Source organism: Denticeps clupeoides, unplaced genomic scaffold (genome assembly GCF_900700375.1).
Source record: "Denticeps clupeoides unplaced genomic scaffold, fDenClu1.1, whole genome shotgun sequence".
Classification (NCBI taxonomy): Eukaryota; Metazoa; Chordata; class Actinopteri; order Clupeiformes; family Denticipitidae; genus Denticeps; species Denticeps clupeoides.
The window spans coordinates 1-101,289 of NW_021629688.1; the positions used below are offsets into that span (position 1 = coordinate 1).

General features: G+C 45.9%; 8 protein-coding genes and 1 long non-coding RNA gene across 15 annotated transcripts; 4 read left to right on the forward strand and 5 right to left on the reverse strand.

The window, feature by feature from the left end:
- Positions 1-75: 75 nt before the first annotated feature.
- On the reverse strand, positions 76-1,848 carry LOC114771315 (cyclin-dependent kinase 20; the record flags this gene model as incomplete). Its single annotated transcript, XM_028964934.1, has 5 exons — positions 1,614-1,848; positions 896-1,009; positions 616-804; positions 219-340; positions 76-138 (listed from the first exon to the last, which is right to left on the reverse strand). Coding segments are annotated over exons 1-5 (563 nt in total), but the record flags the coding sequence as incomplete, so codon positions are not given.
- Positions 1,849-3,308: 1,460 nt separating this feature from the next.
- On the reverse strand, positions 3,309-14,790 carry LOC114771314 (host cell factor 1-like). Of its 5 annotated transcripts, XM_028964930.1 has the most exons (29): positions 14,628-14,790; positions 13,491-13,560; positions 13,082-13,276; positions 12,132-12,280; positions 11,875-12,035; positions 11,556-11,764; positions 11,355-11,439; positions 11,151-11,257; positions 10,871-11,050; positions 10,459-10,779; positions 10,097-10,248; positions 9,826-10,017; positions 9,518-9,742; positions 9,328-9,432; positions 8,943-9,174; positions 8,686-8,828; positions 8,462-8,600; positions 8,143-8,348; positions 6,911-8,057; positions 6,492-6,640; positions 6,156-6,398; positions 5,802-6,051; positions 5,358-5,693; positions 5,082-5,200; positions 4,657-4,794; positions 4,380-4,565; positions 3,999-4,296; positions 3,835-3,898; positions 3,309-3,745 (listed from the first exon to the last, which is right to left on the reverse strand). In XM_028964930.1, the coding sequence occupies exons 2-29, from the start codon at positions 13,516-13,518 to the stop codon at positions 3,706-3,708; spliced, it is 5,799 nt and encodes a 1,932-aa protein (XP_028820763.1). In that variant the 5' UTR covers positions 13,519-13,560; positions 14,628-14,790; the 3' UTR covers positions 3,309-3,705. The 5 variants fall into 5 exon arrangements, with proteins under 5 accessions (XP_028820763.1, XP_028820765.1, XP_028820764.1 ...); XM_028964932.1 differs by lacking the exon at positions 13,491-13,560; XM_028964931.1 differs by having other exon boundaries at positions 8,955-9,174; positions 13,491-14,790.
- Positions 14,791-14,901: 111 nt separating this feature from the next.
- LOC114771306 (interleukin-1 receptor-associated kinase 1-like) lies at positions 14,902-23,597 on the reverse strand. Its single transcript, XM_028964919.1, has 14 exons — positions 23,263-23,597; positions 22,139-22,306; positions 21,718-21,834; positions 21,557-21,636; positions 21,266-21,457; positions 21,136-21,200; positions 20,179-20,293; positions 19,958-20,070; positions 19,226-19,433; positions 18,831-18,899; positions 18,517-18,735; positions 15,832-16,276; positions 15,639-15,746; positions 14,902-15,408 (listed from the first exon to the last, which is right to left on the reverse strand). The coding sequence occupies exons 1-14, from the start codon at positions 23,519-23,521 to the stop codon at positions 15,326-15,328; spliced, it is 2,241 nt and encodes a 746-aa protein (XP_028820752.1). The 5' UTR covers positions 23,522-23,597; the 3' UTR covers positions 14,902-15,325.
- On the forward strand, positions 23,130-34,013 carry LOC114771309 (uncharacterized). Its single transcript, XR_003743548.1, has 2 exons — positions 23,130-23,344; positions 32,685-34,013. It is a non-coding gene; the product is annotated as an uncharacterized LOC114771309 (long non-coding RNA).
- Positions 24,622-35,401, reverse strand: LOC114771307 (methyl-CpG-binding protein 2-like). Its single transcript, XM_028964920.1, has 3 exons — positions 35,264-35,401; positions 32,677-33,030; positions 24,622-30,661 (listed from the first exon to the last, which is right to left on the reverse strand). Exons 1-3 carry the CDS (start codon positions 35,293-35,295, stop codon positions 29,392-29,394), a joined length of 1,656 nt encoding a protein of 551 aa, XP_028820753.1. The 5' UTR covers positions 35,296-35,401; the 3' UTR covers positions 24,622-29,391.
- On the forward strand, positions 35,046-39,077 carry LOC114771308 (uncharacterized). 2 transcript variants are annotated; one of them, XM_028964921.1, is made up of 10 exons: positions 35,046-35,206; positions 35,766-36,033; positions 36,110-36,283; positions 36,605-36,762; positions 36,884-37,082; positions 37,161-37,257; positions 38,011-38,182; positions 38,423-38,554; positions 38,645-38,787; positions 38,917-39,077. In XM_028964921.1, the coding sequence occupies exons 2-10, from the start codon at positions 35,801-35,803 to the stop codon at positions 38,968-38,970; spliced, it is 1,362 nt and encodes a 453-aa protein (XP_028820754.1). In that variant the 5' UTR covers positions 35,046-35,206; positions 35,766-35,800; the 3' UTR covers positions 38,971-39,077. The 2 variants fall into 2 exon arrangements, 1 of the variants encoding a protein (XP_028820754.1); XR_003743547.1 differs by lacking the exons at positions 38,645-38,787; positions 38,917-39,077 and having other exon boundaries at positions 35,046-36,033; positions 38,011-38,300; positions 38,423-38,526.
- Positions 39,078-41,011: 1,934 nt separating this feature from the next.
- LOC114771313 (FYVE, RhoGEF and PH domain-containing protein 1-like) lies at positions 41,012-68,659 on the forward strand. Of its 2 annotated transcripts, none has more exons than XM_028964927.1 (17): positions 41,012-41,153; positions 55,169-55,387; positions 55,473-55,656; positions 55,846-56,539; positions 58,084-58,322; positions 58,499-58,655; positions 60,786-60,924; positions 61,228-61,286; positions 61,419-61,565; positions 62,115-62,207; positions 62,587-62,666; positions 62,879-62,909; positions 63,009-63,110; positions 63,229-63,357; positions 63,650-63,808; positions 64,513-64,659; positions 64,753-68,659. In XM_028964927.1, the coding sequence occupies exons 1-17, from the start codon at positions 41,012-41,014 to the stop codon at positions 65,020-65,022; spliced, it is 2,991 nt and encodes a 996-aa protein (XP_028820760.1). In that variant the 3' UTR covers positions 65,023-68,659. The 2 variants fall into 2 exon arrangements, with proteins under 2 accessions (XP_028820760.1, XP_028820761.1); XM_028964928.1 differs by lacking the exon at positions 41,012-41,153 and adding an exon at positions 50,222-50,506 and having other exon boundaries at positions 64,753-65,022.
- A 2,505-nt stretch (positions 68,660-71,164) lies between these two features.
- On the forward strand, positions 71,165-75,266 carry LOC114771305 (myoD family inhibitor-like). The gene is made up of 7 exons (XM_028964918.1): positions 71,165-71,235; positions 71,335-71,414; positions 71,526-71,605; positions 71,719-71,798; positions 72,397-72,643; positions 72,970-73,164; positions 74,104-75,266. Exons 5-7 carry the CDS (start codon positions 72,400-72,402, stop codon positions 74,346-74,348), a joined length of 684 nt encoding a protein of 227 aa, XP_028820751.1. The 5' UTR covers positions 71,165-71,235; positions 71,335-71,414; positions 71,526-71,605; positions 71,719-71,798; positions 72,397-72,399; the 3' UTR covers positions 74,349-75,266.
- A 2,339-nt stretch (positions 75,267-77,605) lies between these two features.
- On the reverse strand, positions 77,606-90,720 carry LOC114771304 (transcription factor E3-like). Its single transcript, XM_028964917.1, has 11 exons — positions 90,533-90,720; positions 90,161-90,307; positions 86,423-86,536; positions 85,584-85,821; positions 85,273-85,500; positions 82,410-82,493; positions 81,057-81,174; positions 80,789-80,845; positions 80,605-80,680; positions 80,378-80,525; positions 77,606-80,012 (listed from the first exon to the last, which is right to left on the reverse strand). Exons 2-11 carry the CDS (start codon positions 90,301-90,303, stop codon positions 79,602-79,604), a joined length of 1,617 nt encoding a protein of 538 aa, XP_028820750.1. The 5' UTR covers positions 90,304-90,307; positions 90,533-90,720; the 3' UTR covers positions 77,606-79,601.
- Positions 90,721-101,289: the final 10,569 nt, after the last annotated feature.

Here is a 101,289-nt window from a genome sequence, read left to right on the forward strand (position 1 = left end):
TTTATAATATATATTAAATGCCAACAGACCACCATTACTGTTTATGCCACCCATTTCAAATAATGGAAATCATACCAGAGATCCACACCCTCATCATATTTTCTCGCCCCATAAAGTAGCTCTGGTGCCCGGTACCACCTGCAAGTAGAGGATGATTGTGCGAAGAGTCAGTAGCATGCGATGGTTAATTTTCCTGAAGAATCTTGAAGTTTGCCTACCGTGTGGCCACTTGGTGACTGTACAGCCGTTCTCCTTCATTTGAAAAAAGCCTGGCCAAGCCAAAGTCAGCAATCTTCAGATGGCCACTGGAACTGATCAACAGATTGGCTGGTTTCAGATCCTAAAATGTCAAATGTGCATTTTGGACATGAAAAAAAGCATTACAATTATTACACCACGATAAAAAATGCCACTGGCCTATTTGATATAATGGATGGGGCAGTGACACATTGTTGACACATCAAGCTACCCACCCTTTGCTTTGTGATGATGTGTAAGTATTTTGGATACCCAGAACAAGAAATCGAATTATGATTGAAAGGGCCGCTGCTCTCACATAGCCTACTTCCTAAATTTACCACCACACACGTTTACATTGCAATAAGATCCTCTCACCCGGTGCATGATGGAGTTTTCATGGCAAAAGGCAACCCCTTTCAGCAACATCATCATGTAACCTTTGACCTGAGCTTCAGTAAGGGGCCTCTGGGAATTACGAATAACCTCAGACAAATCGGACAGCATGTATTCAAAGACGAGGACGAAGCCTGTGCCATGAGGGAAGACATCTTTCAGCTTCACCACCTGAAGAAGGGTGGGAACAAGAGACAAACATTCAGGGCACACTCAACCATTCCAGGAATCTGGATCCTTGTCCAATGACTCGGGGACTCACATACTGGTTGTCCTCAATTTCTTGAAGAGCCTTAATTTCTCTCAAAGCTTGGTTGGGAATGCCATCCTCCAGCTTTCGCAGGGCGACCTTTTTCAGTGCCACAGTTTCTCCAGTCTTACAGAGTTAATAACAGGCACAGAGTTCAAAATGACACAGCGTTCTGAAACAGGTGTTCTGTCGGATTGTCCTACCTTGTCAGAATTTCCCTAACACAGCATATTTTATAGCGACTGTTCCTGCTAGCTGTACCAGCTGTATGCGATGTGCAACTCGTTTATATAATAATTATACTACTATACTGTCCATAAACCACAAGTAGTATATTGTGATAGCTCAGAAACACCCATCAGGTTATCCTACCACAAGCATTTTACCTGTTTGAATATTAATTATGACACTTTATTGTCCAAAATAGCTCAGAAACACAAGTATTTGGTGCTGTACTTATTCCAACTAACCTTTGAAAGCCGTGCAATGGCAGCATGCGTTTATGGGCGTACGCATGCGCAGTTGCCTTTGGTAGGACGTTTCGATAAGTAGGATAAAATGATAGAACACCTGCATTCCCAAATAACCCATTTTCACTTTCTGGATGTACTATCTGTTTTACTTGTACGTTCTGTAAGTATTTGTGAGCTATGCATGCCAAGACAGTACAGATTATGCAAACGGATGGCTGCGCAAATCTACTCATCTTATTTTAAAATCCTCAATTTACCTCGATGTGTTTAGCCTTGAAAACAATTCCATGAGCGCCTTCTCCTATCCGACCCAGAAGGCTGTACTGGTCCATGGATTAGCGGTCAAATTAAATTAATGCTAACAACCTATGGCATATCATCTGCTAACACTAAAGGGGTTTTATTAAGCATAAATAAAACCGACCACAGTACAGCAGTATCAACGGGAAGTAGAAAAGCCCTGGATGTTTCCATGGACACCAGGCTGATGGCGGAAGGGGAGCTTTTAAACCGCGGCTGAGCCGTGACGGAAGCTCGGAGGCGATTGGACGTCGCGACTGTCATTCAATTTAGTGCGTCCAATCACATCCCAGGATTTCTGGAGGCCCCGACACATTGATCACGTCGCCGCTGGGTCCTTTCTGATACCTGGTGCACAGCAGTCTTCGGGTTTCTGTAGTTTTAAATTAATATGAATTAACATGAATGTGAAAATTACTGATGAGAGAAATCAGACACAACACAGATTACAATATTTTTTTATCTGTCAAGACACAAAAAGCAATCAATAATGACCAACATGTAAAAACATTTTTGTTACAGTTAATTATATAAAAAGGCAAAGTTTTCCTTTGTTTCCCCTCTTTTTTTTTTTTAAACTTCTTGCTACGTGAAAGAACTAATTTACAACTGAGCTCCAAGTCTTGCTATTCCATCCTACCATCACTTTTCCAAATGCCATAAGAAACTAAATTGTTCCTCAGATACATTAAAGAAAAAAAGAACTTAACCTTCCTTGGTCACACCACAAAACATTTGAGTGTAGGAGAATGGATTCTCATTCAGGAAAAAAAACGAATTCTAGCAACTTAAAACAAGCCTTGGGGAAATCAGAACAAACATTGAACTTCCAGACTTGCAAATGTGAATGAGAGAACATAAATATTAACATGATGAGAAATTAACATTTTGCTGCAACAGACAACCTTTAATGTCCAAAAATAAAACAAAAAACATAAGCAAATGCCATTCCTTTCAATGAATCATCTGTTGTATTATATTTTCAGTACATGTACAAAAGGTCCTTTGAACTTCCATCCCAAAAACTTTGAAATCCTCTCTGCAATAGGGACGTAAAAATACTGTGGCTCTCTGACAACACGGAAACTATGGGAATGAATTGGTAACAAGAACAAAAGAAGATTGAGTTTTTAAAAACTGAGCTCTGAAAAACACACATACACAGTAAGGAAAGTCTTTTTTTTTTTTTTTTAAAAAGGAGAAAAAAATAATACAAAAATAAACCACACAGAACTTTCACACCATCACTTGCTAAGTGTTTTGGAATTTTGGTTTTTCCTTTTACAAGATTTTGATGTGATGCAAAAGTCTGGAATCTCCCCCATCTACACGGATTGAAGTCCTTCTGTCTGTAGTATGACCTTGTTCAGTCCTTAATGAGTCCGTTCAGCAATGCATGGGCACACAGTGATGAAATAACAGGGCTACAGGACTCTGGTTTAATGTATAATTACAAATTTTAAAATGAAACGAGTCTTTTCCCTCTGAATTGGTAACATCCGCAAGTGCTGTTTGTTTCCGTTATGATGAGTTTCCCAGCTGAAGCTCTGATCTGTGCTCTCTCCACCATTACTGATCCATCACCACCCTAGCACCCCAAAGAAATTTACATACATAGGCAGGGAAAAAAAAAAAAAAAAAAAAAAAGACAAGAGATATTTTCTCTATGCTTGTATTGAAGTAAGCTAAAAAATAAAGAATATGGAAAGAGAAAACGACATACTAGTTATACATTTTAACTACTACAGAACACTGTTTGAAATTCATCACAAACTGTCAGGAAAATAAGCAAAAGTATGTGCTTTTAACTGCTGTACTTAAGTAACATTAACAACATGACTTTAAAAATATAGTTTAGGATAAGGCGTCCATGGCACCACAACGTCTCAGGACGGGGCCAGTTTCCAAAAGGCGCTCCCTGTTATTGAGTTATTCTGCTGTGGTTAAATGTTGTGGTGGATGGGGGCTGGTTTGTTTTGAGGCCAGTGTGTGGTTCAGTAAGAGGGGGAGGAGTTCAGCTCCGATCCTGGTGGTGGAGAGTTGTAGATCTCACTGGTCTGATCTGGCCTTCTTTGAACCAGTGCCTTTCCTACAATACAACACAAAAACAATAGGATGTTTACATAACTGGACAATGTGCACCCGTCAGACAGTGGGAGGGGTAATAATTCCACTTACATATCAGGTGAGGCAACTGGTCGCTTCAGTACAGGTTTAGCTGCAGAGCCATCTTTGCTGGTTTCTGAAGAGAGGTAAAATGCAATTTAGAACTTAGTATGAATAACACATGAAGAAAAGTTGCATGCTTGCATTATTATGAAATCAGTTCGCCGTGTCCATACCTTGGAGCCACCGGACCTGTGTGGCTGGGCCGTAGCCCTTCTCGTTACGTGCAGCAATGCGGAAAATGATGGCTGGCTTGGTCGTGTAGTCAATATGGGCGTTGGAAAGGCTGGAGGACTGCACCAGACAGGAGGGGTTGGGCCCACAGTAAACACGCATGAAGGCCAGCTGGGCTGGTGTAGATGCTTTGGCCTCGGTGGTCTGGGAACTTTGAATAGCCAGGTACACGGAATACTCAATGATCTTCCCAGAGGTCACCGAGGGAGGTTCCCATGTCAGATGTGCACCATCAGGGCTCTGACAGGCAGACACACAAATAATAATTAGACCACAGCAAACACAAATGGGTCAAAGGCAAAAGAGACTTTGTTTTATTTCACCTTGCTGATCTTAATAGCACATGGAGCTCCAGGGAAGCCTGGGAGGCAGGTCTTAAAGGCAGAGACCTCAGAGAATGTGCCACGGCCACAGGCATTGATGCCAGCCACACGGAACTTGTAAGCTGTGCCAGGCTGCAGTTCCATCTTCTTCATTTGGCTGTAGTCTGGAGTGTTCCCAGAGTCATCCTGAGCACACAACAAGCTCGTGTGAATTTCAGCTGACCCCACAGGAGACATACATATGTCATACATAAAACAAGAGCCTTTTCACACTTACGTCAGTAACTGCTGAATCATCTGCTGGCACATAGTAATGTGTAACGACCATGTTAGTCACCTTCACGATGCCAACATCAAACCACTGGTTTTCCTTTTTCACTGGGGCTTTAACGACTGGGGGTGGAGTTCCCTGTTTCTGTGGCAAAAAAACAACAGCAGCATACATCAGAACCAGAACTGTGGTGGTAGTAGCCTAGTGGGTAGCACACTCCCCTATGAACCAGAAGACCCAAGTTCAAATGCCACATACTACCATTGTGTCCCTGAGCAACACACTTAACCCTAACTGTCTCCAGGGGGGACTGTCCCTGTAACTACAGATTTTAAGTCGATCTGGATAAGGGCGCCTGATAAATGCTGTAAATGTAAACGTAAAGAACCAGCAGAGAATAAACAAGCAATATATGCCTGAGTCTTACTAACCCCAGCAGAAGATTCTATCCCGTTGGCCACTTCAGTCAGAGTGGTAGCAGCCTGCATTTTGGCAGGGCTGGTGACAACCATAGGCAGTGATGGCGCCAGAGTACTTGAAGGGGCGAGGGCTGCAAAAGCAATTTTTAAAATGACTGATTATAGTCAAATCATTCAAAAATAAATAAATAAACAAACAAATAAATAAACAAACAAATAAATAATAATAATAACTAGGGTGCAAGGTAAATGCAAGCTTAATAGACTACTTTTCCACAAGCTACTTACTCTCTGCAGAAGTACAAGGGAGGAGTCTGGCCACAGACGCGGTGACCGCTGCTGCCATTTCATGACCATTGCTCTCAGAAGCCGGATCATTCAGGCTGTCAGCAGGAGCCAGGCCCTCGGTGGGCAAAGCGGATGGCCGTGCGGCACTCAGCTGCAAGGCTGCTGCCGCTTCGGCGACGGCCGCGGCGGCTGCTGCTGCTGCTGCATTCGCCTGGGCCTGAGCCTGAGCCTCCTGGAGTTGCTGCTGCTGTTGAACCAGGGCTGCCAACTCCTGCTGAGTCAGGACTATGGGTATGGTGGTGGGCTGATGGCAGTCACGAGCAGAGTCTCCTTCACCTGTGGAAAAACACGCATTTTAAATATAGTTTTTATTAAGAGTTTGCCAGATTGAACAGAAAAAGGAAAACCATCTTAAATATACAAATTGCCAATTTAAATACTCACTGAGAACAGCTTGCTGGGCGGCAGCCTGCAACACTGCCTGAATGGCCAATGCTTGGGCTTCCTCCGTGGCGGCGGCCTGAGCGGCCGCTTCTGCTGCTGCGGTCACTGCCAGCTCTTCTGGGGTTAGCCCGGTAACCATCAATGTGGTGGTGGGCTGACTCTCTGACATCAGCTCCTGAGGTAATGCAAGGGCCTCGGTGCCCTGGGGAGCAATGCCGACAGCTTCCGGCTCTTCTGCTCCTTGATCCATCTGCAAAACCGGAGTAAACCGTAAGGCTCGGATATTTTTATAAGAACACAAACCTCCATTATCGTATTATTACCAAAAGGTGCTACGTCGCCACAAGTCAGTACCTCAGATTGCTCTCCTTGTCCGGGCTGCGGCTCAACCGCGACATGAACCTCTAGCAAGGTGCTAGCTTCGGCAGCAGCGCTCTCATCCAGGGATACCACCCTCACTGCGGTCGCCTCGCTGAGTTCTGTCTGCATAGGCTCCTCTGAGGATGCCACGGCCTCAGACGTGGACTGGTCCATGGCCTCTGGCTCTTGGCTCATCTCAGCCTCCTGAGAGGATGGAGCCGCAATGGAGGAAATTTCCTGCAAGGATGATTGAGAAGAGATTGATCGCAACATGAATGATAAAATCAGCAGTGAAAACACACACCGATGTTCAATATTCACTTGACTTACAGGTACTGCTGGTCCTGGTGTGGGTGTTGCCTGGGTCACCATGGTGATGGCCCTGCTCTGTGTAGTGATGGTGGTGGAGTCGACAGCGGAGGAGGAAGCGACCTCAGCGGAACCAACATCACCCTGCGTTGCATCTCCACTCTGCTGAACTGCGATCGTAAAAGAATCCGTTATTCTTTTAAGAGAGAAGACGACTACTAGAGCATATCATTTTTATTATTTAATTCCCCAAAAATGTAACGCAGCCTCAACTCTGAACTGACTATATAAACAATGATGCTTCTCAGAAGTTGGCTGTTTCTGTATTGTGAATACACTAATCATAATTTGTTTTTAGAATTGTTTGTAATGATCACTTTACATGCAATGAATTACAAAATGCACTAGGGCCCTGGTTCTGATCCAGTGCCCAAACTTACCTGCGCCGTCGCCGGTGTCTAAGCTGCTGGTGGCTGTGGTCGCTGTGTTGGTGGTTCCCGTTTCATGGGTCTCACAGGGCGGGTTGGAGCACACCCTTTGCACAGCTCCTGTGAGGTTGGAGGTAACCGTGGAAGGTGTGTTGGTGGTTCCAGTTTCGTGCGTCTCACACGGGGGGTTCGAGCACACTTGCTGCACTGCCCCCGTCTGCGATGTGCCCATGCTGGAGGAGGCCTGAGTAGAAGTATTGGTGGTTCCAGTTTCATGGGTCTCACATGGGGGGTTCGACCAGACTGGCTGCACCGCCCCAGATTGTGTTACGCCCATGCTTGACGTGGCCTGAGTTGGTGTGTTGGTGGTGCCCGTCTCATGGGTTTCGCAGGGAGGGTTGGAGCAAATCGGAATCACAGTGGATGAGACGCCGCTGGACAACTTGCTCTTGTCGCAGCTTTGAACAGTGCCTGTCTGGTCCGAGCCCATGTTGGATCTGGCAGTGGTGGAGGTGTATGTTGTACCCGTGCGCAGGTTCTCGGGTCGTAGGACTCCTGGGCTGGTACTGCCGCCAGCATCAGCAGAGGGAGAGACCGGGTCGGAGGAGGAAGGCGAGGAAGCCGCCGGCGTCTGAGATTCTGAGTTGCTGGGGACTGTGCCCATCTGCGTGGAGCCCATGTTGCAACTGGCAGTCGTGGCAGTGTTGGTTGTGCCAGTTTCGTGCGTCTCTGAGGGCGGGTTGGTGCATACTTGCTGTACCTGGCCTATGTTGGCTGACGCAGTTGTGGTGGTGTTGGTCGTGCCAGTCTCATGAGTCTCGCAGGGTGGATTAGAGCAGACACGCTGCACACCAATATTTGAGGATGAAGTGGTTGTGGTGTTGGTCGTGCCGGTCTCGTGTGTCTCACAGGGTGGGTTGGAACACACACGCTCCATTCCCATATTTGCTGATGCTGTGGTGGTGGTGTTTGTGGTGCCAGTATCATGAGTCTCACAGGGCGGGTTGGAGCAAACCAGAGTAATATTAGCTGAGGAATCGCCTCCATCAGACCCCGCAGGTTGTTCTGAAGTGGGTGAAGCCAGAATGGAAACAGGCAGGTCCTGCACAGGCTGGGCCTCCACCCCACTGGGTGTGGTGATTAGAGTCACCTGAGTGGGCTACAAAATAATGTTTGAATATTTAATTTTAACAGGTATAAAACGCTTTAAATTAAAAAAAAAAAAAAATTATAGTCACTCATACCTGCAAAGACATAGTGGAGGCTGTGGTCAAGTTAGGCTGTGCTGCGGACACAGTTATAGAGGATGGACTGATCACTTGACTGGACAGAGTTGCAATGGTGCCCAAAGTAGTGATGGGCGTCGCCAGGGTGGCGTTAGCAGTGGGTACACTTCCTCCCGCAAGGCTCGTCGACACGGTGCCAGTCACAGTTCCCAAAGTTGTTACACCTAATGAGACAAAATTACAATATCTGGTCGATGCGTTGCTTATATGTAGTGTTTTTCGTAAATGAAAAATCTAATAAATTAATTAAGAAAAAAAAACACACACACACACACACCTGTGGTTCCTTTGACAACCAGTGTAGTAACGGTTGGGTTAACTGCTGACACAGTGCCTGGACTAACAAGGCGAACACCACCCATGGGCAGCGTTCGCAAAATGGTACCTGGCTGTCCAGGTGCTCCTTTCAGAACCACCTATATGAACAAAATTTTACAAAATTAACTGCAAAAAATAATGGAAAATGATCAGACATGATCTAAAAACAGAACAGTCCAGCACCTGGGTTACACCCTGCTGTCCGGCTCCAGCAGATAGTTTGGGCACTGCAGTGATTATTTTGCCAGGTGTTCCAGTACCAGGGGTCACCATCTTGGTGGTGATTATGGTAATTGGAGACTTCATTCCAGTTGTGCTGGTAACACCTATTAATTTTACAATATAATAACATAACTTTACAATCTAAAATGATATTATGGGTCAATGCAGACTGTCCATTGTGCATCAGATTTAAAAACAAATAATGAAAAATAATCCACCTCCATGCTGACCTGTTGTTCCAGGTTGAGTGATGATGGCCGACATGGGGATTGTTTTTATGATTGTGGTGCCAGGCTTGGTCGGCGTGGTGGGAGACACGCTGCTAATGTTTAGAATTGTGGGCTTGTTGCCTGCGCCTCCAGCCTGCGTAGTTGTGATAATTGTTGTGGGCTTGCCATCCGCAGATGTCACAAGTTTAAGGATGGTACCAGCAGGGAGAGGGCCTTTTGTCTACAATGTAGGAAATACAAAGTGCTTAAAATCACCTTAATCTTCAAAAAAAAAAAAAAAAAAATTAAAAAGCATGCTCAAACAAGACAGTTTGTTGCATATAGCAATCGCACATTTCCAGAAATTGCCATAATATAAAAGAGTATGGCTGACCTGAATAATCTGTGTGACTGGACTGGAACTGGCTTGGCCTGTTGCAGCAGAAGCTTGTACTGGCTTTGTCTGAACAACAGACATAACCTTCCCAAGACTGGAGAGCTAAATCATTGGGGGGAATTTTTATTATGATCACTTATCATAAACAGAAATGAAAGCAGATTAAAAAATGTGCCACACATCCTACCAGAGTGCCACTGCCTCCCATCGTAAGCGGGCTTTTCACCAGAGTGATTGTCTTGGTGACTCCACCCACCACTGTGGTGACAACCTGAGCCTGTTGCGCCACAGTCACCGTCCCAGACTTGTGCACAGTAATGATGGGCCGTGTAGGTGTGTTGGGAGAAGAAATGGCAGAGGTGCCAACCTGTGCAGCAGCAGTCTTCAGCATGCGGGTAGCTGGATTGCTCACCTGACAGACGTGAACAAGTGGGGATTATTTCCAAAATTCCAGGCTGAGAAACAAGGTTTCGGTTCGGTGCCTTAATCACTGACCATGACTGGTGATGCAACTTTAACAGTTGCAGGCAGGCTGGTGGATCCTGAAGTGACAGCCATGGTCTTGACCATGGTAGCTCCTGCTGGTACATTAAGCAGAGTAGTCGCAGAGGGTGGGATCTTCTGAGTTGCGGCCGCAGCTGCAGCCAGAGCGGCCATGCCGCTCATCTGTGTGCTGCCGCCAATTGCCTTTAAATAGAAAGGCAGAGTTAGGACCAATTATTTGTTTCAAAAGGGAAATTGGACGTTACAAAACACGTTAACTTACAGTCCCTTGGGTGCTCTGCGCAGGAACTACCATACGGACCCCAGCAGGAAGTGATGCAACAGTGACTGGGGACTTTCCCCCAGGGCTGGCTTGACGCACAGTGACAATGGAAGTTCCAGTGGTTGAGTGTGGTGCAGCAACTTTCACAATAGCTGAAAAATAAATTAATTTCTCAAAAATTAAATAATAATAATTTTTTAAAAAGCCAACACAATTAATTACACGTTTGATAAAATCAGACATTGTAAGAACTTAATAAGAAAGGAATGATGGATTTTGCATATTAAAAAAGTTATTATAAGGAAAGTTTTACACATCCAGTTTAGTGGCACTGGTTAAAATGCATGCAAAAGCATCCATACCTGGTCCACGGGGAGAGGCGGCAGCCAGTGGGCTAGTGGGCATGGATGTGGTGGGTGAGGGTATCTGCTGACTCAGCGTGATGCCAGATAAGGGCATACTCGTAGAAGTGGGGGCAGCAGTGGCTGCCACTGGGCTCTTGGGTGAGCTTGCAGGCAGCGACGGTGTGGGGGCTGGGGACGTGGCAGCAGTAGCTGCCGGTATGTCATACTTCTGCAGCTGCAGCAGGTAAGTGTCTGCCGTGGTAACGACACCCCAGCTCACTTCCAGGGAGTTGGTGTTGGCACGAACGAGCTGAACTCGGGATGGAGCCGCAGGTCTCTCTGTTTAACAAACAAACAGTTTTAGCTTACGTGCGCCAAAAATAAAACCACGTGTTGCCAACAGCACTAGAGCTGCCATTTGGAAACTCACCGGTCTCCAGGTACCAGAGGTCTTTGCAGCAGACCTGGTTGTTCCATGCTTTGCGATAACCATCTCTGCCGCTCCATACATAGAGCCTTGAATTGATAGAAACAGAACAATGTCCAGCCCTGGCCCTTGGGATGTTGTCCTCCAATGTGTCCATCAGAATGGATTCCCATGCCAAAGAATCTGATAAAAGCACAAAACATTTAACATACACAGACTTCCAAGTAGAATTTACTGACTCAAAGAATTTCTAAGCAGGGGAAGTTCAGACAAAAATTAATACCTAGATTTAAGCAGGCCAATGTGTTTGTGCACTTCCATTCCTTCTCGTGTGTTGCCACTTTCACGTCGTCCATTACCAGGGGCACCCATCCACCAAACACATACATCCTATTGAGGAGATGGGGGGGGAGGTCTTCAGTGATCTCACTGCACAGTGATCAAATCTAAATACTTCTCGAGCAAATAAATGCAAAGCTTCGCTCACTTGTTACTAATGGTGGTAGCTGAGTGTAGACTGCGGGGAAGGGGGGCAGTGCCGCTGACAGCAGGCTTGTTCCATGTTAGTGTGTCTGAGTAGGAAAAGCATGAACTAAGCAACCTTCAGTCACAGATTTCAATGTGCAAACAAAAAGGAGTCTAACATGTACACAATACAAAAAAAAAAAAAAAAAAAAAAGGCACAAACCAATATCTAAAGTCCACAGATCCCCTAACCGGCAGCCACTCATGCCACCATAGATTACAAGGCGAGATTTTTTTGTGGTCTTCTCTGTGTAAACGACAGCAGTGTGGCTTTCGCGGGGAGGCGGCAGCACCCCATAGGTAATGGGTATGTCCCAGCCAACAACACTTGAGCCAGTGCGCAGCTCAAGCGTGTACAGGTCATTTAGATATCTAGGAAAAGAATGGGAGAGGGGAGAAGAAAATAAACATTGAATCACATCTGCCTAGGCCAAAGTAAGGCAGTACAAAATGAGGATGAATATATGCATGTATTTCTGTACCTGGGAATGTTATTTTTTGGGTCCTCGCTGTCATTTGCAAGCCCTCCAAACAAATAACACTTATTTCCGACCAGAGAAAAACTGTGGCCAAGTCTGGGACAAGGAGGAGGACCATTTTTAGGAGCTTTAGGCTTAAGCCGCTTCCACTCCCACCTGCTGGCCTGAGGTAGCCAAAAAGGGAAAAAATTGACAAACACAATAAGTGAATTTAGATTCCATTAACAAATTAAACCGGAGCCACAGTTTTTCAAACTTACCTGAAGCTCATAAAGATCATTGCTGTATTTCCCATATTCCACCATTCCACCAAAGACTAGTAGTCGAGTGCCTTCACACACGAAGCCATAGGCTGCACAACCGGGGGGGATATCTCCACGCACAGCCGGGATGAACCACTGGTTTGTGGCTAGACCAAAACAGATCATTAAACATAAGTAACTATGAAACGAAGCAAACGTGTAGATCAAATGATTTAAATTAACACAATTCTGAATAACATTACTAAACCTAGAGGATTTGCACAACTCAGAAGCACAAAACGTTATTGCTTGCACTACTTCAGGACTGCATGTCGCAAAGCACAACAAAGCCCGGCGTGGGACGGGTCAGGGGCGTGGCTTTTAGTTGCTGAGGTGACGTCAGCGCCCTTCTATTAACCCGCCATTTCTCTTAGTATTTTTCCCTCCACTCGGCAGGCAGTTAGGCGAGTCTTGGTGGCGAGTAACTTTTAACGTTCACGGTACCGGTCAGGATAACACTACGGGCGCAATCGAAGTCGAGAACGCGCCAATGATCAGACCAATGCCAAGATTGGGCTGCCAAGCGCAGCGTTACAACATTAAACTCACGAATGAATGAATTAGGCGCCGCGTAGAGTCATGGTGGCTACCTAATGGTTTGAATGGAATTACCATCAAAACCCTGTTCGATTCCCGACGATTTAAGCCAATGCGGCTTCCTAGGATTAGCGGTTCATTTTCACAAATTCGAGAGACTCGCATGAAATGAGCGCACATGCCCTGCACAAAAGTTAAGCACTTAAAATTTAAGAGGCAAACGTGAGGTGGCTAGCAAAACATCAACCTAGCTGGTACCTAAAACATTAGCTGCAATTAGCAGGCTAACGGGGTTGCAATGGAACTAGCTCAGCAAACTTAAATGACATTCCTTACGAACGGTTCAGAACGGTTATGTTGCCATGTCTTACCTGTATTGTAGACGTGCAGTTCGTCGACGATCCCTTCGTTTCCACCGCCAAAGACCACCATTAATTCCTTTATTGCCACGGCTCGGTGACCGTGTCGGGGCCGGGGGACCGGGCCGGACCAGCCCAAAACCCGCTTCCATCTGGGCTGCAGAAAGGGCCCGGTGGCCCCGGGTGCCAAGGTACCAGAAGACATTTCTTTATCGGCGAGAAGGAAGAAAAGGTCCGGCCGAGAGAACCGTGAGAAGTTGCAACTCAAAACGAACGCCAAACGTTACCACAGCACACTTGCTAAAGGCTAAGCCGCTAGCCAGAGCATGTCAGTTAGCTGCAGGCGCGCAGCTAAAACGCACACAAATTTAGGGTGCGCGTCACTATAAAAACGTGTAAACGAGCCGAGCCAGCTACTTACTTATGTGATTAACGGAATCCCTGGACATCCAGGCGTAAATAACGCAGATCTGTCCTTTACTCACTGCAGGCTAGCGAAAGAAGGCGCATCAGCTAAGCTAGCAAGAAACCCACGGAAGCCGCCATTTTAGCACCACGGACGCTTTGCAACAAACTCGAACGCCGGCGAGCCGAAATTCGGCAGGGGAGCGAAATGAACGAGGAGGGCGACGTGTCCGCCTACAAGGCCGCGGGGCTTCGGCGCATTTCGAGGCGAAAGACGCGGGGCGGCGCGGCCGTTCGGTTAGATGCTCGCCGGAGCGGAGCGGCGCGGGTGCATGGGTGCCGCCATCTTGTAGCTTTGCTAACAACAAACCGGCCGGAGGCGACAGCGCGAAGCTACGGGCGGCGCGGCTAGCAGGCTAGGCTAAGCTAAGTGAACTGGAGCTGCACAAATGGGCGGCAGTAGTCCTTTTAAATCAAAATAAAACCATTTTTTTTGGGGGGGGGGCGCAATGTGTATATTACAAATATTACATATAGTATAGAGTACCATGGACAAAAAGAAAAGCACTGTTTATATTTAACGAAAGTCCACGGACTTTCTGTTGTTACTTGGGTGGATTTTCATGCCTCTCTTGTCTGGGTGTCGCCATCTTGACGAACAAAAACCGAGCCGATCCACCCACCCCTCTCGCCCCCACCTTCCCACGAAAAAACCGCCCAGCTACGTAACGTAAACCGGGCCGCTAGTTAATAGTCGTCAACACATAAACAAATGCACATGCATTCGCGCTGCCAGCTTCCATTCAAAGTCGGACCGGGCGTCATTCGGGACGACTGAGAACGGCGCGGCTTTAAAAAAAGAAATTCACTTAGCCGACCGGACAGCGTCTGCTGGCTGTTTCAAGAGGAAATGCTAACTTGTTAGCAAACGAGAGGCTAAAATGTTGAATTGCAAAATGATAATAAAGAAATTCATTCATGTGGATTATGTGTTTATTAATTGCTTTATGTGAAAAGACACAAGACTACCTTTGCACAAACCCATAAAGAACTTGCTTGCTAGCTTAGCTTGCCTAAAAATGGCGGATTCGCTGTTAGCCGTGCATCTACCAAAATCTGTAGACCCCTGTCCTCCACTGCGAGGCATACTTACTCGTTTCGGCCTGTTACAATATTAAAATAGTCTCTCGGATGGGACACAACGCAACCCTGAATATTCCTGTAACTGCAGACGCCGCTAGCGCTACATCTTTTCATGCCGCCCAGGAAGCCGCCATCTTCTTGACAAACCCCCCTTGGTAATTAAATGCCACGGCTCCTTCCTCCAAGTCCCCGGTAGGGATGGCGCGGTCGGTGACAATTTCCACTCTTGAGTACAAAACGCGGAGCCCCCCCCCCTTAAAAAAAAAACCAAACTATTAACAATCTTTTCACGTTCTCTTAAACAGCATATATACATTTTATTTTCTGAATCGCATTTAAAAAAATACACAATTGTCAATTTTATAACAATAAATTATATATTTCAGGTTTCGTGTATTGATTCGATCTTGTTGTAATAATTATATAAAGGCAAAGCTACACAGTCAATTATTAACAGTTCAGTGCACCAATGACCTGCTTTAAAAAAAACAAAGTCACGACAATGATAACTAAGTGTTTAATACATTTAGTCAAAAAAAAGATGAGTAGATACTAGACAGAGGAAAAAAAACATAAATTAAGAGTCAATCGGTTTCCTGGAAGAAAAAAAAAAGATAATAATAATTATACATATTAATGATAAAATGCTGTTTTCAGATTTTACACACTGTAAACAATTCCACAAATCCACTCCGCTTTTGTCCTGCTTTAGGTGCTTTTGGTTTGAAGGGGTGAACCGGCAAGCTCATCACTTTCCACTGGCTCCTGGCTCGGATTACTCATGCTCCCACCTGCAACATCAAAACATTTATCTGACAAAATTATGGTATTAAAAATTCAAACGGTATGTTGAGTCAACAGCAATACTTTCGAATGAATTAGAGTAACGCTTCGGCCAGCCCCCTTTACATTAAACTAGAATTAAAGAGCTGGAGTGGAGTTCACCAAGCTAAAATGACCCTGGTACCTCTGAAAGTGTGCTGTAGGAACAGAACAATATAAAAAAAAAAAGTCACTATACCTGATGAAAGCAGGTCCGAACTAGCAATGAAGCCTGCTTCATAAAGTTTGATTTTCTGAACAAGGCGCTGCTTGACTGGATTGACCACAACTTTCTGACTGGGTATACCTGATCATATAAAAAAAAAAAAAATAGGATCAGCAACTGGGAAACATAAATGTAGTAAAAAATAAATGTTGCCCCCCCCCCGTACCTGCTGAAGTGGGCTGCAATGAAGCAGCAGCCGTGGAGCCATAGGAACCCGCATTCTCATTTCTACTCCACTGCGTCTCAGAATTACCCCCAGAACCGCTGTGAAAGCTATACTGAGAGTAGCCCTGACTCTCGTCCGATTCACAGGGGATGCGAGAAGACACAGGGGTGTCCCAAGTTCCAACGATCTTCTCTGACTTTGGGAGCTCTGAAGACTGTGATGCTGATGACCTTAAAGAGGAGATTTGTGGAATCTGAAGGCAATAGTATGTGTCCTCCTGAGGACCCAGTTTGGAGAATTCACGTCCAAGAGACCCCATTTCATCCGAAGAGAAAAGAGTTTTGGGGGGTGAAGGATCAGGCAGGTCTGAAGACACATTGACTGTAGCATGAATACAGCATGATGTCTTCTGACTTGAAGAAACTTCTTCAAGTTGTTTAAACACCTGATAATTGAAAATGATTAAATTAAATGTACAAGAACAGTGTTTTTGAGATGCTAAACGTATTCAAATCATTTCTTAGTAGGAAATTAGAAATACTCTCCTAAATGTACAGAAAATTATTCAGACCCGCTTAAATTGACTGATATTGCAATCGTTTGCTAAAATTATTTTTCTTTCCCTCATTAATTAATGTATACACAGAACCCCATATTGACAGACACAAAATTGTTGACATTTTCGCAGATTTATCAACAAAGAAAAACTGAAATATCCTATGGTCATAAGTATACAGACCCTTTGCTCAGTATTTAGTAGAAGCACCCGTTTGATCTAATACAGCCATGAGTCTTTTTGGGAAAGATGCAACAAGTTTTTCCACACCTGGCTTTGGGGCTCCTCTGCCATTCCTTGCAGATCCTCTCCAGATCTGGCAGGTTGGATGGTAAAATGTCTGTCCATCAATATTTAGGTCTCTCCAGAGATGCTCTATTGGGTTTTCCTCGGGGCTCTGGCTGGGCCAACAGTCACAGTGGCTTCTTGTGAAGCCACTCCATTATTTTAGTTGTGTGCTTAGGGTGGTAGTAGCCTACTGGGTAACACACTATGAACCAGAAGACCCAGGTTCAAACCCCACCTACTACCATTGTGTCCCCTAGCAAGACACTTAACCCTGTCCATGTAAATACTGATTGTAAGTGGCTCTGGATAAGGGCGTCTGATAAATGCTGTAAATGTAAATGCGTAGGGTCCTTGTCTTGTTGGAAGGTAAACCTTTCGGCCCAGTCTAAGGTCCTGAGCACTCTGGAGAAGGTTTTTATCCAGGAAGTCCCTGTACTTAGCCGCATTCATCTTTCCCTTGATTGCAACCAGTCGTCCAATCCCTGCAGCTGCAAAAAAAGCCCCGCCCAGGCAGCTCCTCCTACCCCCGTTAAGCGGGTCGTTAAATGTGGCCGACCTGGTGTGAATTGGGCCTGATTTTTCTGGGAATGGAAGGAAGGGCAGCGAAATAGGTTGGAGATAGGTTGAGTGAGGGTTTGTTGATTTGCACATGCAAAGCTTCCTTCGCTCCTCTCTCAAACCACCTATCTTCTCTGTCCAATATCTGAACATTCTCATCCAAAAATGAGTGTCCTTTGTCCTTGAGGTGAAGGTACACAGCTGATTCTGGCCCTGAGGTGTTGCTCCTTCTGTGCTGGGCCATCCTCCTGTGTAGTAGCTGTTTGGTTTCCCCGATGTACAGCTCGGCGCACTCTTCACCGCACTGGACAGCATACACTACATTGCTCTTCTTCTGTTTTGGTGTCCGGTCTTTGGGATGGACGAGTCTCTGTCTCAAGAGTGTTGGCAGGTTTGAATATCGAAGGACCAGGTTCTTCCGTTGGCCCTGGGATTCAGGTTGGTCCTTTTCTTGAAGGAAGATCCTGCCTTGTTAAAGGCCCACTTGGGATATCCACAGGTTTTAAGGGCCGTCTTCAGATGCCAGTCTTCCTTAATTCTGGCTTCGGTGGTGCCTGGTTTTCTCCACACATTCCGCTTAGAATTAAGGCCAAAAGACCTGGGAATCTTATTTATCACCATGTTGGAGTCCTTTGGCCGTTTCTTAGCAAACTCAATGCAGGCTTTTATGTGTCTTGCACTGAGGTGAGGCTTCCATCGGGCCACACTGCCATAAACCCTGACTGGTGGAGGGCTGCAGGGATGGTTAAAGGGCCTAAGGTTCTAAGGATTATGGAGTCCACTGTGCTCTTAGGAACCATAAGCACAGCAAAAATCTTTTTGCAACCTTGGCCAGATCTGTGCCTTGCCACAATTCTGTCTCTGAGCTCTTCAGGCAGTTTCTTTGACTTCATGATCCTCATTTGCTGTGACATGCATTGTGAGATGTAAGGTCTTATATAGACAGGTGTCCAGGTGTCAAGTCCAAACACAGCTGGACTCAAATGAAGGTGTAGAACCATCTCAAAAATGGACAGCACCTGAGTTAAATATACGAGTGTCACGGCAAAGGGTCTGAATACTTAGGACCATCTGATAAATCTGCAAAAAATTCAACAATTCTATGTTTTTCTATCAATATGGGGCGCTGTGTGTACATTAATGAGGAAATAAAATGAACTCAAAATGGCTGTAATATAACAGTGAATAATTTAATAATTATCTGTACTCACTGTACATCCATTTCAAAACAACCAGAAAAAGATCATATGATCTAAAGGAAGTATATACATTATAAATCCTACCTCAGTCATCTGTGGCCTCCGCTTTCTCCGGCGATCTAAGCACATGCAAGCTAATTTGGAGATTTCCACAGGTCCAACCGGAACAGGGACACTCAAACCCAGTTTAGGGTCCAGGTGCTTCTTGCAAATGTGTTTTGCTGCCTTGTCCAGTGTCTGCTCACGAGTCTCTTTTGCATTACTCTCAGTTTGTTCATCCCCAATCTCCGATACGAGATCTTTCTGTGAAGAATAGATTAATCACCAACACGACCATGTTGCCTCTGGACATAACGAAATACATTGACACTGTGTTTAGCGGCATACTCATCACTCACCAGGTATACTGCTTTAGAAGCGCTAGACATTTCTAAAGCTTTACGTCCGGTCAGCACTTCCAACATGACCTAAAAAGAAAGCAAGTAAATAATTTTAAGCACTATCACATGAAAGCACAAATTACTACTACGAAAAGTCTCAGGACTTCATGTAAAACATTTGAACAAAATATTGTAATATAATTTTCAAAGGTAAATCTTCACATATGCTACGATGTAATGTAAATGAAATACTCAAATCATTAAATTTATTACCCACATAATTAAATGAACACAGTCAATACTTGTTTGAGCTGAAGGGTTAAATAAAAAAAAAAAAACAAAAAAAAAAACAACAAATGACCTTTTAAATTATTTGCATCTGCCAACGTGCCGAAGCTTCAGTGGGAACTCACCACTCCAAAGCTGAAGACATCAGTCACTACCCCTAGTTGGCCATCCTTCAAATACTCATCAGGTAGGTACGCCAGAGTCCCCCGAACTGTCATCGTTTGAGCCACAGTGGTGGTCTTTCCAGTGGCTCTGCTTGGAGTCTGGCATAATCGTGCCAACCCAAAGTCACTGAGTTTAGGCTCCAGGTGCTCTCCGAGAAGGATGTTTGAGCTGCGAGAAGGATATGAAAGTTAGATTCACTTATCCATATGTTTATTTGTAGGCACTGTTTTTGAACCAGATCACTTCCTCTTACTGATTATACAGAAAAAAAAACACAAAAAGTCCAAAAATGTAGATAAATATGACAAACCCATCTTACATGGGCTAACTTGTTTTCAGGTTAGCTTCTACGGTGCTAGTAGCCTAGTGGGTAACACACTCGCCTATGAACCAGAAGACACAGTTCAAACCCCACTTACTACCATCGTGTCCGGGGGGGACTGTCCCTGTAACTACTTATTGTAAAGTGCTCTGGATAAGCGCGTCTGATAAATGCTGTAAATGTAAAATGCTTTTTAAATAAATGGTTCTCAATTCAGCTCTATGTGGACCACCGGAATGCTTTCAATAGCCTTTCAATAAACATCAGGAACAATTTAGATAAGTAAAGACTTCTGCCATGTGGTACACATAGGACGGGAGCTGAAAAAAATACAGCAAAAACCCAATCTGGTGGCCTGGTAAAGACCCACCTTTTAACATCACCATGGATGACCTTAGGAGAACAGGAGTGCAGAAATTGGATGCCTTTAGCAGATCCCTTCAGAATACTGATGCGCTGCTGCCAGGAGAGGGCAGTCCTGGCCTAAGAAGAGTGAAATAAAGCCAGTTGAAGGTCAATTATTGGCTACTTCTTATTAAGCACCATTGGTAATTTAATAATTCCATCATTAAAAATCAAAAGAATCTGTACCGGACAGTGAAGTCGGTCCTCCAGGGAGCCGTTGGGCATAAGAACGTACAGCAGGCAGTGTGTGCCCCCTCCAATGCTGTAGCCTACAAAGTCCATAATGTTGGGATGCCTGTATCTAAACACACGAGTGAATAGAAAGTAAGATGAGCTTAAACAAGAACACTGCGAACATGTTATCTTTAAACGTGGTGCAGCAAGAGTTGGAAAACCATTTTTAAGGACCCCAACGAAAGAAAAAGAGCAGCAGAAGATAGAAAACACTGACCACATAAGAGAACTGCTGAAAGTACAGGGGAGGTCCGTAACCAACTCGAATTTCTAGGTCAGGATATTGATGTGGTGTGCAACATCATGCACAAGGGATTTCCACAAAAGGGCTCTGTATTGGCAAAGAGGTATATAAAATTAAGGCTGCGGGGCCGTCTAAAAGGTCACCCAGGTACGGTTTTCAGTATGTTGCAAAGGTGAGCAAGAGTGAAAGCAAATCAATGTTCCAAAAAATCATCTGAATTACTTTCAAATTCTTTTTTTTTTTTTTTTTTTAAATAATATGTTCGCCATGTGATGAGATGAAGATCCACAATATTATCCAGACAACACTTTATTTATTTTTTTGTAAGACCAGCTCTTATCGTGGTCGTATCTTTTTGTGGCCTGATATGTGGCCTAGTCACAAGGAGAGTGAGAGTGTGCGACATGATTCATGTAACTGAAACACTTGAATGTTCCAAAAGAAGAGGGGATGGGAGAAGGAAAAAGGAAAGCAGCAAATTCCCCAGCATACACAAAAATAAAAAAGAAGCCAGATGTAACAGAGGACCAAGCAAACTTATTTTTTTATGAATATAAGAGAGATTGTGTAAAATGACTAGATGCTTTAAAGAGTGGGAAAAAAAACAAAGCAAAGCAATACTGGATCAGACATGAGCTAGAATTAAATTAGAAAGGCCATCTTACATTGAGAGATTTTCCACCTCAGTCTTAAAACTTTGCTTCAGAATTGTCCAATCAAGTTGTGAATCCTAGAACAAGAGGACAATTAAACGTGCATCGGAATTGTTCTTAACACAGCTTCTCTCTCACTCACCTCTTTTAACTTCTTTACAGCAAAGTCAGTGTTCCTCATAGTGGCTCGGTACACAAGGCCAAATCCTCCCTCTCCAATCCGGCGAGCCTCTGAGAAGTTCTCCGTCCCCCTCTGGATTTCCTCAAATGACCAGCACATGGCACGGATTGAAGGAGAATCCATAGATAACAAGCTCTGTGGCTGTGATAGACACTACAAATATGGGAACGGGTATAAATTAGTAACCAAATGAACAAAGCTCATTGTTCCAGAAGGTATGTGTTGCAGGATCTGCTACATTGAGCACTGTACCTCCTCCACTGTAGACATGACTCTTTCTTTGGACTCCATACCCAAAGGTGGAGGTTCAGGTTCAGGCAGGGGCTTGGTTTCTACAAGAAGTAAAGGTTTGATCACAACACACCCTGGAGCATTTTTTGGCACCTCAAGTCACACTGTTAAGTCAGTCTGACCTGGAACTGTGGGAGGCTTTGTGACTTCTTTGGTGGGATCAGTGAACAGTGAGGAAAGGCATGTTGGCATTAATGAAGACGGCTTTGGGTTACGGTCGGGCTGTGCATTAGGTTTCCCTGAAAGCAGGAAAAAAAAAAAAACGACGTGAGGTGAGCGACAAGACGACGATTAACTGTTCCAGTAAAACTTGAATGATGAATCCTTGGAAGGAAGCGACAAGGTTATGAGTAAGAGGACCGGAAGACCCGCGACTTTCAGCAGAAACAAAAACTCATCACCACTTTCTGCATACTGATCAGTCCATTTCAGTACGCAACAACCCCGCATGTGTCACAATGTTAAGAGGAAACAGCTGGACTTTCCATTTTAAAGTGTGAACATCTGAACATGGGTTCTGGGGACATCCCAGGCACTGCTCACAATTCAGAACGATGTCCCGAGCCCGAAACAAGCTCAGCTCTTCCAGGACGCGCAGGAGCTCGGACACTGTGCCGTTGCGGTTGCCCCAGCTGTTCATGAGCCGGTCCGTCCTGCCCTCGCAGTTCTGGATCTGCCGGAGCTCCGTCTGATCCAGCGCCACGCGCGAGGCTGGAAAAGTGGGACAACGCCGGTCAGTCACATTCCATTGCAAAACTAATTCGATCAATATGCCTTTTTAAAAATTGGTTTACTGATTAATGACTTCGGTTGGCATTCATTACTGCCCCCCCATATAAAAACAGAAATAAATACATAAATAATAATATTATTTTTTGCATTGTCACAGTCTGGAAAATTTTTACTGAACTAGCAGGCTGATGTGGTTGCGGGCAGGTTGGAGGGGAAAAAAGGGGAAACTGTGCGCGCTGAATGTGACTTGCAAATACAGTCCGATCTGAACACGGGCTCCCCAGTCTGGTAAATTCCCCCCCTGCGGGGGCTGAAAACGACATTTTCTTCAGCGGACCAGCTCCGAGGGCGGCCGGGAGGCGCACAGATGCGATTTGTCTCCTTAAAACCGACGGCATGTCGAGGTTTTAAATCCCGCAAGTTCGCTATGCGAGAAGCGCCGTGGAACCACAAACGGCACAAGGAAAAGGTTGGGACGGTGGTGGCCTAGCGGTTAAGGAAGCGGCCCCGTAATCAGAAGGTTGCCGGTTCGAATCCCGATCAGCCAAGGTGCCACTGAGCAAAGCATCGTCCCCACACACTGCTCCCCGGGCGCCTGTCATGGCCGCCCACTACTCACTCAGGGTGATGGGATAAATGCAGAGGACAAATTTCACTGTGTGCACCGTGTGCTGTGCTGCTGTGTATCACATGTGACAATCACTTCACTACTTCTTCTAAAGGTCACTTTTCTTAAAAAAAAAAAAAAAAAAAAACACATACTTCCCTATTTATTCCCTAGTTGCGTCACCCTTGACTTTATTCGGCAAGCAGCGAACCAGAAGCACCCTTCTAGCCCCGAAGCTGCGGCTAGTTTCTTCGCTAGCCGAAGCGGGCCAGCTAAACCCCCGAAGACACGGGCGCCGTTCAAGCGACCGCGCCGACGACGTCCTTACCGAATCTCGTCCAGTCGGAGTGCGACAGCGTGTCCATAACTCGGCAGAAGTCGCTCACCACGACCGGGGGCAGGTCGTACAGGTAGCCCGCGCTCGACATTTTCCAGCGGCAGCGGGCCTCCCAGTTGGCATACTCGGCCGTACCGGACCGGACCGAGGCGGGTACCGCGGCCCCGTCACCAGCGCCCGACTGGCCCGTGTCGGCTTGCGAAGTGTCCGCACACGTTGTCGGCGAACGAACGCGCGCGTACCGGCTCATTTCAAGCGAACGACTCACTCGTTTATTTACTAAAGGCGGAGTTTTAGTTTCTCGGTTCAATCGCCGAGATCCATTAAAAACTGGTACCGATGAAAAAGACTGAGGGGTATAATATGTATAATTTAAAAAAATGTGTTATAATAACATTTAAGCTATTGCAATAAAATGCGCGATTGTCCCTTTAACAAAGAGCCATTTTGGTGAGCAGTTTGAAGGCAAGTGATCCGATACACTCGGATCAGCGCGGTTCGCGGGGCGAAGGATCTGCTTAGCGCACACTGCACCCTGCTGGACCGAAACATGAACTCTTGTTAACCTGCTGACCCCGAAACGTCGAGAGCCGCGCTTTAACCCTGTGGTGCCCGCATGCCTGCCTCCAGAAAAGGACTTTCAGGCTCACCGTCGCTTTGAACGAAGCCACCCTGTAAAATATGACGTCATAAAGCACGAGGATTTTTGTATGACGTTCAGTACTATTATGCATTTCTTAATAATGAATTACTAACTACAGGCAATAGTCTACGAGACCCGAAACTACACAATTAAGCGCAAAGGGAAAAATATTCCACAAACAGTAACTATTACATACTTAAATGGACAAATTTATGTTTGTCAAATCATATGCAACCATGGTTCATGTTTTTTTCATCTCTTTTTTTTTGTTAACAATAAAAAGATAAAAAAAAACCAATACCAACAGTAAACATAAATAATGTGTGTGTGTGTGTATATATATATATATATATATATACACACACACACACATACACACACACACACACACCAGTAATACAGACAATTCCATTAAGAATTTAACGTATTTCATTTCATAACATATTCAAGACTATGACTTGCTAATGACCATTAGAAATGAGAAAAAAAATTTTTTTAAATTATTTCTATGAATGAAGGACTTCTAGTAAGCAGTGTCTTATATGGCACTTCAGTTTTGGGGTTATTTTCAAAACTATTAAGAGTCTATAAGACTCAGGACGGGGACAGGGGCGCACATTAATATCACAGCAACCCAAACATGTTCGCAGACGCAAAGCTAAATCCTCCTTTTATCCAGGAGAATGAAATGCAAGTTTAGACAAGAAGCAGGTAAATGTTGTTTACTATTTTCGTTTCCGTTACATACGTCAAACAAATAATACAGTAACACAGATCTATAAAAGTAGACACAAACTATACTTTTTTTCTCCTTTTTTTCACTTTGAGGAAGGCAAGGACTTATCTTGGCAAATGGTAAATAACCACTGACACCTAGACTGCAGGATTGTTTAGTTAAAATAATTTTGTTGATATATTTATATATATATATGATATAGATAGATAGATATTTTATATATAATACTTCTCATCCCTTTTATTCAACACTAAATTAAAAATAAGAAAATAAAACAACAACTTTGGACAAAGGTAAAAAACACATACAAAAGGGTAATGGGTGTCCTGCCAGGCAACATACTTTATAAAGTGCAGATCTGAAACTCATTGTCAAAATGGCCATGGCTGGAATATTTATTTATTTCATAAATTGCAATTTATGGTTATAATTGGAAGATACTATGTGAGGCAAGCGTCTTACAAATTATCTGTCATTCTACAGAAAAGGAGAATATGTCTCACCATACCCACACATAGATATAATGTACAACCTATATGGGATTAACAAGTAAAGGTCAAAATCCTTTTTGTGACAGTTATTTTCCAAACACATTTCTTCTCAATAATGTTATCATGAAAATAATAATAGGTAAACATATGGTCGGTTCCTAAAAAATCCCTAATACACCCAAAGCACTGAATACCAACAAGAGGCAAACACATGACTGAGAATAAAAATACAACTACAGTATAAAGATAAATTCTATTACTTCAACTTCAAGGCACAAGACAATGTTAAATCCACCATTTACTTCCCAACAATGTAGGTCTGGAACCAGTGGCTTCAGATAAGTTCAATTTCACCCTGGACTGGCAATTCCTTACATTTTGATGTGGAAAAATTGACTGAATTCAGGCCATTGAAAATGCAAGTGATGTGTTTAGATGATTACATACACACCAATGTATTCAGCTGAATAGTGAAAGTCCGATCTGTGTCAAGACACTGTTCAACTGAAACGAAACAAGCTGGATAAAATAAATTACATATCAACAAATCTGGTGGAAATAACACAAATGGCCTGTTTAACATTTACTGTGACAGTTGAGTTTTTGAGGCTTTCGTGTACACACAACCCAGCACACATGCTCACATTTACTCTGAAACAGAAGAATTGAAATTCCTACATCTAACAGGCTAAGATCCAGTCAGTGATGGTGACACAAGGTATCGCAGGTTTTGAACAGGGGGCTTGTGTGTGTGTATTTTTTATTGAATGAAGTAGAACGTTATAGGGCAAGCAATGTCCTATCCTCTAATGGCACTCATGCGTATTGATACATGTGCACATACAGTATATAGCATGTATTTTGGCTGAAGGGGAAAACAACATTCCATAGTATATTCTATGGTCAGAGGCACAGTTTCGTAAGTGCGGTTCTCGTCTAGGACCCCATTTTAGGAGGAAGGGCCTCGGTTGTAGAGACGTTCCACATGAAAAAGCATATTATTTCACAGAGATTCACACAACTTGTTAACAACAAATAATAATAATTATTTGATTTGTTGGCAATGCAAGATCCCGTTTTTTAAAAAATGATCCATCAGTCCACTGTAGACTTTGTGTTCGTTTATTGGGATGAATAATATATTTTAAGCAAAGGCCACTAACACCTAAGTCGATCTCTAAAACCTTTTACAGCCAGGCTGCCCATGAACTTAAAACGGACGCAGCTTCACCAGCTAACTAAAGTCAACAGTGCTTGATGAAGACTCCCCCCCCCCCCCAAACAGGCAAAATCCCTGCAGTTATGTCTGGATGGCCTTTTAAAATCCCGCTACTTCGCCCATGGTGCACAGAATGTAATTACGCTGGTCTTTCAGGATGTACTGTTTTTACAGCTACTCCCCCCGGTCTCCACCTCCCGATTCAGTCTGAACCCGAAGAGACGTTGAAGTCCTCCCGGCGTGTATATGTATCTGTTCTGATGAAATTTTTTTTTTTTTTCCTCCCCGATTTTCAGTGGCGATTGGTTACCTCCACCTTGACGCTATTAATTTTGAAAAAGTTGCATAGCCCTTTTCTGAGCATGATTGCTCAATTTTCTACAATCCCCGGCCCAGCTGTCAGAGTCGAGGAACAGGAGGAGGAACTAGGGGAGAAAAACAGCCACAAACACTGTTCATTTCCAACGATTCTTGGCTTCCAGTGGGGTGATATTAATGTCTATTCTGAATCCTTAGCAACAGGTTTGAAAAATTATGAATAAGCAGACCTCTGCAGTGGAACCCTCCAACTGCTGAAAACATCACAATCAAAATTAAAGCCCCAAAGATCCAGTGTTCTGCTCATTTATTGTATACTTATAAAATTAGGTCATTTTTATTGTATATTTTTTTGTTAGGATTTGGCCAAAGTGAACCCACATCTGCTAAACTTCACACTTCGTGTTTCTTCATTGCAACAGTTTGGGTCTTTTGCTGTTCAGAACAGCAATTTTAAAGCTGACCTCAACATAAAGAGTACCGAATACAAAAAAATCTTTCATTTAAAAGTGTCCGAGTGTGCTTAAAACAAACGAAAACAGTCCCAAAATGAAAAGGCTGCTGACTATGACACAAGAGCAGATGGCGGGATCCAGTATGGTGTATTAACCTCGTACATGCATTTTCTTCTGGTGCACCATACAATATATGCTACCAGTGGTTTCAGGCTAAAGGTAAAAATAATAGATCACACACTAAACTGGTCTCAGCCTCTGGCTACTGCAGTTGAACGGTGAAATGCGGAGAATGACCATGCAAACACGACTTACATTTATACGAAAGTTACGAACCTCCGGACATGAAACAGAAATTTCAACAACGCCATAACAGACAAACCCACAGATTTTGTCTGCTTTTAACGGGAGAGGGCCTCAGTATTTTTTTGATATATATATATATATATATAATTTTGTACGCAACTCCATTACATAATATTAATCAGACATTCTTAAAATAAGGTGCTTTCATTGGAAAAACAAAATCATAGCATACTTAAGTGCACAGTCGTTTGGGTTCCCATGTTTTTAAATACAGTACAAACACCCATGACAAAGAAGAACTTCCTTTAACGTTTTTCTTTCTTCTCCAATGGAAGAAAGCAAACCATGTAAATGTTGAACGTATAAGTGAAATCAGCAAAAACATCTTTAATTTAGCCCTGACATAGATGCTGATTTCAGGTTAGCAAAAATCTTTTTAAAAGGGCACTAATGTTCTATATTAGTCGAAAGCTAAAAACAAACAGCCGTCATGTTAGGTAAAAGGTTAACGATCAGGGAAAAAACTAAGAAAAACCCCTATTTTCTACTCTAGTCCACAATGTCACTGTTAATATGGACGTGGTGTCGTACTGGAGAGACTGGAGACCACACGCATTCAAACATCTGCTTCTCCTCCTCTTCCTCTTCTTCTCAGGGTACTGTAACTAGTGCCAGTGCACACAAGCTAACAACTAAATACAGCTAAAATGCTTTGTATAGATGTGTTTTGTCATCTAATTTTTTTTTTTTTTTTTTTTACAGCGGCATTATGTGATAATGCCACTTATTGATTTGTACCTTTTTCTTTTTTTTTTTATATTGTAATTAAGCACAAAAGAAAACAAAGTTATTGGACTGTTAGCTAGTGCACAGAGGGTAAGGGTTGGGATCATGCATATATATATAATTTTTGAAGGTCTTTGCCTATTCAGTCAGGCGTGAATGAGATCCACAGCCTGGGTCCTCCGACTGTGCTTGAAAACGTTCCTATCCTTGCGTATTTGTGCTTTCTACATGTGACGTGAAATAGTAAGTACCCTGGTCTTTTCCTGTCTTGAAATAGTAAACACTTACATGTGTATTTTTATTTTTAATCAGAAATGTTAAATCTCAACCTGAATCTCACACCGCAAGAAAAAAGGTTGAATGGCGTTCACAGAAATTGAATCTGGCCAATTTAGTTACTATTCCTGCCAGCTGTCATGCGGGTTCAGGCCAAGTGTAATTTAAAAACCAATCCGTCATTGGGAAAGGAAAATAAGGTTTGCACGTGATGCTCAAGAGTTCATCAACACACCATCCCAAATACACATTGATATCCAACTAAAAACCACCTTGGCAGGAAGTTCTTATCTGTCTGCCGCTGAACCACGTCTTTTAATTCAAAGCTTGAAGGTGCGGGAACGGCAAAGTCTTATATCCATACGTGGAGGAATACAAGCAAAAACGCGTGGCCGCTGATTTCCTATTATTCTGTACTTGAAGAAAGCACAAGTACTAGCTAAGAGTCCGTCTTCTCGAAAGGAGAGAAGGGGAGGTTAAAAAAAAAAAAAAAAAAAAGTAAAAACATGGCTTGCCTCAATACCCACAGAGTTAAAGACTTTCCATTACCTTGAAGCTTTGAAGACAGTTTAGCAGGTAAAAGTGCTGGATGGTGGTACTGTATATAGAAAACATAATAAAATATTTAAATTAAAAAAAAAAAAAAAAAAAAAGTTGGAATCTCACATCAGGAAGCAATATGGGTTCGTTACATGTTAAACTGCCCGACCCACAGAGAGAACATGACGCAACAGCTGCCTTTTTTCTTTAAGTATGTATACATTTGAGTGAGTGTGTGTGTGTATGTATTTTTTTTTGTTTTTCGGGGGGGAGGGGGGTTTTTGGAAAAAGGAGAAGTCCCTTCATTCGTCAGCCATCCATTCCTTCCAGACATAGGGCTGCTCAGTCAGTCAGCTCACTCTCTCACTCACGGGTGTCCTGGATTCGACCGTTTCCTCCCGGCTCGGTCTGGGCACTGCTGAAGGCGGCACAATGTCTTTGAGCTCCTTACCCTCCCCTCGGAGGTCGGCTGCCGTCACTTGAGTCTTGGTAGGTGCCACATCCCTACCGGGGCAGCTGTCGGTTCTGGTATCCTCTCGACACGCTACCACTTCCTGTCTGGGCCGGGCGGTGCTCAGGTCCTGAGGCTCGTTCTCTGGTAAAGCTGGAGGTGCCCCTTGCACGGAGTGGCCGAGCGACAGTTGGTGAGCCTGGGGCGAGAACGAGCCAGGCTCCATCTCTGTCGAGTGCAGGTGATGTTGGTGGTGGTGGTGGTGGTGATGGAGGTGTTTGGGCGGCTGGCCTCGCTCCTTCATTTTGTGGCCCGTGCTGTGGCCCGTGCTGTGGCCCGTGCTGTGGCCCGTGCTGTGGCCGCCGGCGCTCCCGCTGCTACCGGTTCCGGGATCGTGGCTGCTGCTTTCCTTGTGCTTCCGGCCCTGGCCCTTCGATGACCGCTGCTGTCCATGCTCCATCTCCTCTCCGGACGTCCCGCTCGCTGAAGTGCTAGTTTTTTTTGCTGAGCCCACCCCCGAACTGGAGCCAGAGCCAGAACCAGTTCCCGTTGCCGCTCCCGTGTCCGCCGATGTGCCGACGGGGCTCTCGGTCCCCTCGATGGTCTCTCGTGTCTTGCGTTTTTTGATGGGCAGGGCCCTCTCCTGCACGGGCTTTGTGGAAGACTCCTTCAGAGCTTTCTTCTTGGCCTCCGCAGAGAGAATGGCAGCAGCTGCGTACGACACGCCCGAGCTCGTCCCGCTTGAAGACGCCATTGCCGGCTTCCGGCCCCGTTTTTTCGGAGCGCTCTGTGGCTCCACCTCCGACTTTCTTTTCCGTCCTGGACGAGCTTTGACAACCGGGACAAGCCCTGACGGAGCCCCCACCTCAGATTTTGGGGCTCCATAGGGCATCTTCACTAAAAGTTTCCCAGGGCTCTTTTCTACTACACGTTTGACTGCCACGCCCTCTGTGGTCTGTCGCACCTTGCCGCTTCCTTTGGGGCGGCCCCGTCCTCTTCCAGACGGTTTCGCCACCTTGGGCTTCTTTGGGGGCCTCTTCTCGCGCCGGGACGGGCTCCCCCGGCCCGTAACTGTGAAGTCAAAGTCATTGGGGTCTGTGGTTGTATCACCAACCTTTTGGAAGTACGCCATTAATTCCACTTTGGAGCGAAAGGCCTTCCCCTCCGGGCTGGAAAAGAAAGAGGACAAAGTCACGAAGGTTCCTGCATTACTCTGCGTGCTCAGCTTTGCTTACGGTGCACATTAATGAATGAGCTATTTAAAAAAAAAAAAAAAAAAAAAAACACACACACATCACGCAGGACTAGAGAATTAGCAGAATCGCACCACATGAAATTAGTCCTTGTTTAAGAAACCAGTACTGGGGGCAGAATGGAAAAACACGCACGTGGATTTCTAAACCGGGTAGAGAACAGTTTCAGGTTGCTGTGGAGATGTTGATCACTGATGCAACTAAAACACACACACATCCTGTCAGGACAGACACACATGCCGCGTGCAAGATCGTGCGATAGATTCGATTTTGATTTTGCTAGAAGCGGTTGTGTAAGTAGACGACGCCCTGTTTGAGTCATCAAAAGTCTGTCATAGGGACAAGTTTAAAGAATGGTGAAAATTTTACATTCAATTCCACTCTTTACAGCAGGGTTTCTCAAGCCACCTGCCAGGAAGCTTTCACTTTGCACCTTAATTAGCCTTTAGCTTTTTGGCCTAATAATGAAGATCATCTGCTGCAAGCATTGTGTGGGTTGGACCAAAACCTTTCTGGCCTGAGTGAGGCTTGTAGCCACAATGCCACTGCCGAATTCTGAACCAATATTTCAGTTTCAGAACGTCACTGCAGACTCAAACTGGGTGGTAGTAGCCTAGTGGGTAGCACACTCGCCTCTGAACCAGGAGACCCAAGTTCAAAACTTACTACCATTGTGTCCCTGAGCAAGACACTTAACCCTAAGTTGCTCCGGGGGGGGGGGGGGGGGCTGTCCCTGTAACTACTGATTGTAAGTCACTCTGAACAAGGGCGTCTGTAAATGTAATGTAACAAGTGTAAATATTTCCCTGATGACATATTTAAAAGTCTTAGAGCAACCAACAGAACGTCTTTCATGACAATCCGCCAATGCAAATTTCAAGGGGGATTCTAAAAAAAAAAAAAAGATTAACACAAAAGAACCAGAAATCAGATAACAGACAAATGCATGACCATTATTCCTATGGCCCAATGGTGATAATTAATTGTAGGAGTCTGTAGTTATGGTTGGAACATCTTGTGTTTCTATGTGAGGAATTGGATAAAATAAAGCCTGAGGGGAAATTCATACAGATTAAATGTGTACAACAGACCAGGAGATACTTCACCTTGAAAATGTACTTTTATAATGTTTATCAATTACAGTGTAGATAAAGAAAAAAAAAAAAAAAAACCCTGGGAAGAGACTTGAGCCGAGCTGTAACATCAGCAAGAACACTGAGGTCTCAAAAGCAGCTTGAGGGTTACAGTTCATCTGTGGCCATACGGTTTTATGAAAGAAACAGATTGCATCTCCTCAAACGATATGGTTTTACAGTTAGAAACATATGAATCACTAGAATCTCTATAGTCAAAATTGCAAGCATGGTCCTATTCTTAAAAAAATACTCAGAGAAATTCAAAGAAATGTTGTCGAATACAACACATACATAAATTAATACCTAACCAGGGTTTCGGTGGGAATTCTGTGGAGCAGTTATATATATATCGAGTGAGAGAATGTATATTTAGAAATGTCTATCGCTATAGCTGAATTAAATTGGTTTAATTCACAGACCCAGGGCATGGTCTATACGGTCCGTAGTCAAAAAACTGAACACAGAACACATTTACAATGATTGGTGCAATGATTAAGATTTTCTGCGAACACCAATCTCTGCATGACAGCAAGCAAGTGACGACTTCATAATAACAACAAAATGGCTGCTTGCAATCCTTGAGGACTATTTGGATCGTCAATTTATTATATTAAGTTAAACTGGGATCAAAATGAAACTTTAAATGGTCTTTATTTAATTTTTTTTATTTTACTGTAAAATGCCCAATTTTAATTTAATTTTAAATAAATAAATAAAAATGCAGATTTTAATGAAATGCTCTGTGTTGCATGATTCATATTCAGTGTAATTTTTACATATTTTTTTTCTACTCACTTGATAAGGTAGACATCAAACTTTCCAGCGGAGCGCCCAGATTTCCGCTGCTTCAGCTTGCGTGTCCAGCCTGGCGGCAGTGAGGGGTCATCGTACAGTGGGCCACGGTCCCGGATGATAGAGCGCCGCTGTTTGGCTGAAACAGAAGACTCCGCCTCCTCTGGACTCTCCCTAGATGTGGGGTCCGAGGGCTCGGGTTTGGCTGGACCTGCCGATGTTTCCCCTTGCAGCGGAGAGAGAGGGGGTCCGGACGTAGTGGATTCTGCCTTCTCCACATCCTGACGTTCCCTTCGGCCTTTCTTCTGCTTCTGTGTCTTCTCCTTTGATCCCTCCTGGTCCTCACTCTTCTCCTCACTGAGAGACAAACCAAGAACAGGCAGTCAGAAACCTTCCCACGTGCCGGTGGACAACCAAGGAAGCGAAAACATGGACAGCTCGCATTCTCTGGGTTTTGGTAGCACGCGTCCACACGATGAAATACTGATAAAAACCCAACTACGACCTACCAGGTTGGAACGTGTCGGCCCAGAACAGGTCATCCACCGTGTAGAACTGTTAGCCCTCCAGGTAAACAAAGCACATACATGCAAATATCCATGAACAACGGCCACGTGCAGCAGCAGATTTACTCATGGCTTTGCGGAGTAACAGCAAGTATATTAAGGCCCTAAGGCCGCCTTAAGGCCCTTGTTAATAACTCAAACATTTGTGAAACTTCTGTACTGGGTAGTACTTTGATGAACTGGTGTGTGTTACAAGAGGAATATTAAATCCACGGATAGAATATAGAAATTCGCCCTCAACGTAACCCCATTTTAGGTCTGCGGTTTCATCATAATTCTGGCTAATTTAACACCACAAAACGCTGATGAGTTCATGGAACAAATCGGTATCAGTTTATTCTATAATGCAGCATGTTTCTAGTGACAGGGCACTTCCTGTCTAACCTTCTTCTTAGTAATACTTCCGCCTAGCGGAAGCAGCTAAACCCCATTTTCTCCCCTTCCTTGCTAGAAGTTGCATATCTATACTACATCGTGTTTTGAAAGTAGTCATGCGTTTGCTATATCCCACATATCGATAAAATGCTGCATCGATGCACACATTGATCCTTTAAGGGAATCGTATTTCATTTCTGTATGCATGTTGCAAAAAAAGTTACATGAAGCTTTAATACACATGACATGTTGGCCACACGTTGCAATTTATTTTGTAAATGAAAAAAAAAACAGAAATATCACCAACCAAATGCACGGACCAATTTACACTGTTGTGTAGCATAGATATGTGAATGTATGTGTGTAATCAAATGTATATTAAATGCATACGTCAGGTGACTAATTAATTTAATGCATTAGTACTTAGCAATCAAAGCTTATGAAGATTTTCTGTTTCAAATATAGCCATAATTTTTTTTTAACAAACACTATGCATGAACAGGACAGTTTCTCACATTCAGTTTTATTTAAAACATTGAAATATTAAATGGTCACATGCAGTTTTAATTCAGGAAAAACACGCATGTCATTAACGTCACTCAACTAGTCACAATTGCCAATTATCAGTGGCAATTAAACCTACTCTGCTAAAGAGGAGGCTATCCCAATCCACCTAAACGCATAAGGCAATTAAATTAGATCAAGGAGGCAATACGGACTTGCCAGAGGGCAAGTTAGCTAAGCTGGAGCTGGCCCGTTCTTATTAAATATAGCTTTGGAATATGAAACAGCCATTAGCCAGTTACACATCAGTCATTTAGCCAACATGCACCAGGTCACTGGTCCAGGCGGCAAAAAAAACCAAACAAACAAAAAAAAACCCACACGATCCTTTCCGCAAACTTCCCGTCGTGCCAAAACTGATTTTAACGCACCGGGCGACCGCGTTTAAGTTGAAATGTGCACCTGCTGGCCCTACCACGCGTTTAGCTGCTAAATTAGCCGGATCGTCTCGTCCGGAGGCAAATGACGAGCGGTTTCGGCTGGCTAATGCGTCCGCCGCAGCTAGCGCGCCGGCTAGCAACTTGTGCACGTCGCTTTAAAGCACAAAGTTGGCCGCAAAAAGAAAAACGCTGCGACGTCTCGCAAGGAACGGTCGGCTGCAAAAGGCGCCGGCGCGGTAACGCAAAGAATTAAAAAAAAAAAAAAAAAAAAAAACAATCCACGCGTTCGCTCGTCCCGAGCGGCGTGACAGGACGCCAGGCAGCGAAGTGGTGCTGGGCGAGGAGAGTTTCGCGAAACGTCAGGAAAAAAAAAAAACATGACAACCAAACACGCCTCCTCCTCCCACTAGCAGGCAGGCTAAGGGGGTAACTGCAGCGCGGAGCGCCGCCGCGGCCGTGCGTGAGCCGGGAGAGCGGGGGGGGGGAATACAACGTGACGTACTCCCAACGCCTTCGCTAGCTAACGTCGCGCTAACGTGCTAACTGGCTAAAACGCGACAGCCCCACAGCGTCGGAGCGGCGAGTGCGCAGCTACGAATTCAAAACCGCGCGTCCCCTTTAATCGCACGGCGGCCGCCGAAACGGCGGGTACGTACATGTTTACACCAAACACATATGCGCGCGCGCGCGCGAATCCACACTTACAGTCTCTCCTCTCCGCTCTCCGCGGCGGCCATTTTTATTTAAATAAATAATCCTCCGAAGGATCACGCAACATCTTTGTGGGCAGCCCTCGCTCGCTCCCGCTCCCTCCGCACAACCATCGCCGCGGAGCGGCCGGTCTCGCGAGACGCGGGAGTTCGACGGGCGCGCGTCTGCGCATGCGCGGACCGGCCTCGTTTCGGCGCAGGTCGGGCTGCGCGAGAGGCGCGGTGGTGTCGGTAAAGTTTATTCTGAGGCCATGTGTCAAGAGTGGAAACCCACCCCCTTGCGCATTATGTGACAAGTCGATTTGTTTCATACATTACTGTGATAAAATGATTCAAAATGTATTAAATATTGACCTTTATATTTTCGTTAGTTAATTATTGTAATTTCTCAGTCAATGCTTAGTTGCATGATGCCTGTCTGGCCTTAATTCGCGGCAAATGCAGGAATGCTTATGCTAATGAGTGGGCACCTTTAAAAACTGCCATCGCGCACGCAGCGGACGCCAGTTTCTTCAGCCGTCTTCCGGCAGCGATGTGGAGAAGCTGCGTCTGCCTCCTTCTGCTCAGCGGCTCCCTGGAGTCGGACCCGGGTCTGGAGGAGAGAGGGCTGCGCCAGCTGCAGCGGGTCCGGGACCTCGCCGCCCAGCCGCGCTACGGCGCCTGCTGGTCGCGGGCCCTGGAGCAGACGCAGGCGAGGTGCCAGGAGCTCACCGAGGAGACGCAGGGCCAGATCGCCCTGGCCTTCACCCACTGCCACCTCGAAAGGTATTCCCCGCCGCCGCCGCGCCCACGCCCCGCGTGGATTGTGCGCGCTTAACGCGCCACGTTGCGCTTCCCCTAGGTCCGACCGCCCTTACCCGCGCTGTCCGGAAGGCGCCGAGGTCCGAGCCTGCACCCGGACCATGGACCCGGTGGCCTTCAACGCCTACACCGAGTTCTTCACCCACGCCCACAGCATCTGCCACTACCTGCAGGGCGAGCGCTGGCAGCACCGTGCGGAGAGCGCCATGCACAGGTACCCCTCGGCCTAGTGGGTAACACACTCGCCTATGAACCAGAAGACCCAGGTTCAAACCCCACTTACTACCATTGTGTCCTTGAGCAAGACACTTAACCCCGAGTGTCTCCAGGGGGGGGGGACTGTCCCTGTAACTACTGATTGTAAGTCGCTTTGGATAAGGGCGTCCAGTAAATGTAAATGCTCGACCAAGGTCTGGGTGACATCACAGAGCTGAGCGTTTTAAGTAATCGTCCAGGCTGATCGCCACCTTGGTTTTTCTCGAATGAGTCGCCGTTAAGAGGTGGCATGGGGGGGCTGTACTGTTGTCTGCATTAGGCTGACCGAAAGCTCTGCCGGGGTGGCCGAGCAGTTGGCCTCCACCCAGCGCATGGCGGAGGACCTCGCTGAGGCCCAGAGTGCCACCCTGAAGTCCCAGGAGGCCATTCTTCAGAACGGAGAGGAGCTCAAGCATACACTGCTGACCTCCACTCAAGGTAAAGTATTTCCCCGCATTTTCAGTTTCGCATATATAATTTTTTTTCTTTCCTTTATCCGACCGTTTCCATTCTGTGCTGTTTTTTTTTTTTTTTTTTTTTTTTTTTTTTTTTTCCCCAGGAATGAGGGATGTTTTTGCTGAGATGAGCCACTCTGTAAAGGAGCAGCAGATTGCGTTTGCTGAAATATTTAACCGGGTGGCTTTCCTGCAGAGCTTCATCATGTCCGAGTCTCATACGCTGACTTGCGCGTTGTACAACAGCCTGGCCTTTTGCGCAGCGTTCTTTCTCACATCTGCACGACGCACCTCGAGGGCCAGGTGATTCACCGTCCCGATCCACTTGGTACGTGTCCTCGCAAGCTCCTCCTTTCTTTTGATGCGGTGTTGATCCTGCAGATTTTTCCTCTTCGGACTGGTGGCTCTGAACGTTTACTTGGAGAGGATGATTTGCAGGGCGATGCTGGAAAATGACAACCCTGGATATCGAGAGATGGTGAGCGCCAGAGAATGCAGACTTCTGGGGGTGTGAAACAATTTGGGGGGGAAAAAATGGAAAATATGACTAATGGAATCACAATGAAATTGTCAGGCGTTTTTTAAAATAAATAGACTGTATATTTCACAAAACTGAATTTACAGGTCACATTCTAAAGCAGGGGTCGCCAACCCTGGTCCTGGAGGCCACCAGTCCTGCTCAGATGAAGGCTTTCCATGTTCCACCACACCTCGTTCAACTCGACCACTCAGTGGTTGGATCGAGTGTGTTTAGGACAAGCGCCTTCCAGGACCGGGGTTGGTGACCCCTGTTCTAACGTAACGTCAAAATTTGGTTTCGCCTTTAAATTCATGCAGCTAATACAGAACACGGCTAGTGACCTCTACATGATCTTTTAATACTATGTCAGCGCTTACTTTAAAATCGCTTGTAACTTGCGTGATGTTTATCATTTCCCCAGATATAACCAAATGTATTTATTTAGGCAATATATGGTGATCTATTTATGGATTTAATACGTGCAATACATTTTAAGTCATATTTTTAATTAGAAACCGTATTCTAAGACCCGACCAAGATGGACTCCCTTTACAGATTTGCACATAATGGAATATCAGAAGAAAAAAAATATATGTTAAGCGCAGGAATAAATAAAACGGAAGGAAGATAGAAAGGTCACGCCATATAATGCATAGCTCTCAACCAAGGCGTTTTAGTTCCTTTTTAGTGTTGCGAGTTGTTTCTGGACAGGAGCGAATCTCCCGGTTGGTTGGCATCCTAAGGAAAGCGATGCTGCTGGTTGGGGTGCTTGTTCTGGTCTTCTTTGCCATGCGTTACCGGAATGTGAACCTGGAAAGCCTGGAGATCTTGAACCAGCTGAAGGAGACCCACTCAAACCTTCAGCAGGCCTTGCAGAAAGCAGGTGTGTCGGCCAATAGGGCCAATAGTGAAAGTGAAGTGATTTTGTCTTTGTGAAACACTGCAGCACAGCACATGGTGACACGACGAAACGTGCCCTCTGCTTTTAACCGTCACCCTTGGTGAGCAGTGGGCAGCCATGACGGGCGTGTGGGGACGGTGGCACCGTTGCGGCGCGGGATTCAAACCGGAAACCCTCTGACTAAGGGAACACCACTGGTTTTCCAATTTCATTTTCATTCAGAGTACCTGTCTGGAGCAGTAGATGTCTTGAGGAATACTGGACCAAGAGGCATGAGAAATCGGACACACGCTTGTCTTGAAGGCACAACTTCAGCGCTGTTGGTGAAGCCACCTCCTCTTGACTCAAACGAGGGTATGATGTCACTGTGCTTTCCCCCCCCCCCCCCCTTTTCTTATTTCTGGCATTTATTCTTATTTATTTTATTTTTTTTTGCCGTTTTAGTTTTGCTCCATGAGAGCATTTTTCAGCCCCAAGAACCTAACATCTTTTCAGAGAGTGCAAAGAGAAGACCGTGTCGTTCCTCAAGTTCTCGCCTCAAGCCTTCCTCAGCCCTGGTCTACAGCATACTAGTGGAAGACAACCAGGTAGAGAAGTAGTAACCAGATAATTCCACATAGCCTTGTTCCTATTTTGTGGCATTTTATTAAATATAATTGTACAATTATCTTACTGATTGTCTGAAATGGTAACTGGTTGTTCATTGCATTCAACAGCCCAGATATAGCCTGCGTAGCCGGAAGTCCACGTCTACTTGCGTTGATGGATAACAAAGATGACCGGAAGAGAACAGTTTTTTATATTTTAATTGTGTCTGCATTTGTGTGGTTTTTATCTTTTATGTGTGAGAGGAATTTAAATAAATCCACTATTTTAAGGAAGCCAGTAAATGGCAGTCATCATTTGCGTTGAGAGCCAAGCCTGGCTGGCAGAGTGGTAGTGGCCTAGTGGTAAAACACTCGCCTATGAACCAGAAGACCCAGGTTCAAATCCCACTTATTACCATTGTGTCCCTGAGCAACACACTTAACCCTAACTGCCTCCAGGGGGGACTGTCCCTGTAACTGCTGATTGTACGTCGCTCTAGATAAGGGCGTCTGGCAAATGCTGTACATTTTCAGATTTCTTTGCCAGTGCTGCCACCATTTGGCCGCACCGCAGAATTACTGCGGTCAACAGGTATATCCGTCATCACTTTCTTCACTTGTCTGCCATGTCCATTTTATTTTGGCCCTGGTGACTGCGACATCCAGGCTGCTCCCCGTCGTGACCGTCGCAGAACCCGCAGCTGCGTCGGACCCAGTGACTCAACCTGATAGGGGCAGTGAGCGGCCTAGCGGCCCCGTAATCAGAAGGTTGCGGGTTCGAATCCCGATCCGCCGAGGTGCCACTGAGCAAAGCACCGTCCCCACACACTGCTCCCCGGGCGCCTGTCATGGGCCGCTAAGGGTGATGGTTAAATGCAGAGGACAAATTTCACTGTGTGCTGTGCTGTGCCGCCTTCAGCACAAACATGCACAGGAACACGTCCCCACGCAGACAATGCGACATGAATCTGTTCCTGCCCCAAGGCTATTCCCATATATGGGCTCATTAAAATGAATAGCATTTTATGGATTTATTTGAATGGCGTTCTCAGCAGTAGCCTCCTATAAATATGATTTAGATTGAATTCTCAGTTGTTTCTTATTCGGGCTGGTGGAGCAGAAATCTGGGTCAAAAGGGACGAGCGTCTGACCTTCGCAACCCACGCGAATTCCTCATTGCTGCTTCCTCAGATTTTTAAAATATAAAATCTTATATCTGCGCCCCCCCATCTCAGTCCAATATTCTCCTTTCGAATAAGGAGCTGTTTTTCGTTTTTTTTTTTTTTTTTCTTTTCTTCTTCGGGAAAGGAAATCGGAATCCGTTCGGCGTTTTCCAGCATCGTATTTCAAGCCCGGGCCGTTGGGGGAAAGGAGAGGGGAGGGGGGCGAAAAACAAAATGAGAACCAGACTTTGGGAAGAAGAGGGAGGAAGAGGAGGAGGAAGAGGCGGAGGAGGAGGGGGGTCCGACCGAATAACGTACACGGGAGCGCGAGGAGAAAAGACGCGAGAAGAGGAGGAGGAGGTGATGATGATGATGAAGAAGTAGGAGGAGGAGACGGGGGCTGAGTCGAAAAGACTTCGGGACCGGACGGCGTCGTCGGGAAAAGTTGCACACAAAGAGCGGAGCCGCGGCCGGCTGGATTACGGGACCGCGGTCGACCGCCCATCCACCCACGATCGTGGATTTTTTTTTAATCCGCTTCAGAGACGACACCGCGCCGGATTATATCGGGGGAGAAAGAAACGTTGTTCATTGAAGAGTGGAAGTGTTTTCCAGGGCCGCACCGAGTCCGGGATAAAAGGAGCTGAGTGGGCAGATTTTGGGAGGGGAGGAAGGGACGTTTGAAGATGTGTTAAAACAGCCGGGAAAAAAGTTTTTTTTTTTTTTTCACTTGAGAATTTTCTAACTTTATGTATATAAACATATCGCCCGATCGGTCATGTTTTAGATGAATGGATTCGGCCAGTCGGCGCTTCAAAGCGGCAAGTCGGCTACTTTGTGACGAAAACGCGCCGCGACGCTGAGTGGGGACGCGGGTTCGTTCTCGACGGTTGACACGCCGACCCCCATCCGTCTTTGATGGCGCGTCCTGCCGCGCGGAGGGACTTGGCTCGCCTTCCCGCCGGCGTGGGCTGCTGCTGCCGGGACGGACATCTTGGCCGAGCACCGGGCGGCGGACCGAGCGCGGGGGTCTAACCCGCGGCGGACGCCCGCGGTCCAGCATGCAGCTGAACCGACCGAAGAGCGCGCTGATCAGCTTCGCCGAGACGCCGGCGTCCTTCTCCAGCCAGTTCAAAGCCATGCGCTTCTCCTACCACATGAGCCGGGGCCTGCCGAGCCCCCAGCCCGTCCTGCGGAGAACGGGTGAGTGCGCTTCTCTCTTCTGACCGAGTCCCGTGACGCGCTCGTTTCCGGCGTCGAGTGGGACCAGCAGGACGTGATCCTGGCGGGATGTCAACAGCGCTCAATGTGAGAAAGTGAAGTGATTGTCATTGTGATGCACAGCACACGGTGCACACAGTGACATTTGTCCTCTGTATTCAGCCCATCACCCTTGGTGAGCAGTGGGCGGCCATGACAGTAGTAGCCTAGTGGGGTAACACACTCGCCGATGAACCAGAAGACCCGGGTTCAAATCCCACTTACTACTCCAGGGGGGGACTGTCCCTGTAACTACTGGTTATAAGTCGCTCTGGATAAGGGCGTCTGATAAATGCTGTAAATGTAAATGACAGGCGCCCGGGGGGCACGGTCTGTGGGGACTGTGCTTTGCTCAGTGGCACCTTCTGATTACGTGGCCACTTCCTTAACCGCTAGGCCACCGCTGACCCCGTTAACTTGATTTGGTAATTAACGTGTGAAGGTCAGACGTGTGCTTTAACGTCCCTCCAGCTGTCCAGGAGCCACGCCTCGACCAGGATGGCCTGATCTATAGAACCTCCGGGATTGTGGTGGGTCTGGACGCTGGGTGATAAGCCTGCGCCATTGTTCCGGCCGGCTCCGGCTCCCCGAGTGTGTGCCGCCATGTGTATTCCCTCGTGTGTGTCTGTCAGTTTCTCCTCTATTTGCCCAAGCACCCTGCTGTGAAATCCAATTAGGAATTTGCATTTGCGGCGCAACTGCGGCACCGTCCCCTCTTCCCACTCGCACCGAGACACGCGGCGCGGAGAGGGTCCACCAAACGCCGCAACAGAGGGCGTGCAATACGGACCGCCTTTCACGTCACAGCGTGTCTTGGCAAGCTGATCAATCCTGATACCGGACGTCTCACCGTCTCCCGCCCCTGGGGTCTCCGTGGCGAATGGATTCTGAGGCCTGGAAGGCAGTGGTTTGCACCAAGCGCCTCCTGTGTCCACTTGATAAGTCGCTGCGTGACGCGAGTTTGGTAAATGGCTGTCACGTTGACCGTCTGTGCGACCATTACAGACAAGAGGATTACGTCTCCCCCCAGTTGCCGTGATGGGAAGGGTTCATCTTTTTCTTTTGGATCGGTCCTTAAAGCTACCAGTAAATCGGGCGATTTAATCCTGTATTGTAACATTTTACATACAAAAATTTTTGGTTTTAATCCTGATTTGCTGAAGACCCAGAGGCTCTTAGATGACAGATGGGTGCTGATGTCCCCCCCATCATCTCTGTCAAAGTTGTGAGAATTGCGGCCTGCCCTAAATAAATACCGGCGGGTTTATGGTAATGGATCGGCTGCGTTCTTTATGTCTCGCAGCTTATAGCTAATGTCCAGGCCCGCTTAACCCCCCAACAGCCGTTATGGGGTCACTCAACGCGTTTGTTTCTGGAAGCGGGACTTGTGCCACTTTCAGCAGATTTCAAACAGCGGCTGTACGCAAGCGCGCGTTGCCGGGATCCGCAGCGGCAATACAAGTCCGGTTTGGTTTGAGGAGCGCGTGTTTATCGTATCGTTTTTACATTTACAGCATTTACCAGACGCCTTAATCCAGAGTGATTTACAATCAGTAGTTACAGGGACAGTCCCCCCCCCCCCTGGAGACACTCAGGGTTAAGTGTCTTGCTCAGGGACACGATGGTAGTAAGTGGGGTCAGAACCTGGGTCTTCTGGTTCATAGGCGAGTGTTTTACCCACTAGGCTACTACCACGTATCGTCTTGTGGAAATGAATCATCATGTCTCTCTCTCTGTCTCACTCGACAAGCTGGAGTTAATAATCTAGTTAATAATAATCATTAATAACAATAATCATAATGGAAGGCCTTCACAATGATTCCAGTTATTTTAAAAGCGCGCAGGTCCCATGCCAGAGCATCAGACAGAACCCGGTAGATGGTAGTACCCACAATGCACCGCTGGCTGTTTATATTCAGGTCAGGAACGACAGAGACGGTGTCTGGCGGTGTTTGTATACACGAGAAGCAACAACTGTTTGGATGCGAGCAGACGCGCCGCGCCGCCTTGGAAGTATACCCGGCGACCTTTACACCCCTCGTGTAAATACGCCATGACGGATGTGCTCAGAGGGAAACCACCTGATTTACACCCCCCACGCGCGGCGCCGCTCGGGCCGCCGCAAGCCGGGGCCGAGGTCTCCACGCCGGCCCCGGCGGCCTGAGCTCTGCTGAGTAACAGATGCGCCAGCCAGCCGGCTGAGTCAGGTCCTCTCGCGCCGGTAATGACGGCCCCGGCTCGATAGGACCACGCTAGTAAACAGACTGCAGCGCCATTGTTGTTTATCCACTTGGCTATCTGTAATTTTCGCTGTCATTTTAAAAAAAAAAAAAAAAATGCCTTCAAGTCCCAACTTTGGTAAGATGCAAGCTGAACAATGGAGCCAGACCTCTGCCTTGAATTCGGAGGACGTACCCTTTAAACCGCTTTTTAACGCCCCCGCACTCCCATAAAACATCTGGAGGATAGATTCGATTTCACAGAAGCAGTTGTTTCCACTCTGTTGGTGTGTGTGCATATCTGCTTTCGCACATCATATTGTGTGTGTGTGTGTGTGTGTGTGTGTGTGTGATGGTGCTAATGCTGTTCGTCACTGCAGACTAGGACAACATCTTGGAATCTAATCGTTAGCTGAGGTGCTAGTCATATTGATTAAAATATGTGTTTAACTTACTGGGCATTATATGCACAGTATTTGACTTTTTGGTGTCAAATCCTTGAGAAATATATATATATACACACACACACAGTACAGGCCAAAAGTTTGGACACGCCTTGTCATTCAACGTGTCTCATTACGTTGGTAGATTCTCACTGAAGGCATCAAAACTATGAATGAACACGTGTGGAGCTACGTACTTAACAAAAAGTCACCGGACCTGAACCCAGTCGAGATGGTTTGGGGTGAGCTGGACCGCAGAGTGAAGGCAAAGGGACCAACAAGTGCTAAACACCTCTAGGAACTCCTTCAAGACTGTTGGAGAACCATTTCAGGTGACGACCTATTGAAGCCCATCGAGAGAATTCCAAGAGTGTGCAAAGCAGTAATCAGAGCAAAGAAACTAGAATATAAAACATGTTTTCAGTTATTCCACCTTTTTTTGTTAAGTACATAACTCCACATGTGTTCATTCGTAGTTTTGATGCCTTCAGTGAGAATCTACCAACGTAAATGGTCATGAAAATAAAGAAAACATGTTGAATGAGAAGGTGTGTCCAAACTTTTGGCCTGTACTGTAAATATACATATTTTTTCAAATTCACAACAGAGCGTGCTCAAGTAAAGAAATTGTGAGGGGAATGCAGTTATCAGAGACGTGGGGGTGACGACAGCTCCAGTCACTCCACATGCCGGTAAAAATAGCTGCCCAACAGGCCTGTTTGTCAGGGGACAAACAGCTCGACCTCTCGCCACTCCCCAGGACCCATTTAAGCACAAATCAGGCAGAACATTATGTGGGTGGGAAATATCCTTGAAGTTGGTGCTGGAAGCAGGAAGGAATGATTGAGGACCAAATACCCTCCACAGAACTGCACCTCTTGTGGGAAGTTTCTGGTGTGCAGTGGTACCAAGGGTGGTCCAGTGAAGGAAAACTGGTGATCTGGCAACAGGATCTTGGGTGGCCACACTGTGGCGTTGAAAAACCTCATGCTGGTTCAGATGCATCACAGTTTGTTGGGTACGGAGCTTCAGACCAGTCAAGGTGCCCATGGTGACACGGGTCCACCACCAAAAGAGGACCATGGAGCATCCGGAAATTCCGCCTGGCCCTCTTGCTTTTCTGGTGTTCTGGTGTTAGTTTGATTGGTACCCCCTACCTTCAGGCAGACCTAATTCCCACAATAATGCAATTTCAATCCAACAATGATGTCGATCCAAGCGAGCATGGGAACTTATTAGACTTAAAGGTTCGACCGCTGGCGCCAGATAGCAGCGTTAGCGTTAGGTGGAATCCATGGCTCAACAGCAGCAATGGCAGGACCTGCTCAGTGCCAGGCAGATGGTCCTAACGTTATGGACTGTAGCAACGCGGTGCGCGTCAGACGTCTTCCTGTGAATTTATTAACGGCTGCACTTGCCGGCGCAGTAATGTGACGGTGCCGAGAGAACGGAGAAGGCGGCACGCTCTCTGCTTCACACGCCGCGCATTAAAACGCAACAGCTAATTCGGTCACAGTCAGCGCCCCTCCACCGCGAGAAGAAGCTGTGCGAAAAGCGGCCCTGTGTCTAGCACAGCTCTGGAGCCGGGCCAGCCTCCGTTTGTCCTCCTATCTTGCTTTGTGTGTTGTGTTTTGTGTGTGTGTGTGTGTGTGTGTAATCATGTTGGCAGGCATTGTGGGTCAAAGTAATCCAAGCTACAGTACGAGCAGAAGAACTGCAGCAGCTGCACGGAGAAGAGTGTGTCACTGTGTCAGCGTGCGGGAATGCCATGCCATTGGGAACCACAGACAACGTGGCAGGAGAGAGAGAGAGGGAGAGAGAGAGGGAGCGAGCGAGCGAGCAGAAGCCTTAATCACTTGACGGGACACAGGAGAGCAAGCTTCAGGAGAGACGATCCAACCGGGCCTTCATTACTGGAAGGGTTGTGGAGGACGACCCGCTCCAGGGATCTGACTTTCTTTTTATTTTAATCGTATGAGATGTTTTTGAGAGTTGGTTAATGAAATGAGAGGCAGACCATGGGTGGAAAAAAAAAAACCCCACAGTGACCTCCGCAGGCCCTGCGTTTCCACTGGAGAAAATGCAATAAGAGCCGGCAGGAAAAAGACAGCATGTGATTTCTTAAACGGCGCTTCAATTTGTAGCGTTCGTATTATTACTCAGAACTCACCGCTGTGGGCGTCCCATTAACAATTTGAAGACGACTTGACTGAGTCTAAAAACAAAAAGCGAACCCACTATGGTGTCTGCACCATAAATATCAGCTCGTTGCATAGAGAGCACGTTTGCTCCATGATGCAGACGTTGCTGGCGTCTTCAACATTATTCTCGCAAAGATTTGCACTGCGTCTCGCTCGGCCCCACAGACGCCGTAAGCAGGTACAACCTTATGTGAGCGTGCTTTAAATAGACGTGATCTGAATAAGATCACATGAAGATGAATGTGTGACTGAAAGGACAGATTGCATTTGTTGAAATTTATATGGGCTATTTTTATTTTGTGAACAATACATTACTGTTATCGTCATTGCAATGACCTGGAAACAAAATATGAGTATAAAATGGACATTGTGCTCATTTCCACATCTTATAACTGTTGTCATTGTTGCACAATAAGACTGAAAGTGTTGTGTCGTGTTTATTTGTTTGTTTGTTTTCGTGCACAAGTGGGGGGGGGGTTCTGGCGGCGTTTCGTCAGCGTACCTCCTGTAACCTTCACGGTCTGGGGTGCATATGGTCTCCGAAGAATTCCAAGTCAAAGATCAGCGATCTGGCATTCCAGGCCTGAACCGGCGAACAAAGCTTCGGCATTCCAGAGCGCACGCAGGCCACAGCGCCGAAATAGAGCAGCGGCGTTCTCCGCTCGCGGACTTCCTTTCCGGTTACCGCGGCCACGTTCATATTCAGAACCCTGACAGCCGAGTCTGACCGGTCATCGTGACACAACGCAGCTTCAAAATCGCAATAAACACGTATTTTTACATGACCGTATTCAGAGCGCACTATCCATTTCACAGTGTTCAGCGTCTTTCCTCAATCCTCTTTGCCCCGACTTCTCCTCCGTGGATTAGTCTGAAAGTTCTTGTGTTTTTGTGCGGCGGAAAAGCAAGCCGGCCATTCAGATTAGGCTCAGCTATCTGTGGCGGTAAAAGCTCAGGAAGCTCACATTAAGCCCCCCTCCATTGTGACCACGGCATCGGGCCTTTGATGCTTATCATCACGCTCTGTGTAAACAGCTCTGCCTTCACCACTTGACTTCAATGGCTGTGCTTTCGCCCAAATTATTACCAGTTTCCGCTCTCACGTTTGCATGGTTACTTAAACTCAGCTTTAAATGGCAGATGTTACAATTAGGGCTGCATAATACTGCAATATAGAAAATACAGGAAAAGATGCATCTGAAGATAATTCCTCATTTTTAATTGAGTTGGTAATTTTCCAGATATCATATATAAGTATAAAAAAGTACTTTTACCCTTAAGCTTTTAACAAAAAGCAATTAGTTTAAAGGGGATTAGTACGTGGGTCCTGACTAATGTTAACGATCTATCAGATCATAATATTAGTAAAGCGTGATGCTTGACCTAAAATAGCAGGGTGACAAAAGGGATTAATTTGCATTACTTGACATTGTGCCTCATGTGATGTGTCTACTGTGCAGCCCTAGTTATAATATAGTTTTAGTAGCTAATGTAATACACAACTGTTTACTGTGTTTTCAGAGTTAAATGCACCGTACCGTGAGCACCGTAATGTTGCACCGTTTCAATGGTCCAAGCTCTGTATGAAAACGGTCCACTTCCATGCATATAGGAATTTACTAGGCCTGTCAAATTCCTGTTAAATATTTAACATGTTAATGTAGCTGTGTTTTCTTTACTGTACTCTCACAAGTGGGGTGGGTATATCTGCCGATAATTGTTCGTCACTCATTACAACATAGCCACTGAACAATTTGTAAATGTGCCTAAATCGATTTTATTTTCCCCAAGTAAATTTTTAAAGGTCCCCTAATATAAAAATTTCACCTCATGAGATTATTTAACATTAACACGAGTTCCCCCAGACTCTCTATGGTCCAAGTGGTGACCTAGTGGGTAAGGAAATGGACCAAAGGTTGACTGTTTGAATCTTGAACCGCCAAGGTGGCACTGAGCAAAGCACCGTCCCCACACACTGCTCCCCAGGCGCCTGTCATGGCTGCCCACTGCTCACCAAGGGTGATGGTTAAATACAGAGGACACATTGCGGTGTGTCCACTGGGTGCTGTGCACTTCACTTTCACAACCAGTGGATTAATTAAATTTTTTTTTTTCTGGAAACATGCCGGCACGAGTTGTCTGCACTAAACGTTGTTTATGGTGAGTGGTGTTGACGTCATTTCCATGAATGCTTGCTCAATTTTATTGGCCGCTCTTCTCCTGATCCCGCCTCTCTCTTTCTCATGTGCATTCAAACCTACAGACACCGAAACGGCGCATCCTGGGGAAATCTCCTTGTGTGAATTGCTGAAAGTGGCTATAATTTTGCACAGAGGCTTAATATTGGAAAGACACTTCAGATACAGTATTAGGGGATACTAAGACTGACTTAAAAGCAAAAAAAAAAAAAAATTTTCATTCAGTGATTGAGAATCTTATTCGTTGGTGCCTTCACCAAGCCTTATTCTCAAGAATGAACCCATAATGACTGATGGATTTGCTAGATTTGTGATGTATTGGTTAAATTAAGTTAACCTTCATGCTGCATTATTATAATGTAACACATCAAGGCATCAATGATCTAAATAATTTATTACTACACGTTTCAAGTGCACGTATTTACCCGTAATGAAACGATTGGTTTTCAGCTGTACTCAGTAGACTAAATGTGTGCTTGTGTCTCCATGACGCTGCTCCTTTCACTGAGCATGCGTGCCAGGGTGTCAGCCGTAATAATGGGACTGGTGACAGTGGGCAGATTGCCCTCTCTCTGGGGAAATCAGGGGGGTAAATCTCTCCATTTAAAGCAGACAACCTGCGCCAGGCCCAGGGAGAGGAGTGGCTCCACACCCCCAGCAGGGGTGACGAAACCAGAGGGATCTGGTGAGAGGCGAGCAAGGGCAAAACACGAGCGTCAGCACTCCATAATCCACATTTACTCTCACTAGGAGATTACAAAGCCGACTTGACGCTATACAGAAAGAGAAATTTTACACCCAGGAGGATATTTAGTTTTTTTTTTTTTGTATATTAAGTGACACTTGTGCAAAGCATTAATGCTGTAGCAGACTGCAGTTAATGTGCATTTGAAGAACCATCTGGTCAGATGTCTATACATTATGCAGTCAGTTATAACATGGATTATAATAATAATATGCGTAAAATAAGATCTAATATAAGCTTGAGTGAAATGACATTATTATTATGTCCATTAGCAGGGCTGGGAAAAATACTTGGCCAGAAGTTGCAATGTCTGAATTCAGGATACTTCAGAATACTTTTACTGTATATATAAAATTGCATGTTAGAATTGCATATGTGAAACATGTGCAAAAAAATGTGATCATTTTTCTTATGACAGATAATAATTTATTTTTAATTTCGGCATAATCATGAATAAAATATCAACATTGATATTATTTATTAATGACTGTCATTAATATATACTTTTGCACGTGTAGTGCAGAACGCACCCTTGTTAGAGGTCACATCACTTTCTGATTAATGGCTAATTAAACCTGATAGCAGAGTCACAGTCAGAATACAAGACGATGGATGTTTAAAGTGATTAAAGTGAAGTGATTGTCCCTTGTGATACACAGCAGCACAGCACACGGTGCACACAGGAAAATTTGTCCTCTGCATTTAACCATCACCCTTGGTGAGCAGTGGGCAGCCATGACAGGCGCCTGGGGAGCAGCTGTGTGGGAAGAAGAAATCAGGCCCAAAATATGGGACGACCTGGTTGACATTTTTTTTTTAATAATAAAGAAGCTGGTGACTCCTTATTTTCTTTAAAAGTAAAAAAATATATAATAATAATTTGTTAAATTGTTACATGAGCTGAATGCATTTAAAACTAAATTATTCTAAGTATTCTGGCATCATATTCGTGTACTTATGCTGAAAGCGGAATCGGACCCGCTGCTCCCGTCGTTGTCAGGGCAACTGAAACGGAGACGGGATGCGCGCGGAGGGGAAAAGGGGGAGGGGCGGGGTCACGTCGTACGTCGCCCCGCCCCCTTCCCCACCACCACCCGTCCAGCGCAGACCGGGCTGCCGAGCGTCTGCGTCTCCAGACCGCGCTGCTGGGGGAGGATTTTTTTTTTTTTTTTTTTTGACATTTTTCCGCCATGGACCGTCTTTGTCGATCCCGCGTGTTTTTGCGTGGGAGAACGGGTCGTACGTCGTAATTTCGCGACCCAGCGAGGATGCTCACGGCTTGCTCGTCCGACCCACATTTCTGACGCCCCTCGCACCGGCTCCCCCGGCAGCAGCAGCAGCCGCCGCCGCCGCCGCTCCGCGCTTCTTCTCCCGTTTCGTCGCTGGAGAGACCGGGGTGGGGGGGGACCGCGCCTCCCGTCCCGTCTTTTTAATGACCGGCTTCGTGTTTTGCTGCGCGATGTACATGGATAAAAGCAGCGTGCTGCGGGGTAAGATGCGCCCTCTTCTCCGTTAAAATGGTGTCCGTGTGACTCGGAGCCGCCGTTGCATCGCATTCGGCGGGTGAAAACGACGTCCCTCGCATCTGCGTCTCATTGAGAAATATGTACCGCGGTGCGTTATGATAATGTGATTTGGAACCCCACCTCCACCCCCCCACTGACTCTGCAGGTTTGTGCATCAAATAGGCCAATCTGTCAAAAGGCTGGAAGAAGCATTCCGGCATTTGTCCTCGATGGCAGCGGTGTGTGTGTGTGTGTGTGTGTGTGATGCTGAATGGAGCACCTCACCATGACGATGGGCGCCGGCCTGTCACCCCTCATCCTCCTGCGCCGGGATGCAGCAGCGTCGCATGCGACCAGGCCGCCACACAGGCCATGCACGCAGCCAGTCCAGGGGACGGCGGTGCTGGCGTCGTCGCGGCCCGTGGCTCCTGCGGCACCGTAAAACGTTGCAATTCGTGTAAAAAAAAAAAAAAAAATAAAATTCTGTGTCTCTGTGCCCCCCCCCCTCGCTCGCTCTCCTGTGTGTGTGTGAGCGAGCGGCACCAGCTCCCTGGTGCGTTAAAAGCCGTCGCTTGTAATCATGACTTCCCATTTGCCGTGTCTGCCTTGTTGGTTTAATCGCAGCGCACGGCCCGCAGCGTCGATTCGTTTGGTGGAGATCGAGTGAATTGGGAGGGGGGGGGGGCACTAAATAATTGCACTTGGCGGGAACTTTTGCACCGTGCCGTGCCTACGGCTTCTTTCTGTGAGTGTGGAGTATTTTGACGTTTGGCTCTGAACGACGTGCTGTAGTCGAATGGCCGTGTTCGACCTTCGTAAAGTTGTTGCGCTGTGGATCATACCGGCCTGACCGATGCAGGGGCAGCGGTGGCCTAGCGGGTTAAGGAAGCGGCCACGTAGTCAGAAGGTTGCCGGTTCGAATCCCCATCCGCCAAGGCGCCACTGAGCAAGGCACCGGGCGCCTGTCATGGCTGCCCTCTGCTCACCAAGGGTGATGGGTTAAATGCAGAGGACACATTTCACAGTGTGCACCATGTGCTGTGCCGCTGTGTATCACAAGTGACAATCGCTTCACTTTACTTCTTTAAATCTATAATAGTCTCTAAAAAGCACCACGTCTCGGAAACTGCTTTGTGGCGAGCTGATCACAAAATATCTGTCACAGGTTGGCATGCCGGCCCGTCAGTACAAGCCGGTGACGGGGGTAAAAATAGGACGTGCTGCGGTGCTTTTCCGTGGCGAGTTACGACGCACACACACACACACACACACATACACACACACACACACACACATACACCACACTCCCGATCCGCCAAGGTGCCACTGAGCAAAGCACCGTCCCCACACACTGCCCCCCGGGCGCCTATCATGGCCGCCCACTGCTCACCAAGGGTGATGGGTTAAATGCAGAGGACAAATTTCACTGTGTGCACCGTGTGCTGTGCTGCTGTGTATGGCATGTGACAATCACTTCACTTTGACACACCGGACGCACGTTGCCAGGTTAGTCTGGGCGAAGCGAGAACTCGGCCTCGATGCCCGGGCCTGTCCTTGTGGTTTATCGACTCGAGACGGCATGCATTTTTAATGCCTTCTGGTTTGTAATGGACAGCGAGTGAAGTTGTGTTTTTTTGTTTTAATGGCGTATTGATCCGGCCGAGATTGGCAGCTCAAGATTGTTTGGCCACGTGAGCCGCGCGGGTCGCCGAGTTTCGCCGACACGTCGACATCTCCCGGGCCGCGCCCCCCCCCCGGAGTCCTCGTCCTTTTCTGAGTGCCGTCGGGTCGGCGGAAATCATTCTAGGCACTGCCATGCCGCCACCGATGTGGACCCGTCACGCTCCGTCCTGCACCGTTTCCGTTCCAACGCCGTCTGGCTTGGCTACTTAGCAACCTGCAGTAGCTCATGCATAAAAACCCGTGGACAGGCAGCATAGACGTCCGAGGAACCTTCTGGTTCCTCGTATTCCGGCGTAGAATCCTGTCTTTATTTGGCCTCGGCTCCTTTGTTCATTGCATTTTGTGTAACGGAGTTCCAGGTTAACACGACTCTTTAGGCAACGAACTTAACGAAGTTACGGCGGCTGAGATTGCATCGATTTATTATAGGTTGGGCGAAGTGGGATTGACCTTTAACCTTACGTCATAGCCCACTGCAGCCAGGTCCTGAAACGTTCTGTTCTGCACTCGGCCATGAGTGGAGTGGTCCTAACCCTGAGAAATTTAACTCTGGTTCCGTGCCCGCGAGGGATACCCCTACAAGTGAAGTGAAGTGATTGTCACATGTGATACACAGCAGCACAGCACACGGTGCACACGGTGAAATTTGTCCTCTGCATTTAACCCATCACCCTGGGTGAGCAGTGGGCGGCCATGACAGGCGCCCGGGGAGCAGTGTGTGGGGACGGTGCTTTGCTCAGTGGCAACCTTCTGATTACGGGGCCGCTTCCTTAACCGCTAGGCCACCACTGCCCCGCCGCCAGCGCCGGTGAAGGTATATGCCGCTGTGATGGGATTTCGCAGGTCGGTTCTAGCACATTCTAATAAATCCAGCGGAAGCACCGTCCCGGAATTTGGCTCTGGCGCTGCCGCAGTTTACGTTGCCTCACAGTGTAAGCAAAGCGGAGCTTATCCCGGCAGATGGGGTTCCCGCCGGCTGCTTATACGGCCATATTCTCAGTGCCGAGGCTGCAGGTAGGGCGTCCGAATCTGACATTCGTGCAACTTTGAGGACGCACCGCTGCGTGTGTGGGTTTTTTTTTTGTAGGACCTGTATGGTAGAATCTCGTCGAATGCGATGCTGAAGGCCGGCCCGGTAAATCTGCACCGCTGCACAGCCTCCGTACCAGCACATGCACGCATCGTGGAGTCACCATTCGAACTTGCTGTTATTTCCCTCCATGCACGTGGTTTTCTGCCCTGTGCAGCATTTCAGCATGAAAGAAACGTGCAAAACGGCAATAACGGCTGCGCAGGTTATGAAGCTGCACAGAGATGGTCAGCATGAGGAGGACAGTAGTGGCTTTGTCCGCCGTGTCTTCCAGTGGCGAGCGCTATATATGTCGTGTGGGAAAGAAGGACTCTGTCCGCAGCATCAATGGGAAGTGGAGCATGAAAATGTCCTTCAGTCATGAGCGACGTTCACAGAAAAGAGAGGAGAGTATCCTGGAGTGTGTAATTGCAGCCCAGACGGAACATCCCAGGCGCTGGACGAGCATTTCTGCCATTAAAATACCGTCTGTCTATAAATCTACCGACGGTCATAAAACGACCCCCCGACCGAAAATGCAGGAACGCTTTCATAATGCAGAATATGTAGTAAATTTCTATGCATGTTGTTGGGCTGCGCATATTACACATTAAACAACAATATTTATGGGTTTATTATTTATGTGTCAAGGGAATTACCTTTGTAAGAGTCAGATAAGATAAAATAAGATCAACCTTTATTAGTTCCACAAGTGGGAAATTGCATTTGTTATGGCAGACAGTGCGTAGAAACAGAAGTAATAGCAGCAAAAACAGAGGTAAATGGCAGCAAAAAAATATATATGTACAAAAAAAAAGTAAAGATTTTTGTGCATGTGTGTTTTTTTATCTTATTGGAGTGTCTGAAACAAACCTGAGGCACAGCGGTTTAGGATTAAGTGCGTCGTGTAAATGTAATTTTATCTAATCTAGGACCAGGGGGCATAATTCATTCTGGCACAATTAGTTGATTGAACCGAGTCCTAATAGGATCTTTAGACCTGACTTTTTTTTTTTTTCCCCTATTCGCTGTGCGTAAGCATAAATAAATAAATACACAACGGAGAGTGCCTTGCTTATTATTAACCTTCTTATTTCCCAGTGTGACATTTTATTTTATTGTCTTATGCTCCAGGCGTTGGTATTGTTGCTAAGCAACATCATTCTGTCAACAGTCTGGTTGCAGATTCCTGTTCTCAACATATAGAGTGAATCGCGTTGTATGTAGTGGAACGTATATATTTTCCACCCTTTTGGATGTCAAGCCTTGCTGGATGGCTCTCGCCCAATCACAGTGTGGCTTTGTAATTAAGTAGTCTACCACGTGTACAGTATATAAAATATATACAGCTATGTGCATTATGGAGCAACATATTTTTCCAGGTTTCACAAAAATGTGCATGAGCTGCGGTGGGGGACGGGACGGGCAAAAGTCATCCAAGGCCTTTCCACTTTCAGTACCAGGAGTCATGTCTGGCTGTCAGACACTGACAAATTCCACTCATCAAGTCAAGAAACATTGAGACGTGGCAAAGGTGAGGCAGGGACCAGGATAACTCGTTGCTAGATTTGGCCTCCCTTAAAGCAATTTCAGCTGAACATGTGGAAGTCATTTCATCCCCCTGCCTTCACAAGTGGGTACGAGTGTCATCATATGGAACCAATTAGGGCGGTGCAGGGGACAGACATGCCTTTTCTTTTTCTTTTTTTTTTTTTTTAGAAAGATGGCGCTACATTGACGTGCCTGGTCTGTCCACTAGCTGACCCGTCTGTGCCCTTTTAAAGAGATGGGGGCATCACTTCAGGAGTTGTGGTTCACGTTTCTTTCAACACTCGTCCCACCGCTGTCCCTTGTCCCTGAAGCGAGCTCAGCTCTGATTTTTCTCTGATTCGCAGGCCCCTCCTCCTCCAGTCCTCGGCTCCTCACCAAGAGTCTGTCCCTGGAGCCTGGCTGCGGTCCTTGCCTTGGGGCCCATGAGACTCCCCAGCGCCTGTGTTCGGACCCGGGTCCTATCGGGTCCCAGCACTGCAATGGCACCAGCGCGACCGGACCGCAAGACACGCCCCCTCTTCCACCTAAAACTCGTCCGCCCTTGCCCGGTCCAAAGCCCCAAGGTGGGTACAGTGTCCTGTCCTTTGGTACATGTATGTTACGTAATTATATTGAAATGGCATTTTTTTTGTTTGTTTTTTTTTTAAGTGCCCCCGAAGCCCCCTCATTTACAACAGAGCGCAAGGCGACCTCGTCCTCCAGACAAGCCCCTCCCTCCACCGCCCTCCCGGCCCCTGCCAGCTGACCCGCGGTCGCCGCGTCCCGCCGTCCCCCGCGCCGAGGGAAGCTCGTCTCCAACATGTGTTCTCTCGCTCATTGAGAAGTTTGAAAGGTGAGGATCTGACCAGCGTCTCCCATCTGTTTCCACGATCAAAAATCAATACCATTATAAAAAAACTTCAAACAGCGCCATGCACAGTTCATAACTGCCATCTGTTTATTACTCTTTATTATTGTGGTAAATACGGCTGACATCAGATTATAGAAATAAAGAGTATTTTGGGTTTTTTTTTGTCCACAGGGAGCAGATCATTGTGGTACCAGATATCACGGGTGGGGCTTTGTGTACCCCAAGGACCCCTGAACCACAGTCGGCTAGCGGGGTGACCACACCTCCACCCTCAGAGCCCGAGGAGCCTTGCAGCCCAGCGGTGGAGGAGCCCCCAGAGGTGCCAGAACCGTCGGTAGAGCGAGAGAACAAAGAGGAGGATGCGGAAGAAGCGGAGGAGGAAAGTGACATGGGAGCTCCCTGTTCTGAGAAGCGTCTCTCCATGGAGTCAGGGTACAGCGCTTCAGACAGACTCCTGGAAGCCATGGAGATGAGGGACCTGACGGCCGGCCAGTCGGATATTCCTTCGGACCGTCTGTCCCTCCCCCATCCGCAGACGGATGGCAAATTGGCCAATAGGGACAGCGGCATTGACAGCATCAGCTCCCCCTCTCACAGTGAGGAGCTGTGCTTCGCTGGAGATGAGGACAGGGTTGGACACGAGAGGGAGATCTGCCCTTGTAGCCCCGCCCAGACTCTACCTCGCCTCTCCTCATCGTCCTCCTGCGGCTACGCCGAGGGCACGGGAGGAGAGGGCGGAGCCTCGGGAGGCGGGGCGCGGGATTCTGAGGGGGACAGTGACCTGGAGGAGGGAAGTGGAGACGAGAGTGAGCTTAACCCCATGGTTCTTGCCCTCCCTAAAACCGAAAGACAAGACTCTGCTGAGGTTTGCATTTTTTTCTATTCTTCCAAAAAGTACCACTTGATAAGTTAAAGCACCAAACAGAAGACATCATATATATACAGGGTGGGCCATTTATATGGATACACCTTAATAAAATGGGAATGGTTGGTGACATTGAACACATTTTATAAGTTGTCAGAAACTTGTAAATAACTCATGAAAGAATAAAGCACACCATTGTTTTTCTTGTGAAATTACCAATAAATTTGATGTCACATGACCCTCTTCCTATTGAAAAAACAAAAGTTAGATCCAAGATCGCTTAAAAATGGCCACCATGGTCACCACCCATCTTGAAACGTTTCCCCCCTCACATATACTAATGTGCCACAAACAGGACTTTAATATCACCAACCATTCCCATTTTATTAAGGTGTATCCATAGAAATCCTGGTTGCCCGGCTGTTTCCATATGTTTGTGAGGTAAGATCAAGGTGTTTTTATGTTGATCGATGACTCAAATCTTTAGACTCTTACCTCTCAAAAAGGATTCACACCACGGTAATGCTTAGCTTATGAAAAACAAGGTTGAGTGTTTTTTATGTAAAGATTATCATCATGTTGCAAATTCTCTCCCTTTAATGGCATTACTGAGATGCTGAGGAAATAGTGAATTTACTTTTAAAAAGCTTGCAGATAAAACTTTTAAACAGAATTTTTTTTGCCACATCTTGTCTATGAGGGAGAAGGAGAAAATGGGATTGTTTATATGATGGATGAAAGTGAAGTAATTATCATTGTGAAACACTGCAGCACAGCAAACGGTGACACAACAAAATGTGTCCTCTGCTTTTAACCATCACCCTTGGTGAGCAGTGAGCAGCCATGACAGGCGCCTCAGTGGCACCTTGGCGGTTCGGGACTCGAATCGGCAACCTTCTGATTATGGGTCCGTTTCATTACCCGCGAAGTCAACCACTGCCCACGTGCAGATTTACGTTGTTACTTTATTATTACTGACAACTGCAGTTCATCGTGGATGTTGTGTTAAGTGCTCAATTTTTCCTGTTCTATTTCAGTACTTATCAAAACTACTTTTAACTTCCTGTCAGCGGGACGTGGCTGGAAGAAACGGACACAAATACATGACTCACAAACACAGAATTTAATAAATACGGCAGGGAATGTGACATGAAGTGACACAAGTGACATGAAACAAGCATAAAAGATGAATGACAGAACAAGGACGGGACACAGCAAGGCAACAACAGGTGCACACAATCAGGAACTCAGGAACACAAGACAAGGCAAACGTGAAATCCTGGCCCAGAGTACCGGGAAATGTCCAGATCGTGACTGCCCTGTGTTTTTGTTTTATCATCTAGAAATGCAAGCAAATTCCACCATTTTTAATAAGCAAATGTGAGAGTTTTCATACATGTTAGACGGTACATTGTGAGACAAATACGAGTTTTCTCCGGAACCCTGTGCTACAACAGTTACATGCTGGCATAATCATGATCATCCACAGCCTTATTGGGCTCATGATTTCATGTGGGTATTCTGAATTGATCCCGTGTTTGCAGCTCTCGGTCCAGCAGCGGGTGTTCAACATCGCCAACGAGCTGCTGCACACGGAGAAGGCGTACGTGGCCCGACTGCACCTCCTGGACCAGGTGTTCTGCGCTCAGCTGATGGAGGAAGCCCGAGCACGGAGCTCTTTCCCTTGTGACGTGGTCATGGGCATCTTCTCCAACATCTGCTCCATATACTGCTTCCACCAGCAGTTCTTGCTCCCCGCCCTGGAGAAACGCATGGAGGAGTGGTGAGGGGAATTTTGATCACGGTACAGCCTAACCGGAAACGTTGGATTGGCAGTTTGGTTGACATGCGAGCAACAAATCTGTAAAAATGATGTTGATGATCAAGGGCCGTTCGGTGCCCGTGGGAAGAATTCCCAGAATGTTTTTAAGACCTTGACCTTTGCTTTGTTTCCTTCAGGGAACTGAATCCACGCATTGGGGACATCCTGCAGAAACTAGCTCCCTTCCTCAAGATGTATGGCGAGTACGTCAAAAATTTTGACCGGGCCATGGAGCTGGTGAATACGTGGATGGAGCGCTCCTCGCAGTTTAAAGCCATCATCCATGACATCCAGGTGAGGCGATTGTGTGAACGCGGCCCGTGAGCTTTGAGTTCGTCAGCGTTCTCCTTCCCACCAAAGAAAATGAAAGAGAAGAATTGGGCTTTTTTTTTTTTTTTTTTTTAATATTTGGCGTAGCAGCGGTTCGTTTCAATAACACTCCCACCCCACATTCCATTCAGCATTTTCACAGCTTTGCTTGGGATTTGGTTTATTTAGTGTTTCTCTTTTAGAAGGAACCTCGCGCACATCCGCCCAAAACAACCACCCACCGGATCAGTTATACACCACCCACCCACCAGAGAATTCTCTAAAGAAATGTAGTTCCTACCAGACAGGCGTCATATCTTAAACATTTTATTAACTCTTACTGTAAGATGACCTGTATGTCTATTTTTCTTTCCATGCCAGTCAGAAATGAGTTCTAGCAGAATTCCTTTTTTATTTTTTATTATTATAGTGGGTTGAAACCAACGGGTGTAAATAAATGATCATATAAGGCAAAGTTAAATGATCAAAGGTACGTCCCACAAGCCCTTTCACACAACAGTATTGTCTGCGAAGATGACCGATGAAAGATGAAGAAAAATAAAAAAAATCATTTAAATAATCTTGCAACAGAATTATCTTTGTTACGCTTGAAATATCAGTTTGTTTTTCCAATTATTTGACATTAGCCATAAAAAAACCCCCAAATGTAATGTGAGGCATCTTCCATGAACTCCGCTCCGTTTACCGGATGTTGCTGTTGATTTAGGAATCTTTACTATTTGGAATGCAAACAAGCGTAGAAATTAGCGATGGATCCCCGTCAGCGTCACTGGAGAGCAGCATTTCGTAGCAATACAAACACTTTGTGGGAGAATCATGAGAGCACTCGTCAGATCTGATGTGTGCTGAGGAGCAGTTGGATGAGCGCCGCGTTCTGGGAATACCAATGCAGCCCGGGCGGCCGCGCCACTTCAAACGTCCCAACTCACCTTGGTGAGCAGAATAGTAACATGGCTGGCGCTTGTATGGCCGAGATCAGAGGGCTCCGCTTCGGAGAGCCTGGAGTGCCGTGCGCCCACAGAGACCAGCCTCGCTGGGGCTTCCCCTTATAAGGCTGGGGAGCAGTGGGACCTGTGGTCTGTGATAATGCAGAAGCAGGCGTTTCGAGGTGGGGGTCTCGTATAAACAGTTGACATTGCTCTGCGTTCGCCTCATGCAGGAGTCCAGGAGATTCTTACCTCCTCTCCTTTAGCAGATGTTTATGTGAAGGCTATATGTGCTGGTGGGGCTGAGCTATATATGGCACAAAATTCATATTGTGTTATAAATGGAACCTCGCGGTATATAATTTGATCTGTGAATTTAAATGGAACTGTTTTTGAAAGGGTAACATGTGTCCATAGCAAAGGCACTGCAGCGGCAAGTTGTATAATACACTTTTTATACATTTCAAACTAGCCGTGCACAATATTTATTGTGCAAATCTGCAATTCTAGAAAAAATATGATAGCATTTAACATAAATGTCTTGACCTCAGTAAAGCAGTGACTTCTTTATTTGATGGACGTTCATAGAACCTCGCTGGATTTTCCATTACTCATTAAACGCACAACGTTTCAAAATAAAAGCCAAACCCCAAAAAGCCTAACCCTATTGTTTATGGCTTTCACAAGTGTGAAAGTGCACAATGTACATGGATTTGCACGTGCAGTTGGACCCCAAGCTGAAAGGCACTATATTAATGTATTTTAAATCATTCCCTGTCTTTCCATTTGGAGCTTTTATTTTGAAACATTGCATACCGTCAAAAACTCATTGAGTGCCTTTAAACGGGAAAAAAAGCGGCTGTATTATCTATTTATTTATTTATTTATTTTTGAAAAACAAGGCGTCGTGCTGCGACTAGGCCTGGTTTTGCATGTGATGTGGAATATTTCTGCACTAGGCCGGTCAAACATCAAAATCCCTCCTGTTGGCATGCTGTTTATACCGCACAGTACTATATGGTGGCACTCTTGATTTTTGCTTGTGCACTTGTCATCCATCCTCAGTCTGGGAGCGGATCAGCCAGTGACTGCTGGGCGAATATCGTCCAGCTGTGGGGGTCCGTGTGTTCAGGGGCGTGGGTCTCTGACCGTGTCGCTGTGTTTCCAGAGAGAGGAGCGGTGCGGGAACCTCACCCTGCAGCACCACATGCTGGAGCCGGTGCAGCGGATCCCTCGCTACGAGCTGCTGCTCAAGGACTATCTGCATCGGCTCCCCGAGGACGCCGACGACTTCAAAGACGCTCAGAGTAAGGGTTCCGAACACGAGCGGCTAAAGGGGATATCTTTCTCGCAGTGGTAGCAGTAGCGGGGTTTTTTTGGTCGACTGCCCAGTTCGCTGACCAGCAGGCGACTACCACTCACGCTGTGGTCAGTATTTGGCGGGGGGAAGTTATCACGCCGGTCGCCGGCGCCGATTTGTGTGTGTTTTTAAACTCACTGCAAGCACACGTGCTCTTTTTAACCTCGTCTCAACCCGCAAGGTCGGGATTAATGAGAATTAATGGCCGGCCGCCGTGTGTCGGATGTTGACCGGGTGTGTCTCTCCGCAGAGTCGCTGGAGCTGATCGCCACTGCCGCCGAGCACTCCAACGCCGCGATCAGGAAGATGGTGAGTCTCTCGGACCACGCTCCGACACCCCGGCGGGGCGAGGACGCTGCTATTTAGAATATTAAAGTCCAGTTGACTGTGAGACCGGAGCGTAAGCCGGCAGGGTGTCTGTGCTCTGTGTGTGTTTGGCAGGAACGGATGCGAAAGCTGCTGAAAGTGTACGAGTTGCTTGGGGGCGAAGAGGATATCGTTAACCCGACTAATGAGCTCATTAAGGAGGGACACATCCTCAAACTGTCCGCCAAAAATGGAACTTCACAGGACCGATACCTCATACTTGTGCGTATACAGATGTGGCTGTTTTCTTGTACCTACAATAAAGATGGCCGTTTTACATGCCCGATGTATACTAGTGAATCTCAAAAATGAGAATATTGTGGGGGGGGTTGGTCAAATTATAGTATTAGCTATAAGCTAATAATAGGTATTAAAAAAAAAAAGTAAAGCGATTGTCATTGTGAAACACTGCAGCACAGCACACGGTGACACAATGAAATGATGTTCTCTGCTTTTAACCCTCACCCTTGGTGAGCAGTGGGAAGCCATGACAGATGCCCGGGGAGCAGTGTGTGGGGACCGGGATTTGAACCGGAGCCCCTTCCTTAAGCTACCACCGCCCCACCAGCATTATACTACCTAGCATATTAGCTACCTAGCTGGTTGGGACTGAAGGAATAAAGGAATACTTTTTGATCTAAATTACAAAAAAAATTAATTCCCATTACATTCAAATTAGATGCACTAGTAGACGGTCTTGTTTTTTATTTATACCCATAATATCACATTCATATTTTACCATGACATGCATCTATGTTTTTTTTTCTTTAGTTCAATGACAGGTTACTCTATTGCGTCCCAAAACTGCGCCTGATTGGACAGAAGTTTGGAGTGAGAGCCCGAATAGATGTAGACGGCATGGAGGTTAGTGTCCCATGATAACAATTCGGAGCAATTACAGTTTATCTCCCTAATCAGTTGACCGTCTTTCTCTATGCTTGAAATAGCAAATAGTCATGTTGTGTTGAAGAATTCGGGAACTAGAGTGTATGTTAATACAGCAGTAATGAACTACTATTAACCATTTATAACCTATGTCCAAATATACAATCTCAAACCCAATCAGATTATTTAAACAAAGTCATGATAGAAATCTCAATTGGACGTAGATAAACTGAGTTGCGGCTGCACATAACTTTTACTCAGAATATGTTCATTCGAAATGAATTCAGCCGGGCCAAATCGGAGCAGCTTCTGACGCCTCATATCTTTCTGAAAGTGTCTTGTCAATGGCTTTTCACAGCTGAAGGAGACCAGCAGTATGAACATGCCACGGACGTTCCTGGTGTCAGGAAAGCAGCGTTCGCTGGAGCTGCAGGCCAGGTAACAATAAAACACTGTCTCTGCGGGACGAGCCGTAAGTCAATAGGAGCGTTTGTGTAACGGACTCAGCGCGATTGTTAGAAATATAGAATGGGCTCCATGTTACAGTAGACAATAGGCCATTCATGGGTCTCTGGCCCACTGTGTATATAAGATGGACAAACAGTGTCTGAGTGGATTAAGACCCCAGGGCCTTTTGTCTCTTTGTCTAGGACTGAGGAAGAAAAGAAAGACTGGATTCAGGTACTATTTCCTCGCTGCATTACATTCCGCTTCTCAGACGCTCTTAAGTTGGTTTCAGGCCTCATTTCACATTTTCACATCTACCTCCATCTTGCCCAGGCGATTCAGGCCACCATCCAGAGGCATGAGCAAACTTTGGAGACGTTCCGGATGGTGAACTGGTCGTGCCGCGACGAGGACTACACTCCCCCTAACTCTCCAGTAAGACTGGCACAAATCCCCACCGAACCATTAAAAGCCGCCATCCTCCGTTTGTCAAAGTGAAAGGGCCGTCTCTCTCTCTCTCTCTCTCTCTCTCTCTCTCTCTCTCTCTGCTCAGAACTGCACAGAGCTCGGGAAGCGCGCCCCGACCCCCATCCGGGAAAAGGAGGTCACTCTGTGCATGAAGTGTCAGGAGCCCTTCAACTCCATCACCAAGAGACGCCACCACTGCAAAGCCTGTGGGCATGTATGTCTGAGCTTTTGTGATCCTTGTCTGAGCTCGTTCCCCTGAATCCCGCCACTGTTCGCCTAGTCTGCCCAGCGTTGCCAGTTCAGCGGATTTCCTGTGGGGGGGGGGGGGGGGGGAATAAATAAATTTTTATTTTTATATATAAAATATATATATATATATATTTTATTATTTTTTTTTTTTTTTAAATATGCGCATCTATTTTGGTCTTGTAAACTTTTGAACTTAACTTTATGCAATGCGAAGCCACTTTTTTGGTCAACTTGTAATATAGACACACACATTTCAGGTTGTATGTGGAAAGTGTTCCGAGTTCCGAGCCCGTCTGTTGTACGACAACAACCGAGCCAACCGTGTGTGTATAGACTGCTACACGACATTAGTTGGCGTCCCGCCGTCCCCCGCAAGTTTGAGCAGCAGCACTCAGAGGCGACGCTCCATCCTGGAGGTGAGTTGTCAACCAGAGAGTACATCCTTCTTAGTAGAGGTGTGAACCTTCACTGGCCAATGGTTGGATTACGTTTATCATGCCACTGATTCCATCACGATGCATCCCATTCATTTTTCTACGTTACTTTATCATGTGTATTTACGGTGTGTTTTCAAATACGTCAGTGAGATGAGCACAGACGTCTGAACCAGGCGCTTTTCTGGCGTCAGCTGACCATGGACTAAAGACAGACCATTTTTCTGCCCTTTGGCGCAAATCAAAGCGATGAGCAACAAGCGATTGGCAGTGAAATGGCAATCGAACGCAGCAGAAAGCAGCTGCAGTTACTACCAGCTTTATGTTTGGACTAGAATTTTTATGCCGCCACCTGAAAACCATCAAGCAAAATACTTATGATAAAATTGATTATGTTCCGCACTGCATCGATTATGAGATTAATTTCAACACACCTTCTTCTTAGCATCCGTCTATTGGGTGGTTGTCTAGTGGGTAACACACTCGCTATGAACCAGAAGACCCAGGTTCAAATCCCACTTACTACCATTGTGTCCCTGAGCAAGACACTTAACCCTAAATTGCTCCAGGGGGGGACTGTCCCTGTAAATACTGATTGTAAGTTGCTCTGGATAAGGGCGTCTGGTAAATGTAGTAAATGTAAATGTACAACTAATTTTGGAGGCCTGTTGTGATGCCTTCCACAGAAACAGGCCTCAGTTGCAGCAGAGAACAGCGTCCTGTGCAGCTTCCTGCACCACATGGAGAAGGGTGGAGGCCGTGGGTGGCAGAAGGCCTGGTTCGTTATTCCCGAGAACGAACCCCTGGTTCTCTACATTTACGGAGCCCCACAGGTGTGACATCCCCCCTGAGCACTCACAGCAGCTCCACATCCACGCGTTATATGATGGCGGCTCATTCGTCTTCCTCCTCGTTTGTGCGAACAGGACGTGAAAGCCCAGCGCAGCATCCCCCTCATCGGGTTCGAAGTCTCGCTCCCTGAACCATGTGATCGCCTGGAGCGCCGGAACGCCTTCAAAATAAGCCAGAGTCATCTGACCGTTTTCTTCAGCGCCGACGGGGAGGAGCTCCAGCGCCGCTGGATGGAGGTCCTATCACGAGCCGGGAGGGGGGAGGAGCTGCAGGTCCACGGCCCTATATCTGAGGCCCTAGAGGAAGAGGGGGAGGAGCTGGCCCCGTTGGCAGAAAGCACATGATTCGTTTTTTTTTTTTTGTTTTTTTTTTACACACAAATTGTAGAAATGCGAGCTTTACATGAACAGTCGGTAGTACACAGACACAAACACACACGCACACACACAACATACACACACCTGTACTAAGTGTTGGTTGTCAGTTGCATGCAATATCTACAGGTACATCGCTCCGTCTATTGCTCATCCTGTAAGTGATCAGTGTGTTTTTGCAAGAACCTGCCAAAGTGTGCTCACCCACGAGAAGATGTTGCAAGACGCCGTATATCGTACGTCTTCCTGAGTAACGACCCCGTTCTCTGGCTAACAATTATTAGGCTATTGAGTTGCGTGGCACCCACTCCTCCAGTCAACCTGTGTTGTCGTGTTAATTAGGAATTTGAACTAATTTCGCGGTTCAAATAGCCGGTTCATTAAGGTTCATGAATCATTTATAAATATAGAAACATAAAAGTAACCCATGAAGTAGTGGCGCAGAGGCCGTTTACCACGCTCTTCTTCAAATGGCACTTAACTTGCGCGTGCACACACATCTGGCTGTCGTTCGGGAGACGGCCACGCCCGTTCCCACTGTTGATAAATCAGCGGCCTCTGGCTGACGTGGGGGGGTGCTGTCACTTGTGATTTGCTCGCAGAAGGCCCACGGTGGTCTTTTTGCGGTAAGGTGCCAGATTCTAGCGTGTGAAAGTCCTGGCATGCGTACAGTTTGGAGATGCGACAGATACAGATGCGTAACTAACTGCAGTTAGTGAGACCACGGTGACGGGCTGATGTGGAAGGATTTTCGACACGAGTATGTCCTCTATAAACGCAAATACGATATATATTGTCCGTCTGAGCCATGCTCTTTGATAAATTGCAGGTTTGAGGGGTTTCTTATGCTGGCACATTTAAAGAGGATCTAAAGGGGTTCACTTACTCGGAGCTCGGGTCAGAATGGCTCCCCTTCGTGCTGTAAAAAGAGCTTAATGACCAATCAGGCGATTTGAACCACTTCAAGTGATCTTATTAGCGTAAATCTGTAGTGCCTGTCAAGAGTCGCTTTCGACTCGAGCTCGCTGGTGCTAAAGCTCAACAGTACTGTAGAGGGACAGGATTTTTTTTATTGTTTTCCCAGCAGCCCCTCTGCCCTCTTGTGGAGAGGGACTGTAATGCACCCTCCTAACGCAACCGATAGGTCCTCTGTTGTCCGTTGGCAAGGAGACGCAAGGTGTCCGGAATACAGACGAGGCGGTGCTTGGGTGACACGCATTCCGGTGTCACTTTGTGAATATCTGCATGACAGGTGGCCAGCGATGAGAAGACAATTTTTTTTTTGTAACGGTTTAATAAAAAAAAAGAATTGTAGATATTGGCTGAGAATTTGTAGCAAGGGAGGTGATTTTAAGATGTGTCTGAAATCGGGCAAATTTTTTATCATGATAACATCAATGGTAATGCCTTATTAAGTGTTTTGATAAACATAGAGAGTATATATGGGGAAATTCACACAGGAAGCGTTTGGATGAAATTTTAAAAGAGGGAAAGGGGCCGTTTTATTTGTACATATTATTTATGCTCTTCAAAGCCCAGTTGTGTGGGTCGAGTGCTGTTGACGAGCTTGGTGTTATCTGTTGTGTGCAGTTGAATTTGGTGGAACTTCTGACGGGAATAGCTTTAGTTCCTTTGTTTAATCCACCGTGCAAGGTCGGTGTTCAGTGGCCTATTTCACGTCTGAATCCATTTCTATTCTTATTTTGCCGTTTGAAAGACACAAATAACGCCACACCGACTCAAACTTTTGTTTCGTTTTTGTACCGATTGCTCCGTCTTTATTGTCAACAGTCCATTTGTATTACAGATCGAAAAGAGAAAGGGACTCAAAATTCAAGTTTTTTTTTAATTTTATGTGCCGAGAAGGAACATAAATACTCCAACCAGTCTACTACCAGAGTGTTTGCACCCATGTCAGTAACCGCTCAGCCGTATTTATCTGCCCTAAATCTTTTTTTTTGTTTGTTTGTTTAAATCTGCATTGCCATTGTTGTATCACGCCTTACAGTACGTTAACATGCTTACAGTTATCAGCGTTTTACTTCGCCTCCGCTTTTGCCAAAGTATTCTGCGGGCACATTGTATGATTGAGTCGTTCGTTCGGTCCTTTTCTTCATCAATTTTTGTTATCCTCTGTGTATTTTTTACGTTTTTTTTTAAACCTTGTATTTATTGTTATTTTTTTATTTCAAATGATAATTTGGCCATGGATTAAAACCCGGAATTCTAATTTACTGCGTTTATTTAGGGTTTTTGGACGGCCAGGGGGAAGAAGTGTATGTCTTTTTAAGCAAGCATGGCACCGTTATGTGGGGGGAAAGATCCATGTTTTATTAAGCTCTTATTTAGTTCCTGCTACACGAATGAAAGAGGTTTCGAGACCTTATTTCTAAACCCCTGTGAACTCTGTCTGCGGTGTTGTAGGTTCTTTTGAGGTACTTTTTTTACATTTTTTTAATGGTCTAGGCCAGGGGCGTCTGAACAGACAAGTAGCGTTTGAGGAAGTATCCACTTTGATACTGATCGTGACATTTTCCCCACATAAAATGTTTTTCATCTGTTAATTCAATTTTGAATTGATTGCTGTGAAGACACAATACATGATTTAACCTGCAAGACATTTAGCATTTACAGGCAACTTCACGATGTACATTTTCAACTGTAAAAGGAACAAATTGTTAATTGTTTACATTTTCAGCTCTGTGACAGGACTGGCCAACATGAGTTATGGTGTCTTAGTATTTCCTGTCCTCGGGGAGGTCTGGCAGGATCGAAGGTGTGAAGTATTCTCCCCTTAATGTGGCTGGTGTTTATCCAAATATGCACATGTTGCTTACCTGTAGTCGAACATCACCGGTGGACAACGGCAGGCCTTAGTCTGGGACCTCATGAACCCATCTCAGCAGCTTGCATCACGTCGAGAAATCCCTGAGTGGTCAACACATGTTCAGCCACAACGGCCTGGATCCCGTGTACGTGGCACGCGCATAGCAGATAGAACCATATGAAACCATATGACTTTGTGAGATCGTGCAAACATGACCAGACTCGAGCGCTATCCTACGTCTGCCGGTGAGACCTCAGTCGATTTGTGCCTTCACCTTCCCTCCCACCGCACGCTAGGCTCCGGAAAAGGAGCAAGTGCCTCTGACCTAGTGCTGACACGATCATCGTAGTCATTCATACGCTGTCAACATGAGTGATGGGGCACGACCGACTCCCGCTTCCATCTTGCCAGACACCGCAAGTGGGGGTAAAGCACGACTGTGAAACATTTTCTGCTACGTGAAATGCAATTTGGCAAAAAAAAAGAAAATGCAAAGTGAAGATTTGCAGTTTGGGTAAATTAAGAAAATCTTGAATCTTGACCCTGAAGTCTTGAGTTACCAAACACTAAATGGCACAAGTTTTCTTTTGTTTTTGTATAGTTTTATTGTAATGAATATTACTGTTATGGAAATTGTTATTATTATTAGTATTATTATTGTTATTACTATTAATTATATTAGTGGCAGGCCACTGGGTACCATTGTATGTTGAACTCCCAATGAAAAATCTGTGCAAGATCATGAAAATGTTTATGAATTAAAAAAATAATAAAAGAACATTGGTGTCAAGATGTGTTTGGACCGACGGTGAATTCGTGTCATCGATGCGCGTAACACAGGCATACAACGCTGCAACATGCTTCAGTATCTGTTCACAAGCAGTCTCTGTATTTCCATTTTGGGAGGATTTTTAACGCTACTACACCACAATTACATTTTACTCCAATACACTACTCACAATCTGCTCTTCCTGATATGCAGCAAATCATAAAAATCATAAATATGGGAGGTTGGAGCCTAGTGGGTAACACTCTGGCCTATGAACCAGAATTCCAAAGTCAGAGGTAACTTCTGATTGGAAGTCGCTCTAGATTAGGGCGTCTGATTAATGCTGTAAATGTAAATCAAGGGTTAAACATAAAAAATGTCCACATGAATAAGATGCAAAAATACTCCATGCTCTGGACACTACGCTGACAGACACAGCAAACCTCCTTGCCACAGCTCGCATTTATGTTCCATCCTGGATGAGCTGCACTACCTGAGCCACTTGTGAGTGTTGTAGACTCCGTCTCATGCTACCAATAGAGTGAAAGCACCGCCAGCATTCAGAAGTGACCAAAACATCAGCCAGAAAGCACAGGAAGTGAGAAGTGGTCTGTGGGCACCACCTGCAGGACCACGCCTTTATTGGGGACGTCTTGCTAATTGCCTATAATTCCCCCCTTTTGTCTGTCCCATTTGCACAACAGCATGTGAAACTGATTGTCAGTCAGTGATATTGCTGTCAGTCCTGATATTGCTTCCAAAGTGATTGATGTCACAGACGCATGATTGACTTGGAGCGACAGTGTGTTGTTTGTGTTCCCTTTTTCACTCTGAATGGGAGCTTTTTTTTTTTTTTTTACAAAATTTACTAAATTGTAAATTTCCCACTTGTGGGACTAATAAAGGATCATCTTATCTTATCTTTTATAAAGCATTGCACATTCTGTTTGTGAGACTGTTACTTTTTTCCAGAATTTGGGAAATTAGTTCCTTAGTCCATGTTGAACCTCTGAGCAACCTATGCCCTGTGTTAGCACAGCATTTTTATTTTCTTCACTTTAGCAGCACACATCCCCCTTTTTTACTTCATTTTTTCTCCTCCCTCCTGTCGTGCTATTTTCCACTTTGGTATATTTCTTCATATTGACGTTTCCCTCTTTTGACTTGTTTGTGGGTGGGATTGGGAATGGGGGCTCTTCTGTATTATTAACTTTGTTAATGCAAATCTTTTTTTTTTTTTTAAACTTTATAAATAAATCTTAAATGAAAAAATAATTAGGGTTAGGGTTCCTTGCTTAAAAAATGCTCTTAAACTGTCAGAATTAAGGCACAATGTAAGGATTTTTTTTGAGGATTAAATTTATAGAATTGAGGGGAAATTTTTAGTTTCCCCTTAGTTTGTGTTGACTTTAATTTTATTGTGGGGAAATTAAGGTCAAAATTAATGTTGTTTTAGGGGGGTTGGGTTTGTAGTATATATATCTGGGACACTGCCCTGCTTGCCTCTCTTTCTGGGGTAATATTGCTGTAGGACCGACCCCCAAATCCCTCGAACACCCTATACAGTTCCCCTGTACACACAATTACACCTGTGAAAAGCACTATACCATTACACTATAATTTCATACAGTGTTTATAAAGTTTGGATGATGGATTCGTAGATGCTGCATTATTTAATGTTTTTGTATAAAGGTGTAACGGTGAAGCTAGTTTTTTTTTAGATACAAAAAAACATGGGTCATATGACACCAATCTCGATTTATAAAGTGTAAATAAGGTTAATTTAATGTCGAAGGCTTTCAAAAAAGCTCTCACATAAACAGTTTTTATGTCCAAAATTGAGTATTTCTGAAACTGTCCATGTAAAAAAAAGTAATTTTGTAAATGCGACCCTTGTTAAAAAATGTCCCCTACAGGCGTAGAAGCGCCACTGCAGTCATGCAAGCCGAATAATTTTTAAAATGTACAGTTCAAATACGCAGTTATTAGAAAAATCATCAGAAAAGGTTTTATTGCAAAAAAGTGTACCACAACAAACACATTTATTACGACCATTCTTCTTCACCACCAGGCTCATCAAGCTGACTTTCCTCACAAAATGAAGGAACGAGCTGGATGTTCTTCCATCCATTTCCTGGGAAAATGCTATTATGATAAAATATTATTATGATAATTATGCATCCCAGCACATTTCCATCCATGAGCATGTTACAGGCCAAACAAAAGTGGTCTAACTGCACAATGTCGCCCTGAGGCAACAAACGTAGAGGAAAAAATACACAGACAAAATGTTTCTTTACTCAACGCAGAAGGTTCCTTCGCGTATCCACAAAATCACAAATAGGCTTTCCCCGCAAATTTCTACCAACGCGAACGTTAGGTGCTAAAATAACAACAGCGGGACGGTGATAATAAGGTGTAAATACCACAGTAATAATCATGTCCGGTACGAGACAGCAGGGAGAGTGCGTCGGTCCCCCCCCCCCCCCCTCTCTCCACCACCGCAGCTGGACTCGGCGGAGCTACTCACTCTCCCCGCATTACTTTACTCCTCCGCGGCCGCGGACTGGACCAGAACTCCGTCCAGGTAAGCGGGGAGAAAAAGGTCTGATCTGGCAACACGAATTTTACAATTTTACAGTAAGGGAGAGTGCGTCGGTCTCTCGCTCTCTCTCCACCACCGCAGCTGGACTCGGCGGAGCTACTCGCTCTCCCCGCATTACTTTACTCCTCCGCGGCCGCGGACTGGACCAGAACTCCGTCCAGGTAAGCGGGGAGAAAAAGGTCTGATCTGGCAACACGAATTTTACAATTTTACAGTAAGGGAGAGTGCGTCGGTCTCTCTCTCTCTCTCTCTCTCTCCCTCCACCACCGCAGCTGGACTCGGCGGAGCTACTCACTCTCCCCGCATTACTTTACTCCTCCGCGGCCGCGGACTGGACCAGAACTCCGTCCAGGTAAGCGGGGAGAAAAAGGTCTGATCTGGCAACACGAATTTTACAATTTTACAGTAAGGGAGAGTGCGTCGGTCTCTCTCTCTCTCTCTCTCTCTCTCCCTCCACCACCGCAGCTGGACTCGGCGGAGCTACTCACTCTCCCCGCATTACTTTACTCCTCCGCGGCCGCGGACTGGACCAGAACTCCGTCCAGGTAAGCGGGGAGAAACGGTTCTGATCTGGCAACACGACAGAAAAGTGGACGTGGGAAAAGTCCACTTAACAAACGTAAAAAAAATGCCTGCGTGCTGGTTAGATTTCTCGCTATCATTTCCCCAGGAATGGAAGGCGCCGTTTTATTAATAGAAGCCTGTAAGTGTTGCTGATGCCGGCGGGGTGTGTCTGTGTCTGTAAAAAAGAAGTTGTCATGGGTGTCCTAAAAGACCAAAATGAAAGAATAAAGATGTGAAAAGGAATACAGGGGGCAGCTTACAAATGAAAAATTACTATGTTTTACAAAGCACTTCTTTAATTGTGAGATTAAGCCTTATTAAATATGTACATTTACAGCATTTATTAGATGCCCTTATCCACAGCGACCAAGGAGTTACAGGGACAGTCCCCCCGTGGAGACACTCAGGGTTAAGTGTCTTGCTCAGGGACACAATGGTAGTAAGTGGGATTTGAACCTGGGTCTTCTGGTTCATAGGCCAGTGTGTTACCCACTTGGCTACTGCCACCCTAAATAATACAGAATTTATTTCCCCGCCAGTCCAAGGTCTGATTTCTGTTTCCCCGCATTGTTCTGTCAGTGCATGGTGTCTCAAGAGGAGACAGAAGCCACGATGGACGGACGTGATGCTGGGCAGGACCCAGCGGAGGGTCCAGACGTGCATCAGAACAACCTGAAGCAGGCATCCAAGTCCAGTCCATCCCCTGGTCCAGCAGAAGCGGATCACGGGAGCAGCAGCGAGTCCATCACGGACGAGACCTGCTCCAACGAAGACACCCTCCTGCTGCCCGACCACGTTCCAACACTTTGTCAGAAGCTGGAGAGAGGTAACCTCACATTTTCTCAGGACTGTTTGTGATGAAGGGTGCATGAAGCGGGAATCTGGGGAGGACACACGTCCTCCGTCCTGCTTCCAACCTGTACTGCTCAGGACCAGCTTATGGGAACTTTTTGAACTGCCGACCTTCGTGGGATGAAATAAGGGGGTACAATAATTTCTCCAAAACTGATGTTTTAATACCAGAATAATATTAATAAGGATAATGCTTCGGAACCGACATTCAGTCATTTTGTCTCATGCTCACTAATGGACAGTGAGGTGCGGGACCCGTCCAGTGAATTAAGTAATTAACTGTTTAATTGCTCTTTTCAGAGAATCCTCCGGAAAACCCTGCGGCGAAGCAGCAGGTCGCCCCACCCATCTGCACCCCTCCAGCTGCTTCTGGGGGTCGGGCATCACCGTGCAAGGGGCGCGGACACCAGGACAAGAAGCGCCCGCCCTCCGCCGGCAAGAACCAGCAGAGCTTCCAAGCCAACGCCGACCAGATACAGAAGGTGGCCGGTGACGGTGAGGGTGGCCCCACACACACCCTTCACTCACTCACACACTCACTCGCCTACGGACAATCCAGAGTTGCCAATCCACCTCGCGCAAATAATTTCGGACAGCGGGAGGAAATCGGAGAACCCGGCGGAAACCCGCGGCAACACCAGGAGAGCACTTAAACTCTGCACACTCAGTGTCCAGGCCAGGACTTGTAATAATTGTAATAATTACTGTGTATCGGGGCAGCGGGTAATGAGGCGGACCCGTAATCGGAAGGGGCCGCTGAGGTGCCGCCGCCCCCCCCCCCACACACTGCTGCCCAGGCAGCGCAGTCATGGCTGCCCGCTGCTCACAAAATGGAGGTGGGCTAAATGCAGAGGTCACATTTCAATTAAGAAAAGGAATCACTTTATCAATCAGTAATGTCTATTAATAACCATCAATAACTGAACCTGTCAATATTGATGACCGTGGTTCACGAACTGTATATATTGCATTTACATTTACAGCATTTATCAGACGCACTTATCCAGAGTGCCTTACAATTAGTAATTACAGGGACAGTCCCCCCCCGGAGACACTCAGGGTTAAGTGTCTTGCTCAGGGACACGATGGTAGTCTCCTGTGTTACCCACTCGGCCACTACCACATATTGTAATATCTCGGTGCTGCAGGGGGCTCCAGGCGTTATCTGACATTCCGCACACATTTTATCTCACGCCTCGCGTCCAGGGCGCGCTCGTCACAGTTGGAGAAAAGCCGCCCGGTGCCAATGAGCTACCGTACGAAAGCAGAACCTCTGGAATATGAATGCTACGATGAATTAATGGCCGTTATTACCTACAAGGGACCAGTAATTTGGAATCTGCCCTGGTAATAATTGTCACGGTAGTTCCGTGCAGTGACTGGGCCCGGCGTTTCCCAGAAGCCTCATGGTTCTTATTGTGCTTCGCGTTCCAGACTGCTGTGTCCACTGCGTGCTGGCCTGCCTGTTCTGCGAGGTTCTGTCGCTGTGCTCCGTGCTCGCCCAGTGTCTGGCCTGTGGGCCGGCCTGCGAGGCGCTGTGCTGCTGCGGGGAGGGCGTGGCCTGCGGCGAGGAGGCCTGCGACGCCCTGGTGGATTGTGGGATAATGGAGGACTGCTGTCAGTCTTCCGACTGTCTGGAGATCTGCTTGGAGTGTTGCTCCATATGCTTCACTGCCTGAAAAAGTGTGAAAGTGCAAGACAGGAGCGCCATTTATGTGCTTTTGTACGGTATTGTGTGGTAAAAGATAAGATTCGTAATGCATATTGTATTGAGAATGTGTTCACGCGGTTGTTTCATATTTATTGTACACAAAAATATTATGTTTTCAAAATCAATTCCAGGTATTAATTTCAAACAATAGCATTCAATCATTGTTTTTTTTTTTAAACTATTACTGCTATCATTATACTGGTATGGGCAAGTGAATCATTCAGTGTTGCCAAATTAGTCTATTTCCCTCCCAAATGGAGCCGTTTTGAAATAGTTTGGGTCTGAGCGCTGGTCTGAGATCAGTTCAGCATGTATTCAGCTAATTTCAAACTAATCCCAAGGATACGGATTCAAAGGCGCAGAGAACGTAAAGATGTTTTAAATCTGGGATTTTTTTTTTTTAAACAGAAAGTCGTTTCTGTCAGACGACACCAGTAAACCAAGACACCACGAATGAAGGTCACACTGTGGGAACTGGGGGGAGGCAGAGGTCAGATGAATTACACTGAAAAAAGAAATCACTGGCAAAATTAAAAAAAAAAAACTACGTAATCTGTCACATCCAATTTTTTTGGCATTGCTGCAATAAACCAAACTTGCTGCCAGTAGATTATAGTCAAATGAAAATACTATTTACTATTTAAGCATAAATTAGACATCGTAGTTTAAAAGAACGAATGAATATTTTCGTAACTACACATTAAACAAGCGACAGCGTTTTTCAGTGTAGATGTGATGCCGGAAGGAGCCACTTTGTCACTTGGGACAGTTTATGTGGCCCATTTCTGTAGAAAGAAGCGCATCTTCTCTGTAAATATGATGTCGTTGAGCGGCTTTGGGTTGGTGGTCCCCGCATTTACTGCATTATTACTGTTTTTGGCTTTTATATCGTTCTTATTGGTCTCCTCATACTTTATCTGAAGTCTCTTTCCAAAATTCAGCCTTGGTGCAGAATTAAGGCCACAATGATCCAGTCCCACAATTTCCCAGGACGCGCCGATTCGGGGTCTGGAGCTTTAAATGCTAATGAGGCGGAGAGAGGCGGGACGATAAGGGGAGCGGCCTATAGAAGTAATTCGCGGAAATGACGTCATCGACACCATCCACAATGTTTGGTGCAGAGAGGAAGTCGTGTCGGCGTTTTTCCAGAATTAAAAAAAATCCCCCCCGTGACGACATAAGGGGGAAAATGTGTTCTATTCTGCCCCCTTTAACACGCCACGCGCTGTCCCCCCTCCCTGCCGCTGCTCTGCCTCTCAGCACTCATGCTGCATTAGGCCCTGCATGTCTGCTCCTGCTGGGACTCCTTTCCTGCCGTCATGTCTGTAAATGCCCCCCCGGTCCCCCCGTGACACATGCTGCAGTGGTCTAGACGTGGTAATTAATGTTAAAAAGGTAAATATCATATTTTGGGTCTTTTCTTTGGTGAATTGGGGCATTTGTTATCGGGTTATTGGGTATCTGGCCACTCTGCCCTGGGTCATTGGACTTCGCAGAATTGCACATTTACAGCATTTACCAGACGCCCTTATCCAGAGCGACTTACAATCAGTAGTTACAGGGACAGTCCCCCCCCCCCCCGGAGACACTCAGGGTTAAGTGTCTTGCTGAGGGACATGATGGTAGTAAGTGGGGTTCGAACCTGGGAATTTGTGTCACCCACTAGTCTACAGCCACACACTGTGTCCCACTGTTGCTATACAGCACAGGCCAAAAGTTTGGACACCTTCTCATTCAATGTGTTTTTTTTATTTTCATGACCATTTAAGTTGGTTGATTCTCACTGAAGGCATCAAAACTATGAATGAACATGTGGAGTTATGTACCCAGCAGTATCAGAAAACAGCCCACGTTGCGTCGTCTGGACAACATATTGCCCTGGTTATTCACCGTGGGGATGGACTGGACTTGGACGCCCGCTTCACACGCCGAGCTTGAAGATAACGGAGCTGCCAGTGACGTATCCCTCCGTCCCCCAGGTCCAAAGCGGGCCGTGTAAAGAGAGCAGAGACCTGAGCTGCTCCATAAGGCCTGATACAAGTGAACTTCCAGGAAGTGGTGTGACAAGCGTCCACCCACACGCTGCTCTGGTCCGAAGCCGTCAGGACTACTGATGTTCTTTGGTGCTGAACTTCGGTGGATCGGGCTGGAATTGGATTTTTGAAGGAAGATCAGCCTTCAGCTGTAATTTCGTAGTGACCCCTGTATAGGAGGCTGTGGGTTTTCTTCCACGCTGTGGGTCGGGTACAACGTGGCCAGGAAGGAATTGTTTATTGAAGCGGCGTGCCAAGTGGCGTCAACAGGAAGTGAAGGAAGTGACTGAAATGACAGTGCTGGCTGACAGGCCAGCCTCTGCGCGTCCAGCCCCGCGCCGGCCCAGGACCTCTGCCCGCCGCACATCAAAGCGCCGGCCCAAACCCCCCGTCCCGAAAAGGCAGGAAGCAGCTTTTACAGCGTTGGGACCGTTCCATGCTCAGCGTGGCCATTCCCCATCGCCACATGGTTCCAGAGGCTGGACTCCCAGCCCTGAACCCTCGACCAAAAAAAAGCCCCTAACCGGTGTGCACATTCCTGACATCGGCCACCGGGCCAGGGCCAGACCGCGCTCCGGCACAGCACTTCTTATAAATAACACCTCACGAAGTCGGCCGCGGCGCCGGGCACACGGGAAATTTGGGAAATTAACTAGTTTGATAGCAATATATATTATATGGTATCTTACAATCACAATTAAAAAACACGCATTAATCACGAGCCAATCACGAATCCAGGTCTGTCCAAACAGCACACACCCATTCAGAGGCCCACCGAGCGGAGGGTTAAACTAACACCGAGCCACGCCCAAATCTAACAGCGGCTTAGGAAGGTGAAAGGGGTTCATCAAAAACCAATGATCCCTCTGAATTTTAATACCACTCCCAGCAATCCAATATCATGGCAGGCACGTTTAAAACATGAGCTTTTATACGGCGAGACGCAAAAACCTGTTCACGTCTTCGTCTGTTTTTATGTCCAAATAAACCAGTGAATTTGACCTTGAAATCCTGAATGCTATTGGAATAAATGTATTTTTCGTAGTATGCATTGCGTTTTATTCAGATATTTAACGCACGAATACAGGGCAGGCTATATCTGGCAGGGTACAGTCGCCCCCTGGTGGCGGAAAGCCCGCATTTCATGTACTTCTATGTGAAAATGTCAAATATAATCTCTTATTTAAATCAATTAAAGTTCACCCCTGAATAGATTTTATTATTTTAGCATTAGTATAAATTCAAGGACACTGATTTTGAATCATAAAAAATAATTTCTTTACATTAAAAGAAATAAAAAAAGAAACAAATGAAACAGGAATTAAAAATATCTGTTGTCTGTGGTGCTAATAGAACATAACAGCAACCACTTAAGAGCCCTATGTGAAAAAAAACAGAGATGTGATAAATTCCCTTTCCTCTCATAGAGTCGACATGTACTGTGTCTGATTACAAAATTCATATCAAATGCAAATCATCGAAAAGAAACGTTAACAAAGATTTCCCCGTTCTGTTAAAGTTGTCGTGAGCTTGTGTAAAACTGTCTTTTCTGTGTGATATACACAATTGCACAATGCATACAAGTATTTGAAAAATAAAAGGATCATTAATCTGAAATGACTACAAAGGACAAATGCAGTTACACTTTACAAAAGGTGGAAACAATGTTGCATCAATGTTCACAGTTCTCAATAAAATATATAGATATGTATTCTTTTTAATGGTGTCTTTAATGTAAGGACAACACTCGTTCAGATCTCCAGGGATCTGGCACCTGGGACCACACATCACCCCAAATCATAAATAATTGCAGAGCCGCGTTTTTTGTTCTGTTGGTTGAAGATCGTTCAAGGAACTCGTGCCGCTTTCGTACGCAAAAGCGCGCCTTAACATAAAGGCAATCACAAATGAGCAACGTCCAATATGTGACCCAATCATAAATTAATCTTTGCAGAACTTCCACGTTATGATACTATTATGGATTCAGGTGAAATGGCCTGCATTTATACTTTTATTCTATAATCGAAATACTTTTAAATGACTCCTCCCATAACCCCTTTTACACAAAGTTAGTGGTCACATAATATAAATGTGAGCCCTAGACTAATTACGTTTGACTGTATTATGTAGTGAAGTGTACAGCTCACACTACAAAAGTATTTGTACAACATGTATATTTCAGTAGACAACGGTTTGTAATACGTACACGACGACGGACGCACGTAACACCACCAACAGGCATTGCATATATGTGCGGAATGATGTAAAAACAAGTGCCATAAAAAAAATCAGGTAACAGCAAGTTGTATGTTTCCCTTCATCCTCACTCCAAATGTTTGTCTGCTTATCATTGTGATGTTATTTCGTATTAAAAAAAAAAACAAAACATCTCTCACACGACAGGAGGAGCAGCGCGGCCATCCCGTCCGGAATGTCAGGTGAAATTCTCACTAAAAAAAAAAAACCTGCTTCTTAAATCACGCTGTGTTTCAGAGAGGCATCGGAAGAGAACAAATGAGATTTACGATTTCATCGTTAACATCAACTCAGTAACCGGGGTCACCGCGGTCCATAACATAACACGAGTAGCAGCTGTTTGATGGTCACATGATCCCTGTAAACTGGCTTCGCCGCTCTGGCGTTCACGCCATCGACCCCACACACATCCACAGGAAGGAAACCTCGAATTCCCAGCAGATGAGGAGGAGGAGGCCAAGGCGCACTCGTCGCTCCCGATCGGGGCGACTTCCTGAGGGCACGCGCGGGGCAACGCGGGTCTGCGTCATTGTGTCAATAAAAATGTGTGTCTTGCATTAGCGACGGGAGGCATCGTGCAAAACACGGAAGAAGGCGCCAGGAAAGCAAATCTGCGGAAAGCAAGAGTACTACAGTTCTGAGCATTAAAAACAAAAAATGGTTATAATAATTTTCTGTTTTCTACATATGTGTCTATGTAATATATATATATGTGTGTGTGTGTGTGTGTGTGTGTGTGTGTGTGTGAATGCTATCCAGTGCTGTAGCTCTATGCGTGAGTGAATGTGTACATGGAGTGGTTTGCGGAACGGATCTGATTGGCTACAGCGGTAATACAGAGAGGGGCGGAACACGCGACCCGACTTGTAAAATATCGCACCGCTCTATCAGGCAGCGTCGGAGGCTGAGGCCCCTCCCCTGGCATCACGGCGTCACGAGTCCTCCTCCATGCTGAAGCTGCTCCTCCGGCTGCTGGTCTTGGAGGCACCAGGGGAGACGGAGGAGAGCAGGGGGTCGGCGGCGCCCACGGGGGAGAGCATGTCCCCCAGGTCCATGTCCATATCTGGCATGAGGACCGGGCTGAAAGGGTTGTCCAGCTCAGTGAAGGTCAAAGAGTCCAGGTGGTCCAGCGGGTTGGAGATGGTGCCGTTGGTGGGCGCAGGGGTCGGCTGGGTCAGGAAGGTGGTCTGCCCCAGTCCTGGCCCCTCGAGGGTTAGGAGGCTTTTGGAGAGCGGCTCTCCTGCGCTGGGCTCCTGCTGCTGGCTTAGGAGAAGATCAGCGCCTGGGACAGCAGGCACCGCTGAAGGGGTGATGCCATGGAGATGGGCCTGCATCTCCAACTCCTACAGATGGAGCCAAGAACAAGGTCAGGGCGGTCAAACCTCCAGAATTTCCCCAAAAGGCAACCGATTGCAAAGCATTTTTATGTTCTTGACCCATGTACTTGTGAAGACTAGGGTGGTAGTAGCCTATGAACCAGAAGACCCGGGTTCAAATCCCGCTTACTACCATCGTGTCCCTGAGCAAGACACTTAACCCTGAGTGTCTCCAGGAGGGACTGTCCCTGTAACTACTGATTGTAAGTTGCTCTGGATAAGTAAATGCTGTCAGACTTACATTGAGAGACCATAAAAATGCTTCGTAGCCGCTTGCCTTAAATTTTGAAGCTGTGATACAAGATACACAGACGGCGGATTTTAGACTTGACCTGGATGCGTAGCTGCAGGCTGCGGTTGGTGTGCTCCAGCTTCTTCTGCCGCGTCTCCATCTCCCTGGCCCGCAGCTGCTCCCTCTGCAGCTTGCGGATGTAGTCCACCGAGGCCTTCAGGATGGTGCCCTTGTTCCAGCGCATCTCACTGGTTTAAAGCAAAACCCCATGCAGTGAAGGGAAATACTCCCGAGTCTCGGCTTCCAGCTCATTGTCAGAACACTCACGGGTCACTGGACTTCGGGACGAGCGCGCCCAGCTCCTTGATGCGGTCGTTGATGTTAAACCTTCTCCTTCGCTCAACTGCAGAATAAAGAGGACATGGCATTCTGTCGTACTTTACTAGGCAAGGAAGTGCTGCTCACAAATAAGCACTGAAAAAACAAAAAAAAATACAGAAAAAAGACTGACTGAGGTTATGGTTGTCCTTCTTCTGTCGCTCCTTCATCCAGGCTTTGGCCTCGACGTCTGCAAAAAACAGAATTTCCACTTTTTTTTATTTGTGCCACACCTCCGCCAGGTCTGACTTTACAGAAGCAGCGACGCGGTTACTAGTCGAAGTTAGAAATGGGAAGTTGAACGCGTTTTTGTGGAAATGAGAGGTGCAGGGCTGGAGAGGTAGAGGACAGAGGAGTGCAGAAAGGAGAAGAGAAAGCGCCGAATGATGAGCGGCTCTCACCGGTCAGCTCCCTCTTGACGTCGTGCAGGTCAGCAGGGCAGGAATTGCTGACTGTGACGGCCGGCGCTGCCATGCCTGGGCTGCTGTACACATCGAGGAGGTTTCCTGAGACCGGCAGCTGAGGGCAACCAATCAAGAGCTTTCAGAAGGAGGCTCCTCCCACAGGTTTTACCAGCAAAACTGCCTTAAGATAAGAGTCCTTCCAGGCAACGTGCTGTTGAACGTAGACACTCTGACCGGCTTCATTTGGGGGAAAAATGGCTAAAGTTGAATGTATTTAATCTGCATATAACACAATAAAACATCTAAAACCAGAAGAACGGCAGATATGAAAAAAGTGAAATGAAACTGATACGTGAAAAAAAAAAAAAAAAAAACACTTATCGCCGCAGCTAAGGCTCGCCGGAAAACTGCGAAAGGAATGGTCGTGTGCGGTTGGAAATCTACTTCAGTCAGCAGAGCCGTTGAGTAACACCCAGCCAACGATTAGTCACCTCGCATCCAGGAACGCCGGTTCTGGTTCAGCAGGAAACTGTCAAAAAGTGCCGAGCAGCGACGTTCGGGAGCGCGCTTCCTCTGAACGAGCTCGAAAGCGGCGATTCAAGAGGAGGTTTTACGCAGAGCGTGCAAAAAAAATTAAAAAATAAATAAAAAAACAACCCCACTGCACACAGATCAGGTCCCCGGACTCCTCCGCCGAGAGGGCACTCGAGACGTCCAGGACGCGCCGTCCCTTACCTCACTGTCACTTTGTTTCTTTTTCTCCTCTTGCAGTAAAAGCAAAATCATCTTCTCCCGACGCACACTGCGGCGCGCTTCCTCTTTCTCTCGGCGTGGCGCTTTAAAAGAGGCAGTTGACAAATGGGGAAATGTCTTTTGGGAAAGAGGAGGAGGAAAGAAAGAAAAAAAAAAAAAAAAAGAGAAAAAAATCCCTCCACAGTTGGCTATCGGCTGCATTGCTCGGCCTGGCCCCGCCCACGCTCCTCTGCCGCGCCGACTCCGCCCAGGCGCGTCCACTTGTGAGCCATGTGTCAGAAGTGGATGTTTACTCCCACTGGAGCCTGCCGGATTCCGGTAGCCCGGCAGCCGACCCGCCGCCGCCCGGGCACGCGCGGCAGATTTTTTTACGCCAGTCGCTCGCAGGCGGCCAGGGCCGCCGGTGGCGTGGCCGGTTATTATCAGCCACGAGTGCGGTTTTGGTAGGAACGACGGGGAACGGCTTTTGTATTAACAAAAGAAAAGGGAAAAAAGAGAGATAAGGCCTTGCACAACCCGGCCAAAAGAGCTCGACAAATTCTACAGAAACCAAAGATCTGGAGCTGGAATCTGAGGTGAAGCGGCACGGCAACGTACCGTGCTGGGCTGCTGCAGCGAGGCCATGAAGTCGTCGTTCAAGCTGGACTCCAGGCTGATGAGGTCCTCCATCACGTCCTCCATCTGAATCCGGGGGTTAAAAAGCGCGAAAAAGGTTTAAACCTCTCGGCAAAGTGCCACCACCGTAGGACGCCATGAGATGAATGTGAGAAGCAGACAACCTACAGCAGTCCTACAGACCGGAGTGGCATTTGTAATGAAAGTGTCGGTACAGTGTTGGGCTGCTGCGAGGGTATTTTTTTTTTTTCATATCTTCCTAACAGACTGAGGAAGACTGCAGAACGCTCAAATGATTATTATTAAAAAGTGATATTAACAGTGATTGAATTCGATTTGAACAGAAACACTGCTGATGCCTACAGCTGAAGAACGTAAACTGCACAGGAACACCAGGAACCAGGCGGCTGACGTGCGAACAGCCAACGTTTCTGCTTTTAAGATGCGATTCGTTTAAAAAAAAAAAAAACCCGAATTAAACAGAGGAGCACAAAATAAGTTCTCCTTTACGGCACCATGTCTGTAAAAACATCCGTGAAAAAGACCCAGTTACCGTGTATTTACTGTGAAAGAAACGAATTCAGTACCTCCTACAAGCGAGAACATTTTTGTCAATATTTGACCACGTTTTTTTTTTTTCTTGTTAACTTAGCAATATTGCTTGCAGCTTTAGACGAACCATTTTCGCTCTCCAAATAGAATCATTTATTTCTCGTGACTCGTTCACAGCCGACTTTTTGACCCGTCTTTTCTTTTTGGCCAAAAATGATGCATTTTATGTGACCGGTCTTCCGCCGGCGAAAGCCCAGGGATCCTACATGTCCCCGATGTCTACACGCGGACGTCAGAAATGTCAGCCCTGCGTCCTACGGAGACACGAGCATGCGATTTGAAGCACAAGTCCGACAGATTCTGGAGATTTTGGGACCCTCTGCATTCTTCGCATTTTGTATCGGCGCAGTCAAGCAGTTTTCAGCGTCACCGTCACCGCCGGCAGCCTCGCCCCTGCCCGTCTTAACGGAAAAGAGCCACTGGACAGCCCGTACGTATTTCTCCTCCCGCTCGGTTTCCGGAGGGGCGGAGCCGCACGGCCTCGCCGGCGATGAGGAGCCGGAGGGCGCGAAGCGTGCGGAGGTAATTGGGCGGCCGGTGTGGTATTTGCTCGCACAGTGTGGCACCAGACGCACGGCTGCACGAACGCGAACTTTCACACCGACGCAACAAAAGTGTGCTGCCGTGGCCGGAGCGGGAGCCAACTCCGCTTCAAAAGGCACCGCTCGCGCTTTGCCCAAACTAATCGCTTCAAAAGTGACTTTTTTTTTTTTTTGCGAGGTACCGCAGGGGATTTTCAAACTAATGAACTGCACGGGCCGCATTTTTCCCCTGGTCTTCCGTGGACAGATGCCAAAAGCAAACGAATGCAAACGATGCCAATTATTTTATTCATTTGTTTCCTGAAGTAGAGAAAAAAGCCAAAACCATGGGAGTAAAAAGCAGAAGTTCCCAACGCTGCGCCCACTGTTCCAGTCATGCAAGGGCACAAAACTGCTAAGATCCCTTTAACCCCACGAAACCTTCACGGATCAGCACCACAGACAGCTCCTCCCCATTATTCAGTAACGACACTTCATTAGTGCAGGAATGTGCATCTGCTGAATCGAGAAATACTTGAACTTCGCGGATAGGTCAGTTCCGGATGCATTCTAACCAGAAGAAAATTGCATTCAGATGACACCAGCAGCGCCATATTACTCAGCAAAAAGCAGCGAGGCCACCCTGCAAAAATCGCTCATCCAAACGTTCCGCTTATCGTCAGATGGTCAGCTTATGAAGATAAAGCTGAGCTGGGAGAGCTGGGAGAGATAGCAGCCACCCGGTGGCTCACACATGGCCACAAAGTCGCAGGTTCAAACCCCACTTACTGACACTGTGTCCCTGAGCAAGACACACTGAACCCAGAGAAAATAAATATCACTGCATTTTTCTTTTTTTAGACAGACCATAATTTAGTGCAGAATAAGCCAAATAGTTCCCTTTATGTAAACAAAATGTTCTAATCACATTGATTATTAACAGGAAGAGCAGTGTAAGTATAGTGCCTTTTTAAGGCTTGTAGGTAAAGCAGGAACTGTTTGATGTAATAGATCCTGACCAGTGGCGATCCTTGAAATAGATCCTGCTGATCTAAACCATAACCCTAGGTTTTGCACAGAATTAACAACATAAAATCTCATATTTTACTCAGTCAGTGCTTTATGAGCACTAAATGAGGTAAATTGAGCCCATTGAGACATACTGTATGTGATTTTTATATAAGAAATAAATGAGAGAAGTAATGGGGCAGTGGGGGCCTAGCGGTTAAGGAAGTGGCCCCGTAATCAGAGGGTTGCTGCTTCGAATCCCGATCCGCCAAAGTGCTACTGAGGCGCCTGTCATGGCTGCCCACTGCTCACTCAGGGCGATGGGTTAAATGCAGAGGACACATTTCACTGTGTGCACTGTGTGCTGTGCTGCTGTGTTTCACAAGTGACAATCACTTCACTTTACTTTTATATATGTGTAGTTCTATTTATTTATGACAACACAACAGACTGGTAATTTGTCTTAAACAACCTATTTTAATGAGATCATAATTATTATATGTTTTAATTGAATATTTTTTAACAGTATCAATGTAGATCTAAAATGCTGTGTTTGGAGGACCTTAGCATGCAGTAAAAATGTTGGAACACGGCATGACCTTTGCTAATGGCTGAAGTTTACTGTGTGTGTGTGTGTGTGTGTGTGTGTGTGTGTGTGTGTGTGTGTGTGTGCGCAGTGTCAACATAAAGAACAGGATCTTCACCTCCTCTTTCTTGGGGCTAAGGCTGAGGTCTGCCAGTGGGCTGCTGGGGGTGCTGCCGGTGGCGTTGCTCATCTCCGGGGCTGAGCCGGAGCGGTGGGGTGAGGGGGAGGTCCCGAGCATCTGACTGGCTGCATTGTTGCCCCGGGTGTGTGAAAGGTACTGTTTCACCTGCTTCTTCTGGGCCTCCTGGATGTGGTACTTTGTGGGATTTTCAAGGTGGGTCTGCACCTGTAACGTTAATCGTACAAAGAGGGAATAAATGGAAATGCCTTCAAATGCTGCCAATGTGACCAGACCTCTTTAAAAGGTACCTTCAGCACTTCCACTGGCACCTGCGCCGGGGTGGACCTGGGCGCGGCGAAGGCCGGGGAGACCGAGATGGCGAGCGAGGGGTCGGCGGGGCGGAGCTGTGCGGCGGAGGCCTGCTGCTGGGTCTCGCGGCGCTCCTGGTCGTGGGCCTGCTGCCGCATCAGCTCCTGCCTCATCAGCACCCGCGACGTCATGACCGCGCTGAGCGGCGGAGTGGGGTCTGCGGAGGCCTGTGAGGAGCTGTGGGGGGGGGGGGGGGGGGAGAGTCAACAAACAAAAGCCGCTACGTTAACAGACAACCTGCAAAAAGTTCGAATTAATTAATGCATTCATTATTATTAATAAAAAAAATTTTATTAACATGTTTTTTTTTTTTTTTAAAAAACGATGCGTTTTAAATCAGAACACTTCCATCAAACAACAGAGAGCCGTTTCCTCTTTGCGGACGCCGCTTCTGCTGAGTCACCGGAAAGTCCCACAGTGTGACAGAACGTAAACAGAACAGGAAGTCGAACCCGATGAAAACGCCATCGTTTAATACCAGGTCTGCCCAGACGGAGGCCCGCACTGAATCTCAATCTGGCCAGTGCCTGGAAAGTCCCCGAGATGAGACGTTCATCCAGGGTTTACATGGTTTACTCGCCAAAAAAAACACACTCCTCTCTGTGAATACCAGCATTATGATGATGTTATTGTAATGGCTATAAAGGTGAAATTTGCGTACGGAATTACGAGGTTGCCTGAACGTGGTGCCACACACAGCTACCCAACATGCTGCTTGTTTGTGTGGCTGGTGGGGATTTAGGGGACGGTGCAGCGGCGTGGTCAGGAACGGACCTACCTGACCGCGATGGGCTGGCTCTTCAGCTGGTAGAAGACGTCGGGCGAGGACGCGAGGACGCCCTCCACTTCGATGTCGGCGACGATGCCGGACTCCGGCAGGACGGGCTCCACTCTGGGAACACGGCAATAGCAGAACACAAACACTGAGCGCTTTCAGGCAGCCGGGCACTGTGGTGCACACACGCACACACACACACACACACACACACACACACACACACACCTATTATTTAAACAATATAAATATAGTAAACCAACAGCACAGATGACAAAACACGGTGCTGCTGTGTGGTCCGCTCGGCCTCGCGGAGCGTTCCACAGACTTCTTCCCACAAGCTTCCGAAAGCCGAAACGGAATTCCAAGCCCGGTTCACCAACACCCGGAGCCGTCGTTGCGACAACGTACACTTGTTATGCGTGCCCGGGAGACGCAGGGGCCGCGACCCAGGACCACAATACCTGGTGGTAGGAGCCTAGTGGGTAACACACTCGCCTATGAACCAGAAGACCCAGGTTCAAACCCCACTTACTACCATTGTGTCCCCGAGCAAGACACTTAACCCAGAGTGTCTCCAGGGGGGGACTGTCCCTGTAACTACTGGTTGTAAGTCGCTCTGGATAAGGGCGTCTGATAAATACGTACCCCGAAAAGAAGCAGGGTGCTAAGGACCTGACAGCAAGTGTACAGGGGGAGGAGGGCGAGGTTTTGCATTCTGTACCGCAAGGATTTTTAAAATGAAATTAAAACCATATTGTATTAGTTCGTTATTAGCACTACATTTTAATTTTTTACTGGGGATCGTCATGTTTTGCCTTTTTTTTTAACCAACACAGAGCTTTCTTGGCCGGCTGCCGGGAAAAATAATCAGAAAAGGCATGACAGGGCAGGTCCGAGTCCCACAGAAAGTGGGTCCCATCCTGAGAAGCAGAAATAAACTGAGCAGCAGCGTGGCGGCGAACGCAAGAGGGCGACAGAGCGCCGCCCTCGTCACACCTTCATGTTGCTCATAGTGTGTAATTACAGCCTCATAAAGGTCAGGGGTCAAAATAAACTTACAAGCAATAACTAAGACCCAGATTGTATTACCCCCCAAAAGCAAAATTTGTAACGTTAACCCGTCTAACCTGTACGCAGCTGAAGTGACAACAAAGCTCACTTGAACTTGAACTTGTTTAGGGGGAAATAAAATTTTATTGCATGTCCCGAATCTTGGACCGGTCCTTGCGCAATGGACTAATGGACACGAGACGTCTTCATAAAATTTCAACAATTTATGGAAAATAAATAAATAAATAAAAACAATTTCCTCAGATCTGTGGGTCTGCTGAGATTCCGTGTCGCCACGGCCAAAGAGTGTTGCACTCTGACCTACGTCCCTCGCACAACTGTCAGACAGATTTTCTATACAATTAAATAATTTAAAACCTGGAAATTAACAATAATAATCATTTTCCTTCAAATCTAAACGAATATATTGCAAATAATAAACTTCTGGCCATTCTAGAATGTTGGCATATCTACAGTTCCACTTTACTCGAGTTGTTGTAGTTTTTAGCGGCAGCCTTTTTTGAGTGGACACGCCTGGTACGGGAGACGGGTGTCTCCTATTCTGCCCCACAGCGTAGCAACGACCGACATCAACATGCGCGGAAACTCCACACAGGTTATGAAATACCGCACGACGCATTCTGAATGCGGGCTTGTGGCGACCCGAACATCACCTTTGTGTGCAGCATCTGAAATTAGGCCAAAAACCATCCAAAGAACCACAAAAACAAGCTACGCTGAGGAGGGGGTTCACAATTAAAACCATGAATCTTTTTATTTTTTTTCATTTCAAAGCACCAGCAAATGTAAATATATTGTATAATCCAAATGTGATTCACTTTGTTCTGCTTGAACAGCACAAACAACAACCGGCGCACACAGTGCATAGCAGAATAATTGGCCAAATAGCTGGTGTGGTGAGAAGTCAGACGTGGGCGGGAAGGGGGGAAAAGCCCGCTGGCGAAGGATTTGCTGAGTCACGTCCTCCCAAACAACAAGGTCCAGGGACGGGAGCAGTAAAAAGACGGCTTTTTACAGCCTTAAAAACACTGCATGTGCTAAATCTGCTTTGGTAATGACATTCCAGCCCGCAGTTCGCTACGCAACGCCTTATGTAGCATGCAAGACTGCGGCAAAACAACACAGGACCAATTAAAAAGTCTATCACACCTGGTATTTTAGTAAAATTTAAATAAATTAGACAGCTTAGTTTATAAGAGTAAAGTAATATTTTTTTAAACTACTACACACAGAGAAATTTAAGTACCACTGTGTACCTATATGGGTACCCAGATGCGTGTCGCTGGTTCAGTACCCTTCTGAAGAATAATGGACCTGTCCTCACAGGTACTTTTTTTGTACCATAGTCATCTGTACCATTTGTGTACCTGTCATGAGTGTAATTTAAAGTTATATTTACATTTAACTATGATGCAGTGGTAAGGAGCCACAGACGTGGGGAGGCTGGGCTCGAACCGGCAACCTTCAACTCACAGGCACAGAGTCTTAGTCCACTGAGCTACATGCTGCTATGTCTGATACACCTTAATAAAATGGGAATGATTGGCGATTTTAACGTCCTGTTTGTGGCACATTAGTATATGTGAGGGGGCAAACCTTTCAAGATGGGTGGTGACCATAGTGGCCATTTTGAAGTCGGCCATCTTGGATAAAACTTTTGTTTTTTCAATAGGAAGAGGGTCATGTAACAAATTTATTGGTAATTTCACAAGAAAAACAATTGGTTTTAACGTAACTTTATTGGTTCATGAGTTATTTATAAGTTTCCGACCACTTATAAAATGTGTTCAATGTCACCAACCATTCCCATTTTATTAAGGTGTATCCATATAAATGGCCCACCCTGTACATTACTTTTGTCCTTTGTTGTGTTGCTGTGAAAAAAGTTACTTTTACAAACATGAACATCAGCCTCTTTTTGAAAAATTGGTCAGATCCACTTGCCATTCTGTCACTATTGTGCATCCGAAATCTTGCAATTTACAAGCATTTTTGTTGGGACGTTGGACTAATTGGGATCATTTCCATGTGGTGCAGGTTCACGGGTACAAATATGTACTCTCCCAAATCATGTACAACATGGTGTCACAAACTGAAAGGAACAGTTTTGTCCCTGGAGGTTTAATATTGTACCCTGTGTGTACCTTTATTTCTCCGTCGTGTCACCAGGCCTGTGCATTGCGCACCGTAAACGCAGACGGGGACAAGCTTCGGAGGGGTGACCTACACAGCGGGTCCGAGGGCCGGGTCCCTGTTGTTGTCAACTCCTTGTTTTTTTCACAACCTGTTCTACACTTGGCCCTCGAACCGCTTTCATAAAATGTCATGGTTCACATCTACCAGTAAAGGCAATTTTATGATCAATATCCATATGTAATAACATAGTAACATGGCAGACATAAACATTTTGTAGGATGATTCTTAATTAACACTACTTTTGGCATTAATTAACACTAATTAACACTGTTTCTGGCATTCAGCTTGACGATAGCAAATGTGAAATGTAGTCCAGCAGTCCCGGCGTGCATGTAAACACACAGCAACGTGCAATTTACGAACACGCACGAACTCGTCCAGCCGCGGCGGATCAGCCAGCGGGATTTTACTCCCACGTCGCGACGCACTTTACTGCCAACGCGCGAGTTTTTTTTTTTTTTTTTTTTTTACCTGATCAGGCTGACCGTGTCGGACGCGGGTTCGAGGATCAAGTAGACGGTCTGCGGCGCGTCGCGTCCAGGCGAGGCGACGGGCTCCGCTTTCCCCTCTGCTGCTCCCCCGCGCTTCACCTCGGCGGCAGGGAGGGCGGACATGTCTCTACACCCCCCACACCCCAAAAAAAAAAAAAAAAAAAAAAAAGAAGGTAAAAGGGAGCGGCCGTTCGCGCCTAAATTGCTACGCGGCCGGGATTAATAAAACCTGACGGCTGCGTGGCTGTCTGACAGTTCGCTACCTTCTTTAAAAAAAAAAAAAAAAAAAGTTAATCCAATCAGTTAAGCTAAGCTAACAGGCTAACGAGTTGGTAACGGGAAGGCGGAGAACCTCCTTGACGCGCTTTGCTAGGCGGGCAACGTGCGGCCGAGCCGGGTTCTCCTCAGGAAGGCCGCCGCCGGACGCTGGCGTCCGCTCCGCACGAATCCGTCGGGCGAGTGGGAGCGGACCGAGAGCCGCGGCGGCCCGGGCGGCCCCACCGCGGTTAAAAGGGAAGGGAGAGGGGGAAACCCGCGGGCCCCGGATCAGCCGAGATCGGACAGACAGGCGCGGGGCCAATCAGACCGGCTCCCCCTCGACCAATCAGGCGCCGCCGCTCGTTGCCCGACGTTTCGTCAGCGTCGCGCTAAAAACCGGCGTGACATCAGTCTCTGTCAAACACCGTTCATACAATCGTCCAGTATGATTTCTACATAACAGAAGATAGTGTTGTAGGCAGGGTTGTACGTAAACATGTTCCCTGTTGGCACACATGAAAATATGCTCTTTATTGCTTATTGTATGTATGTATGTATGTGTGTGTGTATGTGTGTGTGTGTGTGTGTGTATATATATATGTGTAATGCTATTTGCGTTACATTTTATTTCTTGTGTTAAGGTATTGCAGTATTTAAGCTTTAGTTTTTTAGTTAGTGTAGTTTAGTTTAGTGTGTACATACATTACAGGCCAAATGTTTGGACACACCTTCTCATTCAATGTGTTTTCTTTATTTTCAAGACCATTTACGTCTCCACTTTTTGTTAAGTACATAACTCCACATGTGTTCATTCATAGTTTTGATGCCTTCAGTGAGAATCTACCAACGTAAATGGTCATGAAAATAAAGAAAACACATTGAATGAGAAGGTGTGTCCAAACTTTTGGCCTGTACTGTACACACACACACACACACACACATATGTATTTATATTCTTTTATGAATTGCACTATGGGGGGGTCTGTGTGAAACTTTATTTCAATACATGGTGTACTATGTATATTGCTGTACTGACAATAAACCAATCTTGAATCTTGAATCTTGAATCGTAATATAAAGTTCTGTATGGATAATTTTCTTTATTCCCCTATAGTAATTATTCAGCGTGGTACCTTCATCAACTCCATCAGCCATCATCTCCTTTTAAATTTCTACTAAGAAAAGTACGATACAAAAAAAAAGGTTTTCATTCAATTCAAATGCAGTTAAGTAGCTGTTGTCTCCTCTCGGCTTTTCCTGTTAGGGGTCGCCACATTGGTATGGTTGTCCGCACCAAGACTGGTGGCCTTCCTGGCTCAGCCCTTCCCATTTACCCGGTCTTGGCCCAAGACCACCATGGAGCAGTTTTTCATCTCTGTTGCACCACAGGAAGCAGCAGGAAGCAGGGAGTAAAGGGCCGCAGAGGGAGGGGGGCAGCAGGAGATCCTCTGACTGGCTGGACCGGCATCTAATAACCAGCTCACAAAGTAAACGGGGTGGTACGGGGTGTAGTTCAGGTGAAGTTCAAGTTGAGCTTTATTGTCATTTTAGCTACGTACATGCTAGACAGTACATAGTGAAACGAAACAACGTTTCTCCGGAACCTGGTGCAACATGGTTTAAACAAAGTTACACACTGAAATAATGTGTGTGGCACAGACAAGCTGGGATACATGAAGTGCAAACATGGGACACATTTAACAAAAAACAAGTAGACAACAATGAAACAGACAGCAGTAAACTAGTGAAATGAATAATAAATGTGCAAAGTAAAATAATGCAAATGCTGCTGTGCGAAATGGAACGTTGCATTAATAGATAATATTACAGACAGATAATATTACTCAATATGTGTGTGTGTGTGAGGGTGTTAGTCCAGAGTGGAAAGTCCCTGAGTGTTCAGGTGTCTGATGGCCTGTTGTGGGATGAAGCTGAGGGCCCGAATGCTTCACTAACTTTTTCCGGATGGTAGGAGGGTGAAGAGTGCATGTGAGGGGTGTGTAGAGTCCTTCTCAATGCTGGTGGCTTTCCAGATGCAGCGTGTTTGGTACATGTCCGTTATGGAGGGAAGAGGGACTCCACTGATCTTCTCAGCAGTCCTCACTATCCGCTGTAACTCTCAAACTAGACAGTGATGCAGCTGGTCAGAATTCTTTCAATGGTCCTTCTCTAGAAGATGGTGAGGATGGGTGGAGATGGGCTTTTCTCAGCCTCTGCAGGAAGTAGAGACTCTGCTGGGCTTTCTTCCAGGAGAGGTTCTAGATAAACACAGAGGAGCTTTGTGTTTTTGACACACAAGATCCGTTGATGGTCAATGGAGAGTGGTCCCTCCATTGGCTCCTGAAGTTAACAATCATTTGTATCGTTTTGGCCATTTTGGTTTAAATAGATTGTTGACCTTACACCAGTCCATCAGTCGTTGCACCTCCTCTCTGTACGCTGACCCATCGTTCTTGCTGATGAGACCCAGCACGGTCATCAGAATCAGAATCGTATTTATTGGCCAAGTAAGTGCAAGCACATACAAGGAATTTGATTCCAGTAGAAAAAAAAACACCAACAACAAAAAACAACAACAATGTGCAAGGATGTGTGTAAGTGTTATTGTGCAAGTTGTGGAATTTGTTTGTACTGTTTATAAATAACTATATCTACTGAGTATAAATAAATACGTGAGAATGTACATAGGTCTATAAATAAATAGGCAAAAAACTAAATCCTATATACAGAGTGTACATAAAGCGCAGTGTGCAATGTTGAAGGTGATTTGCAGTGTGACAGTTGGGACATTTTTAATTTTTTATTTAGTTAAGTGGTTGGAGTCATTGTCATTGAACTTCATGATTTGGTTGGAGCTGTGCATCGCTGCACAGTTGTGGGTCAGCAGAGTGAACAGCATTGGACTGAGTCCATCCCCGAAGGCCCTATGTCTATGTCAAAAGGGGAGGGAGGTGGGCTGCTTCCTAAAAAAAACTAATTTCATTCATAATATTGTCAATCCAAGTTCATTATGTCACAATTAATTTACAAATAAAATCTAAGCACTAAAGTTTCTATTAGTTTACATTGTGGTGATCCCCGGGCTGGAGGATGGTTGATACTGGAGTGCAAAATTAACACAGATGGAAGATAGATAAAAAATGTCAAACGCCCAATATATGTTTATCTGGTTAAGTTCATTATGGTTCCGGCAACAGTTTTTACAATAAAATATGTCAGTCTATAATTCTTAATGTTTTATGTTTCTGTGTGTGTGCCTGTGTGTGGAACCACATTCTAATGAGGGCCAAACTATATGGAAACAGCGGATGTATGGTCATGTACACAAGAATGGAAGAAGCAAAGTACTAAATTAGGAGAGTTCATTTAGCAGTAAATTTGAATACTTAGTAGCACATGGGGATGATTATAAAAGCAGAGCCACAGCAGATAGATGGCGCCACCTGGTGGGACAGAACGTTACAAGAAAGCAACAAACAACAAGTGCAGACAGACAGATTCCAAATTTCCAGGTCCGAGGTGGAGTCATATCCTTGTCTGTTTTCTTGTCTTAGACCTAATTACTTGCCCATGTGTTCCTGATTTCCAAATACTTAGATTACATTTTTATGGTGGCCTATTTGAGTGGTGGCCACGGGGGTCGGTCGCGGATAGTCATAGACAACCAGCCAATAGGATGCAAAAGACAAAAGGCAGCCAATAGGATTTGAGCTTTTTGCTCTAGCAGTTTCTCAGAGGGCAAGGGTCTCATTCCCAATATGACTATCAAATGTGTGCTATAACAGTAATATCTTAAATTGTAGGGTTTTACAATTATTTGCAAATATTGTAAATTTAACATTAGCTTTGAATCAGTTGTATTTAATGTAAAAACCTACTCCAAATTAATAATCAATCATAAGTAATTATTTGGTTATTATAATTAGTTATTCTATTTTTTTTTTCAATTGTTTGTCAAAGTGTGTTTAATTATTATTTCCCAGAACAATTGTTACATTTCAAATTCACAGAACCGACATATTACAGTCTTATGACACACCTGTTTAAACTCATTTTAAACTGCATAATGAAATATTAAGTATAAAAGCAACGTTTAATAGAAAACTTTATTTACATTTACAGCATTTTTCAGATGCCCTTATCCAGAGCGACTTACAATCAGTAGTTACAGGGACATAGATATATTTAAAACAATAAGCACCAATTCATTACATTTACATTTACAGCATTTGGCAGACGCCCTTATCCAGAGCGACTTATAACGTGCATTCAAGTTACCATCGATGAAGAGATCAATTCCGGTTCACTAGGACCCCCAACTATGAATACAATCTTTTTATTCACTCTGTTATAGATTCTGTACACAAGTTCGACAATAAGAAAGTTACAAGTTAATCTAAATATTCTCTAAAGAGGAAGGTCTTGAGCTGTCATTTGAAAGTGCTCAGTGACTGAGCTGTTCTGACCTCGAGGGGAAGTTCATTCCACCACCGAGGGGCCAAGACGGAGAAGAGTCTAGATTAGTCTCTTCCTTTTACCTTCAGAGATGGAGGGACCAGGCGAGCAGTACTGGAGGCTCGGAGAATACGAGGTGCAGTGCGAGGTGTAATAAGGGCTGTGAGGTAGGATGGTGCTACTACATGTTTGGCTTTGTAGGCCAGCATCAGTATTTTGAACCTGATGCGTGCAGCTACTGGGAGCCAGTGGAGGGAATGTAGCAGAGGGGCGGTGTGGGAGAACTTGGGAAGGTTGAAGATCAGTCGTGCTGCTGCATTTTGTATGAGTTGTAGAGGTCGGATGGTATATAGAGGTAGACCAGCTAGGAGGGAGTTGCAGTAGTCCAGTCTTGAGATTACTAAGGACTGAACCAGTAGTTGGGTGGTCTGTGTTGACAGATAAGGGCGGATTCGTCTGATATTGTACAGAAGGAATCTACAGGAAAGATTGCTGATGTGGGTCGAGAAGGAGAGTTGGTTGTCTATTGTTACTCCAAGGTTGCCTGCTGTTGTAGAAGGAGAGAGATGTGAGTTGTCTAGGTAAATAGCAAGATCCTGATGTGGTGAAGAATTTGCCGGAATGAATTCAGTTTTGGTGGGATTGAGTTGGAGGTGATGGGCTGCCATCCAAGACGAGATGTCGGTTAGACATGCAGAGATTTTGGAAGCAGCATGTAGATCAGAGGGAGGAAAGGAGAAGAGGAGTTGTGTGTCATCAGCATAGCAGTGGTAGGATAATCCATGTGAGGAATTGACCTCACCAAGTGATCTCGTGTAGAGGGAGAAAAGGAGAGGACCTAGCACCGCTCATCAAGGTAGGAAGCAAACCAAGTGTATATGTATACATCTATTTATTTCCATGGGTTACTCAAATGACTAAATCAGCATGAACGTTTTTTTTTTTAAATATGTCATGATGAGGTCTGAAATTATGATGAGTTACACTTACATTTAAACTTACATTGTTACATGGAATTACACGAATAACACTCTAGCTGAAGAAGCAGGTAATGTGCAACTTTTTTCTTTCTTCTTTCTCATAAAAGGGAAACTTTTGAAACTGCTCCTAGGTCATCTCTGCATCTACATGGTACAAAGAGTAGATTTTTGCAGGACAGTAAATGCACTTTTCCTGCAAATCCAGCAAAACCAGTATGTATATGGAGGCTGTTAGGGCTGCTTCAGTGGTAAGTGGCAGAATCTACATAGACGTCCAGTGGGATACTTTTGAACTTTCTAGTTCCTGTTGGAAGAAAGGAGTAGTAGCAAAGGTCATGGAAGTCCTGGAAGTCCAAATGTCTTGGAAGCTCATCCTGGGATCAGTGAGACCCTCGGCTGCATAGGTCTGGAACACCATCCTTTCTACATCGTCTTTTGTCAGAGATGATCCTGGCTCTGGGGTACTCCTGGTGGGAGGGTTAATTTCTGCTGGTAGTGGTAGTGGGCAGGGTAGTGAATATAACCTTGACCGTCTCACTTGTTTTCAGTGAAGAGCTGGTGTTCTTCTTCTTAGTCACATGCTTAATATACCTTGCAGAGCTGTCCTCTGTACGTGACAAATAAAATTTGAATTTCCATTCGATCGGAGCAGAGTTGATACCTCCAAAATTCTTTTTACAGCAGACAGCTGCTGTCTACTGACCAGGGAAAAAAAGTTGAAACAGTGCCAAATCTCGCAGGTAAGGAAGCGGCCCCGTAATCAGAACGTTGCCGGTTCAATTCCCGAGCTGCCAAGGTGCCACTGAGGAAAGCACCGTCCCCACACACTGCTCCCCGGGCGCCTGTCATGGCTGCCCACTGCTCACCAAGGGTGATTGTTAAATATAGAGGACATGTTTCGTTGTATCACCGTGTGCTGTGCTGCAGTGTATCACAATAACAATCACTTAACTAAATAAAAATAAAATATGTCCCGTAAGTTTATTAATTTACTATGTCTCTTACAGTCTCTCCTCTGTTGTGTCCCTGAGTGTCCCTGAGTGACAGCTATGTTATCAGGCAACCAGCAAAAAGTTCAAATGTTTTTTATGCGCTTTCGCTTCTTTCAAAGAAAGGTAACCAGTGTATTTTAAATCAGAACACTTCCATCAAACAAAAGTGGGCTGGAAATCAAACCCAGGAGGCTCAAACCGGCAAATGCAGCAGTGATAAAAATGCATTGTTTAATACCAGGTCTGTAGAACACCCACCCACTCCCGTAAAGCCCAGACAGAGGCTTACACTGATCTCAATTCTGCCCAGTGCCTGGAAAGTCCCAAGATGAGACGTTAATCCAGGGTTTACTCACCAAAAACACACTCCTCTCTGTAAATACCAACATTGTAATAATGTTATTATAATGGATATAAGGACATTGGTTAAATCTGGTCAGAAATTAGAGACAATGAAGTCTGTATAGGAAGTGTACAGAATTCTGCAGTTGACTGAAAGTGATGCCACACACAGCTACTCAACAAAACCTAGACGGAATTCCATGCTCAGTTAATTAAGGAAATGCCACCAACACCAAGAGCCTTCATTACAACAATGCACACTTGTTACATATGTCCAGGAGATAGAGACCGGCAGTCTGGCCGACCCATGCATGCAAGTTAACAGGGCGGTCTAGTAGCCACGCGAAAAGCTCAATACGTACCGCAAAACGAAGCCTGGTGTAAGTGTAGAAGAAGAAGAGGAGGATGGTTAGGATTTTACACTAATAACCCTCCAATTAAATTAAAAGCATTTAACTGAGGAAGGTGAAGAAGAGTGGACACCAGAATAAGATTGTAATGTATGTGATTTTGGTGAGTTGATGATTTTTGCAATAAAAATGTTATTGCGTGTTTGCATCTTATTCTATCTTATTACATTATATGACAGAAAACCGTGTTTTTGCACATTGTTGCCCTGAGTAATCAGAGCAATATGCATGTATTTGTGTGTATGTGTGTGGGTGGTTAATAATTTAGATTTAGATTTATATATGTCCACAGAAGCTCCGGGAGAAAGTTCATCCTCCATCGGACACGGTTCTGGTCATCTGGTCGTCTGGTTGCCCCGATGCGAGGCAATTACATCATCAGAACACTGGCTTTTGGGATTTGTAGTCCTGATAGCACTACAGTGGCTCCTCAGATGCAGGAAGTAAAATGTGGAGTGGATTTTGCTCTTCTCAGGCCTTTTCAGCATTTACATTTTACATTTACTGCATTTGTCAGATGCCCTTATCCAGAGCGACTTACAATGCGGCGTTACAGAGACAGTCCCCCCCTGGAGACACTCAGGGTTAAGTGTCTTGCTCAGGGACACAATGGTAGTAAGTGGGATTTGAACCTGGGTCTCCTGGTTCCTAGGAGAGTATGTTAGGCTACTACCACACCTTAAAATTGTGCGAGGTGTCACACACCGGACATAACCCCTTGGCCATCGGGGTAAGCGTCATATGGCAGCATATAATTTAAGTCTGACTTTATAATACAGTATATAATAAAGCACCTTTTATTCAGGAACGTGTCCAGGACAAGGATTTGGATATCAGTTCCCTTGGGCATCCGCCAATTAGTTTCTCTGCCCTTAACAAGGCCTGTCCGCCTGGTTATAGATATCTACAGCAAGCACAGAGCTCAGGTCATGGCGGTGGCCTAGCCGTCATTTTTAAGGATGATTTGTCCTCTGAGTCTCTCCTGTGAGTGTTTGGCTTTTTCCTCCAAATCGTTACACTTAATGACAGTACTTTTTAATTTACAGGCCTATCCAAATAGGGTCCCTCCTTTCCCTCCTTTTCCCATTTTGTACCACCTGATCTAATCTACTCATACTGGGGGATTTCAAAATTCACGTTGATGTTTCCACCAATCAGCAAACTCTCTATCCGTACAATGTCTCTGTGTATGACCTGGGTGTGTCAGAACACAAAACCATTTTATGCCGTTTCCCTTCCAAAGCAGTCTCGTGAAGCCAAAGAGGCAATTTTTTATTTTTTTAATTTAAACACCATTAACCCACAACATCTTTCAGGACCACATTCCTGTCTCCATTCCAATCAGCAACAATGCAGTGCACTCCTGTCAAAGCTCACCTCCATGGTATACACCAGAGCTAAGGAAACTAAAGACAGCTGGTTGGGCGCTGAATTCAAATTCAAATTCAAATGTAATTTGTCACGCACATAGTACTGCACGCTATGATATGCAGTGAAATGCTTTTAGCGACTGCTACAGACCACGCTATTGCAAATGTTGCAAGTATTCAATAAAAACCAATATGCAAATATTGCAAACACAATTTTATACATTACATTTTTATACATTATTTTTTATAATTTTAAACAATTTTATACAGAGCGCTTCCCTGATCACAGCAGAGAAGAGACGCCTTTTATCCTAGGGTCTACTAGTGCACAAGCTTGCCTACCAGGGGAACCCACAAACATTATGCAATCTCCAATAACCTGTGTAACTCCAAAACACTTTTTTTCTCCAGCTATGATCTCTGCCATAAATTCATCTCTTTCTTTCAAAATAAGATCCAAACAATCATCACTTACTACTCCCCTTATTGCCCTTACTATACTGACCACTGGTGCCAATGGTCTGTTAGGAAACCCCTCCCTTCAGGTCTGTGTGAAGGAGGTTCAGGCTGTTGTTAGGGCCATGAAACCCTCTATGTGTCCTCTTGACCCGTTCCCAACAGCCCTGGTCAAGGCAAATATGACCTTCCTCTGTCCTCTTATTGCTGTCATCATTAATCAGTTCCTCCAGTTTGGTCATGTGCCCTCCTTAACCCTCCTTAAACCTAACCCTAAACCTGGACTCCCAAAACCTGGCAAACTACAGGCCCATTTCCAATCCTCACTTCGTTGCAAAGAGTCTGGAAACATTGGTTTCAGATCATCTTCAAGGACGCCTGCATGCCAATAAAATTTAAGATGGCACTGCACTGTATTGGTTACACCTTATGGACAGATCTGAGTTCGTCTCAATGTTTAATCACAGATTCAACCTGTCACCTGTGGGTTCCCTCAGGGATCAGTTTTGGGCCCCCTTCTTTTTAATCTATACATGGTACCACTTGGACGCATCAGCAGCAGCTACAGGTTATCATTCCGTGGTGGATATCTGCAGCATGGAATGACCAAAGCACACTTTACACCTTTCGCCATTGCCACTGCAGGACCATAGGCAGGCTAGGGGAACTTGTATTAATGTTAAATAATCTCACAAAGTCATATTTTTAAAAAGCACCTGAAACCTTCAGAAAGCACCTAGTAACACACTCGCCTATGAACCAAAAGACCCAGGTTCAAGTCCCGCTTACTACCATTGTGTCCCTGAGCAAGACACTTAACCCTAAGTTGCTCCAGGGGGGGACTGTCCCTGTAACTACTGATTGTAAGTCGCTCTGGATAAGGGCGTCTGATAAATGCTGTAAATGTGAATGTAAATGTAATTTGATGACTTTTATGACTAGTAGTAACTTTCTGCTAAATGTCATAAAATGAAATGACTAAATTTATGCCAAATCCAAAAAATAAAGTTTTATTTCTGAAATTGTAAGTTAAATTGAAGCAAGTTCTTAAAATGTCCTTGAAGTTGTTTTCACTGTGCAACCACATGGCTGTGGTGAAATTCAAAGAAAAAACATTGATTTGCTAGATGCTGCTGGAGACACTGCTGGTCAAAGGTAGCTGAGTTAGTGTGTGTGTGTGTGTGTGTGTGTGTGTGTGTGTGTGTGTGTGTGAGACTGGCATCAATGGAAGCCACCACAGGGCCAGTGTCTCTGTCAGTCGGATGCTGGCAGAATCTCTATATGATTCATTGGGCCAGTTCTGTTTGATATTTATCTTGTGTACTAGGGATGCAGTAGTCAAGCGATTGCCTCTGAACCAGAAGACCACAGGTTCAAACCCCACTTATTACCATTGTGTCCCTGAGCAATGGTGGAAAATTACAAAGTGCAGTATAGAGCATCTGAAAGTGAACTGATTGTCATTGTGATACACTGCAGCACAGCACACTGTGACACAACGAAATGTGTCCTCTGCTTTTAACCATCACCCTTGGTGAACAGTGGGACAGCCATGACAGTTGCCCAGGGATCAGTGTGTGGGGACGGCGCTTTGCTCAGTGGCACCTCAGTGACACATTGGTGGACCGGGATTCGAACAGGCAACGTTCTGATTACGGGGCCGCTTCCTTAACCGCTAGGACCCCAGTGTCCCAGTGCATCTGTCCATGTTTGGAGGTACTGGACAGTGCAGAGTAGGTTTTAGTCCAGTGTCATTGTCTGTCGTGCATGTCCATTATAAGGCTATAACAATGGTCCATTTGAAGATCCCTGATTCTTTAGCCGTTACGGTGGTGGTGGCTGTGGG

Bases quoted from the DNA above. Each gene is read 5' to 3' on its own strand.
- LOC114771314 (XM_028964930.1), bottom strand. From the start codon at position 13,518: ATGTCCAGGGATTCCGTTAATCACATAA. The intron at 6,399-6,491 runs GTAAGTCAAGTG...TCATCCTTGCAG, and splicing joins CACCAGGACCAGCAGTACCT to GAAATTTCCTCCATTGCGGC. The intron at 6,052-6,155 runs GTACTGACTTGT...CCGGTTTTGCAG, and splicing joins GACAAGGAGAGCAATCTGAG to ATGGATCAAGGAGCAGAAGA.
- LOC114771306 (XM_028964919.1), bottom strand. From the start codon at position 23,521: ATGAGCCGGTACGCGCGCGTTCGTTCGCCGACAACGTGTGCGGACACT. The intron at 21,637-21,717 runs GTCAGACTGACT...TACTTCTTGTAG, and splicing joins AAAGCCTCCCACAGTTCCAG to AAACCAAGCCCCTGCCTGAA. The intron at 18,736-18,830 runs GTGAGTGATGAG...TATTCTTCACAG, and splicing joins CTTCTAAAGCAGTATACCTG to AAAGATCTCGTATCGGAGAT.
- LOC114771307 (XM_028964920.1), bottom strand. From the start codon at position 35,295: ATGGCCGCCGCGGAGAGCGGAGAGGAGAGACT. The intron at 33,031-35,263 runs GTAAGTGTGGAT...TTTGTCTCTCAG, and splicing joins GAGAGCGGAGAGGAGAGACT to TGAGGAGAAGAGTGAGGACC. The intron at 30,662-32,676 runs GTGAGTAGAAAA...TTTCTTTTCCAG, and splicing joins TTTGATGTCTACCTTATCAA to CCCGGAGGGGAAGGCCTTTC.
- LOC114771308 (XM_028964921.1), top strand. From the start codon at position 35,801: ATGTGGAGAAGCTGCGTCTGCCTCCTTCTGCTCAGCGGCTCCCTGGAG. The intron at 36,763-36,883 runs GTAAAGTATTTC...TTTTTTCCCCAG, and splicing joins ACTGCTGACCTCCACTCAAG to GAATGAGGGATGTTTTTGCT. The intron at 38,555-38,644 runs GTATGATGTCAC...TTGCCGTTTTAG, and splicing joins TCCTCTTGACTCAAACGAGG to TTTTGCTCCATGAGAGCATT.
- LOC114771313 (XM_028964927.1), top strand. From the start codon at position 41,012: ATGCAGCTGAACCGACCGAAGAGCGCGCTGATCAGCTTCGCCGAGACG. The intron at 58,323-58,498 runs GTGAGGGGAATT...TGTTTCCTTCAG, and splicing joins GAGAAACGCATGGAGGAGTG to GGAACTGAATCCACGCATTG. The intron at 62,910-63,008 runs GTACTATTTCCT...CATCTTGCCCAG, and splicing joins AAAAGAAAGACTGGATTCAG to GCGATTCAGGCCACCATCCA.
- LOC114771305 (XM_028964918.1), top strand. From the start codon at position 72,400: ATGGTGTCTCAAGAGGAGACAGAAGCCACGATGGACGGACGTGATGCT. The intron at 72,644-72,969 runs GTAACCTCACAT...TGCTCTTTTCAG, and splicing joins TTGTCAGAAGCTGGAGAGAG to AGAATCCTCCGGAAAACCCT. The intron at 73,165-74,103 runs GTGAGGGTGGCC...TTCGCGTTCCAG, and splicing joins ACAGAAGGTGGCCGGTGACG to ACTGCTGTGTCCACTGCGTG.
- LOC114771304 (XM_028964917.1), bottom strand. From the start codon at position 90,303: ATGTCCGCCCTCCCTGCCGCCGAGGTGAAGCGCGGGGGAGCAGCAGAG. The intron at 85,822-86,422 runs GTAGGTCCGTTC...CCCCCCCCACAG, and splicing joins AGCCAGCCCATCGCGGTCAG to CTCCTCACAGGCCTCCGCAG. The intron at 81,175-82,409 runs GTACGTTGCCGT...GGTTGCCCTCAG, and splicing joins CGCTGCAGCAGCCCAGCACG to CTGCCGGTCTCAGGAAACCT.